The 103,378-nt window shown below is 33.2% G+C and overlaps 1 protein-coding gene across 1 annotated transcript; it reads left to right on the forward strand.

The window, feature by feature from the left end:
- The first annotated feature begins 4,498 nt into the window (after positions 1 to 4,498).
- LOC139866662 (glucan endo-1,3-beta-glucosidase 11-like) lies at positions 4,499 to 55,629 on the forward strand. The gene is given in 6 exon segments (XM_071854951.1): positions 4,499 to 4,576; positions 5,066 to 5,098; positions 54,701 to 54,890; positions 55,024 to 55,052; positions 55,149 to 55,438; positions 55,440 to 55,629. Coding segments are annotated over 6 exon segments (810 nt in total).
- Positions 55,630 to 103,378: the final 47,749 nt, after the last annotated feature.

Genomic DNA, 103,378 nt, shown 5'->3' on the forward strand with positions numbered 1-103,378 from the left:
TTGCTTATTTTCTCCCGACCAATGGCACTAGACAATCATTTTTGTATGAGTTGGAATCCTGATTTTATTGATTCCAAAATACAAGTTGTTGATTTTATTAACAATAACAATTAACAAATTTTATAAAATTATTAATATAATAATTATTATTGTTGATGTTATGATTATTAAATTGAAATTGAAATAGATCTACAAAAGACGTGATAAAAGATTTTGGTGTCATATTAAAAGCGAATTTTTATGTATTTATATTAATTATATTTTTGAAAAAAAAATATGATTAATTTAGATTAATTATTTTAGTGGTGCGTGCACTTTTTTTCTAGTTAACCAATGGACGGTTTTAGGCAATACTAATCAATATTGAACGGATCGAAGAAACTTGATTTATCTAAAGCGAACAATAGCGGCTTACTGTTAGACTTGTTGTATCGGTTTGTAAAAGAGGCGTGGGATGCCTAGATGGCAAGCAAGCAACACCAACTTGTGGTGTATCAAGGCGTGGGATGAGGCTTTGTTGGGGGCGTTCTTTGCCTTGCAACGGGTATGGCAACGGAGTGGGTTGCCATTTTATCAATTTTTATTATTTTAAAAATCTTGTTTTTAACCTTTTTAATATTTAACCTAATTATATTTTAACACATCATCACAATACTCCTAACCCGCACCAAAACCCCACACCACCACTACTTCACAAAAACAACTCACACATCCTAGCCATCAAAAAAGTATAAAAAGCAACTCACGCCCTCAACCCACGCCCCCAACCACTACAAATAGTCTTAAGAGCACTGTCATAACAAAGATGAACATACTTTTTCTCCCTGTCTTATTTGAATCTTTGACCACTGTTAATCTGCTATAGCTATTTAGGTGGTAGAGTAGTTAACATTTTAATTTAGGAAACAACGTAATCCATTTTGTTTCATTATAATATTTACGTGTATTGAACTTAATAAGCTTGATATTGTTCAAACCGTACACATTTTCAGTCGCAATATCGGTTCTGATTTTATTAGTTTCACGCGTTATTGAAGATTAATTCGCTCATATTAGATTAAGACTGATGTTTTAGTATTTAGAGAGTTATATGAATTATATGTGATTTGAAGTGCAGTTGTGAGCAAAGTTGCTTATTCCGGTTCGAGTCGAGAACCAAAGCTTAAAGTCATAAATCGTGCAGGCCAATGTGAGTTTCTTAAGCCTCGCGATCACGAGGTTATATGCGCTTTTACGCTCTCGAACGCGAGTTAGGTTACGAGCTTTTCTCTAGTCGCGAAGTAATGTAAAATCGAACGCGAAGACTGAGTTTCTTGGAGCTTGCGATCGTGAGGATTTGGGCTTCTATGGCTCGCGATTGTGAGGTGCATGCTAACGGGTTAATTTTGGTTAAAACTAAATTTCGGGCAAAATTAGACAAGATCTTTCACCACTTCGTTCCATAGCAGTTTTTGGGTGATTTTTAGGGTTTGAAGGCCGGTCTTCATCAATCTCAAGTGCTTTAACATCAAGATTGAAAATTGGATCATTTTATCGTAATTGATACTATTGATTTCATTTATTTTAGTAAAAAAAACTATGAATTTCTTTTGTTTTCATTGTTTGATTGATTCTCTCATGAACATGGTTGGCTAAACTCTTTTGTGTTTTCTTAGATGTAAAAATTTTATTATTATATTATTCCATTGTTTGGATTAAATTTTTTGAATGATTATTATTGAATGAGTTTGATCAAAAGAACCATTATTATTGTGATTATTTGTTACTTAAATTCAATTACATAGATTATTGACTAGTTAATGTTACTTGATTAGTGATAAACAATTTATTTTTCAACACGTTAAGTGATCTAGACGTTTAGGAATTTGATTTCAAGTGATTGAATTAAGTGTCCAATCGGTAATTAAATGGTAATTTAATAACACGGTCGTGTGATTGCTTCGAGCGATCGTTGTAATGAGGATTTTATGTGAGTTTAATCCGGATTGAGTCTTAATAGATTAATCAAAATTTAGTTTAATCGAAACATAGCAATCTCTTTATACATAGAACATTAAGAGGGAGGACTTTCTCTACTTTTGGGGTGTTCCACTTCGGGAGAAGAACTGACTTCTTTTTTTTTCTAGGATAGTAGAAAAATTGTCTACATCTTACATCTTCCATACTCCACTTATGTGAGATTGGGCCTTGTTGTTGTTGTTGTATAGTTTGATCTTTTGAAGGGGATTGATGTGAGTTAATCAAATTTGATTGATTGAATCATACTTTTATAAAACGTTTAATCTATTTTAATTGGAAAAGACAATCCACTTTAACTGTGAATTATCTGAGTAAACACCGCTCTCTGTATCTAGTTAGTCATTTACTTTATTTATTGCGTTTTACTGTTTGTTAAAATCAACTTTGAAAATCCCTTTTCTTAGAATAGTTATTCGTTGTTAAATTCTGAGCACACTTCTCCCCGTGAATAAATTTTGACTTACTTTGACTAATTACATACAATTAGAACCATTTGCTCATTTGTATGAAATTAAACCATAAGCTTTGTTATATTTAAAATAAGTGTGATTTTACCCATGAGGGCCTAAAATAACAATAATCAAGTTTAATTTAAAAAAAGTCTAACTAGATTAACCCACACTAGTACGCGCTTGATTTTGATCACTTAAGGCTCTAGGATTAGTAAGCCATGAATACCACTCAATCTTCCTTTTAAGTGAATCTTTTGAAAATCCATTCAAATGACTTGACTTCTAATATTTTGATATAAAAAAAAAACTACTACAAGTTTTATTTTTATAAGAAGATATTAAGATCATAGAATATAAGTTCTATTTCTGGAAGAAGATATGTAAGATTTTCGAATCAAAGTAGCCTAAGGTCCTAATTTTCCAATTGAAATGCTTACTTAATTAGTAGTATCATATAAACCAGTATATATGCCTAATATCTATAATCTATAACTTATAATAATACATATCAATTTGCCACGTGGCTACCTATAACCTTTTCCCTACCCCCTATCCCACAAATTCATCACAGACTGACATCTGTCCACAACTAATTGGCCAATTTTTTTTTTCAATAAAAAAAGGGGGATACATCGTGCCTTCCTTCTTCCCCATTCATTCATTCCTTCCATACTCTCCAACCCTAAAAATCAATTATGGTTTTCAATCTAATACCTATCTCAATACATCCGAAATCCAAAATCAATTAACTAACGGGTTGAAGATCTGTTCAATATGTTTCGAACTACGCAGTTCAGCCTAGGTATTTCAATCTCTACTTTTTCTAATTTGAATGATGCAACATTTGCAATTGAAATTTCTTAATTATATTGACTGATTTCATTAATTTTTCAATTCATATAGACAACCTTGCATTGCTATATGTTATCCCTCTGTTCACATATTGCATTATGCAGATTAATATTATATTTACAATTTATACATATAGTCTAATTACAGACCATCTTCATGTTCCTTCAGTCTGTATAAACTATAAACTATAATTGGGTCGGTTAACACTTTTATGAAATTCAAATTCTATATTTACGGATAATTGATTATATTTTTTTGTTTAAAAAAATAATAATTAATTTACGTCAACAATGACCTCCAAAAAATTCGCAACAAATCAAATTAAAGAAAAAAATATAAACCGAATATTTATGCGAATATAATTTCAATTTTGTGGGCTTTCATCTTCTTCTTCATTTTTCTTTTAAATCTGTTAATTTGAAATAAGGGATTTGGTATTAATCATCATTGCACAATGCTGCGCATCAAATCGATGTCAAGTTGAAAGGATTCGTGCGCTTCCTTCGTCTTCATCTTTTTTTATTATTATTATTATTAATCTGTTCTTTCTTGGAGGTAGTTGTTTAATGTATCAACAGTAAGAATATTTTACTTTAATGTATCAATTTGAATATTGTTGAGTTTTTTAAAAAAATTATCTACTTTTGTTACAGATTTTGCTGAAGATTATATCTGGGTTGAATTTCAAGGTTTTTTCAATTGTTTATCATCTGTAACATCTTTAATTTTTTGGTTTTTTTATATTTGTTTGTTTTTTATGACATGATGCAACTTTGCTTGCTTCAATTGATATGTAATTTAGTTATGAATTTCGATTAATAATTTTTTTTAATGTTATGTCCTGCAAAAGTTAAATTTGCAGATTTTAACTTAAAAAGATTGCTGACGGATTGCAAGACGAAAAATGTCGAAATGTTTGAAGGTTTCGTGATTATCACATTTTAACTGGAAATGTTGTTTACTTGGTTTGTTTGGCAGGTTGAAGATCTTTTCTTTCATAGCTTGAATTATATGCATATGGGTGCTGGTAAGACATAGAATGGTGTAACTAAAGACGATGTAGTTGCGTTTGACGATGTGATTCAACCATGCGGTTGTGGTGGTGACATTGAACCTATTGGTAAGTTGGGATGATTCATGTTTCATTGGCTCCATGTTCTGTTTCAGTTTAAATGATGGTTTGTGTGTTTTTCATCGACTTTGTTACTCTTGGTGAAAAAACCATAATTATGTCTCCTGAAGTATTACTCAAGGTTGGAGTTCCTTGCTACCGGTGAGACTGCAAATCCCACGATTTCAGCTTTCAAATTATTGAAAATTACGAAATAATAAGTGTAGATGTTTTACATTTTGATAATTGTTCATGTTCTGCTGGTCCATTTGGACTCCTACAAAAAAAAAAAAAAAACACTTCGACCAGGTAATCATTACACAGCCTGAAGCAACATAAATATAAGTGAATGTGTATAATTTGCCACCTTTAGACCATCTAGAGGTCATCAACAGTATTGAAGGTTATATAATGTAATGTATAAATTTAGAACTATTTTATATAATGATTATTGTTATATATAAGGTTTCATTTTATTAAAGTTTGTCATTGCTGGTAAAGTATAAAGTTTCAAGTGGTGGTATTCTGCTGTTAAGTTGACTATTAAAGTCAACGGGTTAACACTCTTATGGATGTATATGTTGATGTGGGTGTTAAATAGGGTTTTTTTTTGTTTCTATCCAATGTGCAGGTATCAGGTGATAATGGCTTCTCTGGATGGCTGGTAAATATTTCTTCGTAAATCTCTGTTAACTAAAGTGTTTTTATGTTTCAGCTTAGCATGTTGTTAAAAATCGATTAGCCTGCATTCTTTTGTTATGTTTATGTTATGAGCGTTAGTAAATGTTGTTGTTGACATTGGTGATTCTGTTGTGGATTAATTGATTATGGTAGGTATCGTTCAACGTTGTTTATTTACTGTGACATGAGTGGTAGAAAGAGGGGTAGAAACTTTTGAGGTTGGTAAGTCTTCTACTCCGGTTAGGATTACCGGTGGTTCTCGAGAGTGTGTTCTCGGTTTTGTGTCCCAGAGGTAGGCTAGCCGGCTTAATTATCTGAGAGATCGAAATCGTTTAAATAAGTTGCTACATGGTGGTTTGAACGAAGTTTTAACCAACACCATAGTTATTACCAATGTCAACAACTTAGGCTACACAAATATTTCCATTATTGCTTTATATTACATACTTTTATCATAAGAGAAAAAACCAGCTTATAGTACTCCTAATCATGATATGGAGGATGGAAGCAAAGAGTCCCTCTGACTGAACTGAAGCCAGGCCAGATACTTAAATCAATAGGCGTAAAAGTCTATCGCACATGGATCGCAAGGCTACCAGGAGTTTCTAACCCACTTGGTTACTGTTCTATTTTGCTCTACAAATTAGTAAATATACAAAATTACAAAAGTCTTTAATCCTGTACAATATATCATTTAAGAATTCAAATTGTGAGCATTGTCTACTATCTTTATATAATCACTTTAAATTTAGTAACAGTAGAATAAAGTTAAACATGTATACAAAATGACTGTTAACAGTTACCACCAACTATTTTGTTTTTACATTTGTACAAAGGGTTAATTCCCCTTTTTTTCATTCCTTTAAATTTTTAAATGTTCAATTAACCGATTCTTAACCGTTTATTTAAACGGTCACAACAAACCGATTAAAATCATCCCGCACAGTGCTCAATCATGTCCAAGAATTAATAATAATGGCCTGCATTTTTTTATTTTCTACTGATATGCTGACTTTCAAAAGTCAACGGGTCAAATTTAGTAATTATGTTGATTCGTTTGGTGATGAGTACATGAGTTTGAATACTTTGGATATTATGGGGATAGTAGGTTGGCAAAGGGGATATTAATAGTATAATGAAAATGAATCATTGTTACTTTACTCAAAATGTACTTGATAGACATACATGTTTTTGGTGTATGTTTAGTTTTTGTGTCATTAGTTTCATCTTTTGTCAAATGTGAAATTGGGATGTACAATTTTCTGACTTTGAGTCATTAGTCTATAGGCCATGTAATTTTGTCATCATGCAAGTGTTTTGGGTGTTCTAAAAACTCCTCGGGTATTCCCGTTGTATTTGTACTTATGTTTTTTTTTTCTAATGAATTTTTTCGGGGCATTGTCCCCTTATCCAAAAAAAAAAAAAAAGATGAAAGCCGCAAGATTATTGTTTAGGTTATTTTTTTATCAACACGTTCTTATTAGATAAAGTTCATTCTATATGCTTAACAAACATTTTACATTGCGCATTTAGTATCTTTAATCTATGTGGTTTGTGTAAAACAATATTTAAGTTAGCCAACATTTGGTCATGTACTTAATTATATACTTGCTACTTTTGGGGTCAATATAATAACTAGGTGAATTATGCAATTTGCGTCTTTACTATATGTTACAAATGTAACAAAAGACGTTCAATTGCGTACTTAATATATAACGCATACAATCTGTACCAACATAAACGTATTGGAATACTAATTTTTAAAGTCACCGTGCAACGCACGGGATCTTAAAGCTAGTTAATTAATATTCCATTTATCCACTTAAATTCTAATTACCAAAACACAACACCACAAATACACCAACAAAATACATGAAAACATATAACTTCATACTTACATTTCCATGTAGCAATTAACAAGGTACTATAAATCAACTTGACCTGAAATTTTATGTAGGTCTTCATCTTCATATCTTCGATCAACGATGAAATGTATTGAGCGAAAGGCCCATAGCCGGTACACCAAACGAAGTCTCTAACATAAGTCTTTGTTGAAACGTTTCATACGTCCCACCTGCTTCAATTACATCTTTCAAAAACGAATAATAATACTCTTTTAGTTTCTTTAAACTGCATGCTTGTTTTATTTTCATCCATTTTATTCGTATTCTTTTCAATATTTTCACTAGTACTTGTCGCTTTCCTCCTAATCTCACTGTTTGTATCTTCTTCTTCTTTTTCATCCTTAATGGCCATACTCTTTTGCGGTTTGTGCACAGTGTTATGACTGTTGGTTTTCGATCGATTCGATTGATTAGATCGGTTCCAAATTCCTTAGAAAAAGGAGTTGGGATCGAAGACATGATAGAATTGTTGTTGACTAATGAAACAGGTTTCATTTTGTTCGTGGCTTAAAATGTGAATGTTGGTTTGTTGGTTATATTATATATGCTCTGTATATTTTACTACCATGGAAGTAGCTAGCACATGGGACCAGTTAGCATCTCTTAATGTGGCCCCGTATACATCTGGTTCATACAGTTCCACCACGTCATCGTTCATTGAGAACCATTATTTTTAATTTAAATTTAGACACAACTTACGTCAATAAAAATAAAAAAATCATACATTTAAATCAAATTAAAATAAATTGAACACATATAATAATGGGATAAATATCGTGTCTTTTCTTTGAACGGCGTTCATAGTGTTTTTATATCGAGTCAAGAAATAGTTCTAGCTGTTAACCAATTATATTGGTTCACGGATGTTAATACAATTGAATATTGAATATCCAATACGATAATATAATAGTAATATAAAAATATTATTAATATTAATATTAATAATAATAATAATAATAATAATAATAATAATAATAATAATAATAATAATAATAATAATTGAATTTAATTGTGGTGCAGTGTCAGGGTAGCGACGGGCTGTGACCACCAGATATACATACACTATAACTCCTGAATATGCGTACACTATAACTCCTTTTTTCCAATGATGATGATGATGATGATGATGATGATGATAATAATAATAATAATAATAATAATAATAATAATAATAATAATAATAATAATAATAATAATAATAATAATAATAATAATAATAATAATATTTTTGGGATGCCCACAAGGTGTTTGTTAAAAGTCCCCAATGAGTTTTATCTTGGCTTCATGGTTTTAATTATATTACGGTGTATGAGGTTTTTGCATCTGTCTTTTTAGCTATGCACTACAACTAAAGGTTGTGTGTAGCTATGTCACATGCCGCTGTGAAGTTTCATTGTCCCTTTGTGGGTCTTAGTGGCTGTCAAAATGGGAGTGGAAATGGGCTTGTTAGAAGTTCTCTTATCAAGCATCTTAGTGATCGTCATTGTGGTATCGATGCGCGGGATATCACTCGACATTCTCTTACTTCTAATTTGGGTGTTTATACTGAGACTGATGTTACCTTTAGGCGTATGGGGATTTGGTTATGTGGTGTTTGCTACAGAACACACACGGTACGTGCTAAGTGCCGTCATGGTAGGGGCCCAGATGTGCCTCTCCCCGATGAGGGAAATGGTGTTGTTCGTTTTGTACTTCATAATTTTACCAAGCCACTAGCCCCCTCTTCTCCTGCTCGACTTTGTATTGGGGATGGTTCGGTGAGTGATCATAACGATGGTTTTGACGTGGCTCTCATTGATCGTTTGTTCTCTAAGGGGTTTCGCACGGTTAAGTCTGTAACACCCCAGCTTAACATGACCACAATATTGTCCGCTTTGCCCGCAGGCGCACGGCTTTTTCTTGGCGACCACACACGAGAAGCACTTTCCCAGGAGGTCACCCATCCTGGTAGTGCTCTCGCCCGAGCACGCTTAACCACAACGTACTCGCACTTCTACTCAACCTGTGATCCCAAAACGCGTTGTGTCATTTAAGCGTGAGTATTACCTTATAATCCCATGATCACTCATGTTCGTGGGCGATGTGGGATTTGTCTAGGGTATTAGATTCATCCCCCCTTAGGGACTCATCGTCCTCGATGAGGTTTGCCCCACCACCCCCAACGGCACATGAGTGGCTCTGATGTAACGACCCGACCAAAACCGTTATCGACGGCGCCGTTAACTTAGGTCCCGTTGCGTGGTCGTAGTCCCTATATGAGACTCGTTTGACCAAAATTATGTCGCATTCATTTGGAAGGTACAAGACTTGCAAGTTTAGTTTACAAAACCGTTCGACAACAAGTCTAAGTTTACAAAAGTCATAAAGTATAAATGAAATATCTTGCGACATAATTAGTTTAAAATCACAGTTGCTATAAATAGCGTAAGTATGTAAACAATATGTTTGAATCCAAAGGTGCTATCACTAGCGTATGCATGTATGTATGCTTGACTCCAAGCAAGTATGAGTGTACGCGGAAGCATGTATCAAATAGCCAAGTATGAACCTGAGAAACATATAGAAAACTGTCAACGAAAAACGTTGGTGAAATCATAGGTGTATTTGTAAACGTTATATTTTGAACCACAAGATTTAGTATTTCCATAAATTGATCATCCAAAAGTTGCATTCCAAAAGTTGGTTCGCGAGCACCCAATTATCAAGACTTAACGTTTCCTTCCATAGAACCCCATCACAATAGTGTTAGAACATACACTGTTTCCCGAAAATATATTTCATCCGTAGACGGTAGCGAACCGTCCGTAATGAGGGTTTGTCAAACCCGTATGGCCACACAATATAAGTTCTCGCTTACACCCTGCAAGTGTAACTAATGATAATCGAATTGAGAATTTTTGTTCTAACTCGCTGTGGAATGTTTGTTTTCCTTGTACTTGTGTTCAAAGTATAAAAGTAAGTAGCACAAAATGTAACAAAGTATATGTTTCTCAGCCCACAATTTAAAAGTATAAAAAGTTGTTGAAAAGGTGGGACTATGATCTCACCTCGAGTGCACGAGTATAAAGGTACTTCACAAAGTAAACGTGTGCATGAAAGTTGCTTAGTCTTGACCTAAACAAGTAAGTTGTATCAATTAACCGGTTACGTCACAAGGTCGAGCGAAATGTGTTCAATTAGTCCTATGGCTCGTTACGACTCGAATAGTATAGCATGTGAATCACGTTGTCAAGTTTCATGCAAGAATCAAGTATAAAAGCATGTTAGAACGATTGTATAAAAGTTTGGTTAAGTTTGACTAAAAGTCAAACTTGGTCAAAGTCAACGAAAAAGTCAACACGTTCGGGTCGGGTCCCAAACTATTTTTCTAAGCTTAGAAGTCATATATGAGCATGTTAAAACAAGTTGCATGTAAATTGGAGGTCTAGAACATGTCAAACATTTTTAGTAAAAAGGTCAAGGGAAACAGAATCTGGACGCGGCTTATGTCGCGCCGCGGCCAGGCCTGTCGCGCCGCGACAATGGCCGTGGCCTGGTCCCAGGCCTGTTTCACTTGTTCAAGGCTTGGTAAAATTTCAAACAAACGCAAAACTCAAACCGTAAACAATTAGAAAGCGTATCTTATACCGTTGGAAAGCTCTTTTGACAAGGAACACAACTAAACATATTTCATCAAACAAAAACAACATTTTCCATAACCGATTTCTCGTCAAGTGATCATTTAAAGTCCATTTTCAAAGTTTCAAGTTCGTCAATTGCATTTTAAGTTTCGGGAATCCAATTCACACATATGATATGCCGTTTCGAAGGTAATGAAGCATACATTACTACTAAACACTAACAATTAACATTCCATGGCATTTAAGCATCCAAAAGTTCATGTCAAGAACTATCAAACCCTAGTCAAACATCAAAAGAAATCATTAATCGGGTTTTTGAAGTTTTCTTAATCAACCTACACATCAAAATGTAGCTAATGATACTAGTAACACAATTAAAACATGCACTTTAACAATCTAACAACATTAACTCATCCAAAATCAAGGATTAAGCAAACCCATTTCAAAAACTCAAACTAGTTACTCCAAACCACAAATCGAGCAAACAAAACATATATTCATGTTACACACGAGCCATAGACACTAACTAACACCATTTCAAATCAAAAACACGAATTTAGAGAAATCTAGAGTTTTAGAAATGTTACCCAAAATCAATGAAGTTAGTATCAAATCGTAGAGGATGATGAGAGGATCAAGAATATGTAGTCGGATTTGTTGTGAGCTTCCAAGATTGAATTTAGATGATGAATGAATGGAATGGGTTTGTGTGTGTGTTCTTGAGATGGAGAGAAAAGGGATGAGGGAGATGATGGAATGGATGAAATGGGTTGACTAGTTGACCTAGTCAACTAGTTTGCCCATTTGGCAACTCCGGTCCCTCGAGTTTCAAAGCGGGTGCGGGATTTAACCGATCGAATATTTTTAAAACGCAAGTTAACGAGAGATGTTATAATTAAATGACGGAATTTTTATGAACGTTAGTCAATGGAAACTACGAATTTAAATAACGAAAGGTATTATTTAAAAGAAAAAGACGGTGTTAAAAATAAATTTAACGGAAAAAGGCGGGATGTTACATTATCCACAACTCAAAAGAAATTTCGTCCCGAAATTTAGTTGGAAGTAGTAGTTGTTGAATCTTCCTCGAGATCTTGCGTTGCCAATTCTACGAGTGGGGGAGAAGTACGTCCTAGGGTATTTCAACGAACTTCGACGGTCGGGATTTTTACGTTGGATTGAAGTTTGGTTTCACGATTCATGGTTTCAACCGGTCCTCCTAGGAATGAAGTTTATCGTCGATAGTAAGCTTATCGAAAAGGAATGACAAGTTCTTGTTTCGCCAAACACGTCTTTGAGTTGATACATCGAATGTAGGATAAACGGAGACCCAAAATGAGTCGGAAAAGTCTAAACGGCTAGCGACGGGTCCAAAACACCCCAAGAATTTAAAGGATCAAAATATCGCAGATTTAGCTTCCTACGTTTTCCCGAAACGGATTGCACCTTTCCAAGGTGCGACTCTTAACGCGACGCGGTTTCCCACGTGGAATTTGAAATGTTTACGTCTAACATTGGCGTAGCTCTTGGTGATTACGAGTCGCGTAGGGTTTTACCTGAATATGAATAAATTTTCTCGGTTGCTCATGAATAACCTCGGCCCCGGTGAATTGATCATCGTTTACTTGGTTCGACAAAGGAGAATGATGTTTCCGGTCACATGTGGTTTCAAAAGGAGTGACGTTAAAAATCGAATGAAAATCATTGTAGTATGAGGATTCGGTTAAGGAAAATACTTTTCTCAAGTAAATTTGAAGTTGGTAATACAAATTCGTATTATGGTTTTCAAGACTTAAATCGTATGTTTGTTCGGTCCGTCGGGTTGTGGATGGTACGCGGTACTCATGTCTAAACGCGGTCCCGAGGCTTTTTGTAAGGCACTCCAAAATCTAGAAGTGAAACGAGGATCTCGATCCGAAACGGGGTATATTTCCCTAAGGCATATTGAACAAGTTTGCTAGGAATTGAAAACGTTAGCTAGGACAAGTTTCTCAAGAAAATTCGCGTCGCGGAAGATTTATCGGTTTCCAAAAACGTTCGTCGGAACTATTCACCCTCGAGGTGAATACTAGTATAACGTGGAGAGTCCCTCCCTCCATTGAGAGTTTAGAATAAAGATTTCCTGAACCGGAAGTACGAGGGTGATGCAAAAGAAGTTTCCGCCCCGATGTGAGCATAACGAGTAAGTTGTAGTTAGTCAATAAGACTGTGCGAGGACGAGCTAGTATACCCGTGTGACATACGGTTGAAATCGAATGGAATCGGCAATTCATTCGGAAGCATAAATATAATTTGATAATAATTGAAGGTGTGTCCCCGGTATGGTTGTTATAAATATTCTCGGAGTTTTCGGATGTCCAAACCTGAAAAGATGAAGTCATGTACATGGCGCATGGTGGTGTTTAGGTTGATCGAGTCTAACCACCATCACGTGTCACTAGAACTTTGGTATGTCTTACCGTAATATAACTACGTTGATCGAGTGTAGTTATATTATGCTAACTCATACCTCCATTCCCACATCACTCCATAGATTCAAGTTCGTGTCATCGCGAAAATCTAAGATAAACAAAACGTAACGACGTCTCAAACGTGACTCGTATTAAATCGAAAGAATTGGTGCAACTCTGAAGATGCGTTCCCCGAGGGAAGTGTATAGTTGGTTGTTCACGTCAATGTGGTTCGAGTCAGACAATATTGTATTTAGGTATGAAAAGAGTAACGAGTCATGATAACAAGTAATACGCAACCGTAGCGATAAATGGTGATGACGATACTCATCTAGAGTAGTGACAGTGACTTTACAACATTCATGGATAGTAAGATGAGACGGGGGAAATAACAACCAAGGAGTCAGAGTTCCCGAACGAGTGTGACTAATGAAGTCGTCGTCATCCATACGTGTATGAATCATGAATTTACGTGTGTTACCAAAAAGTGGCGGAATACGAGTTCGTATGATGAAGGTTGGGTACCATTAAAAAGTTTGCCTAAGAATGATTCAAGTATAATGCACAAGTAGTCAAGTAAGTGCTATCTATAGCAAATGTATGTCAGAATGCAAATGCTAACTATTCGGTTGTAGTCTAGACTCACTAATGCGTCCTAACGACTCTGTTAGACACACTAATGCACGTCCTAGTTCCCTACAACCAACGCTCTGATACCACTTGTAACGACCCGACCAAAACCGTTATCGACGGCGCCGTTAACTTAGGTCCCGTTGCGTGGTCGTAGTCCCTATATGAGACTCGTTTGACCAAAATTATGTCGCATTCATTTGGAAGGTACAAGACTTGCAAGTTTAGTTTACAAAACCGTTCGACAACAAGTCTAAGTTTACAAAAGTCATAAAGTATAAATGAAATATCTTGCGACATAATTAGTTTAAAATCACAGTTGCTATAAATAGCGTAAGTATGTAAACAATATGTTTGAATCCAAAGGTGCTATCACTAGCGTATGCATGTATGTATGCTTGACTCCAAGCAAGTATGAGTGTACGCGGAAGCATGTATCAAATAGCCAAGTATGAACCTGAGAAACATATAGAAAACTGTCAACGAAAAACGTTGGTGAAATCATAGGTGTATTTGTAAACGTTATATTTTGAACCACAAGATTTAGTATTTCCATAAATTGATCATCCAAAAGTTGCATTCCAAAAGTTGGTTCGCGAGCACCCAATTATCAAGACTTAACGTTTCCTTCCATAGAACCCCATCACAATAGTGTTAGAACATACACTGTTTCCCGAAAATATATTTCATCCGTAGACGGTAGCGAACCGTCCGTAATGAGGGTTTGTCAAACCCGTATGGCCACACAATATAAGTTCTCGCTTACACCCTGCAAGTGTAACTAATGATAATCGAATTGAGGATTTTTGTTCTAACTCGCTGTGGAATGTTTGTTTTCCTTGTACTTGTGTTCAAAGTATAAAAGTAAGTAGCACAAAATGTAACAAAGTATATGTTTCTCAGCCCACAATTTAAAAGTATAAAAAGTTGTTGAAAAGGTGGGACTATGATCTCACCTCGAGTGCACGAGTATAAAGGTACTTCACAAAGTAAACGTGTGCATGAAAGTTGCTTAGTCTTGACCTAAACAAGTAAGTTGTATCAATTAACCGGTTACGTCACAAGGTCGAGCGAAATGTGTTCAATTAGTCCTATGGCTCGTTACGACTCGAATAGTATAGCATGTGAATCACGTTGTCAAGTTTCATGCAAGAATCAAGTATAAAAGCATGTTAGAACGATTGTATAAAAGTTTGGTTAAGTTTGACTAAAAGTCAAACTTGGTCAAAGTCAACGAAAAAGTCAACACGTTCGGGTCGGGTCCCAAACTATTTTTCTAAGCTTAGAAGTCATATATGAGCATGTTAAAACAAGTTGCATGTAAATTGGAGGTCTAGAACATGTCAAACATTTTTAGTAAAAAGGTCAAGGGAAACAGAATCTGGACGCGGCTTATGTCGCGCCGCGGCCAGGCCTGTCGCGCCGCGACAATGGCCGTGGCCTGGTCCCAGGCCTGTTTCACTTGTTCAAGGCTTGGTAAAATTTCAAACAAACGCAAAACTCAAACCGTAAACAATTAGAAAGCGTATTTTATACCGTTGGAAAGCTCTTTTGACAAGGAACACAACTAAACATATTTCATCAAACAAAAACAACATTTTCCATAACCGATTTCTCGTCAAGTGATCATTTAAAGTCCATTTTCAAAGTTTCAAGTTCGTCAATTGCATTTTAAGTTTCGGGAATCCAATTCACACATATGATATGCCGTTTCGAAGGTAATGAAGCATACATTACTACTAAACACTAACAATTAACATTCCATGGCATTTAAGCATCCAAAAGTTCATGTCAAGAACTATCAAACCCTAGTCAAACATCAAAAGAAATCATTAATCGGGTTTTTGAAGTTTTCTTAATCAACCTACACATCAAAATGTAGCTAATGATACTAGTAACACAATTAAAACATGCACTTTAACAATCTAACAACATTAACTCATCCAAAATCAAGGATTAAGCAAACCCATTTCAAAAACTCAAACTAGTTACTCCAAACCACAAATCGAGCAAACAAAACATATATTCATGTTACACACGAGCCATAGACACTAACTAACACCATTTCAAATCAAAAACACGAATTTAGAGAAATCTAGAGTTTTAGAAATGTTACCCAAAATCAATGAAGTTAGTATCAAATCGTAGAGGATGATGAGAGGATCAAGAATATGTAGTCGGATTTGTTGTGAGCTTCCAAGATTGAATTTAGATGATGAATGAATGGAATGGGTTTGTGTGTGTGTTCTTGAGATGGAGAGAAAAGGGATGAGGGAGATGATGGAATGGATGAAATGGGTTGACTAGTTGACCTAGTCAACTAGTTTGCCCATTTGGCAACTCCGGTCCCTCGAGTTTCAAAGCGGGTGCGGGATTTAACCGATCGAATATTTTTAAAACGCAAGTTAACGAGAGATGTTATAATTAAATGACGGAATTTTTATGAACGTTAGTCAACGGAAACTACGAATTTAAATAACGAAAGGTATTATTTAAAAGAAAAAGACGATGTTAAAAATAAATTTAACGGAAAAAGGCGGGATGTTACATCTGATACCATTCTGTAACACCCCAGCTTAACATGACCACAATATTGTCCGCTTTGCCCGCAGGCGCACGGCTTTTTCTTGGCGACCACACACGAGAAGCACTTTCTCAGGAGGTCACCCATCCTGGTAGTGCTCTCGCCCGAGCACGCTTAACCACAACGTACTCGCACTTCTACTCAACCTGTGATCCCAAAACGCGTTGTGTCATTTAAGCGTGAGTATTACCTTATAATCCCATGATCACTCATGTTCGTGGGCGATGTGGGATTTGCCTAGGGTATTACAAAGTCTATCCCTCCCAAGTGTCGTTTGGGGTTTTCTCGTGTTTTAAAAGGTGCTCTTGATAAGGTGATCTCTAAGCCTGATGACATTTCTAGTTGGGTCTCTTTGTTGGTGTTACCCCTTTGTACCCTTAAAACCTTTCGGCCACGGAGTTGTCGTGAGTCTAGGTCTTCGATAAAGCGTCGGCATCAAGAAGAGAATATTTCCCGTGCTATTTGCTCTTGGGGGACAGCGGGTGGAAGTTTACAGCTTGTGAGGGAGTATTTGGCAGAGGATTCTCCTATGTTGTCAGTGGCTGATGATGAGGTCCTTGATTTGGAAGAGCGTAATATTAAGCAGTGTCGTAGGAAGATTTGTGATGGCCATTACACCGCTGCAGCTCGTGTTCTTTCTTCATCAGGCGTTTCTCCTTATAATGACGCCACACTGGCGGACTTGCTGTCTAAGTATCCTTCTTCTATAGCTCCATCCTTGCCTGATATGCCGGTTGATCACCTACACCTCGTTACGACTTCTGCTGTTGTTTTGGGCCAGATTAAAAGTTTTCCTCGGGGCACATCATGTGGTAGGGATGGTTTACGTGCATAACACCTTATGGATTGCTTGAGTGGTGTTGCCGTGGCAGTCTCGGATGAGTTGGTTGGCTCTATTACCGGGGTCGTTAATCTCTTTCTAGCTGGAAGGTGCCCTATGGAATTAGGAGAGTATATAGCTAGTGCTCCCCTCACACCGCTTGTCAAGCCCGGCGGTGGTATTCGTCCTATAGCTGTGGGTACTGTTTGGCGACGTCTTGTTTCGAAGGTTGGCGCTGCTATGGTTGGCCAGTCTTTGGGAAGTTACTTCGATGGTCTTCAATTTGGTGTTGGTGTTTCTTCAGGTGGTGAGGCTATTCTTCATGCTTTGAATCGGTTGATTGAGGATCGTGGCTCTGATGTTGGCCTCTCTATGTTATTAGTTGATATTCAAAATGCATTCAATCTTGTTGATCGTACGTTCATGTTACGTGAAGTTCGCCGCCTTTGTCCGAGCATTTCTCAGTGGGTTGAATTTTGCTACTCTAATCCAGCAAGATTGTATTATGGGAACCACACCTTATGGTCTTCTCAGGGGGTGCAACAGGGTGATCCCCTTGGTCCGCTGCTTTTTGCTTTGGTCTTACAACCCTTGGTTTCTAAAATCAGAGATAATTTTGAGGTTTGTCTTCAGGCGTGGTATTTGGATGATGGCACTATTATTAGGGACACTTTGGTGGTGGGGAAGGTTTTGCATTTGATTATGGGGGATGGGCCTCGTTTTGGGCTACATCTCAACGTTGAAAAAACAGAAATTTTCTGGCCTACGGAGGACCCTCGCAGCAGGCAAGTAGGTGCCTTTCCTCCTAATATTGCTCGACCTTTAAATGGTGTTAAGTTGCTTGGGGCCCCCGCAAGTTCCGATCTTGGTTTTAGTAGTGAACTGGTGATGCAAAGGGTGACCAAGTCCATTGCGCTTATGGATAAGGTTGCTAAGCTTGATGATCCTCAGTGTGAGTTGTTGTTGCTTAGGGCATGTACGGGAGTTTCTAAACTCTACTTTACCTTGCTTACTTGTCCTCCTAGTATATTTGAGGCGGCTCAACGCGCTTTCGATGGAGCCCTTCGATCTTCCTTGAAGCGTATTGTTACTGCTTCAGGGCCTGGGTTTGGTGATTGGTAGTGGCGGCTTGCCACCTTGCCATTTGCATTTGGAGGGCTTGGTGTTTATTCTGCGGGAGATGTTCATCATTATGCTTTTCTGGCTTCTCGATTACAGTCTGCTGGGTTGCATACCAGGCTCCTACGTCATGCGGGTATTGTTGGTCTTGGTCGTGCTTTTGAAGATGCATTGGGTCTGTTTAATAAAGCGGTTGGGTTTGATATTTTAGGTAATCAGAGTGAGGTCGCTGCCCCCATACTCATGAAGAAATTGGCAGATGTTTATTTCACAAAGGTTACCGCTTCTGCAGAATCCACTTTTTCATTATCTCCCCGACAATCGGCCTTATAGAAATCGCAGCAGGGTGATCACACCTCTGCTTGGCTAAGGGCAGTCCCTATTTTGGGGTCGGGTCAGACGATGAACGCAAAGACTTACCGATGTGTGTTGTGCTACCGGTTGGGTGTTCCATTGTTCTCTATCTCGACGGCATGCTCTGCATGTTCAAGGGTTTTTACTGGGGATATTTTTGGGGATCACGCGGTGTCTTGTGTTGGTATGGTGGGTATTAAGCATCGACATAATGTTGTTCGGGATTCCCTTGTTGATATTTGTTATCGATCTGAGATTTCAGCGAGAAAGGAGGTTGACATTGGGTTGTCTGGAGGGAACGACAGGGCCCTCAGACCTGCAGATGTGTTACTTTATTCCTGGGATTGTGGTCGCGATGTTTGTGTTGACTTGACAGGGTCTTCTCCTTTGACACAGTCTGGGCTTTCTGACTTTGTCCCTGGACGTGCTGTGGTTGATGCGGCTCGTCGGAAGCGGGTCAAGTACGAATCTAGCTGTCAGGCGATTGGTTATGGTTTCATTCCTTTCTCATTTTCTTCCCTTGGGGAATTAGAAAAGGATGCTGTTTCTTTGCTAAAGCGGGTTCAGAAGAGTTCGATGGCGCAAGATATTGGTGCCGGTGCTGCTGCTCATATTTTTACTAGGATAGGTTTTGCTATTGCTAGAGGTGTGGGGGCCCAGATTGTCTCCAGGCTTCCCACTAATTTTTTGTAAGTTTTAATACTTTTAAGTTTATAATAATAATAATAATAATAATAATAATAATAATAATAATAATAATAATAATAATAATAATATAATAATAATAATAATAATAATAATAATAATAATAATAATAATAATAATAGTGGTAGTAGTAATAATAATAATATAATAATCATATTCATAATCATAATCATTAGCATAATCATAATTGTTAGGAATTATGTAAATTTGATGAATCAAAGATTTTGAGTCCGTATTTTTTTGAATATGTAAATTCAGAGTCTGTAATATTTAGAGTCTGGAAGATTGAAGAACACAGACTCTGCTTAACAACAAATACAGATTCTATCGGTACTGAACAGAGATCAAGATCAAATCAAATACGCGTGAAACAAATAAAGATAAGATTGAAGAGATTACATCAAAGCGAATATCTCTGATTTCTAGAAGAAGATAATTGAAGAGATTTGAATTATATTGTTTCCTTATATTGTGCTATGGTTGTTTAGGAATTGATTCGATAAGATTTGATAAGCTTGTTTCTCAAATCTATAAATAGGGAACATGTAATTCATTCCAATTCATCAATTTCAATAACAATTTTCTTCTCTATTGTTTCATTCTCTTTGTGTTAATTTATTTAAAAAAGCTCAATTGATTCCGTACTTTATAACTTAGTTGTTATTCTGTTCATTTGATCTTATAAAGGTTCTAGGTTGTTGATTGTTGACCAATAATAATAATAATAATAATAATAATAATAATAATAATAATAATAATAATAATAATAATAATAATAATAATAATAATAATAAAAGAAAAAAATAGTAAATAATACGAAGTAATAGATAATACGGAGTTCTCCGTAAATAATAAGTAAATTAATGAAAAAAGACGTAATAACTAATACAGATGGAGAATTAGTTTGTTTTCTTGAGCAGGTGCATAATTGTAAATCATACCGTATTATACGAGGTCACATTGTAGGTTAGTGAAAAGATGTATACTTATCTTTTCGGGTCATCCATGCAATTCCGACTAAAAAGGCCCATAAAAGTCCATACGAGTAAATGACATGTATTTTTTTGCAAAGCTAGAACTCATATAAACACCAAAGCTCAAGAGAACATAGAAAAACTTGCCTACAATGCGCATACAAGGAGAACTCCAAAAATACAATTAGCTCCTAAAACAAACCAACAAAAACAACAACAAAAACACTTACAAAGTTTGCTATTCAGTCTATTACATTGATCTTCCAGGGACTTGCTTTCCAATCCATCGTCGAAATCGACCACCTTTTCTTTCTGGAGAAAATCCAAAGATGCGCCATCAGAATGCAGGACGATAAAACATTTTCATTTAGGATGGTATTTCGCCTACTTGCCGGGTTATGAATAATTTTATTTCGCCATTTCCATATCGACCATAAAAGGATATATCTCGAGGCTAAACACGCCATATTTAATGTTTCATCACCAAGTTGGAAATTAGCTCCACGGATCGCATTTGGAATCCCGTTCGGTATCATTTGATTCAAGCCCCACCAATTGCAAAAACCTCACCATATTGGGCTCGTGTAACTACAATCCGTGAACAAGTGGTCAGCGTCTTCATTGACCCGTTGACAAAATGGACATAGGTCATTAACTATGGTTACGCCTCTATCTCGCAAGTTCGAGTAAGTCGGTAACTTGTTTAACCGAAGTCTCAACATGAATACATTAAGCTTTTTTGGGAGGCACGGCACCCAGTTATGGATTGAACTCGGAACATTAGTTTCAAGTAAGACATCTTCTATGAGGGCAGACAATTTATGAACCGTGAACACGCCTTTTTGACTTAAACGCCATCGCCAACTATCGACCCTGTTTAACGTGAGTTGCTCCGACACCTGTAGCAAGTCGGAAAGCCTCTACAATTCATCATTAGACCTGCCCTGTATGGAAGTATTCCAACACCAATTACCTTTCAAGCCCGAATTATCATTTATCACGCGATCCGCGACTAATGCCATTTTGTTTGATTCCAAGGCATATAATCTAGGGAATAATTCTGCTAAACACCCGTTGGTAGAAGGGATCCAGTGATCGACCCCAAAACGAGTCTCGGATCCTGAACCAATTTTTCGTATAAAAGAGTTGGAGAAGCAGATATTCAGCTTATCAACACAATAACCTGCTTTTACAATATTGTGCCAAACACCATCGCCCGACGCTCTTTGATTCGATGCGGTTTGAATCCCGCCATGATCCCCATAAATTGAGCATATTACTTTCCTCCAAAGTGCGTCTTTTTCAATTTTAAATCTCCACCACCATTTACATAACAAGCTCAGATTTTTTGATTTGAGACAACCGATTCCTAAACCACCCTTCGCCTTTGATGATATTGTTTGTTTCCATTTAACCCGTGAAATGGATCTTTATTCGAACTTATTTGGAAAAAATTGCCGCCTCAGTTTTTCAAGCGCCTTAATAACCGTGGATGAAGCATGGAATAAATACATAAAATATAAAGGTAAACTTCCTAGTAACGGTTAAGCTAGGGTTAGTGTGATGGCCCCGTCAATACACTTAACGACTCCGTCATTTGGTCCCACAGCTTGATCGAACTTTAAATGAATTTATTAAACAACATTGCATTCTTTTATTCAAAAAAGTTTCCCAAAAAGGAAATTTACCAAAATATGTAGTTTAACAAACCCAACATATTAAATAGCCAAAGTTGACAAAAACACTGTCAACCAAATACCCAGAAATTAATAATCCAAAATAGAATGCAAGTTCAATATTTCATAAAATGTTTAACAAAATCTGTCCAAATGCATGCAGACACTTCTAACACAGCGGAAGCACCAAATAACTCAAGTACCTGTGAAAACATGCGAGTAAACTGTCAACAAAAATGTTGAGTGAATTATAGGTTTAAATAAACGAATAAACTTTAGACCACAAGATTTAAAATGTTAGAAAACATAAAACATTATTCCATTATCTATGAGCCACCTGGTAACCGCTTAACCATTTACTTACCCTTGCCAAACACAATATATACATTGAACAAGTGTATCTTCAAATAAATTCAAAGTACTAATACATTCCGATTATAAATTGCTAGTGCGACTAGCTTGAAATGAGGCTGTCAAGCCCGACAGATCTATCCATAGGATTCGCGTTCACCAGTAGAAACCAGTGATTACAGTTACCAGACTAGAGAATATTTTCGTTCAACTCATAATGAATAATTTAAATTTAATTGCCACTTGTGTCTAAACGTTAAACAAAATGCATGTAATCACATCCCAAAAATACTTTAAAAAGTATGAAAAACGGGACTATAACTCACCTTAAAGCAAATGAAGTAACCACACAAAAAGGGAACAACAAACGAAGTAAAGTGATCAAGAATGATCACAATGCCAACCTATAAATAAAGTAGGTCGATATAAATAACTAACTTATGTCAAGTCTTAGTATGATAGCTATAGTACTTGTTGCAAGTAAACATAGAACAACACTCAGTATGCTTCGGTTTGATTAGAACAGCGTAAGAACACGTACTTTCTATTTTTAGAAAGTTTCTATTTTTAGCAGATTTTCATTTCTAAAAAAATTTCTATTTTTGGAAAGTTTCTATTTTAGGAAAGTTTCTATTTTTAGAAAGTTTCTATTTTTGAAAAGTTTCTATTTTTAGAAAGTTTCTATTTTTGGAAAGTTTATAAGTTAGGAAAGTTTCCTTAATTAGAAAGTCAACAAAAGTCAACTGAAAGTCAAAGTCAACCGAAAGTCAACTCAAAAGTCAACCTTGGTCAAACATAATCAACATTGAATTTTAAAGTATAAGTTATATTAATAATATAAGTTATAATGTTAATTAAAGTCAAATATGTATAATTATGTCATAACATAAGTTTAATTAAATTAAAATGAATTATTAAAGTTAACATAAGTTTAAATGATATAGTTAGTATAACATAAGTATTTAATTAATTAATTAAATATTAATCACAATGTAAGTATTACTAATTAATAATAAGTTTTAATCATGTCATAAGTATTATTAATTAATAATAAATTATTAATCATATCATAAGTTTTCATTAAGAATTATTAAATCATAAGTATTTAATAATTAAATTATAATTAAATAATAACTAAGCCTTATAATAATTAATTAATTAATTAATCTTTATTATAAGTCTTATTATAATAATCTCATAACATAAGTTTAATACTTACCATAAGTATTTTTCATTAATAATAAAAGTATTATTAATCATAAGTTTAATTAAAGTTTCATTAATCAAAATGTAATTAATAAATGATATAATAAATATGTATATCATAAGTCTTAAATTAAATTAATCACTTTTATATCATAAGTAATTTAATAATAATGAAAATCATTATTTATATCATAAGTTAGATGTTATAACCATAAGTTTTAATTAAAAGTTTATCGGGTCATAACTTGAGCCCCGGGTATCGGTTTTCGGCGAGCCTTATATATTTCTCCGCCTAACCAAACCACCCGACACATTATTGCACTCAAGAACAGCCCAAGAACAGGCACCAAGTCGTGACCAACATCAATATATCAACTTGGAGCTTTAATCCGTTCAAAAACATGTTTTAGTCATACCGGGTGATCCGTGGCTCGGATTTCGATGACCCGAACATGAATGTTCATCCAATCATCAATACTAACACACTAGTACACCCTAGAGACTCCAAAAATGGTCACAAAGTCGGACCAAACCTGAACACATTCGTTTTTATACTTTGATTTCATGAAAACACCATTTTAATCATAATTTAAGTTTCGGGAATCGAAATAACATGAATCCGGAGTCTAAAATCAATGTCTTGATGGGAGGAACACATCTAGACAATTTAATTTTACAAATACATCAGTTTATTTTACAGAAAATATCAAATACTCCGCTGTCCAAAATCAAACAAACCGAAAACATGCGATAACGAGTTTTTCTATGCATACAATCAATAATCCAACAACATACAAGCATTATACTATCATAATAATATATAAAATCAGTAAAATAATGAAAAGATCAAAAAGTTAGGGTTAGGGTTTATACCCTAATCAAGAATCAAAGAGTATGAACGCGTAGAGATCGTTGTGTAGAATCCGATTATATGAATGATTGATTGTTCCAAGTATTATTTTTGATGAAGATGATGATGATGGTGTGAGGTTGGGTAATGGCCACCAAGGAGAGAAGAGAGGGAGAGAGCAAAAATCTAAAATTAGGTTTAGTGGTGAAATGATGAAATGAAAATGAAATGGAAAAAAAGGAAAAACAAAGGGGTACTCCCTCCCCATTTGGTTCGGCCAAATGGGTGGGTATGGGGTAGGGCCTATGGCCCAAATTTGCTTAGTGTGTAATTGATTTTAGCCCGAACGCCCGATCGAAGCCTGAAACGCGAAAACGCTACTAAGCGATTAATAATTCGGAGAGATAACAAATACGCGATGAATAAAATATATAAACACTATATATAATCATATGACATTAAAATATCATATTTAAAATAATTTGGATTTAAAAATCTCAAAAGTTTGACCGTTGGTTTGAAAACCGAAATGATTCGCCGGATAGAAATCCACGACACGTAGAAACGTACGATTTAAAATATGAATACAAATATTCATACAACACATAATAATTAATATATTATTGCTAAAATAATAATATAGGTCATAGAAATGACGTGGCACGAATAACAATTAACGAACGTTAAATAATAAAAGGTAAAAGATAACGGAAAAAGTAGGGTCGTGACAGTTAGTCTACCCCCAATTGAAAGTAATTTTGCCTTCCAAGGATTTAACTTCGCAAGAAACTTGTTTATGACCTCATCCCAAGCCGTAAGTGAGCTCTTCTTTCTACCCACCCGGAGTCCGAGATAAACAAAAGGGAGCGAACCGGGCGTACAATTGAAACGGACCGCCAAATCTGAGGTCTCCTGAAGACTGACTCCGATGCTATAAAATTTACTTTTACCAAAATTTATATTCAAACCCGACGTTTCACCAAACCATTGTAAAATATCAACGAGATTTGATGCGTTTTAAACTGACCAATCTCCAAAAACTAACGCGTCATCCGCATATTGCAAGTGGGAAACTTCCATCTCTTTATACCCAACCTTCACACCTCTAAAAAGACCGCAGCTAGTTGCATTACGTAATGCAATGTTCAAAGCCTTGGCTGCCATTATAAATAAAAAAGGCGAGAGTGGATCGCCCTGTCTCACCCCTTTTCCAAGGAAAATTCATTTGTAGGGCTCCCGTTAATTAAAACCGAAGATCTTCCCGAGGCTAGGCACCCCATGATCCATTTTCTCCACTTGTTACCAAAATTCATTTGTGACATAATATTATCCAGTAAGACCCAATTAACATTATCGAACGACTTTTCGAAATCTATCTTGAATAAAAACGCGTTTTTCTTTTCTTTTTTGATCCGATCCACCACCTCATTCACGATTAGAACACCATCAATAACCTGCCTACCTGCGATAGAGGCTGATTGCGTGAAACCAATAATCTTAGAAATAACTTTTTCAACCTGTTGGCGAGAAGCTTGGATATAATTTTGTACATGCACCCAATGAGGCTAATGGGCCGAAAATCATTCAGAGTTACAGGATCAGGGACTGATGTCGTAGCGTGGGGGTACGAAATACTTCAAAACTTTAGCAGGAAATACTATTAAATACGATACAATTTTACACAAGATATTTATTTATTTAAAGAATTGATATACTTAAACCTTGCTACAACACTTATAGGCAGTGTACCTAATCGTACAATAGTGTAGTTTTTAGTAAGTCCTGTTCGTTCCACAGGGAAAATCTTTTAATCAAAGATTAACGCTATATTAGTTTAATTTTATAAAAATACAAATATATATATAAGTAATATTATTATTATAAAGGGGGGTTTTTACCGTTTAATGACCGGTTTGTCGATTTTAAAACTTTAGTCGCAGTTAAAACCAAATGTAAAATATTAAATAAATAAAAGACTTAATTTAAAGCGTAAAGTAAATAACGATAATGAAATTGCGAATAATAAAAGTGCGATAAAATAAACTTGCAATAATTAAAAAGTACGATAATTAAAAGTGCAATTAAATATAATAACAATAAATAAAATGCGATAATTAGAAGTGCAATTAAATATAAAATAAAGGAAATTAAATATAAAATAAAATAATTATGCTTATTTAAACTTCCGTAATCATGATGTTTGACGTGTTGATTTTAGTTTTATTCCCATGGGTTAATTGTCCTTTGTCCTGGATTATTTAATATGTCCGTCTGGTTTTTGTCCATAACAGTCCATCAGTCATAAATATTAAGTGCGAGTGTCCTCGTCAAATTATCCTTATACCCGAAGTCAAATATTCCAACTAATTGAGGACTTAAACTGTAACAAGATTTTAATACTTTGTTTAATAATTACACCAGGATGTCGACTGAGTGTAACCCAAGGTTTTAATACTTTGTTAACAATTATGCCAAGTGTCCTTGTACATAATTTCACCCCTGTTTTAATAATTCTAGTGGCTATTAATCCATTCCCGTGTCCGGTTAAATGAACGATTATTCGTACATATAAATACCCCGCCCATCGTGTCCGATCGAGTGTAAATGGTTATTTATAGGGACGCCCAATTATAAATCTTTATATTAAAATTAACAAACTATCATTTAGTTAAACAAATATAAAGTCCATTAATAGCCCATAGTCTAATTTCCACAAGTGTCGTTCTTTTGTCTAAACCCCAATTATGGTACAAAGCCCAATTACCCAATTTTAGTAATTAGCTCAACATCATGATTACTTCGTTTTAAATAAGCATAATAATAACTTAGCTACGAGACATTAATGTAAAAATGTTGAACATAACTTACAATGATTAAAAATAGCGTAGCGTTACACGGACAGAATTTCGATTTACACCCTTACAACATTCGCTAACATACCCTTATTATTAAAATTAAAATTAAAATTAAAATATAAATTATAAATATAAATATTACGTATAGATAGATGGATGGATATATATTGATCAGAATTCGTTTGCTTTTATAGGGAATTGAGTTCAGGGGGTCTCCGCGACTCGCGGCCTTTTCTGCCTTCAAACTCCGCGAGTCGCGGAGTTTGAAATTCCAGCTCACCAACTTTGGAGTCTTTATTGCCGACGGATTTTTATTATTTATATAATATATAAATAATTATAAGAATTATTTAAATATTATATTATATTTATGTGCATAGTTGACTTGTAATTTTTAGTCCGTTGCGTCGAGCGTTGAGAGTTGACTCTGGTCCCGGTTCCGGATTTTTGAACGTCCTTGCGTACAATTTAATATCTTGTACTTTGCGTTTTGAATCTTGTACTCTTGTAATTTCGAGACGTTTCTTATCAATAATTGGAACCTCTTTGATTGTATTTTGTACTTTTGAGCTTTTTGGTCATTTGCGTCTTCAATTCGTCGAATCTGTCTTTTGTCTTCACCTTTTAATATTTAAACGAATATCACTTGTAAATAGAACAATTGCAACTAAAAGCTTGTCTTTCTTGGGGAATAATGCTATGAAATATATGTTCGTTTTTAGCATTATCAAATATTCCCACACTTGAGCGTTGCTTGTCCTCAAGCAATATAGTCTTAAAATACTAGAATCACTTCTTTATTCTTCACACTTTGTACATCAGTGATTTCTTTACGGCGGTATAAACAATGGTAGTAACGTTGTGGTTTACAGTCCCATATGACTATAAAAATTTAGATCCTTTAAGGAAATTGGATCTTTATGAAAACATTTGATCTTTTGAAAATTAAATCTAGTTTTTACCCTAGATAAGTTTTCCGGAATAACCCTTCACCGGTATTTGCAAATTCTTTTTGTGGGTTTGGTGGGTTTCAGATTTGAAAATTTTAGCTCAAAACTTGCGGTTTTGTGTCACCCACTTGCTAACCTTGTATTGGGAAAGCAACACGTCCAGTATACTTGCTCCGTATATTACCTTTCGGTAAACTACCGTCCGGTTGTAAAGGAAAGCGTTGAACAAGCAACTTTTAAGGCAATGTCCCCTGATATGCTTTTAATTATGGTCTATAACGTGTCGGACGCAATTACTATCCTTGGTAGGAGCAATAGTAAAGCTCACCCTTATAATTTTTCGGTCTGGCACAAGGTCCTGTCTTTGACCATGCTATGCAACCACCGTTCTTACGGTTGACACCCGATTTGGTTCAGGTGACCTAATGAATTCCAGGTGAATTTCTAGGATTTTACGTTCAATGGTAATGAACGCATTGAAAATGGGTTTTCAGAAAACAAATCGGTTTATAATTTGATCAAAATATTTTCTCGTTCAAGCTCGAGTTTAGATATCATTGAATTCCATGAGTTTGAATTCTCAATCTTTAAGGTCAATCTCAAGGATTGAGTAATATCAGTCTTAAAAGCTGATTTTTAATCTTTAAGGAGATTACCCTTTCTGGGGATCTGATTCATTAGTCTTATCAAGCTAATTTGCACGGTGTCCCCCCCATTGTACGAGATAAATCCTTCTCATGGTTAGGATAAATCTGACCACTTGGCGACCCTGTTTGATGCTGAGGTCCGTGGATTTCCTGCTGATTTTAGTGATGACTTTTCTAGATTTTTCGTCAACCTACAGCTGGTCTGGACGACAACTTCCTGACCTAAATCAAGAAGCGCGTTTCTTTTTCGGAAGACTTTACTTCCTTTTAATGATGGAATTGATTCATCGTGTAGATCCATCTCTTCTTTTCTTTCATCGGGTAAAACAGTTTAGTTTAGTCCAAAGCAAAAGTATTTTCAGTTATTTGTTACAGAAATATGTGACATATGTTTAAAATATCTTGGTAAATTTTCCCACACTTGGCTTTTATTTTCATTTTTATTGTCCTCTATTCCATTTTAAATGAATTTTAACATTTTGATTTGTTTCTCAATTTATGTCCTTTCCGAGGTAACAATAATTTCGGTGTTAAAACCTAGTTTTATCATTCATAAATATGTATAAACATGATTTTGAGTTCATTTAATTGAAAATTTTGAAAAATTTTACTAGAATTGGGTAGTCAGTATATAAGACTAGGGCTGTTCTTTATTATCAGAGAGCACTAGATTCTAATACAACTACTACTTTACCAGTATTTCTAATTGTAACCAAGTGTATAAAGTAAAAATTTTAAAATCCGAAAGAATTTAACCCCTTTCCGCACTTAAGATCTTGCAATGCCCTCATTTGCAAGAAATCAGTAACAATTTAAATTATTGAGGGTGATTTGTGTGAAAATGATTAAATTTTACCAAAGTTTCCAAACATATTTGTGTTTGTGTTGAATGATAAATGGTGCACATCATTTGTTCATTCCGTCTTGTTGTTATATCACATTTATTTTGCATCTTGTCGTCAAAATTAGTTGCTTTTGCTGAACTTAATGCCAGTCTTTGAAAATGCGTTGTTTTACCCTGTTGTGTACATAAGATAAACTGCAAACATATATACATATTTTTGAAGTTTGGTATATTACCCCACATTCAAAAATTATTAAAATCTAATAATAAAAGTTAGAAAATTATAAAAACTATTACAATATTAACATAAGTATTATTAAATGTATCAACATTACAAATTATAAAATAAATAAAACTAAGTAGACTAGGGATGATACTGATACCAGTAGGGGTTCCATGCATAACCATATGTGTTATAAAATGCTTCGGCTGGGTTATACGTAGGATACGGTGGTTGGATCTCTATAGACCAGGGAGGAAATACGGGCGATGGAGTAGGAATATAGTTTCTACCTATTTGTTGGCAATAAGCTATGATTTGGTTTTGATGAACTTGCCAATCTTTAAATGCTCGATGTCTAGCATGTTCGTGTTCTTGTGAAGCTATAAACCTTTGCATTTCTGTCATTTCATTTCCCCCTCCCACATTACATGGCTGTTGGTTTCTCTCAACCTGTGGATGTCTACCATTATATCGTACTACGGCGTTATTTCGCCTTTTCAAAACCTTCGCACCATGGTATACATTTAAACCTATTGTATCGCGGGGTTCTGGTTCTCCGATTAGTAATCCCCCCCGACTTGTATCCACACCGAGATATTCAGCAATCAAAGTAATAAATGTACCACTTCCTATTATGCTATGCGGTCTCATCCCCCTAACCATAGCTGATAAATAATAACCTACACAATAAGGTATACTTACAGCGCTTTGTGGGTCTCGAATACACATGTGGTAAAACAAATCCTGTTCATTTACCTTTTCCTTGTTCTTACCTCGTTGTGTAATCGAATTGGCTAAAAATCTATGAATTACTCTTAACTCTGCTCTATCTATATCCAAATAAGAGTAATTTCCCCCTTTAAATCGGTGATGGCTAGTCATTTGACTCCATACACCATGCGTATCAAAATTTTCGTCTATCTTTCTACCATTTAGTATCAACCCTCTACAATCGGCAGATGCTAACTCCTCAGGCGTATATATACGTAAAGCCTGAGCCATGTCTAGTAAAGACATGTGGTGCATCGAACCTCCTAACAAAAATCTAATAAAAGATCGATCGGTTAAACTAGCTACCCGATCATTTATTTCTATACTACACAACAATTCTTCACACCATACTTTATATACAGGTCTACGCATGTTGAATAACCGTACCCAATCGTTGAAAGTAGAATTATCATACCTCTGTGCAAGTAATTCCCTAATTGGCCCGGCTAATTCTACAGCTTCTAATGTTCCCCATTCTATGACCCTAGGTACCTCAACAGCTTTAGAATGAAGAGTATGCAATCCTCTTTGGTATTTTGGATAATCTATCCAACGTCTGTCAAATCTCAAGTTCGGGTGCAAATCTTCTAAGTGCATATCAGAAAATGTCATTACTGGATGAGGTATATCTTGCTTGTAGTAGTTATCCACCTCCTGTTGGTCCGCATTCTCAGGAGGAGCATTGCGAGCTTGGGATGAAGATTCACCCCTTTCAGTCTGCAAAACACATCAAACACAATTTTTGTGCATCCAGGTATGCATTAGTGTCAGCAAAATTATCAATCAAAATAATTACAATAACATGTCCAATTTATATCAAACTTATGCTCATTTTCATATTTTTATCAAATCTACACTTTTTCAAATAAGCATATACGAAAATGTTTGCCAAGTTCATAAGCATTCAACTCAAATAACATGTCAAAATAATCATTACTAGCAATTAAACAAGTCTCAATTGGCATTATCTCTCAAAAATCAAGTTCATGAATTTTAGACTTGAAAAAGTCCACTTTAATTCTCAAAATCATGTTCAGGCTCAAAGTTTGGATCATTTAACTACCTAAACATGTTACACTACTTAATTTAGCAACAATTCATGATAAAAATCGGCCATAACCTGTTTATATCAAAAAGCCCCAAATTGCTCAAGAACACAAACCCTAGATTACTCAAAATTTGAAGTTTAAGGCTTCTAATCATGTTAAATAGTATTAATCTAGGTTATACAAGCATAATACATAAGCAATTTAAGCATAATTACACTAAAAGGCATCAAAATCGAATTGGGTATAAAATTGCTCAAGAACACTAATTTTTGGATTAAATGGTGTTTAGGTGTAGAAATTTACCATTTTTGTTGAGTAATTCCTTGATAGCATCCTTCTTAACATGATTTTAGTAAAAGATTTGATGATTAACGGTGAAAAATTGTGAATTTGGGAGTGTTTTCTCGGGTTTTTTCGGGTGTTATTTCGCAGTATTTTTGTGGTGTGGTATGTGGACTGATCAGTTTACGTTTTTATTTTTTTCTGAGTTTTGGTCCCTCCGCGAGTCGCGGTGTTTGACCCTTCAAACTCCGCGAGTCGCGGAGTTTGTATTTTTTTTTTAAACATCTTATACTAATTAAAACAATTAAGTAATTAATTTTAAAATTTTGTTTCCCTTGTTATTTAGGACGAGGTCGTTTCGGATCGATGTCCTAGTCCGTCCTTTGACAAAATTTTAAAATTTATCAATTCAAAGCGCGGTTTTAAAAGTAAAGATTTTTGTTTTTTTTAATGTTTTTGGCATACTTTAGTTTAATAAGATTAAAAATAATGATAATAAAAGTCCTCGTCCCTCCCTCAGGTAAAGCAATTTCGGTTCAGAGACCTAGTCTTCAACTTACGACGAATTTTAAAAATCATATTTTTAACTTAACGAAATAAAATAAATTTTTGTTTTTAAATTCACACCAAACTTAAATTTAAAATGCATAAAATTAAAAATTCACACCAAACTTAATTAAAAATTGATATTATAAATTCACACCAAACTTATATTTAATTTTGTTGTTATACATACAAACTTATATTAAAAATATTAAAATTTTCAAATATTGACAAACTTAAATATATTGATCTTACAAAGTTCACAATATTAATTTAAGATTTATATATTAATTTTAAAAACATGGTAAAAATAAAATTAAAAATCTTTTTGGCTTTTACCCCACTTTAATCAATCAAATATTATCAAAAATATGTGCCCCTCTTTTTGGTAAAGTAATTTCGGTTCCATAACCTAATTTAACTCATGACGAATTTTTGAAATATTTTGGGTTGATTGATTAAAGATATTTATACCTTAAGAATAAACGTTAAATTTCGCCGTGATGTAATAAATTTTTGAATGATATCAATAATTTCGGTCGCCAAACCTAATTTTATTCAATACCAATTTAATACTTTATAGCGAACAAATTAGCGTTTATTATCAAAAGGTTAAAAATAAAAATAAAAATAAAAACAAAAAACTGTACAGACTTACCTGTGAGATAGTATTCTTAGTTATACGATCTATCACATTCATAAGATAGTCGGTTTAATTGGTTTTCCATGGCTACATAGGCGTAACCTCGAGCATTCAGTGTTTTTTCTTCTAAACATATGAACGGTCCGTCTCTGCATAAAGTAACAAATTCGGTATTTGAATAGGTTTGATTATTTGAACATTTACCTCCATGTGACCATTTTCCGCATTTGTGACATCTTTCTAGGTGTCGTGCTCTTCTTTTCGCTGTGGATTTTGATTTTCCTTTACCAAATTGTAACTTATTATCTTCGCATCTGGATTCTTTTCTTACTCCGTCCAATCTTTCTCTGATTACTGATACTATTTCACTCGGTAGTGTGTCATTATTACATTTAGTGATCAAAGCGTGTAGCATTAGACCATGGTTTAGTTCACAGGCAGTCTTCATTTCCTAAAAAAAATAAAAATTCAGAATGGGGGGAGAAGACTAGTTCTTTAGGGTCTGCTATGGAAAGACCATTCGGGTTCCATTTTCGAGAACTACACGAAAACAGACAATCTAACTCTAACAGAAATACATATTATCCTTTAAAAACTTGATTCTCCCCACACTTAGTTAGCTGTGGTATCGAAATTGTGATTAACTTCATTGTCGAATTCCATCGGACTATCTATGTAGTGTTTAACTCTGTGATCATTAACTTTAAATTCAATCCCATTTGAATTTATTAATTCTACTGTTCCGTATGGGAAAACTCTTTTGACTATGAATGGTCCAGACCATCTTGATTTCAATTTTCCAGGAAATAGCTTGAATCGTGAATTGAAAAGAAGAACTCTGTCTCCTTCTTTAAATTCTTTTAAACTTCTGATTCTTTTGTCATGCCATTTCTTCGTTCTTTCTTTATAGATTAATGAATTTTCGTATGCTTCATTTCTTAATTCTTCTAATTCGTTTAGTTGACTTAATCGTAGACGTCCAGCTTCATGTAAATCAAGATTACATGTCTTCAAAGCCCAAAATGCTTTGTGTTCAATTTCTACTGGAAGATGACATGCTTTTCCATAAACGAGTCTAAAAGGTGTGGTTCCAATTGGAGTTTTGTAGGCTGTTCTAAAAGCCCAGAGTGCATCCTCCAATTTAATGGACCATTCCTTCGGATTTGATCCTACATTTTTTTTTAGAATACGTTTTAAAGCTCGGTTGGTATTTTCAACTTGTCCACTTGTTTGTGGATGATATGCGGTGGAGATTTTATGAGTTACTCCATATCTTTTGAGAACTTTCTCAAGTTGATTATTACAAAAATGAGTTCCCCGATCACTTATTAAAGCTTTCGGTGTTCCAAACCTTGCAAAAAGATGTTTTAAAAAGTTGACTACAACTCGTGCATCATTAGTTGGGAGAGCTTGTGCTTCCGCCCATTTAGATACATAATCAATGGCTACGAGAATATAGAGATTATTATGAGATTTTGGAAATGGACCCATAAATTCAATACCCAAAATGTCAAATACTTCACATACTTGGATGACATTTTGTGGCATTTCATCTCGTTGACTTATTTTTCCGGCCCTTTGACATGCATCACAGGATTTGCAAAGAAGGTGTGCGTCTTTGTAAATTGTAGGCCAATAGAATCCAGCATCGTAAACTTTTCTTGCTGTTAGTTGAGGCCCATAATGCCCTCCTGTTGGTCCTGTGTGACAATGGTTTAAAATTTTACTAGCTTCATCTCCGAATACACATCGGCGTATTATTCCATCTGGACAACTTTTAAACAAATGTGGATCTTCCCAGAAATAGTGTTTTATATCACTGAAGAATTTCTTTCGTTTTTGGTACGATAATCCTTTTTCAAGGAATCCACATGCTAAGTAGTTTGCATAGTCTGCAAACCATGGAATTTCATTATAATCTATCTTCAATAGATATTCATCAGGAAAGTTGTCTTGTATGGCCGATTCATTTAGAACTTCTAATTCGGGATTTTCAAGACGAGAAAGATGATCATCGGCGAGATTTTCTGCTCCTTTTTTATCTCGGATTTCAATATCAAACTCTTGTAAGAGTAAGATCCAACGGATTAATCTTGGTTTGGCATCTTGTTTTGAAAATAGGTATCTAAGAGCAGAATGGTCGGTATAGACCACCGTTTTTGCTAGAACGAGATATGATCGAAATTTGTCAAAAGCAAATACAATAGCAAGGAGTTCTTTTTCAGTAGTTGTGTAATTTTTTTGTGCTCCTTGTAACTTCTTACTAGCGTAATAAATAGGTTGAAATCGTTTTTCAATCCTTTGTCCTAAAACGGCTCCCATTGCAAAATCACTTGCATCGCACATTAGTTCAAATGGTAGATTCCAATTTGGTGTTATCATGATTGGCGCATTAGTGAGTTTTTCTTTAAGAATATTAAAAGATTTGATGCATTCATCTGAAAAGATGAATGGAGCATCTTTTTCTAGGAGTTTATTCATAGGAGTGGCAATTTTAGAAAAGTCTTTTATGAAACGTCGGTAAAAACCGGCATGCCCTAGAAAACTCCTAACTCCTCTAACATTGGTGGGATGTGGAAGTTTAGCAATTACATCTACTTTAACTCTATCCACTTCAATTCCTTCCTTCGAAATTTTATGTCCAAGAACGATGCCTTCTTTAACCATAAAATGGCATTTCTCCCAATTAAGAACTAGATTTGATTGTTCGCATCTAATAAGCATTCGTTCAAGATTAGCTAGACATGTTTCAAATGTATCACCAAAGACTGAAAAGTCATCCATGAAAACTTCCATGCATTCTTCTATCATGTCGTGAAAAATCGCCATCATACACCTTTGAAAGGTTGCAGGGGCGTTGCAAAGTCCAAATGGCATGCGTTTGTAAGAAAAAGTACCATAAGGGCACGTGAATGTGGTTTTCTCTTGATCTTCGGGTGCTATTGGAATTTGAAAATATCCGGAAAATCCATCAAGAAAACAATAATAACTATTTCTGGCTAATCTTTTCAACATTTGATCAATGAAAGGTAAGGGAAAGTGATCTTTTCTGGTGGCGTCATTTAATTTTCTATAATCAATACATACACGCCATCCTGTTACAGTCCTAGTAGGAATAAGATCATTTTTTTCATTTGTAATGACAGTCATGCTACCCTTCTTAGGCACGCATTGAACTGGGCTTACCCATGGACTATCAGAAATTGGATAAATTAAACCTGCATCTAGCAGTTTAATAATTTCTTTTTTAACTACATCTTGCATATTAGGATTTAGTCTTCGTTGGCGTTGCACATACGTTTTATGACCTTCTTCCATAAGGATTTTATGTGTGCAATATGAAGGACTTATTCCTTTAATATCATGAATCTTCCATGCAATGGCTGGTTTATGAGCTTTCAACACAGAAATGAGTTGTGATTTCTCATTTTCAGTAAGAGAAGACGATATTATTACAGGTAATTCAGATTCACCATGTAAATAAGCGTATTCCAAATGGTTTGGAAGTGGCTTTAACTCTAATTTCGGTGGTTATTCTATCGATGATTTATATCGATATCTGTCTTCTTCTTTTAGCATTTGAATTTCTTCTGTTGTTGGTTCATATCCATTAGCTATTAGTGTAGCTAACATTTCAGCTTCATCAATTTATTCAGTTCCTTCTCCTAAAGAACATTCTCCTGTTCCTTGTAATTCTGGAAATTCTTCTAACAATTCTGCATGTGAATCTATAGTTTGAATATAATAACATGTATCATCTGCAGATTGCGGTTGTTGCATTGCTCTATCAACTGAAAAGGTAACACTCTCATCCTCTATACTTAGGGTCAATTTCTTACCGAACACGTCTATCATTACTTTAGCCGTGTTTAAGAATGGTCTTCCTAATATGAGAGGAACTTGAGAATCTTCTTCCATGTCCAGAACAACAAAATCTACTGGAAATACTAAAGTACCAACTTTAACTAGCATGTTCTCCATTATCCCTCTAGGATATTTTATTGATCTATCGGCTAGTTGTATACTTATTCTGGTTGGTTTCAATTCTCCAAGGTCTAGTTTAGCGTATAGTGAATACGGCATTAGATTTATACTAGCACCTAAGTATGCTAATGCTTCTATTGAACTAAGACTACCCATAAAACATGGAATTGTGAAACTTCCTGGATCAGATAATTTTTCCGGTATCTTATTCAACAGCACTGCTGAACAATTAGTGTTCATAGTAACAGCCGAGAGTTCTTCCATTTTCTTTCTATTCGTGATCAGATCTTTCAAGAATTTAGCATATCTAGTCATTCCTGAAATCACATCAATGAAAGGAAGATTTACATTTATCTGTTTAAACATATCCAAGAATTTGGATTGCTCGGCTTCATGTTTCTCTTTCTTCATTTTACTCGGGTAAGGAAGTGGTGGTTGGTATGGTTTAACATAAGGTTTAGCCTTAACTGTGTTATCTTCATTAACCTTCTCAACTACCGGTTCTGTTTCCTTATCTTGTTCAGGTTGTGGTTCTTGTGGAGTAGGAATAGCTTCATCAGAAGTTACAGGTATTTCAGGTGGTTTAAGTGTTGTACCACTTCTTGTGGTAATGGCTTTAGATGTTTCATTCCGGGGGTTTGCATTTGTATCACTAGGTAAACTTCCCGGTTTTCTTTCACCTATTAACCTTGCTAGATTACTTACTTCTTGTTCCAAGTTTTGAATAGAAGCTTGTTGATTTCTAAATGCTTGAGCATTTTGTTCATTAGTTTGTTTTTGAGATGTGAAAAACTGCGTTTGAGTTTTAACTAGCTTCGTCATCATATCTTCTAAATTCGGCTTTTTATCATCGGGTTGTGGTTTGTTTTGAAAATTAGGTCTTTACTGGTTGTAAGTATTGTTAGATACTTGTTGATTGCTAGGACCTTGTTGGTTGTTGTATGGAATATTTCGATTATAATTCTGGTTTTGATTGTAGATCGGTCTGGGCGGTTGATAATTATTTTGATAATTATTTCCAGGCCTTTGGTTTATGTATGAAATATTCTCTCTTTGTTCCATTGTTAGTTCAATACTGAGACAATCTTTTGTTAAATGTGGTCCTCCACACTGCTCACAACTAATTCATATTGAGTGTATATCTTTAGTCATCTTTTCCATTCGTCTCTCGACAGCATCTATCTTTGCGGAAATGGAATCTAAGTCATGGCTAGAATCGGCTCTAGCTGCTTTAGATGATCTAACGATATCTTTTTCTTGGTGCCACTCATGTGAGTGAGAAGCAGTGTTATCAATAATTTTGTAAGCATCAGTTTCTGTTTTCTTCATAATAGAACCACCAGCTGCTATATCGATGTCTTTTCTTGTAGTGATGTCGCATCCTTGGTAGAATATTTGTACTATTTGACAGGTGTCTAAACCATGTTGCGGACATCCTCTTAATAACTTTCCAAATCTTGTCCATGCCTCATATAGAGTTTCATTTGGTTTCTGTGTGAACGTAACAATTTCTCCTTGAAGTCTTACGGCTTTAGATGCCGGAAAGAATTGTTTAAGAAAATTTTCAACTAAAACGTCCCATGTATCAATCGCCCCTTCAGGTAACGATTCCAACCAATCTTTGGCTTCTCCCTTTAAAGTCCAGGGAAATAACATGAGATATATCTGTTCATCCTCAACTTCTCTTATTTTAAATAGTGTGCAGATCCTATTAAAGGTACGAAGATGTTCATTTGGATCTTCCTTCGGCGCACCACTAAATTGGCATTGATTAGTCACCATATGTAGAATTTGTCCTTTGATTTCATAATCTGGCGCATTAATGTCAGGATGAGTAATTGCGTGACCTTGGCCAGTACGTTTAGCTCTCATTCGGTCTTCCATACTTAAAGGTTCTAGATTCTCCATAATTGAATTTGTTGAATCGGAATCACTAGAGGATTCTGATTTAATGGTTCGTTCCTCAACAATCTCTGTTTGAATGATTGGTGGTTCCGGAGGAAAATTTAATGGTTCAGGATCTATGAATCGTCCCCGAATATTCTCCGGATTCTCAATTGTGAGGTCGGTTTCAAAAAATGGATTATCAACGGCGACAATATTAACTAGATGTCTTGATCGAGTTACAGGTGGTGAATGTACAAAAGGTGGTGAACGTCTTGCTCGGTGCATTCACTGAATTTCCTATTAGTTTTTAAAAAGGAAAGAAAAATTATATAAGTTATCCAATTAATAGACTTTTCTGATTTTGCCCACGTTTCGAATAGCCAAAAGATGCAGCAGAGGGGCGGGATTCGTTTGGTCTCAATATAATTGAGGACTGTTTGGCTCCAATAACCCGGTCCACGTACAAATCCAACTATTACTACAAACCAGAAAATTTTGATGTCTATCAATTTAACCACTTAAAATAAATTTTCGTAATTTTAAGAAATTTAGATAAGAAGTAGAATAAAAAATCTATGTCCTAAAAACTAGAATAGCGAGAAATAAGAAAGAAAAAGAGCGTGTCGGAAAAAAATCGAAAAATAAAAATAAGAAAGAAAAAGAGTGACTTATAGAACTTAAAAACACTCGACTAACCCAACCTTATTACTATCACTAACTTAAAATTATAATCGCAAATTGAGATTACTAATTGGAATGATAATTGATACATAGGTAAAAGGTGTCTAAAAATATTAAAGCTTACAAGTAAAACTATATCCCAAATGGCAATAACTTAAAAAGAAACTAAAACTTAAAAAGGCGTCGCAAAATTCTAAAGCACCTAAATCTTAGTCTAAAGAAAAAGCACTTAAGGGATTTTACGGCAAAGCCTAAAAATCTATAAATAAAAATATAACTATGGCAAAAACTAAGTTTAAAACTAAAAACTAGCGAAAAATACAAATATTACGCTAAAACAATTAAAAAGGGAGAAAATATAAAAATATACAAAAAGTTGTAAAAATTACAATTTTTATAAAAATATTATTTTTATATTATTTATTTATTAAAACTATTAATTTTACATTAATTAAACTAATTAAACTAAATATATAAATTAAATAAAAAGTAAAACTAATTAATATATTAAAATTAAACCTAATTAGGGTTAAAAGTTAATTAATAAATATAAAACCCGTAATTAATGCTGATTAGGGTTTCTGTCACGTGTGTCAGGGCTGCTCCGCGAGTTGCGGTGCCCGAAGCAGGAAAACTCCGCGAGTCGCGGGGTTCCAATTTTCAGATTACAGGTTGATTAAAATTCGACGCGTTTTACTTTTTTTTTCGGTTTTTAAATTTATATTTTAAATAAACACAAAATTTTTAAATAAAACTTATATTTTTATAAAATAAAAATAAAGAAACTTTATAAAACTTAAATATTTAACAAACTCTTAAAAATATTTATATTTTTGTTTTCTTTTTATGTTTTCGAATAATTAAAAACGTATTTTTACAAAAGCATATTTTAATAAAAGTAAGCTAAAAATAATTTTTTTTTTAAAATTTAGCGTTACGCTTCCGGCTTTTAAGCTAGATTGTCCCCGGCAGCGGCGCCAAAAATACTTGATGTCGTAGCGTGGGGGTACGAAATACTTCAAAACTTTAGCAGGAAATACTATTAAATACGATACAATTTTACACAAGATATTTATTTATTTAAAGAATTGATATACTTAAACCTTGCTACAACACTTATAGGCAGTGTACCTAATCGTACAGTAGTGTAGTTTTTAGTAAGTCCGGTTCGTTCCACAGGGAAAATCTTTTAATCAAAGATTAACGCTATATTAGTTTAATTTTATAAAAATACAAATATATATATAAGTAATATTATTATTATAAAGGGGGGTTTTTACCGTTTAATGACCGGTTTGTCGATTTTAAAACTTTAGTCGCAGTTAAAACCAAATGTAAAATATTAAATAAATAAAAGACTTAATTTAAAGCGTAAAGTAAATAACGATAATGAAATTGCGAATAATAAAAGTGCGATAAAATAAACTTGCGATAATTAAAAAGTACGATAATTAAAAGTGCAATTAAATATAATAACAATAAATAAAATGCGATAATTAGAAGTGCAATTAAATATAAAATAAAGGAAATTAAATATGAAATAAAATAATTATGCTTATTTAAACTTCCGTAATCATGATGTTTGACGTGTTGATTTTAGTTTTATTCCCATGGGTTAATTGTCCTTTGTCCTGGATTATTTAATATGTCCGTCTGGTTTTTGTCCATAACAGTCCATCAGTCATAAATATTAAGTGCGAGTGTCCTCGTCAAATTATCCTTATACCCGAAGTCAAATATTCCAACTAATTGGGGACTTAAACTGTAACAAGATTTTAATACTTTGTTTAATAATTACACCAGGATGTCGACTGAGTGTAACCCAAGGTTTTAATACTTTGTTAACAATTATGCCAAGTGTCCTTGTACATAATTTCACCCCTGTTTTAATAATTCTAGTGGCTATTAATCCATTCCTATGTCCGGTTAAATGAACGATTATTCGTACATATAAATACCCCGCCCATCGTGTCCGATCGAGTGTAAATGGTTATTTATAGGGACGCCCAATTGTAAATCTTTATATTAAAATTAACAAACTATCATTTAGTTAAACAAATATAAAGCCCATTAATAGCCCATAGTCTAATTTCCACAAGTGTCGTTCTTTTGTCCAAACCCCAATTATGGTACAAAGCCCAATTACCCAATTTTAGTAATTAGCCCAACATCATGATTACTTCGTTTTAAATAAGCATAATAATAACTTAGCTACGAGACATTAATGTAAAAAGGTTGAACATAACTTACAATGATTAAAAATAGCGTAGCGTTACACGGACAGAATTTCGATTTACACCCTTACAACATTCGCTAACATACCCTTATTATTAAAATTAAAATTAAAATTAAAATATAAATTATAAATATAAATATTACGTATAGATAGATGGATGGATATATATTGATCAGAATTCGTTTGCTTTTATAGGGAATTGAGTTCAGGGGGTCTCCGCGACTCGCGGCCTTTTCTGCCTTCAAACTCCGCGAGTCGCGGAGTTTGAAATTCCAGCTCACCAACTTTGGAGTCTTTCTTGCCGATAATTGGAACCACTTTGAAATTACTCTTGTAATTTTGAGACATTTCTCATCAATAATTGGAACCACTTTGATTGTACTTTGCACTTTTGAGCTTTTTGGTTGTTTGCGTCTTCAATTCATCGAATCTATCTTTTGTCTTCACCTTTTATTATTTAAACGAATATCACTTGCAAATAGAACACTTGCAACTAAAAGCTTGTCTTTCTTGAGAGATAATTCTATGAAATATATGTTCGTTTTTAGCATTATCAAATATTCCCACACTTGAGCGTTGCTTGTCCTCAAGCAATATAGTCTTGAAATAAAAATACTAGAATCACTTCTTTATTCTTCACACTTTGTACATCAGTGATTTTTATACGGCGGTATAAACAATGGTAGTAACGATGTGGTTTACAGTCCCATATGACTATAAAAATTTAGATCCTTAAGGAAATTGGATCTTTATGAAAACATTTAATTTTTTTAAATAAAATCTAGATTTTACCCTAGATAAGTTTTCCGGAATAACCCTTCACCGGTGTTTTGCAAAATGTTTTTGTGGATTTGGTGGGTTTCAGATTTGAAAATTTTAGCTCAAAACTTGCGGTTTTGTGTCACCCACTTGCTAACCTTGTATTGGGAAAGCAACACGTCCAGTATACTTGCTCCGTATATTACCTTTCGATAAACTACCGTCCGGTTGTAAAGGAAAGCGTTGAACAAGCAACTGTTAAGGCAATGTCCCCTGACATGCTTTTAATTATGGTCTATAACGTGTCGAATGCAATTACTATCCTTGGTAGAAGCAATAGTAAAGCTCACCCTTATAATTTTTCGGTCTGGCACAAGGTCCTGTCTTTGACCATGCTATGCAACCACCGTTCTTACGGTTGACACCCGATTTGGTTCAGGTGACCTAATGAATTCGAGATGAATTCCTAGGATTTTACGTTCAATGGTAATGAACGCATTGAAAATGGATTTTCAGAAAACAAATCGGTTTGTAATTTTGATCAAAATATTTTCTCGTTCAAACTCGAGTTTAGATATCATCGAATTTCATGAGTTTGTAATTCTCAATATTTAAGGTCAATCTCTAGGATTGAGTAATATCAGGCTTAAAAGCTGATTTTTAATCTTTAAGGAGATTATCCTTTCTGGGGATCTGATTCATTAGTCTTATCAAGCTAATTTGCACGGCGTCCTCCCCATTTTACGAGACAGATCCTCTCATGGTTAGGATAAGTCTGACCACTTGGCGACCCTGTTTGATGCTGAGGTCCGTGGATTTCTTGCTGATTTTAGAGATGACTTTTCTAGATTTTTCGTCAATCTACAGCTGGTCTGGATGATAATTTTCTGACCTAAATCAAGAAGCGCGTATCTTTTTTGGAAGACTTTACTTCCTTTTAATGATGGAATTGATTCATCGTGTAGATCCATCTTTCTTTCAAATATATTATAGTAAATCGGGTAAAACTGATTAGTTTAGTATAAGGCAAAAGTATCTTTAATTATTTGTTACAGAAATATGTGATATATGTTTTAAATAACTTGGTAAATTTTCCTACACTTGGCTTTTATTTTCCTTTATTTGCCTTTTTATTGTCATCTATTCCATTTTAAATGAATTCTAACATTTTGGATTGTTTCTCAATTTATGTCCTTTCCGAGGTAACAATAATTTCGGTGTTAACACCTAGTTTTATCGTTCATAAATATGTATAAACATGATTTTGAATTCATTTAATTGAAAATTTTGAAAAATTTTACTAGAATTGGTAGTCAGTATATAAGACTAGGGCTGCTCTTTATTATCAGAGAGCACTAGATTCTAATAAAACTACTGCTTTACTAGTATTTTTAATGGTAACTTTAATGGTAACCAAGTGTATAAGTCAAAATTTTTTAAAAATCCTAAAGAATTTAACCCATTCCCACACTTAAGATCTTGCAATGCCCTCATTTGCAAGAAATTAGTAACAATTTAAATTATCGAGGGTGATTAGCGTAGAAAAATGATTAAATTTTACCAAAGTTTCCAAACATATTGGCGTTTAAAAGCAAAGAATATATTTTTTTTAAATGTTTTTGGCATACTTTAATTCAATAAGATTAAAAATAATGATAATAAAATTTCTCGTCCCGCCCTCGGGTAAAGCAATTTCGGTTCAACGACCTAGTCTTCAACTTACGACTAATTTTAAAAATCATATTTTTAATTTAACGAAATAAAGTAAATTTTTTGTTTTTAAATTCACACCAAACTTAAATGCATAAAATAAAAAATTCATATTATTAAAATTTTAAAAATTCACACCAAATTCATATTATATTTTTGTTTTTATACATACAAACTTATATTAAAAATATTAATTTTTTAAATATTTACAAATTTAAATATATTGATTTTAAAAAGTTTACAATATTATTTTAATATTAATTTTAAAAACAAAGTAAAAATAAAATTAAAAATCTTTTTGGTCTTTTATCCCACTTTAATCAATCAAATATTATCAAAAATATACGCTCCTCTTTTCGGTAAAGTAATTTCGGCTATATTACCTAGTTTTACTCCTGATGAATTTTTGAAAAATTTTGGGTTGATTGATTAAAGATATTTATACCTTAAGAATAAACGGTAAATTTCGTAGTGATGTAATAAATTTTTGTATGATATCAATAATTTCGGTCGCAAAACCTAATTTTATTGAGTATCAATTTAATACTTTATAGCGAACGATTTAGCGTTTATTATCAAAAGGTTAAAAATAATAAAAATAAAAATAAAAACTGTACATACTTACCTGTGAAATAGAATTCTTAGTGACCTGCTTTAGCCCACTCATAAGATAGTCGGACTAATTGGTTTTCCATAGCTACATAGGCGTAACCTCGAGCATTCAACGTTTTTTCTTCGAAACATATGAACGGTCCATCTCTGCATAAAGTAACTAATTCGGTATTGGAATATGTCTGATTCGTCGAACATTTTCCTTCGTGTGACCATTTTCCGCATTTGTGACATCTTTCAAGGTGTCGAGCTCTTCTTTTCGCTGCGGATTCTGATTATCCTTTACCAAATTGTAAATTATTATTTTCGTTCCTGGATTCTTTTCTTACTCCGTCCAATATCTAATTCTAATAGAAATATATATTATCCTTTAAAGACTTGATTCTCCCCACACTTAGTTAGCTGTGGTGTCAAAAATGTGATTAACTTCATCTTCAACTTCCATTGGACTATCTATGTAATGTTTAACTCTGTGACCATTAACCTTAAATTCAATCCCATTTGAATTTATTAATTCTACTGTTCCGTATGGGAAAACTCTTTTGACTATAAATGGTCCAGACCATCTTGATTTCAATTTTCCAGAAAATAGCTTGAATCGTGAATTGAAAAGAAGAACTCTGTCTCCTTCCTTAAATTCTTTTGATCTTCTGATTCTTTTATCATGCCATTTCTTCGTTCTTTCCTTATAGATTAACGAATTTTCGTATGCTTCATGTCTTAATTCTTCTAATTCGTTTAGTTGACTTAACCGTAGACGTCCAGCTTCATGTAAATCAAGATTACATGTCTTCAAAGCCCAAAATGCTTTGTGTTCAATTTCTACTGGTAGATGACATGCTTTTCCGTAAACGAGTCTAAAAGGTGTGGTTCCAATTGGAGTTTTGTAGGCTGTTCTAAAAGTCCAGAATGCATCCTCCAATTTCATGGACCGTTCCTTCGGATTTGATCCTACGGTTTTTTCTAGAATACGTTTTAAAGCTCGGTTGGTATTTTCAACTTGTCCACTTATTTGTGGATGATAAGCGGTGGAGATTTTATGAGTTACTCCATATCTTTTAAGAACTTTCTCAAGTTGATTATTACAAAAATGAGTGCCCCGATCACTTATTAAAGCTTTTGGTGTTCCGAACCTCGCAAAAAGACGTTTTAAAAAGTTGACTACAACTCGTGCATCATTAGTCGAGAGAGCTTGTGCTTCCTCCCATTTAGATACATAATCAATGGCAACGAGAATATAAAGATTATTATGAGATTTTGAAAATGGACCCATAAAGTCAATACCCCAAATGTCAAATACTTCACATACTTGAATGACATTTTGTGGTATTTCATCATGTTGACTTATTTTTCTGGCCCTTTGACAAGCATCACAGGATTTGCAAAGAAGGTGTGCGTCTTTAAAAATTGTAGGCCAATAGAATCCAGCATCATAAACTTTTGTTGCTGTAAGTTGAGGCCCATAATGCCCTCCTGTTGGTCCTGTGTGACAATGGTTTAAGATTTTACTAACTTCATCTCCGAATACACATCGGCGTATTATTCCATCGGGACAACTTTTAAACAAATGTGGATCTTCCCAGAAATAGTGTTTTATATCACTAAAGAATTTCTTTCGTTTTTAGTACGATAATCCTTTTTCAAGGAATCCACATACTAAGTAGTTTGCATAGTCTGCAAACCATGGAATTTCACTATAATCTATCTTCAATAGATATTCATCAGGAAAGTTGTCTTGTATGGCCGATTCATTTAGAACTTCTAATTCGGGATTTTCAAGACGAGAAAGATGATCATCGGCGAGATTTTCTGCTCCTCTTTTATCTCGGATTTCAATATCAAACTCTTGTAAGAGTAAGATCCAACGGATTAATCTTGGTTTGGCATCTTGTTTCGAAAATAGGTATCTAAGAGCAGAATGGTCGGTATAGACCACCGTTTTAGCTAGAACGAGATATGATCGAAATTTGTCAAAAGTAAAGACAATGGCAAGGAGTTCTTTTTCAGTAGTTATGTAATTCGTTTATGCTCCTTGTAACGTCTTACTAGCATAATAAATAGGTTGAAATCGTTTTTCAATCCTTGTCCTAAAACGGCTCCCATTGCAAAATCACTTGCATCACACATAAGTTCGAATGGTAGATTCCAATTTGGAGTTATCATGATCGGTGCATTAGTGAGTTTCTCTTTAAGAATATTAAAAGATTTGATACATTCATCTGAAAAGATGAATGGAGCATCCTTTTCTAGGAGTTTATTCATAGGAGTGGCAATTTTAGAAAAATCTTTTATGAAACGTCGGTAAAAACCGGCATGCCCTAGAAAACTCCTAACTCCTCTAACATTGGTGGGATGTGGAAGTTTAGCAATTACATCTACTTTAGCTCTATCCACTTCAATTCCTTCCTTTGAAATTTTATGTCCAAGAACGATGCCTTCTTTAACCATGAAATGGCATTTCTCCCAATTAAGTACTAGATTTGATTGTTCGCATCTAATAAGAATTCGTTCAAGATTAACTATACATGATTCAAATGTATCACCGAAGACTGAAAAGTCATCCAAGAAAACTTCCATGCATTCTTCTATCATGTCATAAAAAATCGCCATCATGCACCTTTGAAAGGTTGCAGGGGCATTGCAAAGTCCAAATGGCATGCGTTTGTAAGCAAAAGTACCATAAGGGCACGTGAATGTGGTTTTCTCTTGGTCCTCGGGTGCTATTGGAATTTGAAAATATCCGGAAAAACTATCAAGAAAACAATAGTAACTATTTCCGGCTAATCTTTCCAACATTTGATCAATGAAAGGTAAGGAAAAGTGATCTTTTCTGGTGGCGTCATTTAATTTTCTATAATCAATACAAACACGCCATCATGTTACAGTCCTAGTGGGAATAAGTTCATTTTTCTCATTTGTGATGATAGTCATGCCACCCTTCTTAGGTACACATTGAACTGGGCTTACCCATGGACTATCAGAAATTGGATAAATTAAACCTGCATCAAGCAGTTTAATAATTTCTTTCTTAACAACATCTTGCATATTCGGATTTAGTCTTCGTTGGCGTTGCACATACGTTTTATGACCTTCTTCTATAAGGATTTTATGTGTGCAATACGAAGGACTTATTCCTTTAATATCATGAATTTTCCATGCAATAGCTGGTTTATGAGCTTTTAGCACATAAATGAGTTGTGATTTTTCATTTTCAGTAAGAGACGACGATATTATTACAGGTAATTCAGATTCACCATGTAAATAAGCATATGGTTTGGAAGTGGCTTTAACTCTAATGTCGGTGGTTCTTCTATCGATGATTTATATCGATATCTTTCTTCCTCTTTTAGCATTTAAATTTCTTCTGTTGTTGATTCATATCCATTAGCCATAAGTGTAGTTAACATTTCAGTTTCATCAATTGGTTCAGTACCTTCTCCTAAAGAACATTCTCCTGTTCCTTGTAATTCTGGAAATTCTTCTAACAATTCTGCATGTGAATCTATAGTTTGAATATAATAGCATGTATCATCTGCAGATTGCGGTTGTTGCATTGCTCTATCAACAAAAAAGGTAACACTCTCGTCCTCTATACTTAGGGTCAGTTTCTTACCGAACACGTCTATTATTGCTTTAGCCGTGTTTAAGAATGGTCTTCCTAATATGAGAGGAACTCGAGAATCTTCTTCCATGTTCAGAATAACAAAATCTACTGGAAATACTAAAGTACCAACTTTAACTAGCATGTTCTCCATTATCCCTCTAGGATATTTTACTGATCGATCGGCTAGTTGTATACTTATTCGTGTTGGTTTCAATTCTCCAAGGTCTAGTTTAGCGTATAGTGAATACGGCATTAGATTTATAGTAGCACCTAAGTCTGCCAATGCTTCAATTGAACTAAGACTACCCAGAAAATATGGAATTGTGAAACTTCCTGGATCTGAAAGTTTTTCTGGTATCTTATTCAACAGCACTGCAGAGCAATTAGCATTCATTATAACAGCCGAGAGTTCTTCCATTTTCTTTCTATTTGTGATTAGATCTTTCAGAAATTTAGCATATCTAGGCATTCCTGAAATTACATCAATGAAAGGAAGATTTACATTTATCTGTTTAAACATATCCAAGAATTTGGATTGCTCGGCTTCAAGTCTCTCTTTTCTCATTTTACTCGGGTAAGGAAGTGGTGGTTGGTATGGTTTAACATAAGGTTTAGCCTTAACTGTGTTATTTTCATTAATCTTTTCAACTACCGGTTCTTTTTCCTTATCTTGTTCAGGTTGTGGTTCTTGTGGAGTAGGAATAGCATCATCATAAATTACAGGTATTTCAGGTGGTTTAAGTGTGATACCACTTCTTGTGGTAATGGCTTTAGCTGTTTCATTCCGGGGGTTAGCATTTGTATCACTAGGTAGACTTCCTGGTTTTCTTCCACCTATCAACCTTGCTAGGTTGCTCACTTCTTGTTCCAGATTTTGAATAGAAGCTTGTTGATTTCTAAATGCTTGAGCATTTTGTTCATTGGTTTGTTTCTGAGATGTGAAAAACTGCATTTGAGATTCAACTAGCTTCGACATCATGTCTTCTAAATTTGGCTTTTTATCATCGGTTTGTGGTTGTTTGTTTTGAAAAATAGGTCTTTGCTGATTGTAAGTATTATTGGATACTTGTTGATTGCTTGGACCTTGTTGGTTGTTGTATGGAACATTTCGGTTATAGTTCTGGTTTTGATTGTAAATTGGTCTTGGCGGTTGATAATTATTCTGATAATTATTTCCAGACCTTTGGTTTATGTATGAAACATTCTCTCTTTGTTCCATTGTTAGTTCAATACTGAGACAATCTTTTGTTAAATGTGGTCCTCCATACTGCTCACAACGAATTCTTATTGAGTGAATATCCTTAGTCATCTTTTCCATTCGTCTCTCGACAGCATCTATCTTTGCAGAAATAGAATCTAAGTCATGGCTAGAATCGGCTCTAGCTGCTTTAGATGATCTAACGATATCTTTTTCTTGGTGCCACTCGTGTGAGTGAGAAGCAGTGTTATCAATAATTTTGTAAGCGTCAGTTGCTGTTTTCTTCATAATGGAACCACCAGCTGCTATATCGATGTCTTTTCTTGTAGTGATGTCGCATCCTTGGTAGAATATTTGTACTATTTGACAGGTGTCTAAACCATGTTGCGGACATCCTCTTAATAACTTTCCAAATCTTGTCCACGCCTCATATAGAGTTTCATTTGGATTTTGTGTGAACGTAACAATTTCTCCTTGAAGTCTCACGGCTTTAGATGCCGGAAAGAATTGTTTAAGAAATTTTTCAACTAAAACGTCCCATGTATCAATCGCCCATTCAGGTAACGATTCTAACCAATCTTTGGCTTCTCCCTTTAAAGTCCAGGGAAATAACATGAGATATATCTGTTCATCCTCAACTTCTCGGATTTTAAATAGAGTGCAGATCCTATTAAATGTACGAAGATGTTCATTTGGATCTTCCTTCGGCGCACCACTAAATTGGCATTGATTAGTCACCATGTGTAGAATTTGTCCTTTGATTTCATAATCTGGTGTATTAATGTCAGGTTGAGTAATTGCGTGACCTTGGCCAGTGCGTTTAGCTCTCATTCGGTCTTCCATACTTAGAGGTTCCAGATTCTCCATAATTGAATTTGTTGAATCTGAATCACTATACGATTCTGATTTAATGGTTGGTTCCTCTACAATCTCTGTTTGAATGATTGGTGGTTCCGGAGGAAAGATTAGTGGTTCAGGATCTATGAATTGTCCCTGAATATTCTCCGGATTCTCAATTGTGAGGTCGGGTTCAAAAAATGGATTATCGGATATTTGAATTGGAGTACTTGGTCGACTAGATGACGATTCTAAAGAAAAATCAACGGCAACAATATTTTCTAGATGTCTTGATCGAGTTACAGGTGGTCAACGTACAAAAGGTGGTGAACGTACAAAAGGTGGTGAACGTTTTGCTCGGTGCATTCACTGAATATCCTATTAGTTATAAAAATAAAAATTATATAAGTTATCAAAATAATAGACTTTTCTGCTTTTGCCCACGTTTCGAATAGCCAATAGATGCAGCAGGGAGCCAGAACCCTTTAAATCGGAAGCTCACAACTCAACCACTAACAAATCCAACTATTACTACGAAGCAGAAAATTTGGATGTCTATCAATTAAAACACTTAAAATAATTTTTCGTTGAAATTTAAAGAAATTTTAGAGAAGAAAGAGAAAATTCTAAGTCCTAAAAACTAGATTGGTGAGAATTAAGAAAGAAAAAGAGCGCGTCGAAAAACGTCAAAAAATAAAAGGGTCGAAAAATAATAGGCGTCGAAAAATAAAAATAAGAAAGTAGCGCGTCGAAACTTAAAAAGGAACTAAAAACTAAGAATTAAAACTTACGTCTAGAAATATTAAAGCTTAAAAGAAATACTATATCCCAAAATGGTAATAACTTAAAAAGGTACTAAAATATAAAAACGGCGTCGCAAAATTCTAAAGCACCTAAATCTTAGTCTAAAGAAAAAGCACTTAAGGGATTTTACGGCAAATCCTAAAAATCTAGAAAAAAAAATAACTATGGCAAAAACTATGTCTTAAAACTAAATACGAGCGAAAAATACAAATATTACGCTAAAAACAAATAAAAAGATACAAAATATAAAAATAAACTTAAGGTTGTAAAAAAATACAATTTTTTATAAAAATATTATTTTTATATTATTTATTTTATAATACTATTAATTTTTATATAATTTATAAAACTAAATAAACTAAATAATACAAATTAAATAATAAAACTAAAATTTATTAATTAAATAAACAACCCTAATTAGGGTTTTAATAAATAATAATAATAATAATTACGTAATGATTGCTGTTGATGGTCAAATGTGGCGTGTCAGGTACCCTCATGCGATCGCATGAAAATTTGCCTTCGGGCTCATGCGATCGCATGGGCTAGGGTTTCGGGCCAGTATATGAGCTGCTATAGTACGGGCCGAGTAATTTTATTATTATTTTTTTTGTTTTCTGATTTAGATATTTATATAATATATTTAAATAAAACTTATATTTTTACAAACTAAAAATAAAGAAATAAAGAAACTTTATAAAACTTAAATATTTAACAAACTCTTAAATATATATATATTTTTTGTTTTTCTTTTTATATTTTTGAATATTTAAAACGTATTTTTACAAAAGCGTATTTTTATAAAAGTAAACTAAAAATTAATAAAAATCTTTTTTTTATAGCGTTGCGCTTCCGGCGTTTAAGCAAGAATTTTCCCGGCAGCGGCGCCAAAAATACTTGATGTTATGCGAGGGGTATATGAAATAGTATTAATTTTACAAGGAAATACTATTAAATACGATACAGTTTTACACAAGATATTTATTTATTTATAGAATGGATATACCTAAACCTTGCTACAACACTTATAGGCAGTGTACCTAATCGTAGAGTAGTATAGTTTTTAGTAAGTCCGATTCGTTCCACAGAGAAAATTAAACAAGCTTAACGCTATATTTTTAAAAACTATATTTGTAAAAATACAAAAATATATAAGTAATATTATTATTATAAAAAGGGGGTTTTTACCGTTTAATGGCCGGTTTGTCGATTTTAAAACTTTTAGTCGCAGTTAAAACCTAATGTAAAATATTAAAAATAAATATAACTTAATTTAAAGCGTAAAGTAAATAACGATAATGAAATTACGATAAATAAAAGTGCGATAAAATAAAATTGCGATAATTAAAGAGTACGATAATTAAAAGTGCAATTAAATACAATGACAATAAATAAAAGTGCGATAATTAAAAGTGCAATTAAATATGAAATATATAAATTATGCTTATTTAAACTTCCGTAATCAAGATGTTTGACGTGTTGATTTTAGTTTTATTACCATGGGTTAATTGTCCTTTGTCCTGGATTATTCGATATGTCCATACGGATTTGTCCATAATAGTCCATCAGTCATAATCATAAAGTGCGAAAGTCTTCGTCAAATTATTCTTATTCCTGAAGTCAAATATTCCAACTAATTGGGGATTTGAATTGTAACAAGGTCTTAATACTTTATTTAATGAATACACCAGGTTATCGACTGCGTGTAGACCAAGGTTTTACTACTTTGTTAACAATTACACCAATTACCTTGAATGTAATCCACCCCTGTTTCAACAAGTCTATTAACTATTAATCCAGTTCCGTGTCCAGTAAAATGAACAATTATTGGTATTTATAGATATCCCGCCCACCGTACCCAGTCAAGCGTATGAAGTTATATATAAATACGTCAAATTATAAGTCTATATATTAAATTAACGAGGTGTCGTTTAGTTAATATAAAGCCCATTAATAGCCCATAGTCTAATTTCTACAAGTGTCGTTCTTTTATCCAAACCCCAATTATGGTCCAAAGCCCAATTACCCAATTTTAATATTTAGCCCAACATTACGATTACTTCGGTATTAAATAAGCATAATAATAACTTAGCTACGAGACATTAATTTAAAAATAACATTAACCATAACTTACAGTGATTAAAAATAGCGTAGTGTTACACGGACAGAATTTCGACTTACACCCTTACAACATTCGCTAACATACCCTTATTATTAGAATTTAAAATTAAAATTAAAATTATAATATAAATATATATATATATATACATATATATATATATATATACATACATATATATATACATACATATATATATATATACATATATATATATACATATATATATATATATATATATATATATATATATATATATATACGTGAGTGAGATAGAGAGATGGATAGATATATGATCAACCAAAACTGCGAATTTATAGGCATGTGGGCTGTCACCTACTGCCATGCGATCGCATGGATTTTTGCCTTCCAGGCCATGCGATCGCATGGCCACTTTTTCCAGCTCACATGATTTGTTTTCTTGTTTTGCCGACGGTTTATAATAATAATATAATATATAAATAATTTATAGAATTATTTAAATATTATATTATATTCGTGTATATAGTTGACTTGTAATTTTTAGTCCGTTGCGTCGAGCGTTGAGAGTTGACTCTGGTCCCGGTTCCGGATTTTCGAACGTCCTTGCGTACAATTTAATATCTTGTATTTTGCGTTTCGCGTCTTGTACTCTTGTAATTTTGAGACGTTTCTCATCAATAATTGGAACCACTTTGATTGTACTTTGTACTTTTGAGCTTTTTGGTCGTTTGCGTCTTCAATTCGTCGAATCTGTCTTTTGTCTTCACCTTTTATTATTTAAATGAATATCACTTGTAAATAGAACACTTGCAACTAAAAGCTTGTCTTTCTTGAGGGATAATGCTATGAAATATATGTTCGTTTTTAGCATTATCAATAGACAGATAACATAATTTGGTATAAAAATTATCTTGTCTATTTAACTTGGTTGGAATTTTCGAATACTGTAACATAACATCATCATTTATCAAAGTTTGACAATGAACATAAAGATAATTTTAACCGATCTATGTTCGGAATGAAATAGGGTTCGACCCGATTAGTAGCCGCAATGCTATTATGGCCAACAATTACCGAGCACAAACACATTTTCAGCAATGTTCATTACAACCTTGAAACAAGTTCCCTATAACCAAGACTGGGCTTCTTGGTGGTGGTGCATTTTTAGCGCTTGATGCAGCTCTTTTTTGGTTGGTTTCACTTATATTGGCTGATAACGCAAGGGAAGATTACTTTGATGATGTTAAAGGATCTAGTGGTGATGTCATCGCTAATGAACATGGGATGACTTATTTCATAAACTTTCTGGAAGGTACTCTGATTAGCGTCTATTCATTTTTTAGGTAAATTTATTTATTAACTAAAATTTACTTTATGAAGCTAAGCACTCTTTTTTCATGAAATTGGTTGGATTTTGACTTAAGTAAGATTCTTTGGTTTAATAGTTTTGTGGGTTGATAAAAGATGGCTTTTTGTTGGTCTTCAGTTTGCTAAAAAAACAACTCCAATTTTGATATGAATTTGAGTTAGTTAAGAGTATGTTGCTTAACATTCATGTGGGTTCATAAAGATTAAATTTTGTTTAAACGCGTACACTTTTTTATCTTACATGGGTAGTCCAGATCAGATTGATATAAACTATGCTCTGTTTCAAAAAACTGATGGGATTTATGATGAAAAGTGGAAACTTCATTATGATAACATGCTTGATGCACAAATTGATGCTGCTTATGCTGCACTTGAAGCTGCTGGATTTAAGAAAATGGCGTCTCGGGGTGATTCGAGTGAAGGTGCTGCAACACCTGAAAATGCAAAGATTTATAATTATAATCTTCGTAAAAGGCTTGCTAAGAGAAAGGGACCCCACGTAGGCCAAATTTATGTTGAAGGCTTATATTTTTGCTTTGTTTAATGAGAATTCAAAGCCTGGTCCAACTTATGAAATGAACTTTAGTTTGTACAAACCTGATGGGTCGATTTCGTTGGATATAGGGTTTCCTGCATTAAAGTATTCGTTTGCAATTTCATCTAGCCTATCAATTAAGGTATGAAACATTATGTTGCAGTATTTTCAGTTGTCATTATAAAGTATGAATTTTTCATATTACAAACGTGAAGAAAGTCGCAAGATGCTTAAGCTATGATATACACAATAAACATTATTAGTACAAGTTAGGATATTTTAGTGTATTCCCTTGTTGAGAATTATAGATAAACATACTATTGTTAAGTATTCTCATAAGAACTTAATGAAATCCATAAGTAGACACTTTTAATGGGCCATAGATTCCGAATTTATACTGTTTTTATTCAGCTTTATATAATAAACAAAACAACCCCTGTTTTTTGTTTACCTAATACACAAATCAATTATATAACCTAACCTTTATAAATTATTAGGAAGAGCCATTGATACAATTGTATAGTGGGTCAGTCCCCTTGTAGCATCAAATGGTGTAAATATTGATTGAAACTAAATGAACCTCATTTTTTATGATGATTTAATGACATTTATACTAAACACAAGATACATCATTGTATGTTAAAGAAATTTAAAATTATATGCACTGAGCAATCAGTACTTTGAAAATGTGTCTAAAGATTAACGTCATGGTCAGTTTTTTTTTTTTTTTTTTGTTTTGCAAAACAAAAGTTTGTTACGCCTTTCTGTTAACACAAAAGGCTCATCTTTTGTGAACTTTACTTATTAGGTTGGTGGAAGGAATACCGTTTTGTCTGCAACTCTTAACAATTGGCTTCATTATGTAACTAATCGTCCAACCATCATTTTTGGTGCTGATGTCACTCATCCCCAACCAGGAGAGGATTCCAGTGCTTCAATTGATGCTGTAAGTTTCTATGCTCATTCTAAATTTTGTTATTAATTGTGGTGGTAGTTTCGATCCATTTGTTGCTACACTTGGTGATAAAATCAAGGTTTCAAAAAATCGATACCCGGGGAGTAATCGGACGTTGACTAAGTTTGACTTTGACCGATGAAAAATGGTTGTCTGAATGCAAAATTAAAGTTAACGAGTCAGGTTGAGTCGTTTTGGGTTAAAATGTGTCATGGTTCAGACATTCAGATTTTTAAATGGGTCCAAATGGGTCAGGTTGAATAACGGGTTGAAACAGGTAATGGGTTAAAGAAATATTCTAGAGTCTATGAGAGGGGTTTAAGGTCGAAAAGATCGTTTCTAAAGTCTATTAAAGTGTAAATACCTTATGTTACTTCACCTATTGTTTACTTGGTTCGTTTGGCATGTTGAAGATCTTGATTTTCATAGTTTGAATTATATGCATATAGGTGCTGGTAAGACGTAGTATGGTGTACCTAAAAACATCGCAGTTGCATTTGATGATGTCATTTAAACATGCAGTTAGGGTGCTGAGATTAAGCCTATTGGTAAGTTATGATGATTCATGTTGCCTGTTGCATTGACTGCACGTTCTTTTCTGTTTCAAATAATGGTTGCTATGTTTTACAATGACTTTTGCTACTCTTGGTGAGAATACCATGATTATAATGTGTTGGTTAAGATTTCAATCATAATACTCAAAAGTTAATCACTCAATTTTGATTATGACATAGTGGTTAATCATATGTAAGTCAACATGAGTTCATGAGCCTAAACTATCTCTAGCACAAGACCAATGCATAAGTAAAAATAATACGCGGTTGAACCCCGATCGACCATGAAGCTGACTGTGTGTGTCCTGTACCAACGAATTCAAGTTTACTTTAAACTGTCAATCTACGGCTACCATCACGGTTGATCGCAGCCCGACCGCAGTTTTCTCCGTTACCAAATTCATCCACTTTAAGATAGACCACTTTGAGGCATCTATAATTTATAAAACCTTTTTAAACACACTTATAATAGTTGTCCTTTTTGATCTCAAAAGAGCTTTGAACCAAACGATGTTAATTTTCACTAATCACACCTAATGACATCTTAATGACATTTTAAGCTTGATTTAGACTAAGACACTCGAGTGTTATATCTTTTTATCCTAATGCATAATGTCATTTAAACATACTAATAATGGTCACTGAAGTCCCAATTAAAGAGGTGCTCTCCCATTGCTTTTAAGTACCATTTATATGTATGTGAGTATAATTAATCTATGCTAGTCACGGTTGTAACAAAGATCATTAAGTTTGAATTAGATTCAAACTTGTTCATTTGAGATGCAACAATGTTCCAAAGGACAAGATACTCCCATAAGCAAAATGACAAGTAATTAAGAAAGGTTGATGAAGCTTTTGGAAGATAATGGTTTGTCAAAAGACAAAAATCTGCAATTACCTCTTTGGGTAATCAATGACAAGTGGTTAAAGATTGAAGACTTACTTCTTTAATGGACATGTCAACTTCCATGCTTATGTCCAAAACAAAAGGGGTAACAGGGATGATTTCAGAAGTAATTAGCTTCTAGTTGCAGCTATTCAATGAAGGAAAATGACAATTTTTAAAGGACAAAAACAGCCATATGAATCAGATGTTAGAGGTACACGATCGAACCACGGTTGACCGTGCAGCGAGCCGTGTAGCTTCCAGGCAGATTTCTCTTTCCTATAAAAGCCAAGCCTTGAAGGATTTAAAGACTCACCTCTTGCACTCATATTTTCTCATACTTACTGATGTCATTCTTATAATTAAATTATAATCTTTTGAAGTGATTCTAGCAAGAGTACTTGTAAGCTTAAAGTTGTAAGTTTACTTGTAAACTATCTTCTTAAAGGGATCTAGAGGATAGTTGTGTTTTCACTAGGATAGTTCATTAGAATATTGTGGTAAGATTTATAGGTGTTTGTGAAGTCTTCAAAGGGACGTAAGAGTTCACAAGTTGCGGCTTATCGAAGTACTAGTGTTGTATCCGGACACTCCACCGAGTTTGGGGTATCATAGTGAAGAAAAATTTCAATTCGTAGAATTGAGGAGTGGATTAAGGAAGATTAGTTAACATCTTCCCAAACCACTAAATCGTTGTGTTTGTTCTCTCTTCCCTTATCTTTTGATTATAATTTTACATATATTTATATTGTTAGTATTATTAGAGAACAAACATTTCAAATCACACTATATCAAGTTCAAGTTCAACAAAACGCAAAGAAAATTTTGAAAAATCGACTAAGTAACTATTCACCCCCCCTAGTTACTTACAATTGGTATCAGAGCGGTTGCTCTAAATATTTTGACAAAAATTACTAATTCGAAATAAAGACTAATTTTTTGCAAATCTTAGAGTTTAAGATCATGGAACAAAAATTTGAGAAATTGAACTATAGTGAAGGATGCTCCATGCAAAGGCCTCCACTTCTTGAAAGTGTAGGATTTTGGTATTGGAAGCATCGATTTGAAACTTATGTCCGTTCCAAAGATATAGACTATTGGAACATTATTACTAAAGGTGATTATGCTCCATTTAAGTTTGGTAATGATAAGAAAACTAAAATATATATACTCGAGGAAGAATGGACTAAGGAACACAAGATAGAAGTAGGCAAAAACTATGAAACTAAGATGATCATTTTTAATGCATTGCCTAGGAAAGAATATGAGAGAGTTTTTATGATAGGTAGTGCTAAGAAAATTTAGGATAGTATCATGGTTACTCATCATGGAAACCCACAAGTCATAGAAAATAAAGTAGAATTGCTTATAACTAATTATGAACAATTTGCTATTGAAGATTATGAAAAAATAGATAGTGCCTACACTAGATTTAACAATATTTGTTCAAGTTTGAAAGCTCTAGGTACAATCTACACGGATAAGCAATATGTTCGCAAGTTCTTAAGGGCTCTACCATCAAGATGGAGACCAAAGGTGACGGCAATTGACGAATTAAAGAATGCGGAAAAGCTAACTCTGGATGAACTCATTGGAAATCTCAAAGTACATGAGGTTATTCTAGATAAAGATGATGAGTTAGAAAAAGCCAAGAGAAAAAAGAACAAGTCAATCACTCTAAAGGCTAAGATTCATGATGAATATGACATTGATGATGACGATGATGATATTCTCAATGATGATGAGCAACTCGCATTTATTGTTTGCTCATTTAAGAAATTCTATCAAAGTTCGGGAAACCATGTTCGCCCTCCAATGGAACAAAGGAAGACGCCATTCGATCCCAAGAAAAAGTTTGTACGAAAATGTTTTGGGTGTGGTGATCCAAATCACTTAATAAGTGAATGTCCTAAAAGAAAGAATGAAAAGGATTTTCTTGGAGGTACATGGGATGATGCAGAAAACGACACACAAGAAGAATGAAAGGAAACGTGTCTCATGGCCATTGACATACCAAGTGATGACGACAAAGGATCACAAGTCGGACAAACTGACAATGAGGTACTTCCAAATTCTTTTGAGTTTAGTATTGACAACTTTGCTAAATTGTGTATCTTAAGTAGTAAAGTAACTGACAAAAACACAAGTCTAAAGGAAGAAAATAACTTGCTTAGGTTAGAGATCTCACAACTTAAAGAAAAATTATCTAACTCACAAGAATGTCTTACATGTGATGACTTAAAACATGAAACCATGTCTTGAACAAAACTAACAAACAAACTGAAAATAAAATTAAGTTTTCAAAATATGATGGAAGTAGTAAAGTGTTAGAAGACATTTTAAGTGTTCAAAAATGAACAAATGACAAACAATGGCTAGGATACAAGGAAAATACTTTTGAGATAAAATCATCCAAACATAAGCCAATAGTGTTTGTTAGACCTAAAGTAGTAGAAACACCAAAACGAAAGCTTCCATAACTAATCAAGTTAAGACAAGTAGAAAAGAAATCAAATCATTTGTAAAAAATTCTTCAAGAAGAATGATTAATCAAAACTTTGATAGAAAAACGGTCGAAACTAAAAAGAGCTACAAAATTAAAATTGTCAAGAAATGGGTTAGAGTAGGAGTCTTTAATGCTAATCATCCCGGACCCAACAAACATCGGGTACCAAAGTTATTGATTAATCAAATATAGGTTTGTCTCAATGATGTTGTACAAAATGAAGAATGGGTAATTGATAGCGGTTGTACAACACACATGACGGGCAACAAAGAATTCTTCATAAAGTATTCGGAGTACAATGGAGGTGATGTAATCTTTGGTGGCAATGTGAAAGGAAAAATCGTCGGTAAAGGTAACATTACTAATCAAAAGATTACACTTGATAATGTGTTATACATTAAAATTTAAGTTTTAACTTGCTAAGTGTAGGAAGAATATGTGACAAAGGATATAACATGACATTTACTAAAAATTCATCACACATAATAAAAGATGGTAAAAGTGTCATGAATGGAATTAGGAAGAAAGGTCTTTATACATGCAATGATTTTAAACTTGTAGATATTTGTCTCACATCTATACATGATACTACTACCGTGTGGCATAGGAGACTAGGGCATGCTAACATGAAACTAATTCATAACATATCCTCAAAGGACAGAGTTAGAGACTTGCCTAAATTAAAATATGAAAGTCATTTTTGTGATGCATGCAAAGTAGGAAAACAAGTTCATGCAAGTCATAAACCTAAGAATTTTATCTCTACTAAAAGATGTCTAGAAATTTTGCACATGGACTTATTTGAGCCATCGGCCGTTCAAAGTTATGGAGGAAATTTTTATACTTTAGTAATAGTAGATGACTTCTCAATATATACATGGACACTATTTCTAAATCATAAAAATGAAGCATGTGAAAGATTTATAATTTTCGCTACTAAGATACAAAATTTGCTTAGTTGTACCATAGTAATAATAAGAACGGATCATGGTAGAGAATTTGATAATGATGCTCAATTTGGAGTCATTTGTGATTTAAATGGTAGACGTGGTTTGGATGAATGGGATCGAAAAAGCCTTCTGGTTGATCAACATAAACGTCCTATTGAAGATGACCGTTCAGAAAGCCGTTTTGACATCCATTTGAAACACCGTGAACTTCATATGAGAAGCAAATGCAAGGAAAAGACGAATAGTCTCAATCCTAGCAACCGGAGCAAACGTTTCATCATAATCAATACCCTCTTGTTGTCGATATCCCTTGGCCACAAGACGTGCCTTATTACGAACCAAAATTCCATCAGAATCCTTCTTGTTCTTAAAAATCCACTTAACCCCTATTGGTCGTTGACCCGTTGGTCTTGGAACTAATCACCATACTTTTAACCATTCAAATTGATTGATCTCTTCTTGCATTGCTACCACCCAGTTCGGATCTAGTAAAGCTTGATCAACCGTTGTTGGTTCAATCTTACTAAGAAAGGCAGTGTAAAGACACATATTCCGAGTAACCCTTCTACTTGAGACTGGAGCAGATGCATCACCAATGATTAGAACTATCGGATGACTTTAAGTCCATCGGTTGTTATGTGGAATAGATTGTACATCAGTGGTATCCAATGAAACATCGACCGTTGTTGACATTGAACCATGATCCGCTTGATCTGATGTAACACTTTCTAATGGATTCATTTGAGTATTTGGAGAAACAACTGGAGTTGTATCAACGAATGAATCTTGAATTGATTCAAGATTAGCATCAGGAGGTGGGAGGGAGGATGAAGAAGCAACAGGTGAATCGGTTGGTGTTGTATCTTCATCAAAAAGACTTGGTTGAGTCTCTACAGTAGTTGACTGTGATGGTGTAACCGGTACGGCTTGAACATTTGAATTCTGTTGATGAGCATAAATACTATCAAAAAAGATATCCAGTTCCTCTGTTGTCACCGTAGGAACACCCTTCTTCAAGAAAATTGAGTTTTGCGCGGAAGAAGTAGTAGCCAGGTTAGGATCGGGTTTTGAACTGAGTTGTTCAAAAGACATTCTCGATAACTCATCGAACCTTACATTTATGCTTTCCTTGATCGTCTTTATTCGTTTATGATAGATACGATAAGAAACTTTGTTCAAAGAATAACCGAGAAAAATGGCCTGATCGCCATGAGGATCAAACTTTTCGAAGCTGTCAAAATCGTTAAGCACATAGCATATACAACCAAAGACACGGAAATATTTGACATTCGGGCGTCTACCATATAGTAACTCATAAGGAGTTTTATCAAAACGTTTATTAATGATGCAGCGATTTTGGGTATAACATGCAGTGGAAATGGCCTCCCTCCACATTTTCGGAGATAGTTTGGAATAAGTCAGCATCGTTCGAGCTGCCTCGCACAATGTACGATTACGTCGTTCGACTACTCCACTCTGTTGTGGGGTTCGTGCAGCAGAGAACTGATGTTCAATGCCTTGGTCTTTCAAATAACTATCAAGCAGGTCATTCTTAAATTCCGTCACATTATCAGTTTGGATACTCTTAACATGTTTGTTAAAAGAGAGTTGAGTCTTTATAATGAACTCAATGATAATGGAGGGGGTTTCTGACTTAGTCCGCAGAAGGAAAATTCATGTAAATCGGGTATAGTCATCAATAATGACAAGCACATGTTTCCGGCCACCGAGGCTAGAAACCCTCATGGGTCCACATAAGTCCATATGCAATAATTGCAAGGACGATGAAGAACTAGGGTTTTGCTTAAGCGGATGATTAGTCTGTTTCAGCTTACCCATCGCACATGATGGACACACATGATGCTTATCATATTGAAAGCTTGGAATACCATCAACTAAGTCTTTAGAGACAAGTCGATTAATACCCTTGTAATTCAGGTGTGACATCCGATGATGCCATAACCATGAATTCTCATTCGTTGAACGAGTAACCAAACACATGGTTTCATGTGATGGTGCATCATTGAGGTCAATAGTATAAAGTGAATCACAAGGTTTACCAACAAGGAGATCGGTTCCATCGGTGGATTGCACCGAGCATTGACGACATTCAAACAGAATCTTGAGATCTCCTTCACAAAATTGGCTGACATTAAATAAACTGCACTCCAAACCCTCAACATATGAGACCCGTTTGATCGTTATGCCATTCTTCACAAAATCTCCATAACCCGTTATTGCTACAATCTCATCATTTCCAAATGTAACCGTTCCTAGGAATTTGTCAATGAAATTGACAAGCAAGGATTTATCGCCCGTCATGTGTCGAGAACAACCAGAATCGATATACCAAACACAGATGTCGAAACCCTGTAAACGTTAATTTTCTAGAGTTTAGGTACCCAAAGTTTCTTGGGTCCTCTACGGTTAGTACCAACAACAAACTTTGGATCAACAATGAGATAGTTACGTAAAGCATCATGCAATTTAGACGATAAAGCATCATTTAAAACCACATTACATGAAGCATCATACGCAATATCAAGTTTTACATCGTTATCAGAAGTCTTAACACACAACTTATTCCATGTAGATGTTTTGTTCACAGACGAAAATTGAAAAACATATGACGATTTCCTAGGTCGACTAGCAGACTGCGTTGGTTTGTTTGCTACTTTCTTAGTCGTTGACTTAGGAACCCATACATACTTGTAAATCAAATTTGGATTATGACCTGTGACACGAAAAACACCTCTGTTAGTTAGGCGTCCAAACTTTTCAGTTGACACATGAGATGATTGATTTTGCAAAATTTCTAATTTGATTTTACGTTCCTTTGCATCATACTCACTTAAATCAGGTTTAGGACTCGCGTGTTGTGTAGACTTGACTGATTTCGTTAAAAGACTCTCCTTTGATTTATTTAACATTGGAATCATAGGAATCTTTTTAGTTGACACAAAACCATTTGGAGAATGAACTTTCTTGACAACAAATTGCGTTGAAGGTGCAACTTGTGAAACACGTTTACCAAATTGAGAACGTAGAGGGTTTTTAAGAAGAGTAATGGGTTTTACATCCTTAGATGTTGTTGTCCCCTTCCCCTTTTTAGTAATCCCACCAACACATTCAGACACATTGGTTTCAACAGAAGATGATTGCTTAAGTGTGTTAGCCTGTTTCATTTGAATTATCTTTTGTTTTAAGCTCTTAATCTCAAGACATAATTCCTCAGCAGAAACTATCACTTCACCTTCCTTAAAGTCATAAGTACATTCTTTCTTAGGAAGTGATGGCAATTTATCGCACAATGCAAGCATTTTTTCTAAAGATTGTCACTTAAGTTGCAAATCAACATTTTCCTGTTCTACTATAGCTACTATACGTTTCAAGTTTCGTACAGCAGGTATATTAGCATAAAATTCATTCATGGGATCAATTGTTGCATTAAAGTCTATCAAATTTTCAACAGGTGGTTCTTCTCGAGGTTCTACTTTCACTTCTAAATCAGTTCGACCTATGGATTCTGTCTCAAAGAAGACAGATAGTTCATGTGCTAGGTCTTCACAGAAAACATTATCAGAACGTGCAGGTAAAGCCGGTAGGATTGGTTTCACATCAAAAGTTGGTTCATCAAACACCTCATCTATGTTAACAATGCTAGAACTAGGTTTGTTAAACACTTCATTCTCAAGCATTAAAATGTATTTCTCTAGCATGAGTATAGGAATGTAAACCAATCTACGTGTAGGCACATAATTAACACAGTGCACATTCTTTTCAGTTTCAACAAATTCCTTCAAGAAATCAGAATTTGATTTACCCATTTTAGCATTGATTTTCTCATACATTAAGCTAATTTGATGGTATTTTTTAGATTTGCAATTAACAATAATATCATCAAAATCAGCATCAGAAGCATGCACAAAATGATACGGTAAATCATCTTGAAAATAATTAGAATGATATAATCCTGGAATCATGTTGGAAGCATCATCTAAAATCTTAGGATCTTCATAACCCAACCCCCACTTTTCACCATGAATTGTTTTTGGTCTATTCATAAAAATTATTTGTTTTGAAAGTTCCATATTAGTGATTGCTTTGGATTGCTCTGTTCGATAGAGTTTTTCCTCATATTGAGCAAGTTGAGCTTTCATTTGAAAAGACTCTTTTGACAATGAAGAAATTTTAGTGTTCTTTTCAATTATGGTGTCTTCTAATTGAATGATTTTCTTGTTTAGCTTTGAAAGTGTGGGTTCATGTTGGTTTTTCAAATCGAAAAGATCTTTTTCTAAAAATTGAACTTTTTCTGCAAGTCATTCTGATTTTAGACGATAATCTGTCCTTTCGACTTTAATCGGATGAATTGATTTTTTAAGATCTTCCAACTCAGTTTCTGTTAAGCTGAGTTGGACAGTCAATCTTTGCAATTCCGATTGTAATTTAGATGAAGATGGTCTGGTCTCATTAAGTTTGATTTTATCTTTTAAAACCTTGTTTTCAGATTTCAAACCTTTGACTTCTTTTGACATTGAGACCAGATTTTTCATCATGTCATTTTGCACTTTTATAAAATCAGGTGAGATTTCGGATGATTGTACCTCATCATCATCAGATGTTGAGTCAGAATTCTCCATTGCTTCCTTAGCTTTGATGAGCTTAGTCACCTTGCAAACATTCGCATGTTCCACCTCTGAATCTGAATCATCAGTCCAGTTAAACCAAGTATCATCAACCGGTTTCAGCTCTCCCCCAGTTTCTACAATCTTTGCCATCAACATATTCTTCTTGTAGTTGGTTGCATCCTTCTTCTTAGGCATCTTGCACTCACGAGAGTAATGATCAGCTTTGCCACAATTAAAACAAATTGAATCATCCTTCTTGGAATCATCAGCACGTTGTTGTTTTGATTGATTAGCTTTCTTGTAGTAAGAGGAAGACGATGAGTTCTTGCGTTGATTGCTTGATTTGCCTTTAAATTTGTGTTTGTTCAAGGCCTTTGTGAATATGGCTGCCATCTTGACTAATTCAAGGTGAGAATCATCAACATCAGAAAGATTCAACTCTTCAGAATCAGTTGATTCTTCTACAAGTACTTTCTTGGACAAGGAAGTCGTAAAAGATTTACTCTTATTTTTGGCAATTAGGGCAAGTGGATTGCCCGGAGAAGACTTTTTCCTTCCTTATTGAAGTTTAGACACTTCAGGTTGGTAATGCATAAGAACTCCAACAAGCTCATGAATAGTCATCTTGTCAATCTCTTTGGTAGATCGAACAATGGTTCCATAAGAAAGCCAATCAACATTGAGCTTTTTGAGGAACTTCATGTTGACTTCAGCATTTACTTTTATAATTTTACACCTTTTCAACTCATTGAGAACACCATTGAAACGACGGTAGGTATCCTTGAGTGGTTCATTAGGTTCCTGCTTGAAATCTTCATAAAATCCCAGAGCCTTATTCAGTTTGGTAACATCTGACATGTCATAACCTTCTTGCTGTCATTTGATCTCTTCCCATATATCTTTTGCTGTGGTGTTGCTATCAACATTTTCAAACAACTCATACGGGATAGCTTGCATAACAATGTTCTTTGCCTCTACGTCACCCTGAGCTCTCTCACGTCTATCACCAGAAAGTTCATAGACTGAAATTGGCATACCAGTATCCGGATGATAATCTACAACTATACCATCTCTCAGAGAAGCCCATATGTACTTTACTTTCTCACCCTTATAGTCTATGTACTGAGTGATAAGGTGAAGCCACTGAGTGTACTTGCCATCAAACAACACTGGAGGACGGGAATCTGATCCAATGATCAAAGTATCTTGAGCAGACATCTTGAAATTGAGGTAAATTCGGTAAAGATTCGGTATTACACAAATCTAGGATGAAAAATCACAACAATCTAACAAAAATGTCAGATTCGGTATCTGGTTCGGTACTGTAGCAGATTCGGTAAGTGATTCAGTACTGTAGCAGATTCGGTAGAAATTGGTAAACCAGATTCTGTATCAGAAACTGATCAGTAACACAAGCAACACACCCAGATTCAGTATAGATTCGGTAACCACAAGATTTGAAGCCTTAGAACACTTAAAACCAATGTATTAAGTGATACCGAGATCCTGATTCGGTATATGACTCGGTAAACAGATTCTGTATGAATATGAATGCAAACACAATTCAATTTCTTTGAATTAGATTCGGTAACCTTGCTGCACAAGGAAACAAGTTAGTATCACACAAAATATCAAAGATACCGAATGTATTGGATACCGAATGTCAACTATATTGGTTGACAATACCGAGTCTAAGTATGAATACTTAGAAAATCAAATGAATCCTTTCTCAAACCACACCAATTAGCTGCGTATGATCAAGCCGAATGTGATAGAATTACAAACACACCACAATCTGCAACACTGAATGAGAATTAACAACTTTGAAGCAGATTCGGTATGGCAGTTACGATACCGAATGTAGATCAAATCTTCAAAACTTGAAGAATTGATGAAATTAAACCGTCAGAAATGTGATTAAACACCTCACGATCACAACTGAAACCTCAAACCTTTACTAAAATACAGAATCAAGCTGGAATTAATCAATACCGAGAGTTTTAGCCACAAACTCTAAAAATCAACTTGATTCTTCATAATTGATGTTTAAAAGCTGTAATGATGATTGAAACTCTTTCTAATCAACCTAATACACCTTCGCTGAACTTCACAAGAATCTGAACGTCAGATTATCAGATTCGACTATATCGAATCTGATTCAAAATACCGAGAGTGTTCAGATTTTGTAATCTTCAATCTCTGGATAGATCTAGTGATGTAATATCACTCCCTGGAAGCTCTGATACCAAATGATAGGTCAGATCATGTTGAGATTAGAAGAATCGACAAGTTAGAATGAGATTCGGTAAGAATGAAGGAGACTCGGTATGAGAGAGAATCAATAAGATTTACATTTCACAGCTTCTAGAACTCGTTTACAATGCAATGGCTATCTAATTAGGACTACTTAGGTTCCTTATATAGCCCTCTTCTAAGGAACCTTCATTTAAGCATATTTCACATTAACACTATATAACTTTGGGGTCCTAACATCGTTTCTTGAGCTTGATGAAACTATTTATCCAACGCTAATTAGGGAATTCTATGCTAATCTTGATGTTTCAAATCCCGACCAAGTTACATTTCGACTCTTCGATACACCTTACACTTGGTCTTTTGAACAATTCGAAACCGTTATGGCCATTCCTTCCAATGGGCGTTCCTTCTATACTCCTTTAACGGATCTAAGATCACTTAACCCTACATTTCCATTACAACCCATCTTAGATCTCATCACCACTCCGGGAGTACAACGAAACTTCAACCGACGGGTTCGCATTCAAGATAACGAAATCCGCCATGATCTTCAACTCATTCTAAATGTTATTCAGAACAATATCTATTGTCGAGAACCTACCGCTACTCACATTTCTGGAACTGAAGTTGTTGTCATGTGGTCTCTTCTTACTCATGAACCCATAAATCTCGCTTATCTCACTACTCAAAGAATGGGTTATCTTCGAGAACTAGGAACTCGTCCACTTCCATACTCAAACCATCTTAATCGACTTTTCTGATTTGTTGGTGCCATCAACTCCTCTCAAATTCCTCAACCCGTGTCCACTATTCCGCTAACCTATTGGGAAGCTCATTCGGTGATAATTCTCTCTTCTGACAATGAAAGCTCAACAATCTCTGATGCGTTTAGTGAAATGTCCCGTTCTTATTGATTAAAAACGTTCCATATTAATTGATTTCGTTGCGAGGTTTTGACCTCTATATGAGACGTTTTTCAAAGACTGCATTCATTTTTAAAACAAACCATAACCTTTATTTCATAAATAAAGGTTTAAAAAGCTTTACGTAGATTATCAAATAATGATAATCTAAAATATCCTGTTTACACACGACCATTACATAATGGTTTACAATACAAATATGTTACATCGAAATCAGTTTCTTGAATGCAGTTTTTACACAATATCATACAAACATGGACTCCAAATCTTGTCCTTATTTTAGTATGCAACAGCGGAAGCTCTTAATATTCACCTGAGAATAAACATGCTTTAAACGTCAACAAAAATGTTGGTGAGTTATAGGTTTAACCTATATATATCAAATCGTAACAATAGACCACAAGATTTCATATTTCAATACACATCCCATACATAGAGATAAAAATCATTCATATGGTGAACACCTGGTAACCGACATTAACAAGATGCATATATAAGAATATCCCCATCATTCCGGGACACCCTTCGGATATGATATAAATTTCGAAGTACTAAAGCATCCGGTACTTTGGATGGGGTTTGTTAGGCCCAATAGATCTATCTTTAGGATTCGCGTCAATTAGGGTGTCTGTTCCCTAATTCTTAGATTACCAGACTTAATAAAAAGGGGCATATTCGATTTCGATAATTCAACCATAGAATGTAGTTTCACGTACTTGTGTCTATTTTGTAAATCATTTATAAAACCTGCATGTATTCTCATCCCAAAAATATTAGATTTTAAAAGTGGGACTATAACTCACTTTCACAGATTTTTACTTCGTCGGGAAGTAAGATTTAGCCACTGGTTGATTCACGAACCTATAACAATATATACATATATATCAAAGTATGTTCAAAATATATTTACAACACTTTTAATATATTTTGATGTTTTAAGTTTATTAAGTCAGCTGTCCTCGTTAGTAACCTACAACTAGTTGTCCACAGTTAGATGTACAGAAATAAATCGATAAATATTATCTTGAATCAATCCACGACCCAGTGTATACGTATCTCAGTATTGATCACAACTCAAACTATATATATTTTGGAATCAACCTCAACCCTGTATAGCTAACTCCAACATTCACATATAGAGTGTCTATGGTTGTTCCGAAATATATATAGATGTGTCGACATGATAGGTCGAAACATTGTATACGTGTCTATGGTATCTCAAGATTACATAATATACAATACAAGTTGATTAAGTTATGGTTGGAATAGATTTGTTACCAATTTTCACGTAGCTAAAATGAGAAAAATTATCCAATCTTGTTTTACCCATAACTTCTTCATTTTAAATCCGTTTTGAGTGAATCAAATTGCTATGGTTTCATATTGAACTCTATTTTATGAATCTAAACAGAAAAGTATAGGTTTATAGTCGGAAAAATAAGTTACAAGTCGTTTTTGTAAAGGTAGTCATTTCAGTCGAAAGAACGACGTCTAGATGACCATTTTAGAAAACATACTTCCACTTTGAGTTTAATCATAATTTTTGGATATAGTTTCATGTTCATAATAAAAATCATTTTCTCAGAATAACAACTTTAAAATCAAAGTTTATCATAGTTTTTAATTAACTAACCCAAAACAGCCCGCGGTGTTACTACGACGGCGTAAATCCGGTTTTACGGTGTTTTTCGTGTTTCCAGGTTTTAAATCATTAAGTTAGCATATCATATAGATATAGAACATGTGTTTAGTTGATTTTAAAAGTCAAGTTAGAAGGATTAACTTTTGTTTGCGAACAAGTTTAGAATTAACTAAACTATGTTCTAGTGATTACAAGTTTAAACCTTCGAATAAGATAGCTTTATATGTATGAATCGAATGATGTTATGAACATCATTACTACCTTAAGTTCCTTGGATAAACCTACTGGAAAAGAGAAAAATGGATCTAGCTTCAATGGATCCTTGGATGGCTCGAAGTTCTTGAAGCAGAATCATGACACGAAAACAAGTTCAAGTAAGATCATCACTTGAAATAAGATTGTTATAGTTATAGAAATTGAACCAAAGTTTGAATATGATTATTACCTTGTATTAGAATGATAACCTACTGTAAGAACCAAAGATTTCTTGAGGTTGGATGATCACCTTACAAGATTGGAAGTGAGCTAGCAAACTTGAAAGTATTCTTGATTTTATGAAACTAGAACTTTTGGAATTTATGAAGAACACTTAGAACTTGAAGATAGAACTTGAGAGAGATCAATTAGATGAAGAAAATTGAAGAATGAAAGTGTTTGTAGGTGTTTTTGGTCGTTGGTGTATGGATTAGATATAAAGGATATGTAATTTTGTTTTCATGTAAATAAGTCATGAATGATTACTCATATTTTTGTAATTTTATGAGATATTTCATGCTAGTTGCCAAATGATGGTTCCCACATGTGTTAGGTGACTCACATGGGCTGCTAAGAGCTGATCATTGGAGTGTATATACCAATAGTACATACATCTAAAAGCTGTGTATTGTACGAGTACGAATACGGTGCATACGAGTAGAATTGTTGATGAAACTGAACGAGGATGTAATTGTAAGCATTTTTGTTAAGTAGAGGTATTTTGATAAGTGTATTGAAGTCTTTCAAAAGTTTATAAATACATATTAAAACACTACATGTATATACATTTTAACTGAGTCGTTAAGTCATCGTTAGTCGTTACATGTAAGTGTTGTTTTGAAACCTTTAGGTTAACGATCTTGTTAAATGTTGTTAACCCAATGTTTATAATATCAAATGAGATTTTAAATTATTATATTATCATGATATTATCATGTATGAATATCTCTTAATATGATATATATACATTAAATGTCTTTACAACGATAATCGTTACATATATGTCTCGTTTAAAAATCATTAAGTTAGTAGTCTTGTTTTTACATATGTAGTTCATTGTTAATATACTTAATGATATGTTTACTTATCATAGTATCATGTTAACTATATATATATCCATATATATGTCATCATATAGTTTTTACAAGTTTTAACGTTCGTGAATCACCGGTCAACTTGGGTGGTCAATTGTCTATATGAAACATATTTCAATTAATCAAGTCTTAACAAGTTTGATTGCTTAACATGTTGGAAACATTTAATCATGTAAATATCAATCTCAATTAATATATATAAACATGGAAAAGTTCGGGTCACTACATTTAGTACCGACGACATTTATTCTTAGAAATAATTAATGTTGGTTAAGAATAATTTTAAGGGTGGGTAGATACAACATTTGTCCTAAGATTGAAACTTGTTATGTTTTAATTATTGTAATGCACTTGCTATGCTTATTTTTGTAACTCTTTATATATACTATTGGTTCGAGGGGGAGCCATTTTATTGATAAGCAGGAACAATTAATAAGTGTGTACGATTTAAGGGGGAGCATTACTCTAGGGCGCGCTTAGTTCCAAGTGGGACTAACCTTTTTGCTTCGACAAAAGGGGGAGAAAGTGTATGGTAAGTGATGTTAACATTTATGTCGACTTACGTAGTTAAAACACTTACTCATGTTTGTCATCATCAAAAAGGGGGAGAATGTTAGTTAAGATTCCAATCATAATATTCAAAAGTTAATCACTCGGTTTTGATGATGACACAGTGGTTAATCATATGTAAGTCGACATGAGTTTATGAGCCTAAACTATCTCTAGCACAAGACCAATTCATAAGTAAAAATAATACGCGGTTGAACCACAGTTGACTGTGAAGCTGACCGTGTGTGTCCTGTACCAACGAATTCAAGTTTACTTAAAACTGTCAATCTACGGCTACCATCACGGTTGACCGCAGCCCGACCGCAGTTTTCTCTGTTACCAAATTCATCCACTTTAAGATAGACTACTTTGAGGTATCTATAATTTATAAAACCTTTTTAAACACACTTATAATAGTTGTCCTTTTTGATCTCAAAAGAGCTTTGAACCAAAAGATGTTAATTTTCACTAATCACACCTAAAGACATCTTAATGACATTTTAAGCTTAATTTAGACTAAGACACTCGAGTGTTATATCTTTTTATCCTAATGCATAATGTCATTTAAACATACTTTTAAGTACCATTTGTATGTACGTAAGTATAATTAATCTAAGCTAGTCAAGGTTGTAACAAAGATCATTAAGTTTGAATTAGACTCAAACTTGTTCATTTGAGATGCAACAATGTTCCAAAGGACAAGATACTCCCATAAGCAAAATGACAAGTAATTAAGAAAGGTTGATAAAGCTTTTGGAAGATAATGGTTTGTCAAAAGACAAAAATCTGCAATTACCTCTTTAGGTAATCAATGACAAGTGGTCAAAGATTGAAGACTTACTTCTTTAATGGACATGTCAGCTTTCATGCTTATGTCTAAAACAAAAGGGGTAATAGGGATGATTTCAGAAGTAATTGTGATGTTTTAGAAGAGTAGTATATAAAATAGCTTATATTTTTACAGAAAATACTATTAAATACGATACAATTTTACACAAGATATTTATTTATTTATAGAATGGATATACTTAAACCTTGTTACAACACTTATAGGCAGTGTACCTAATCGTACAGTAGTGTATTTTTTAGTAAGTCCGGTTCGTTCCACAGGGAATCTTTTTAAACAAAGCTTAACGCTATATTAGTTTACTTTTATAAAAATACAAATATATATATATATATATATATATATATATATATAAGTAATATTATTATTATAAATGGGGGGTTTTTACCGTTTAATGACAGGTTTGTCGATTTTAAAACTTTAGTCGCAGTTAAAACCAAATGTAAAATATTAAAAATAAATACAAGACTTAAATTAAAGCATAAAGTAAATAACGATAATGAAATTGCGAATAATAAAAGTGCGATAAAATAAACTTGCGATAATTAAAAAGTACGATAATTAAAAGTGCAATTAAATACAATAACAATAAAAATGCGATAATTAGAAGTGCAATTAAATATAAAATAAAGAAAATTAAATATGAAATAAAAGAATTATGCTTATTTAAACTTCCGTAATCATGATGTTTGACGTGTTGATTTTAGTTTTATGCCCATGGGTTAATTGTCCTTTGTCCTGGATTATTTAATATGTCCGTCTGGTTTTTGTCCATAACAGTCCATCAGTCATAAATATAAAGTGCGAGTGTCCTCGTCAAATTATCCTTATACCCGAAGTTAAATATTCCAACTAATTGGGGACTTAAACTGTAACAAGATTTTAATACTTTGTTTAATAATTACACCAGGATGTCGACTGAGTGTAACCCAAGATTTTAATATTTTGTTAACAATTACACCAATTACCCTTGAATGTAATTCACCCCTGTTTCAACAAGTTTATTAACTATTAATCCAGTTCCGTATCCGGTAAAATGAATAATTATTGGTATTTATAGATATCCCGCCCACCGTACCCAGTCAAGCGTATGTGGTTATATATAAATACGTCAAATTATAAGTTTGTATATTAAATTAACAAGGTATTGTTTAGTTAATATAAAACCCATTAATAGCCCATAGTCTAATTTCCACAAGTGTCGTTCTTTTGTCCAAACCCCAATTATGGTACAAAGCCCAATTACCCAATTTTAGTAATTAGCCCAACATCATGATTACTTCGGATTAAATAAGCATAATAATAACTTAGCTACGAGACATTAATATAAAAAGGTTGAACATAACTTACAATGATTAAAAATAGCGTAGCGTTACACGGACAGAATTTCGACTTACACCCTTATAACATTCGCTAACATACCCTTATTATTAGGATTAAAATTAAAATTAAAATTAAAATTAAAATATAAATATAAATATATACGATATAGATAGAGAGATGGATGGATTTTTGGTGAATTTTTACGATCAGAATGCGCGAGCTTTATAGGGAGTTTCAGAAATTGGGGCTCCGCGACTCGCGGCCAATTTTTCCTTCAAACTCCGCGAGTCGCGGAATTTACTTTTACAGCTCACCCATGTTTGGAGTCTTTCTTGCCGACGATTTATTTTATATATATAATATATATATAATTAATATAATTAATTATATATTATATTATATTTATATACATAGTTAACTTGTAATTTTTAGTCCGTTGCGTCGAGCGTTGAGAGTTGACTCATGTCCCGGTTCCGGATTTTCGAACGTCCTTGCGTATAATTTAATATCTTGTACTTTGCGTTTTGAATCTTGTACTCTTGTAATTTCGAGACGTTTCTTATCAATAATTTGAATCTCTTTGATTGTCTTTTGTACTTTTGAGCTTTTTGGTCGTTTGCGTCTTCAATTCGTCGAATCTGTCTTTTGTCTTCACCTTTTATTATTTAAACAAATCTCACTTGTAAATAGAACAATTGCAACTAAAAGTTTGTCTTTCTTGAGGAATAATGCTATGAAATATATGTTCGTTTTTAGCATTATCAAATATTCCCACACTTAAGCGTTGCTTGTCCTCAAGCAATATCGTCTTGAAATACTAGAATCACTTCTTTATTCTTCACACTTTGTACATCAGTGATTTTCTATACGGCGGTATAAACAATGGTAGTAACGATATGGTTTACAGTCCCACATGACTATAAAAATTTAGATCCATTAAGGAAATTGGATCTTTATGAAAACATTTGATCTTTTGAAAATTAAATCTAGTTTTTACCCTAGATAAGTTTTCCGGAATAACCCTTCACCGGTGTTGCAAAATATTTTTGTGGGTTTGGTGGGTTTCAGATTTGAAAATTTTAGCTCAAAACTTATGGTTTTGTGTCACCCACTTGCTAACCTTGTATTTGGAAAGCAACATGTCCAGTTTACTTGTCCCGTATATTACTTTTCGGCAAACTACCGTCCGGTTGTAAAGGAAAGCGTTGAACAAGCAACTGTTAAGGCAATGTCCCCTGACATGCTTTTAATTATGGTCTATAACGTGTCGGACACAATTACTATCCTTGGTAGGAGCAATAGTAACGCTCACCCTTATGATTTTTTTCGATCTGGCACAAGGTCCTGTCTTTGACCATGCTATGCAACCACCGTTCTTACGGTTGACACCCGATTTAGTTCAGGTGACCTAATGAATTCCAGGTGAATTCCTAGGATTTTACGTTCAATGGTAATGAACGCATTGAAAATAGGGTTTTCAGAAAACAAATCGGTTTGTAATTTTGATCAAAATATTTTCTCGTTCAAGCTCGAGTTTAGATATCATTGAATTCCATGAGTTTGTAATTCTCAATCTTTAAGGTCAATCTCAAGGATTGAGTAATATCAGGCTTAAAAGCTGATTTTTGATCTTTTAAGGAGATTATCCTTTCTGGGGATCTGATTCATTAGTCTTATCAAGCTAATTTGCATGGTGCCCCCCCATTGTACGAGATAAATCCTTCTCATGGTTAGGATAAATCTGACCACTTGGCGACCCTGTTTAATGCTGAGGTCCGTGGATTTCCTGCTGATTTTAGTGATGACTTTTCTAGATTTTTCGTCAACCTACAGCTGGTCTGGACGACAACTTCATGACCTAAATCAAGAAGCGTGTGTCTTTTTCGGAAGACTTTACTTCCTTTTAATGATGGAATTGATTCATCGTGTAGATCTATCTTTTCTTTTCTTTCATCGGGTAAAACAGTTTAGTTTAGTCCAAAGCAAAAGTATTTTCAGTTATTTGTTACAGAAATATGTGATATATGTTTTGAATAACTTGGAGAATTTTCCCACACTTGGCTTTTATTTTCCTTTTTATCGTCCTATATTCCATTTTAAATGAATTTTAACATTTTGGTTTGTTTCTCAATTTATGTCCTTTCCGAGGTTACAATAATTTCGGTGTTAAAACCTAGTTTTATCGTTCATAAATATGTATAAACATGATTTTGAGTTCATTTAATTGAAAATTTTGAAATTTTTTACTAGAATTGGGTAGTCAGTATATAAGACTAGGGCTGTTCTTTATTATCAGAGAGCACTAGATTCTAATACAACTACTGCTTTACTAGTATTTTTAATGGTAACCAAGTGTTTAAGATAAAAATTTTAAAATCCGAAAGAATTTAACCCCTTCCCACACTTAAGATCTTGCAATGCCCTCATTTGCAAGAAATCAGTAACAATTTAAATTATTGAGGGTGATTTGTGTGAAAATGATTAAATTTTTACCAAAATTTCCAAATATATTGGCGTTTGTTTGCTGAATGATAAATGGTGCACATCATTTGTTCATTCCGTCTTGTTGTTATTTCACATATATTTTGCATCTTGTCGTCAAAATTAGTTGCTTTTGCTGAACTTAATGTCAGTCTTTGAAAATGCGTTGTTTTACCCTGTTGTGTACATAAGATAAACTGCAAACATATATGCATATTTTTGAAGTTTGGTATATTACCCCACATTCAAAAATTATTAAAATCTAGGAATAAAAGTTAGAAAATTATAAAAACTATTACAATATTAACATAAGTATTAAATGTATCAATATTACAAATTACAAAATAAATAAAACTAAGTATACTAGGGATGATACTGGTACCAATAGGGGTTCCAAGCATAACCATAGGTGCTATAGAATGCTTCGGCAGGGTTATACGTAGGATACGGTGGTTGCATCTCTATAGACCAGGGAGGGAAGATGGGTTTTGGTGTAGGAATATAGTTTCGACCTATATGTTGGCAATGAGCTATGATTTGGTTCTGATGAACTTGCCAATCTTCAAATGTTCTCTGTCTAGCATTTTCGTACTCCTGAGAAGCTATAAACCTTTGCATTTCTTGCATCTCATTTCCCCCTCCTACATTACCTTGCTGTTGGTTTCTCTCAACCTGTGGATGTCTACCATGGTATGGTACTGCGGCGTTATTTCGCCTCTTCAAAACTTTCGCACCATGGTATACATTTAAACCTATAGTATCGCGGGGTTCTGGTTCTTCTACTAATAATCCCCCCGACTTATATCCACACCGAGATATTCACCAATCAAAGTAATAAAAATACCACCTCCTATTATGCTATGCGGTCTCATCCCCCGAACCATAGCTGATAAATAATAACCCACACAATACGGTATACTTACAGCGCTTTGTGGGTCTCAAATACACATATGGTAAAACAAATCCTGTTCATTTACCTTTTCCTTGTTCTTACCCCTTTGTGTAATCGAATTAGCTAAAAACCTATGAATCACTCTTAATTCGGCTCTATCTATATCCAAATAAGAGTAATTTCCCCCTTTGAAACGGTGATGGCTTGTCATTTGACTCCACACACCGTGTGTATCAAAATTTTCATCTATCTTTCTACCGTTTAGTATCAACCCTCTACAATCGGCAGATGCTAACTCCTCAGGCGTATATATACGTAAAGCCTGAGCCATGTCCAGTAAATACATGTGGTGCATCGAACCGCCTAACAAAAATCTAATAAAAGAACGATCGGTTAAACTAGCTACCCGATCATTCAACTCTATACTACACAACAATTCTTCACACCATACTTTATATACAGGTCTACGCATGGTGAATAAACGTACCCAGTCATTAAAAGTAGAATTACCATACCTCTGTACAAGTAATTCCCTAATTGGCCCGGCCAATTCTACAGCTTCTAAGGGTCCCCATTCTATGACCCTCGGTACCTCAACAACCTTAGAATGAAGAGTATGCAAACCCCTTTGATATTTTGGATAATCTATCCAAAGTCTGTCAAATCTCAGGTTCGGGTGCAACTCTTCCAAGTGCATATCAGAAAAGGTCATGACTGAATGAGGTATATCCTGCTTGTAGTAGTTATCCACCTCCTGTTGTTCCGCATTCTCAGCAGGAGCATTGCGAGCTTGGGATGAAGATTCACCCCTTTCAGTCTGCAAAACACATCAAACACAATTTTTTGTGCATCCAAATATGCATTAGTGTCAGCAAAATCATCAATCAAAATAATTACAATGACATGATCAATTTATATCAAACTTAAGCTCATTTTCATATTTTCATCAAATCTACACTTTTTCAAATAAGCATATACGAAAATGTTCGCCAAGTTCATAAGCATTCAACTCAAATAACATGTCAAAATAATCATTACTAGCAATTAAACAAGTCTCAAATGGCATTATCTTTCAAAAATCAAGTTCATGAATTTTTAGACTTGAAAAAGTCCACTTTAATTCTCAAAATCATGTTTAGGCTCAAAGTTTGGATCATTTAACTACCTAAACATGTTACACTACTTAATTTAGCAACAATTCATGACAAAAATCGGCCATAACCTGTTTATATCAAAAAGCCCCAAATTTGCTCAAGAACACAAACCCTAGATTACTCAAAATTTGAAGTTTAAGGCTTCTAATCATGTTAAATAGCATCAATCTAGGTTATACAAGCATAATACATAAACAATTTAAGCATAATTACACTAAAAAGCATCAAAATCAAATTGGGGAAAAAAATGGCTCAAGAACACTAATTTCGGATTAAATGGTGTTTAGGTGTAGAAATTTACCGTTTTTCTTGAGTAATTCCTAGATAGCATCCTTCTCAACATGATTTTAGTAAAAGATTTGGTGATTAACGGTTAAAAATTGTGATTTTGGGGGTGTTTTTGGTGGTTTTTTCGACAGTTTTCGCAGTATTTTTTTTAGTTTTGTGTGTGTTCTGAGCTGTTCTGCTCGATTTTATTTTTTCTGATTTTTCGTCCCTCCGCGACTCGCGGTGAATTACCCTTCAAACTCCGCGAGTCGCGGAGTTTTTTTTTTTTTTTTTTTTTTTTGAACATTAACTTATAAAACAATTAAGTACTTAATTTTAAAATTTTGTTTCCCTTGTTATTTAGGACGAGGTCGTTTCGGATCGATGTCCTAGTCCGTCCCTCGACAAAATTTTAAAATTTGTCTTTTTGTAGCGATTGTTTTAAAAGCTAAGATTTTTGGGGTTTTTTAATGTTTTTGGCATACTTTAATTCAATAAGATTAAAAATAATGATAATAAAAGTTCTCGTCCCTCCCTCGGGTAAAGCAATTTCGGTTCAAAGACCTAGTCTTCAACTTACGACGAATTTTAAAAATCATATTTTTAACTTAATGAGATAAAGTAAATTTTTGTTTTTAAATTCACACAATTTAAATATAAAATTCAAAATTAATATTAAAAATTCACACCAAACTTAAAATTTAAAATACATAAAATTAAAAATTCATATTTTAAAAATTCACACCAAACTTAATTTAAAAATTCATATTATAAATTTACACCAAACTTATATTATGGTTCAAATATTAACAATTTTAAAAATATTGTTTTTACAAAGTTTATAATATTAATTTAAGATTTATATATTAATTTTAAAAACATGGTAAAAATAAAATTAAAAATCTTTTTGGCTTTTTATCCCACTTTAATCAATCAAATATTATCAAAGATATGCGCCCCTCTTTTCGGTAAAGTAATTTCGGTTCCAAAACCTAATTTAACTCATGACGAATTTTTGAAATATTTTGGGTTGATTGATTAAAGATATTTATACCTTAAGAATAAACGTTAAATTTCGCAGTGATGTAATAAATTTTTGTATGATATCAATAATTTCGGTCGCCAAACCTAATTTTATTCAATACCAATTTAATACTTTATAGCGAACAAATTAGCATTTATTATCAAAAGGTTAAAAATAAAAATAAAAAAAATTAAAATAAAAACTGTACAAACATACCTGTGAAATAGATTTCTTAGTTATATGATCTATTCCATTCATAAGATAGTCGGTTTAATTGGTTTTCCATAGCTACATAGGCGTAACCTCGAGCATTCAGTGTCTTTTCTTCTAAACATATGAACGGTCCGTCTCTGCATAAAGTAACAAATTCGGTATTTGAATAGGTTTGATTATTTGAACATTTACCTCCATGTGACCATTTTCCGCATTTGTGACATCTTTCTAGGTGTCGTGCTCTTCTTTTCGCTGCGGATTTTGATTTTTCTTTACCAAATTGTAACTTATTATCTTCGCATCTGGATTCTTTTCTAACTCCGTCCATTCTTTCTCTGATTACTGATACTAGTTCACTCGGTAGTATATCATTATTACGTTTAGTGATCAAAGCGTGTAGCATTAGACCATGGTTTAGTTCACAGGCAGTCTTCATTTCCTAAAAACCTAAAAAAAATAAAAATTCAGAATGGGGGGAGAAGACTAGTTCTTTAGGGTCTGCTAGGGAAAGACCATTCGGGTTCCATTGTCGAGAACTACACGAAAACAGACAATCTAATTCTAACAGAAATACATATTATCCTTTAAAGACTTGATTCTCCCCACACTTAGTTAGCTGTGGTGTCGAAATTGTGATTAACTTCGTTGTCGACTTCCATCAGACCATGTATGTAATGTTTAACTCTGTGACCATTAACTTTAAATTCAATCCCATTTGAATTTATCAATTCTACCGTTCTGTATGGGAAAACTCTTTTGACTATGAATGGTCCAGACCATCTTGATTTCAATTTTCCAGGAAATAGCTTGAATCGTGAATTGAAAAGAAGAACTCTGTCTCCTTCTTTAAATTCTTTTGAACTTCTGATTCTTTTATCATGCCATTTCTTCGTTCTTTCTTTATAGATTAACGAATTTTCGTATGCTTCATGTCTTAATTCTTCTAATTCGTTTAGTTGACTTAATCGTAGACGTCCAGCTTCATGTAAATCAAGATTACATGTTTTCAAAGCCCAAAATGCTTTGTGTTCAATTTCTACTGGAAGATGACATGCTTTTCCATAAACAAGTCTAAAAGGTGTGGTTCCAATTGGAGTTTTGTAGGCTGTTCTAAAGGCCCAGAGTGCATCCTCCAATTTAATGGACCATTCCTTTGGATTTGATCCTACGGTTTTCTCTAGAATACGTTTTAAAGCTCGGTTGGTATTTTCAACTTGTCCACTTGTTTGTGGATGATATGCGGTGGAGATTTTATGAGTTACTCCATATCTTTTAAGAACTTTCTCAAGTTGATTATTACAGAAATGAGTACCCCGATCACTTATTAAAGCTTTCGGTGTTCCAAACCTTGCAAAAAGACGTTTTAAAAAGTTGACTACAACTCGTGCATCGTTAGTTGGGAGAGCTTGTGCTTCCGCCCATTTAGATACATAATCAATGGCTACGAGTATATATAGATTATTATGAGATTTTGGAAATGGACCCATAAAGTCAATACCCCAAATGTCAAATACTTCACATACTTGGATGACATTTTGTGGCATTTCATCACGTTGACTTATTTTTCCGGCCCTTTGACAAGCATCACAGGATTTGCAAAGTAGGTGTGCGTCTTTGTAAATTGTAGGCCAATAGAATCCAGCTTCATAAACTTTTCTTGCTGTTAGTTGAGGCCCATAATGCCCTCCTGTTGGTCCTGTGTGACAATGGTTTAATATTTTACTAGCTTCATCTCCAAATACACATCGGCGTATTATTCCATCGGGACAACTTTTAAACAGATGTGGATCTTCCCAAAAATAGTGTTTTATATCACTGAAGAATTTCTTTCATTTTTGGTACGATAATCCTTTTTCAAGGAATCCACAAACTAAGTAGTTTGCATAGTCTGCAAACCATGGGATTTCTTTATAATCTATCTTCAATAGATATTCATCAGGAAAGTTGTCTTGTATGGCCGATTCATTTAGAACTTCTAATTCGGGATTTTTAAGACGAGAAAGATGATCAGCGGCGAGATTTTCTGCTCCTCTTTTATCTCGGATTTCAATATCTAACTCTTGTAAGAGTAAGATCCAACGGATTAATCTTGGTTTAGCATCTTGTTTTGAAAATAGGTATCTAAGAGCAGAATGGTCGGTATAGACCACCGTTTTTGCTAGAACGAGATATGATCGAAATTTGTCAAAAGCAAAGACAATAGCAAGGAGTTCTTTTTCAGTAGTTGTATAGTTTGTTTGTGCTCCTTGTAACGTCTTACTAGCATAATATATAGGTTGAAATCGTTTTTCAATCCTTTGTCCTAAAACGGCTCCCATTGCAAAATCACTTGCATCACACATTAGTTCAAATGGTAGATTCCAATTTGGTGTTATCATTATCGGTGCATTAGTGAGTTTCTCTTTAAGAATGTTAAAAGATTTGATACACTCATCTGAAAAGATGAATGGAGCATCTTTTTCTAGGAGTTTATTCATAGGAGTGGCAATTTTAGAAAAATCTTTTATGAAACGTCGGTAAAAACCGGCATGCCCTAGAAAACTCCTAACTCCTCTAACATTGGTGGGATGTGGAAGTTTATCAATTACATCTACTTTAGCTCTATCCACTTCAATTCCTTCTTTAGAAATTTTATGTCCAAGAACGATGCCTTCTTTAACCATGAAATGGCATTTCTCCCAATTAAGTACTAGATTTGATTGTTCGCATCTAATAAGCATTCGTTCCAGATTAACTAGACATGATTCAAATGTATCACCGAAGACTGAAAAGTCATCCATGAAAACTTCCATGCATTCTTCTATCATGTCATGAAAAATCGCCATCATACACCTTTGAAAGGTTGCAGGGGCGTTACAAAGTCCAAATGGCATGCGTTTGTAAGCAAAAGTACCATAAGGGCATGTGAATGTGGTTTTCTCTTGATCTTCGGGTGCTATTGGAATTTGAAAATATCCGGAAAATCCATCTAAAAACAATAGTAACTATTTCCGGCTAATCTTTCCAACATTTGATCTATGAAAGGTAAGGGAAAGTGATCTTTTCTGGTGGCGTCATTTAATTTTCTATAATCAATACACACACGCCATCCTGTTACAGTCCTAGTAGGAATAAGCTCATTTTTCTCATTTGTAATGACAGTCATGCCACCCTTCTTAGGCACGCATTGAACTGGGCTTACCCATGGACTATCAGAGATTGGATAAATTAGACCTGCGTCTAGCAGTTTAATAATCTCTTTCTTAACTACATCTTGCATATTAGGATTTAATCTTCGTTGGCGTTGCACATACGTTTTATGACCTTCTTCCATAAGGATTTTATGTGTGCAATACGAAGGACTTATTCCTTTAATATCATGAATCTTCCATGCAATGGCTGGTTTATGAGCTTTCAACACAGAAATGAGTTGTGATTTCTCATTTTCAGTAAGAGAAGATGATATTATTACAGGTAATTCAGATTCACCATGTAAATAAGCGTATTCCAAATGGTTTGGAAGTGGCTTTAACTCTAATTTCGGAAGTTCTTCTATCGATGATTTGTATCGATATTTGTCTTCTTCTTTTAGCATTTGAATTTCTTCTGTTGTTGGTTCATATCCATTAGCTATAAGTGTAGCTAACATTTCAGCTTCATCAATTGGTTCATTACCTTCTCTTAAAGAACATTCTCCTGTTCCTTGTAATTCTGGAAATTCTTCTAATAATTTTGCATGTGCATCTATAGTTTGAATATAATAACATGTATCATCTGCAGATTGTGGTTGTTGCATTGCTCTATCAACTGAAAAGGTAACACTCTCATCCTCTATACTTAGGGTCAATTTCTTACCGAACACGTCTATCATTGCTTTAGCCGTGTTTAAGAATGGTCTTCCTAATATGAGAGGAACTTGAGAATCTTCTTCCATGTCCAAAACAACAAAATCTACTGGAAATACTAAAGTACCAACTTTAACTAGCATGTTCTCCATTATCCCTCTAGGATATTTTATTGATCTATCGGCTAGTTGTATGCTTATTCTGGTTGGTTTTAATTCTCCAAGGTCTAGTTTAGCGTATAGTGAATACGGCATTAGATTTATACTAGCACCTAAGTCTGCCAATGCTTCTATTGAACTAAGACTACCCAGAAAACATGGAATTGTGAAACTTCCTGGATCAGATAATTTTTCTGGTATCTTATTCAACAGCACTGCTGAACAATTAGCATTCATAGTAACAGCCGAGAGTTCTTCCATTTTCTTTCTATTTGAGATTAGATCTTTCAAGAATTTAGCATATCTAGGCATTCCTGAAATCACGTCAATGAAAGGAAGATTTACATTTATCTGTTTAAACATATCCAAGAATTTGGATTGCTCGGCTTCAAGTTTCTCTTTCTTCATTTTACTCGGGTAAGGAAGTGGTGGTTGGTATGGTTTAACATAAGGTTTAGCCTTAACTGTGTTATCTTCATTAACCTTTTCAACTACCGGTTCTTTTTCCTTATCTTGATCAGGTTGTGGTTCTTGTGGAGTAGGAATAGCTTCATCAGAAGTTACAGGTATTTCCGGTGGTTTAAGCGTTGTACCACTTCTTGTGGTAATGGCTTTAGCTGTTTCATTCCGGGGCTTAGCATTTGTATCACTGGGTAGACTTCCCGGTTTTCTTTCACCTATTAACCTTGCTAGGTTACTTACTTCTTGTTCTAGATTTTGAATAGAAGCTTGTTGATTTCTAAATGCTTGAGCATTTTGTTCATTGGTTTGTTTCTGAGATGTGAAAAACTGCGTTTGAGTTTCAACTAGCTTCGTCATCATATCTTCTAAATTCGGCTTTTTACCATCGGTTTGTTGTGGTGGTTTGTTTTGAAAATTAGGTCTTTGCTGATTGTAAGTATTATTGGATACTTGTTGATTGCTAGGACCTTGTTGGTTGTTGTATGGAATATTTCGGTTATAATTCTGGTTTTGATTGTAAATCGGTCTTGGTGGTTGATAATTATTCTGATAATTATTTCCAGGCCTTTGGTTTATGTATGAAATATTCTCTCTTTGTTCCATTGTTAATTCAATACTGAGACAATCTTTTGTCAAATGTGGTCCTCCACACTGCTCACAACTAATTCGTATTGAGTGAATATCTTTAGTCATCTTTTCCATTCGTCTCTCCACAGCATCTATCTTTGCGAAAATGGAATCTAAGTCATGGCTAGAATCGGCTCTAGCTGCTTTAGATGATCTAACGATATATTTTTCTTGGTGCCACTCATGTGAGTGGGGAGCAGTGTTATCAATAATTTTGTAAGCATCAGTTTCGGTTTTCTTCATAATAGAACCACCAGCTGCTATATCTATGTCTTTCCTTGTAGTGATGTCGCATCCTTGGTAGAATATTTGTACTATTTGACAGGTGTCTAAACCATGTTGCGGACATCCTCTTAATAACTTTCCATATCTAGTCCACGCCTCATATAGAGTTTCATTTGGTTTCTGTGTGAACGTAACAATTTCTGCTTGAAGTCTTACGGCTTTAGATGCAGGAAAGAATTGTTTAAGAAATTTGTCAACTAAAACATCCCATGTATCAATCGCCCCTTCAGGTAACGATTCCAACCAATCTTTGGCTTCTCCCTTTAAAGTCCAGGGAAATAACATGAGATATATCTGTTCATCCTCCACTTCTCTTATTTTAAATAGTGTGCAGATCCTATTAAAGGTACGTAGATGTTCATTTGGATCTTCCTTCGGCGCACCACTAAATTGGCATTGATTTGTCACCATGTGTAGAATTTGTCCTTTGATTTCATAATCTGGCGCATTAATGTCTGGATGAGTAATTGCGTGACCTTGGCCAGTGCGTTTAGCTCTCATTCGGTCTTCCATGCTTAAAGGTTCCAGATTCTCCATAATTGAATTTGTTGAATCGGAATCACTAGAGGATTCTGATTTAATGGTTCGTTCCTCAACAATCTCTGTTTGAATGATTGGTGGTTCCGGAGGAAAGTTTAGTGGTTCAGGATCTACAAACCGTTCCTGAATATTCTCCTGATTCTCAATTGTGAGGTCGGGTTCAAAAAATGGATTATCGGAAATTTGAACTGAAGTACTTGGTCGACTGGATGACGATTCTAAAGAAAAATCAACGGCAGTAATATTTGCTAAATGTCTTGATCTAGTTACAGGTGGTGAACGTACAAAAGGTGGTGAACGTCTTGCTCGGTGCATTCACTGAATATCCTATTAGTTTTTAAAAGGAAAGAAAAATTATAATAAGTTATCCAATCAATAGACTTTTCTGATTTTGCCCACGTTTTGAATAGCCAAAAGATGCAGCAGAGGGGCAGGATTCGTTTGGTCTCAATATAATTGAGGACTGTTTGTCTCCAATAACCCGGTCCACGTACAAATCCAACTATTACTACGAACCAGGAAATTTTTATGTCTATCAATTTAACCACTTAAAATAAATTTTCGTAATTTTAAGAAAATTTAGATAAGAAGTAGAATAAAAATCTATGTCCTAAAACTAGAATAGCGAGAAATAAGAAAGAAAAAGAGTTCGTCGAAAAAGGTCGAAAAAGAAAAATGGTTGAAAAATAAAAGGTGACGGAAAAATAAAAGAAACTTATAACACTTAAAAATATTTGACTAACCTAACCTTATTACTACAACTAACTTAAAATTATAATGGCAAATTGAGATTACTAATTGGAATGATAATTGATACATAGTAAAAGGTGTCTAAAAATATTAAAGCTTACAGGAAAAACTATATCTCAAATGGAAATAACTTAAAAAGAAACTAAAACTTAAAAAGGCGTCGCAAAATTCTAAAGCACCTAAATCTTAGTCTAAATAAAAAGCACTTAAGGAATTCTACGGCGAAGCCTAAAAATCTAGAAGTAAAAATAACTATGGCAAAAACTAAGTTTAAAACTAAATATGAGCGAAAAATACAAATATTACGTTAAAACGATTGAAAAAGGGACAAAATATAAAAATATACAAAAAGTTGTAAAAAGTACAATTTTTATAAAAATATTATTTTTATATTATTTATTTATTAAAACTACTAATTTTATAAATTAATTAAACTAATTAACACTAAATAAAACAAATTAAATAAAAAGAAACTAAACTAATTAATAAATAAATAAAACCTATTTTAGGGTTTTTAATTAAATAATAATAATAATAATAATAATTACACCGTAATTAATGCCTGACTAGGGCTTCTGTCGCGTGTCAGAGTACCTCCGCGAGTCGCGGTAATCAATGCAGAAAACCCCGCGAGTCGCGGGGTTCCAGTTTTCAACTGACAGGTTATTTAAATTCGACGCGTTTTTCTTTATTTATTTATTTTTTTGTTTTTAATTTTTCTGTTTAAAAAAAATATGTGTATAATAAAAACTTATATTTAAAACTTAAATAAATAGAATTACTTTATAATTTTAATAAATAAAATGCTTAAAACTAGATTTATATATATATATTTTTTTTATGTTTTTAAATAAAAACAAAATACTTAAATAAAACTTATGTTTTTATAAAATAAAAATAAAGAAACTTTATAAAACTTAAATATTTAACAAAATCTTAAAAATACATAATTTTTTTTTTATATTAGCGTTGCGCTTCTGGCTTTTAAGAGACTCCCCGGCAGCGGCGCCAAAAATACTTGATGTGGTAGCAGAGTAGTATATAAAATAGCTTATATTTTTACAGAAAATACTATTAAATACGATACAATTTTACACAAGATATTTATTTATTTATAGAATGGATATACTTAAACCTTGCTACAACACTTATAGGCAGTGTACCTAATCGTACAGTAGTGTAGTTTTTAGTAAGTCCGGTTAGTTCCACAGGGAATCTTTTTAAACAAAGCTTAACGCTATATTAGTTTACTTTTATAAAAATACAAATATATATATATATATATATAAGTAATATTATTATTATAAATGGGGGGTTTTTACCGTTTAATGACCGGTTTGTCGATTTTAAAACTTTAGTCGCAGTTAAAACCAAATGTAAAATATTAAAAATAAATACAAGACTTAAATTAAAGCATAAAGTAAATAACGATAATGAAATTGCGAATAATAAAAGTGCGATAAAATAAACTTGCGATAATTAAAAAGTACGATAATTAAAAGTGCAATTAAATACAATAACAATAAAAATGCGATAATTAGAAGTGCAATTAAATATAAAATAAAGAAAATTAAATATGAAATAAAAGAATTATGCTTATTTAAACTTCCGTAATCATGATGTTTGACGTGTTGATTTTAGTTTTATGCCCATGGGTTAATTGTCCTTTGTCCTGGATTATTTAATATGTCCGTCTGGTTTTTGTCCATAACAGTCCATCAGTCATAAATATAAAGTGCGAGTGTCCTCGTCAAATTATCCTTATACCCGAAGTTAAATATTCCAACTAATTGGGGACTTAAACTGTAACAAGATTTTAATACTTTGTTTAATAATTACACCAGGATGTCGACTGAGTGTAACCCAAGATTTTAATATTTTGTTAACAATTACACCAATTACCCTTGATTGTAATTCACCCCTGTTTCAACAAGTTTATTAACTATTAATCCAGTTCCGTATCCGGTAAAATGAATAATTATTGGTATTTATAGATATCCCGCCCACCGTACCCAGTCAAGCGTATGTGGTTATATATAAATACGTCAAATTATAAGTTTGTATATTAAATTAACAAGGTATTGTTTAGTTAATATAAAACCCATTAATAGCCCATAGTCTAATTTCCACAAGTGTCGTTCTTTTGTCCAAACCCCAATTATGGTACAAAGCCCAATTACCCAATTTTAGTAATTAGCCCAATATCATGATTACTTCGGATTAAATAAGCATAATAATAACTTAGCTACGAGACATTAATATAAAAAGGTTGAACATAACTTACAATGATTAAAAATAGCGTAGCGTTACACGGACAGAATTTCGACTTACACCCTTATAACATTCGCTAACATACCCTTATTATTAGGATTAAAATTAAAATTAAAATTAAAATTAAAATATAAATATAAATATATACGATATAGATAGAGAGATGGATGGATTTTTGGTGAATTTTTACGATCAGAATGCGCGAGCTTTATAGGGAGTTTCAGAAATTGGGGCTCCGCGACTAGCGGCCAATTTTGCCTTCAAACTCCGCGAGTCGCGGAGTTTACTTTTACAGCTCACCCATGTTTGGAGTCTTTCTTGCCTACGATTTATTTTATATATATAATATATATATATATAATTAATATAATTAATTATATATTATATTATATTTATGTACATAGTTAACTTGTAATTTTTAGTCCGTTGCGTCGAGCGTTGAGAGTTGACTCATGTCCCGGTTCCAGATTTTCGAACGTCCTTGCGTATAATTTAATATCTTGTACTTTGCGTTTTGAATCTTGTACTCTTGTAATTTCGAGACGTTTCTTATCAATAATTTGAATCTCTTTGATTGTCTTTTGTACTTTTGAGCTTTTTGGTCGTTTGCGTCTTCAATTCGTCGAATCTGTCTTTTGTCTTCACCTTTTATTATTTAAACGAATCTCACTTGTAAATAGAACAATTGCAACTAAAAGTTTGTCTTTCTTGAGGAATAATGCTATGAAATATATGTTCGTTTTTAGCATTATCAAATTGGCTTCTAGTTGCAGCTATTCAATGAAGGAAAATGACAATTTTCAAAGGATAAAAACGGCCATATGAATCAGATGTCAGAGGTACACGGTCGAACCACGGTCGACCGTGCAGTGAGCCATGTAGCTTCCAGGCAGATTTCTCTTTCCTATAAAAGCCAAGCCTTGAAGCATTTGATGACTCACCTCTTGCACACATATTTTCTCATACTTACTGATATCATTCTCATAATTAAATTGTAATCTTTTGGAGTGATTCTAGCAAGAGTACTTGTAAGCTTAAAGTTGTAAGTTTACTTGTAAACTATCTTCTTAAAGGGATCTAGAGGATAGTTGTGTTTTCACTAGGATAGTTCATTAGAATCTTGTGGTAAGAGCTATAGGTGTTTGTGAAGTCTTCAAACGGACGTAAGAGTTCACAAGTTGCGGCTTATCGAAGTACTAGTGTTGTATCCGGACACTCCACCGAGTTTGGGGTATCATAGTGAAGAAAAATCTCAATTCGTAGAATTGAGGAGTGGATTAAGGAAGATTAGTTAACATCTTCCCGAACCACTATAAATTGTTGTGTTTGTTCTCTCTTCCCTTATCTTTTGATTATAATTTTACATATAATTATATTGTTAGTATTATTAGAGAACAAACATTTCAAATCACACTATATCAAGTTCAACAAAACGCAAAGAAAATTTTGAAAAATCGACTAAGTAACTATTCACCCCCCTCTAGTTACTTACATAATGTATACTACAGAGTATCATCTAAATCACTTTAATAATAAATAAGCAAATCTATGTTTAAATGGTATATCTTTTTCGAATTTTATATATCTGAAAAGTATATATTTATCAAAAGTATAAAATAGTGTCGGTCAGTATATAATATGTATATATTTAGCAGAAAATTGGTCGATGGGTATTAGTTGTATTCTTTTTATCTTGAATCAACATTGACGTTAACCAATGTGTTCAACGATGATACTTTATGGATAAGTTCAGATTTTCCCTTCACTTTGATTTATGGATTTTTTTTGTTATATGACTTCTATGTCCATTTTTTTTTGTATTATGGAATTTTTATTGATTAATAGTTTTATTTATTTCGATTTTGCTCCATAAGGTAGAGATATGGATTTGATGTATGACGCTATACTATTTTGATTAGTGATGCGTTTGAGTATCATGATTCAATTTAAAGCATGATTCTAGCATAATATTATATTATTAGGCATGAAGTATTATAATTTATAACTACTATTAATTGAGAATAAAAATGTGCAGGTTAATTTTCAATGGTGATGATCAAGAGACCTGTGCATAATCCAACGATTGATCTATTTTGCTATCTGGAAGAATTAATTCTCTAGCCCTATTTATAACAACATCGGTGATCAAGTCATATCACAGTCACAAATTGGATAGGGTTATACAGTCCATTGGTATATGAAAAATCACTTTCGAATCATGTTAAACATTCAATTTACTAATTTAGTGTTTAAAACATTCGATCAACATTCAATTTTGTTTATTTTCATTTGTTGCTTCTATGAAATTGATTTGTTCACCATGAATTTCAGGTATGTCGAATTTGATTTATCTTTTTACCATATGAATTTAGGGGTCATAGGATCGACTATAACATCTGGTATGACGATTATATTTTAGGGTTTAGGTTTAGATTTCTAGAGTTTAGATTCTAGAGTTTAGGGTTTATAATTTAGGACTTAGGGTTTAGGGTTAGGGTTTAGAGTTTTTAGGGTTTAGGTTAGGGTTTATTAGGGTGTAGGGTTTATAGGTTAGATTAAGGGTTTAGATTTAGCGTTTAGGGTTAGGTTTGGGTTTAGGGTTTAGATTGTGACAACCCGGAAATTTCCAACCAAATTTAAACTTTAATCTTTATATGTTTCCGACACGATAAGCAATATTTGTTAAGTTAAATTTCAAGAATTTTAAACTATGTTCATACATTCATTCAACCTTGACCAATTTCCAACGATTCACGAACCATTAAACGAATATGATTATATATGTATATGTGTATATATATTATAACTTGAAACGTAAACAAAATATTAGATTAAATACTTTATATGATTGTATCTGTTTCAAAATGTTTATCAATGGAATTAGAAGATAAGATCAAATGATTGAATTATCAGATATATTGAATTATGATTACAAGTCTCTGTTGAAAGGCCCACGTTGATTTGAGAAATCTTTCCATTTTAACAATATTCGAAAAATGGTAAAGTGATTTATAAATAAGAACAAATTGTCAATCATTGAGAACTAGACAAAGGATAGTGGAAGATTGAATCTCATAAAGACTCGATTGATCTATTTAGTTTCAAACGTACAAAAACGTTTTCAGTTTAAAAAGAACTTTATTATTAAAACGTATATAACTTTTATAAATATCTAGAACTACTTTTGACAACTCATTACTTAACTAGTATGATAAAGATAACGATATTTATATTTTATTTTATATATATAATGATTTAAATTAATATTATATATATTTATACGCGTATTATACGTACATAGTTTTATACTTTTACTATACTTAAACTTTACCTTTACTTTATTTTTACTTTACTTTAACTTTAATAATTCACTTTAATAATTCATACTTTAATAATTCACTTTAATAATTCATACTTTAATAATTTACTTTAATAATTCATACTTTAATAATTCACTTTAATAATTCATACTTTAATAATTCACTTTAATAATTCATACTTTAATAATTCACTTTAATAATTCAAAAATCTATTATAAATAGAATTCAATAGGTTTCATTATTTCATAGAAACTTGAAAATATTTTTCTCTAAACTCTCTCAATCGATTTACATATATATATTTACTCTGTATTATTTCAAGATATTATTAGTATACATAAAATATTACGACGGAGTGCTGTCCGAGTGATTTCGAAATTGTTTTTCGAGTGGGATAGGATTAAGGAAATTATGGGTTATAGCTATGGAGGTGATTGAGTATGGTTCATGGGTATGCTCGTGAGATCAATATAGTGTTTATCATTTCCGTTGCGTCTACGTACCTTTCCTGCAATATTGAATCTCAATATTGATACGTGAGTACTCATAATTTAACTTTTACATACTAATAGTGTATCCCTGACTAGTGCTCGAGTATTTAGGATTATGCATGCTTGTACTTTTGATATTGCCCTTAGACAGGTTAGGTTGAATGTTGAATTAGTTACACTTGCGGTTGAGATAAGGTATAAGATATGCATGTCCTTGGAAAGCTAGCGAAAAATTAAGAACTTTTCCTTTAGATATCGAATGGTTTCGATGAACGGATTAGAAGTTATAATCAATTGAATTTTCGATATTTTTATTAAAAATGATTATTATTATCGTCATTTTTATCGTCGTTCTAGTTTTATCTTATTATTATCATTATTATTATCTTTATCAATAAAAGGGATTTATCATTAAAAATTGTTATTTTTTTTATTATTACTATCGTTATTATCGTTAAAGTTATAATTAGTATTATTATTATTATCCAATTATTATTATTATTATTATTATTGGTATTATTATTATTATTATCATTATTAATATATATATATCATTATTTAAAAATGGTTATTGTTATTGTTATTATTATTATCACTATACTATCATTAAGATAATTATTAGTATTATCGTTAATAATGTTATAGTAACTATCATTATTAATATTAGTGTAATTAAAACAAATATTTGTAACACCTAATTATTTTGATTACTATTATTATCATTATTATGAACACGATATAAAAGACGATTAAAAGCTATTAAACAAAACGATTAGGAAATAATGGGTAAGAGTATCATGATGAAATTAAAATATTATAAGATATTGATTTAGATAAAATTATCATTCTTATTATTTTTATCATTACTATTATTATTAAAAGTATCGTTAGTATTAAAACTATCATTTTAACAAAAATTATCATTTTAATAGAAATGTCATTGTTACTATAAAATATCATTATTATTATTATTATTTTAAATAGAATTATTATTTTAAAGATAATATTAAAAATTATCGTAAATATTAAAGTTATCATAATTAGAATTATCGTTTTATCTAATGTCATCTTAGTAATTATAAATATTGATATTTTTATAATAATAATTATTATTACAAAATAATACAACTTTTACTTACTATCATTATAGATATTATTTTATCAAATAAATATGTGATACAAACATATTTTACTATGTGTAATAACTTACTTTAATAATACCTATCATATTATCTTTATGATATTAAATGAACCCTATAAATTTTATTACTTAATATATATAAAAGTATATTTTATTATATAAATTTAATATAAAATTTTATTTATTAGTAAATAAATTATATTATTTACTCTAATAAATCTTTTAAAATATAAAACAACGATATTTAAACTATATATTAATCATGTATAGATTTTTGGAAATTATTTTGAGTCAAATTTACTTTTGTTGACTTTTGCATATTAGTCTCGAGCATTAGGATTGTGGTACACTATGACTTGACCTAATTTGTTAGACAAATATTGACCAACACATAAATATATATAATTAATTTAGGTTCGTGAATCCGAGGCCAACCTTGCACTTTTCAATGACGTTATATGTATTTTTACTACGAAATACAGTATGGTGAGTTTCATTTGCTCCCTTTTTAAATGCTTTTGCAATATATATTTTTGGGACTGAGAATACATGCACTGCTTTTATAACTGCTTTACGAAATAGACACAAGTACTTAAAACTACATTCTATGGTTGAATTATTAAACCGAATATGCCCCTTTTTAGTCTGGTAATCTAAGAATTAGGGAACAGACACCCTAATTGACGCGAATCCTAAAGATAGATCTATTGGGCCTAACAAACCCCATCCAAAGTACCGGATGCTTTAGTACTTCGAAATTTATATCATGTCCGAAGGAGGATCCCGGAATGATAGGGGATATTCTTATATGTATCTAGTTAATGTCGGTTACCAGGTGTTCACCATATGAATGATTATTTTTGTCTCTATGCATGGGACGTATATTTACGAGAACTGGAAATGAAATTCTTGTGGTCTATTAAAATGATGGAAATAAATGATTATGATAAACTAATGAACTCACCAACCTTTTGGTTGACACTTTAAAGCATGTTTATTCTCAGGTGTTAAAGAAATCTTCCGCTGTGCATTTGCTCATTTTAAAGATATTACTTGGAGTCTTTCATAGCATATTTTGAAGAACGTTGCATTCGAGTCATTGAGTTCATCAAAGATTATTATTAAATCAATTTATAGTTGGATAGTGGATATTATGAAATGGTATGCATGCCTGTCAATTTTCGATGTAAAGAAAGATTGTCTTTTAAAAACGAATGCAATGTTTGTAAAATGTATCATATAGAGGTCAAATACCTCGCAATGTAATCAACTATTGTGAATCGTTTATAATGTATATGAACGGGTCCTTTCAGTTGGTATCAGAGTGGTGGTCTTAGCGAACCAGGTCTGCATTAGTGTGTCTAACTGATAAGTCGATAGGATGCATTAGTGAGTCTGGACTTCGGCCGTGTCTGCATGTCAAAAGTTTTGCTTATCATTTTGTGTCGAAAATTAATTACTTATCATCCTCAGGAATTTACCTGCTTATCATTTTTAGTCTAAGACACGTCTTGCTGCATTGATTGCATGAATAGTGTATAGACAAAAATTCATATCTTAGCATATCTGCTAAATCATATCTTATCGTATCTGTTACTTTAAACTTTGCCTGACATATCCCGCAAAGTCCTCCGTAATCTACGAAATCTTTTGATATATATATATATATATATATATATATATATATATATATATATATATATATATATATATATATATATATATATATATATATATTCTATGTAATTAGAATACCATCCGCTAGCCAAAATCATTTCATATCGAAAAAAAAAAATCCTTTATCCAATCGTACGAAATGGAATTCGTCATCAGTTCAAGTCACTCAGATTCCGAAATGGAATCCCATTCAAGCTCCGAAAGCAGTGTGACCGGAATAGATCAACCAATCAGTCATCACCTATTCTGGATGAATTGGGGATGGGTTCGTAGCCTCCTCAATCATTGGAGACAAGAAGAAGGTGATCCCTTCCATCCACCACATTGCCCTCTTGACGAAGAACCTGAAGCACTTACCGGCGAACCTGTCCAAAACACCATGTTCTCGCTCATTTCCAGAGTATCTCGTCACGATTATATATTACATCAAATTTTAGATTTTATTTATCCGCTCGTCCGAACTGACAATCACCCCGGTGTAATAGAAGAAGTCAGCGAGCTTCGCGCTCGGGTAGTGGCTTTGGAGAATATGGTGCAGAGATTACAAACACCAGCAGCAGCATCAGCAGCATAACCAGTACCACCATCATCAACGCCAACAGTACCATTACCACCTCCAACCACAACCGCGTCGTAAACCTCAACTTCACAATCTGTCCCACGAGCATCAACGTCATACACACCATAGATACCAAGGAGTACCAACAACAATAACTGACGAAGTATTAATTCATAACTTCATTGGAGAAACATTCTGCGGCGATTATGTAATCTCTAAAGTCTTAGAGATTATCTAATCTAGCCCTAACCATAAATCAGTTAAGCGAACCAAAAATGATAGAAGGAAGAGTAGAAACCCTGACAAAAATGGTGTGTGATTAACAAGCTAAACTTGCTTTACCAACAGCATCAGCAGTATCGTCAGAGTTACCAGCATCGTCAGTACAGTCAACATCCGAATCAACAACACCGATAACATCACAAACTCCGTCAGTTCAAGAATCACTGTGGACATCATTACGAATCAATAACGTGTATATTGTATCAACGAGTTATGAAGAATTAACTCATTCCTTCTCAAGAAATTATATGTATATTATATATATATATATATATATATATATATATATATATATATATTGAAATAAATCTTTCCGTGCTAAACTATTGTGTGTGAATCTTAACTACTCGGTTAATTCATATTACAAATATGCAATAATGTACGTCCTTCGGCCGCAACTTAACCAGCGTTAATTACAATCTCTGTCGCAATTCAACAAATTCCAATTCATAATAAATCAAGTATATATTTGATTTTACACTTTCATCATCGATGTACCCGAAACTTTTCAGATAACATCATTCGTACTTTGCGAAATTCACAAGAATTGCACGAACCGAACATCATACATCAACAAATAACGAAGTATTGATTCATAATTTCAATGTCATTAAAGAAATACTGCGTAAAAGTTATGTACTTTTTAAAGCCTTTAGGGATTATTAAATTCTAGTTTCAACCGTAAATCAAATGAGTTTAATTTAACATTAACTCATTAAATCTATGTTATATCTGAAGAAAATATACGTATATATATTTTCATAAAGACTGTAATAAAATTATTTTGTACAAAATATTAATTGTGAATTTTTTTTTTTAACGGGTAGGTAATACCCGAGAGATATATAAATTCACAAATAATATATTACATTCTTCGAATCTGATTCAGCAAATTATCCATTATACTCCCTACTTTCACAACAATATACATTCTTTTATAGAAATCAAAACAACCATACTCATTCAAAATTTAATTACATATTCTGATTTTGAAATCTCAAAATTCAACTCGAGATATGACCAAAATCATCACTCTTAGATCCTTACATCTTTCACAAGCTATATTTTGACTTCAAAACTGTATTAGAACATCAAATGTATGTTAACGATTACAATCTGTGTTCAAACCCTTCGAAAATTTCTGAAGACACTTCGAATGATGAGCAATCGAGATGATGATCCAACCACATGTTACCCACAGTTATGTACCCGAAAAACTCTTGAAACCAAAGTAAAAGTTTAAACAACGTATCCGCGTCAGATTCTTTGGCATTTATTAGAAAAAATAACTTTGCGACTCCTATTCAAAGTAGCCAGTTTTGTCACAGCTCCAGCAAGTCAACTTCGACTTTTCAGTCAGACTAACCTTATTTTAACCTTGAGATATACACCATCATTACCAGAGAACCTTTTACATTCCACCACATTATTAGCAGATGTACCAACAACTTCATTACCCTTTGACTTTAGCCTCTCCAAAAAGTCATTATAATTATTTATTGAAACCCCATCATTTACTCATTCGCATCTTGTAATGAGAATTGCCATACGAATCATTGGGAATTAGCAATCAGTATTTTGAAATCTCGCAGCATGTCTACGCCAACAGTTATATGTGTATATATAACGTCTATCTTCTGGACTTAATTTGAATGTGAAGTTTCTGAAAAACACTCCGAACTAAGAATTGGTTCTCCGAAAATGGAAAAAATGCTGATGAAGCAGCAAAAACTAAAAACGACTTTAAACGGTAAAAGCTGAATGATAATGATGAAGTGTGCTGGCAAAGCGCAGAAAAAGAGAAGTTTTGGAACTGGAAAACGGATTGAGCAAAGTAGGAAGGAGGCTTTGGACAAGTTACAAAGACTGAACCTGACTTCAAAAGATCCAAATGATTCAGTACCTGCTGAAGTCATTAACGAATACCTTGCTCCTGACTCTAAACCCCTACGGACAATATTCTTCATCATCCTCTGATATTAGAAATTCTAAAATATCATCATATCTTTCATTATAAATATCCTCCGTATTTCTGAAGATATTTTCTTAATTTTTTTTATTTGAAATCATTTACCTCTTCGCACTATCTGTATTACATCATAAAAGAAACTATTTTAGTTTCTAAATTCTGAAACATTCAAGTTTAAAATAGGAATATTTTGAAGTAGTGTTGGGAACTGAAGCATGAATTAGTATAATATAATGACACTTGATCAACGTGATTATATTACAGTAAGTCATGCTGAGTTTCTAAATGGAACGTGATGATTCACAGATCATAATATCATCATGTGCCATGTTATACGACTCTTGTATTCTATTTAACCTCTAAAATATCAAGAAAATATTTCTTGATGATTCGGCCTTTTCCAAGGTATTCTAGTAATCTGATAAGTCAAGATCGTGCCATCACAATTTCCTTCCTAGAACATTAACAATGTTCATTCTGAAAATCATATCTGTGAATTCTGGACCATTACAAGCGGTGCTTAATCGCAAGAAGAAGAAACAAAAGGACAAAACTCCGAAATAAAAATTGGGGTATAAATTGCAGCAAATAAAAGAGAGCATTAACTGTTAATGATAATGATTATAGAAGACAGAAGCAGAGACTTTGAAATATAAGGGAACATATAAAGCCCAACGATAAACCAGAAATTATAAACCATATATATCGATGCATATAGCAATATAAAGACACGGGAGAACTAGAAACACTATAAACCCAAAAGTATAGTAGAAGTAAATAGATTCTTCCGGCGGTAGATGAAAAAGAAGAATGACCGATATGAAAGTTAGAAGTATATCGAGAATCAGAACTGGATGGAGCATATTGATGAATACTTTAAAATATGAGTTGAGGGGAAAAGAATAGAAGGTGATGAAACATGACTAGGAATTTAGAAATCAACAGATTTAACTCACACAATGGCGGAATAAGTGAATCAAACCCTCTAGTGAATAGGTTAATTTTTTTATTAATTTAGTCAAACCACAACTAAATCAAGTGTGATTAGATCAACACCTAGAGCTATTATTCACCACCTGGGTGATTTGGACTGAGAGAAAATTGGAGGAGCTCACTAGATCTGAGTGTGTGTAACAAATAAGAGGCTTAACCTAAAATGAAGAACATAAGACTTTATATACCCCTGATGTTGACTCACCCATACGATTCATTCATCACACGTACGAGTTGGCTTCATCAGCCGTACGGGTGATCACTCACTCGTGTCTTCTCATTTAGGTTGTAATTGTGACTTAGCTCAGCATCAACCGTGCGTATGAGCCTGTCAGCCGTACTAGTGAGGCTTCACTCGTACGTCTAACTAAGTCTAACATAGTCAAACATATAAATCTCGTTCCTGTAGTTCCTGTAACCACATACAAACACGTATAGGATAATAAAGAGCAATCATGGTGGCATGTAAACTGTTGTACCTGCAATGGACGTGGGTAGATATCTAGGGACTTGCATAAAATGCATCAACAGAAGGTGTGAGTTGTAAGGAAACGAAGGAGGTGAATTTATAAGAAAATCTCCGACAGAACAATTAAAATGGACGATCGCATTTAAAGCGGATCCTAATTCCCTTGATTACCGGAGAGTCAAATCTTATTAAAGAAGATTTTCTTCAAATCCCTTGAAATCTGGGAATCAATCATATCTACATCAAATGATAAGATGAATCTACACTTACTCATTTCACTCTTCTATGTTAGCTTCATTCGTACTCTTCATATAAATGGATTGTTTATCCAAATTATTCGCTGATGATAAAAATCTAATTTTTAGCCCGTATGCATCATGAAAACATACTTATTATCATTCACGACCTTTCCACTCAAATTTCGGGACGAAATTTCTTTAACGGGTAGGTACTGTGACAACCCGAAAATTTCCAACCAAATTTAAACTTTAATCTTTATATGTTTCCGACACGATAAGCAATATTTGTTAAGTTAAATTTCAAGAATTTTAAACTATGTTCATACATTCATTCAACCTTAACCAATTTCCAACGATTCACGAACCATTAAACGAATATGATTATATATGTATATGTGTATATATATTATAACTTGAAACGTAAACAAAATATTAGATTAAATACTTTATATGATTGTATCTGTTTCAAAATATTTATCAATGGAATTAGAAGATAAGATCAAATGATTGAATTATCAGATATATTGAATTATGATTACAAGTCTCTGTTGAAAGGCCCACGTTGATTTGAGAAATCTTTCCATTTTAACAATATTCGAAAAATGGTAAAGTAATTTATAAATAAGAACAAATTGTCAATCATTGAGAACTAGACAAAGGATAGTGGAAGATTGAATCTCATAAAGACTCGATTGATCTATTTAGTTTCAAACGTACAAAAACGTTTTCAGTTTAAAAAGAACTTTATTATTAAAACGTATATAACTTTTATAAATATCTAGAACTACTTTTGACAACTCATTACTTAACTAGTATGATAAAGATAACGATATTTATATTTTATTTTATATATATAATGATTTAAATTAATATTATATATATTTATACGCGTATTATACGTACATAGTTTTATACTTTTACTATACTTAAACTTTACCTTTACTTTATTTTTACTTTACTTTAACTTTAATAATTCACTTTAATAATTCATACTTTAATAATTCACTTTAATAATTCATACTTTAATAATTTACTTTAATAATTCATACTTTAATAATTCACTTTAATAATTCATACTTTAATAATTCACTTTAATAATTCATACTTTAATAATTCACTTTAATAATTCAAAAATCTATTATAAATAGAATTCAATAGGTTTCATTATTTCATAGAAACTTGAAAATATTTTTCTCTAAACTCTCTCAATCGATTTACATATATATATTTACTCTGTATTATTTCAAGATATTATTAGTATACATAAAATATTACGACGGAGTGCTGTCCGAGTGATTTCGAAATTGTTTTTCGAGTGGGATAGGATTAAGGAAATTATGGGTTATAGCTATGGAGGTGATTGAGTATGGTTCATGGGTATGCTCGTGAGATCAATATAGTGTTTATCATTTCCGTTGCGTCTACGTACCTTTCCTGCAATATTGAATCTCAATATTGATACGTGAGTACTCATAATTTAACTTTTACATACTAATAGTGTATCCCTGACTAGTGCTCGAGTATTTAGGATTATGCATGCTTGTACTTTTGATATTGCCCTTAGACAGGTTAGGTTGAATGTTGAATTAGTTACACTTGCGGTTGAGATAAGGTATAAGATATGCATGTCCTTGGAAAGCTAGCGAAAAATTAAGAACTTTTCCTTTAGATATCGAATGGTTTCGATGAACGGATTAGAAGTTATAATCAATTGAATTTTCGATATTTTTATTAAAAATGATTATTATTATCGTCGTTTTTATCGTCGTTCTAGTTTTATCTTATTATTATCATTATTATTATCTTTATCAATAAAAGGGATTTATCATTAAAAATTATTATTTTTTTTATTATTACTATCGTTATTATCGTTAAAGTTATAATTAGTATTATTATTATTATCCAATTATTATTATTATTATTATTATTGGTATTATTATTATTATTATCATTATTAATATATATATATCATTATTTAAAAATGGTTATTGTTATTGTTATTATTATTATTACTATACTATCAATAAGATAATTATTAGTATTATCGTTAATAATGTTATAGTAACTATCATTATTAATATTAGTGTAATTAAAACAAATATTTGTAACACCTAATTATTTTGATTACTATTATTATCATTATTATGAACACGATATAAAAGACGATTAAAAGCTATTAAACAAAACGATTAGGAAATAATGGGTAAGAGTATCATGATGAAATTAAAATATTATAAGATATTGATTTAGATAAAATTATCATTCTTATTATTTTTATCATTACTATTATTATTAAAAGTATCGTTAGTATTAAAACTATCATTTTAACAAAAATTATCATTTTAATAGAAATGTCATTGTTACTATAAAATATCATTATTATTATTATTATTTTAAATAGAATTATTATTTTAAAGATAATATTAAAAATTATCGTAAAT

The sequence above is a fragment of the Rutidosis leptorrhynchoides genome, chromosome 9 (genome assembly GCF_046630445.1).
Source record: "Rutidosis leptorrhynchoides isolate AG116_Rl617_1_P2 chromosome 9, CSIRO_AGI_Rlap_v1, whole genome shotgun sequence".
Taxonomy (NCBI): domain Eukaryota; kingdom Viridiplantae; phylum Streptophyta; class Magnoliopsida; order Asterales; family Asteraceae; genus Rutidosis; species Rutidosis leptorrhynchoides.